Source organism: Sceloporus occidentalis, unplaced genomic scaffold (assembly GCF_023333645.1).
Source record: "Sceloporus occidentalis isolate IW3139 unplaced genomic scaffold, rSceOcc1.0.p SCAF_123, whole genome shotgun sequence".
Taxonomy (NCBI): domain Eukaryota; kingdom Metazoa; phylum Chordata; class Lepidosauria; order Squamata; family Phrynosomatidae; genus Sceloporus; species Sceloporus occidentalis.
In genome coordinates, this window is record NW_028317103.1 from 2,283,920 (window position 1) to 2,428,098 (window position 144,179).

Genomic DNA, 144,179 nt, shown 5'->3' on the forward strand with positions numbered 1-144,179 from the left:
GCCAGAGGCTGGTCCCGAGGATTGAGAGAAAAGAACGCTGGAACTTGCGCATTGTCCCTGGAGGCCATAAGATCTATTTCGGGCATTCCCCACCGTTGGACAATCATGTGGAAGGCTGCCGGATGCAAAGCCCATTCGTTGCTTTGAACGGGAGTCCTGCTCAGAAAGTCGGCTTGGGAATTCAAAGCCCCCTGAAGGTGAACCGCAGACAAAGTCATTAGACGAGATTCTGCCAAAAAAGAAATCCTGAGAGCTAGGCGCAGCAGGCGAGGACTTCTTGTACCCCCCTGCTTGTTGATGTAGGCGACTACCGCCCGATTGTCGGAACGAAGCAGGATGTTCTTGCCGAAGAGCTGCTTTTCCCAGTGATGTAGGGCATTCTCCACCGCCAGCAGCTCCAGGCAGTTTGAGGGTAGGAGCTGAGTGGCAGGCGACCAGAGACCTTGAACAAAGCCGTCCCGATAGGTGGCTCCCCAGCCTGTTCTGCTTGCGTCCGTGGTAAGGAGCTCTTTGGATGACCAGGGCAATCGTCTTCCTGAGGCCAGAGTGTCTCGTAGGAGCCACCAGAAGAGGGATGCCTTGACATGCGGAGGAAGACGAACCAGTCTGTCCAGGGCGAATGGGTTCTCTTCCATCAGATGAAGAATATGGTTCTGAAGAACCCTCATGTGAGCCAGGGCCCAGGGAACTGCATACCTTGCTGAAGTCATCTTGCCGAGAAGAGACATACATTGCCTTAGTGGACTTTTGCGTGCAGCAAGCACCTTGCAGGTTAGGGAATAAATACCGCTGATCTTGCTTGAAGGAAGAAAAGCTTTTCCTTCGCAGGAATCCAGGCGAAGGCCGAGGAACACCAATTGTTGAGAAGGAACCAAATTGGACTTCTCCCAATTTAGAATCCAGCCGAGATCCTGAAGCGTCTGGACCACCCGGGAAAGGTGAGACTGAAGGAGAGCAGCTGAATGAGTGTGAATCAGCCAATCGTCCAGGTAAGGGATGACCGAAATACCCTGACGTCTGAAATGGGCCACTGCAAGGAGCTTTGTAAACACTCTGGGGGCTGGAGACAGTCCAAATGGAAGGGCTTGAAATTGAAAATGACTGATTCTTGAACCCCAAGGAATAGCTATCCGCAGAAACCGTTGATGGGAGGGGTGCATAGGGACATGAAGATACGCATCCTTTAGGTCTATGGAGACCATGAAGTCTCGAAGATTTAGAGAGTCCAGAGCTGATCGTACGGTCTCCATCTTGAACCTTAGGAAACGAAGATGACGGTTCAGGAAACGTAGGTCTATAATGAGACGAAACCCCTTTGGTGCTTTTGGAACCAAAAAGACACGAGAATAAACCCCTTGACTCTGTTCCTGCAGGGGCACGGGAATAAGGACTTCTGTATCTACAAACTGTTGGACGGCAGAGAACAGGAATCCCCGCTGTTCCACGTTCTGAGGAAGGTGGGAAATCAAAAACTGGTCTGCAGGCTTGCTTTCGAATTGTAGCCGATAACCCTGGGATATGATGGATCTCACCCAGGAATCTTGGGTGATGAAGAACCAATAGTCTATGAAATGCCGAAGTCTTCCTCCCACCGGGATGCCTGCTGAGTCATGCAAAACCCTTGGGGTCCTGGGCCGCTTTGGGGAAGGCGAACCTGTCATATCTACCCCTTTCACGATGAAATCTGCCCCGGAAGGCATGTTCCCTTGCAGGACGAGAGAAACTGGACCTGGACTGGCCTGGAAAGTATGGACGAAAGGACTGCCGCCTCCTGGAAGCAGTTCTGCGTTGTGGCATCCAATGTTTATCACCAGTCGTTTTCTCAAGCAGGGACTCCAGTTCCTCGCCAAACAGAGACCCTCCTTTAAAAGGGATATTAAGCAGTCTGTTCTTTGAGGCATTGTCAGCCCCCCAGGCTTTAAGCCATAAGGCCCGTCTGGCCGCCACAGAAAGTGCAGAGGCCCTGGCTGACATCCTGACATTTTCAATTGAGGCATCGCAGAGAAAATCCACTGCCAACTTGAGAGCAGCAATGTTCTTGAGGATAGTTTCTCTAGGCGTTTTTGCTGCAACCTCTTCCTCGATCTGCGACAGCCAGATTTTAACAGCTCGAGACACCGAGGCAGATGCTATGCCAGGTTTAAAAGCAGCGGTGGAAGCTTCAAAAGATTTCTTAACGGCTGCTTCAGCCTTCTTTTTCATAAGATCCGAAAAATGAGAGCCATCCTCCAGCGGCAAGGCAGTCTTTCTGGAAACTTTCATCACTGCGGTGTCAACCAGCGGGTTTGCACAGAATTTGACAAAGTCCTCCTCAAACGGAAAAAGGCGTTTCACCCGCCTGGACAGGTTAATTCTCCTCTCTGGATGGTTCCATTCCTGCTTAATGATGTCGGATAAAGCAGGGTGTACAGGAAAAGACGGTGACTGCTTGGAGAAGCCGGAAAAAAGTGATCTTTTTTAGGTGTAGCTGTATCCTCCAAGTTCATGGCCGACTTTACAGCAGAGACGAGAGTATCAATCTCTTCCACCGGAAACAAAAAGGAACTTTCCTCCTGGATTTCACCTTCCTCTGAAGAATACTCCTCCAGCTCAGGGTAATCGAACTCGGAGTCAGAAAGCTGTTGATAACCCAGGAAAGATGGTTCCCGTACTGCCGGAAGATGGGGAGGAGCAGGAACTGACTGACGAAAGGCAGAAAAGGTAGACTGCATCTCTTCCTTAAGCCAGGCTAAAAATTCTCTCCCACCAGAGGCTTCAGAATCCGCCACAGACTTTAGACAGGCGGAACAGAGCTTTTTCTTAGAATCCTGCAGAGGCTTGTGACAACCAGAGCACTGCGCATGCTTAGTCTTAGATAAAGCCTTTTTAGGTCTTTCCTCAACAGAGGGAGGCTCAGAATTATCTGGAGCAGACATAATTAAACAGGATGCAACAGCACCGTAGAAAATATATATAAACAGCTCTCAACTCACCACACCGCTTAAATAGCTTCATACCAGGCTACAAACTGCAACAGCAGCAAATTTGGCGCCAAAATTTTGAATTGACCCGAAAACGAGGCTAGGAACGCATACCGGACATGCCTAGAACTCCTCGCCGGAAGAAGCAGGGACGCCATATTGAAACACGCCGAGACGCCGGAACCGCGGCGTCTAACACAGAAGACGCCGGCAGATCAGCAAAGGAAGCCGCGGGAGCGGAGGGAAGGAAGCCGGACGGACCACCGCTCAGCCACGGTGAGTATGTGCGGGGCAGAGCGGCACCAGCCACCCGGCTATGGTGCAGGCACCAGCCACCCAGCTATGGTGCAGGCACCAGCCACCCAGCTATGGTGCAGGCACCAGCCACCCAGCTATGGTGCAGGCATCCCCCACCCGGGGGGGCTTAGCCCTAGGGATAACCGGCTCAACCTAGAGCCGTGAAAAATTAACAAACGGGAGATGAGTCCTCCCTACCTGATGTAGGGCAGGAAAAAACACTGAGGGTGCTAGGAGGGGAGGGGCCTTTTAACTGTTTGAGTCCTGCCCTATCTCAGGTACGTAGGAGGAGTCTCTCTCATAGTGTCACCTGGGATGGCAGGGAAAATAATATACACCAACATGAAACAGTACTTAAATCAGTGAAAGTATAGACTAATGCATTTAAAACAATGACTTACAGACTTATATTGCCAAGGCCTGTGTGTAAGAAAAAGGGAGAGCTCATACAGTGGGGCAAAAAAGTATTTAGTCAGCCACCAATTGTACAAGTTCTCCCACTTACAAAGATGAGAGAGGCCTGTAATTTTCACCATAGGTACACTTCAACTATGAGAGACAGAATGGGGGGAAAGAATACAGGAAATCACATTGTAGGATTTCTAATGAATTCATTGGTAAATTCCTCGGTAAAATAAGTATTTGGTCACCTACAAACAAGCAAGATATCTGGCTCTCACAGACCTGTAACATCTTCTTTAAGAGTCTCCTCTGTCCTCCACTCGTTACCTGTATTAATGGCACCTGTTTGAACTTGTTATCAGTATAAAAGACACCTTTCTATAACCTCAAACAGTCACACTCCAAACCCCACTAAGGCCAAGACCAAAGAGCTGTCAAAGGACACCAGAAACAAAATTGTAGCCTTGCACTAGGTTGGGAAGACTGAATCTGCAATAGGCAAGCAGTTTGGTGTGAAGAAATCAACTGTGGGAGCAATTATTCGAAAATGGAAGACATACAGGACCACTGATAATCTCTCTCGATCTGGGGCTCCACGCAAGATCTCACCCCATGGTGTCAAAATGAACACAAGAACGGTGAGCAAAAATCCCAGAACCACACGGGGGGACCTAGTGAATGACCTGCAGAGAGCTGGGACCAAAGTAACAAAGGCTACCATCAGTAACACACTACGCCGCCAGGGACTCAAATCATGCAGTGCCAGACGTGTCCCCCTGCTTAAGCCAGTACATGTCCGGGCCCGTCTAAAGTTTGCTAGAGAGCATTTGGATTATCCAGAAGAGGATTGGGCGAATGTCATATGGTCAGATGAAACCAAGGTAGAACTTTTTGGTAGAAACTCAACTTGTCGTGTTTGGAGGAGAAAGAATGCTGAGTTGCATCCAAAGAACACCATACCTAAGGTGAAGCATGGGTGTGGAAACATCATGCTTTGGGGCTGTTTTTCTGCAAAGGGACCAGGACGACGGATCCGTGTAAAGGAAAGAATGAATGGGGCCATGTATCGTGAGATTTTGAGTGAAAACCTTCTTCCATCAGCAAGGGCATTGAAGATGAAACGTGGCTGGGTCTTTCAGCATGACAATGATCCCAAACACACCGCCCGGGCAACGAAGGAGTGGCTTCATAAGAAGCATTTCAAGGTCCTGGAGTTGCCTAGCCAGTCTACAGATCTCAACCCAATAGAAAACTATTGGAGGGAGTTGAAAGTCCGTGTTGCCCAGCGACCACCCCAAAACATCACTGCTCTAGAGGAGATCTGCATGGAGGAATGGTCCAAAATACCAGCAACAGTGTGTGAAAACCTTGTGAAGACTTACAGAAAATGTTTGACCTCTGTCATTGCCAACAAAGGGTATATAACAAAGTATTGATATGAACTTTTGTTATTGACCAAATACTTATTTTCCACCATAATTTGCAAATAAATTCTTTAAAAATCAGACAATGTGATTTATGGACTTTGTTGTCTCATTCTGTCTCTCATAGTTGAAGTGTACCTATGGTGAAAATTACAGGCCTCTCTCATCTTTGTAAGTGGCAAAACTTGCACAATTGGTGGCTGACTAAATACGGTATTTGCTCGATTATAAGACGAGGTTTTTTTCAGAGCAAATGCTCTGAAAAATACACCTCGTCTTATAATCGGGGTCGTCTTATAATCAGACCTCAAATAGGTCTGGCTATGAGACGACTAAGATCCAGATCCCCTGCAGCTGCAGGGGACCTGGATCCTCCTGTCTCCCCCACCCCCCGCCCCACTTACCGGTACTTTTGAGTCCCCGGTGTGTAGCTGGGGCAGTGTGTACATGTCTACGCGATTCGCGTAGACAACTTCCGCTGCAGCAGGAAGGAGGAGTGGCTAGCAGCGGGGGTTGTCTGTGTCTATCGCGCAGACCTTCCGCGGCTGTCAGAGATCAGAGTTCCCCGCGGGGAACTCTGATCTCTGACAGTCGGGGAAGGTCTGCGCGATGGACGCAGACAACCCCCGCTGCTAGCCACACCTCCTTCTGGCTGCAGCGTAAGTGCGTGGGATCTACACACTGCCCCGGCTACATGACAGGGAAGTCAGAAGCACCAGTAAGTTTGGGGGGGGGCGGCATATAGGGGTATAAGGCATTTCTGGAGGCAGAGTGGCACATAATGGGGCACAGTGGCATATAGAGGGTTAAAAGGCATATCATGGGGCACAGTGGCATATAGGGTTAAAAGGCATATCATGGGGCACAGTGGCATTTAGAAGGTTAAAAGGCATATCATGGGGCACAGTGGCATAAAGGGGGTATAAGGCATTTCTGGGGCAGATGTGCATAACTGGGGGGCAGGTTGGAAAATAGAAGGAAATAAAACCAAAATATTTTTCTCAATCATAGCTTTTATAAAAAAAAAAATAGTTTACATGTGTCATAAATCAACTCACCCTCTCCCCGGCTCCAGCGTCGGCAGGTCTCGGCGTCGGGTTTCCTCTCAGCCTCTGCTCGCCGACACAGACACGAGCAGAGGCTGCGTGCAGGCACGCCCCCTCCACTGCCGGCAGAGAGCAGCAGGGAGGAGGACGCGGTCCCAGGTTGCTATGGAGACGCGTCCACTCCCTGCTACTGCTGATAGACGCCGGCAATGTAGGAGTTGTGTACGCGTTGCCATGGCAATGCGTCTCTCAGTATGACGTCATTTTGGCGCCAAATTCAAATTATAAAAAACCCCTTCCGCTGAGAGATCATTGCTCAAGTATCAAGCTATTACTGCCTCTGTACCTAAGCGTTCCTGATTGTTTCTACTAGTGTACCAGACCCTTCCTTCTGATTTTTGACCTACGTTCCTTGCTGCCTGCCTCGACCATTGTGTGTGACCTGACCTTGTTTTTGGATTATCGTTTTGTACCTTGCCTCGGACTTTGTGGTTGCCATCTGCTATTAGGAACCATCTACCTTTTCGGCTCACGGGTCAGCCGTGATAACATGAATTAACATTTACTGGTAAAACTCTTTTCCTATTGGGTCGTCTTATATTCAGGCTTTTTCTTTTTTTCCTAAATTAATATTCAGATTTGGGGGGTCGTCTTATAATCAGGGTCATCTTATAATCGAGCAAATACGGTACTTTTTGCCCCACTGTAACTGTTACTGTTACAGTGGAATAAGCTGGAACAGGAAGTTGACAGAAACATGGCCAAAGTTCACCACCAGGTGGCAGTTTAAGGCACCAACTTTATAAATACTAAGCACAGACATATATACAGGTATCAGAATACCAACTATAAACTAAATGTAAATAAATCTATTTTGTTGGCTAAAAATTTGAGTGATGAGGACATAAGATATATCAAAAGTAATTTTGATATTGCCTGGGCTAAGGATAACATTGATTATTTAGGTATTAAGATTGTTAATGATCCATCTAGGACTGTTGAGATTATTTTTCACCTCTATTAAAGTCCACAAATACATTTCTGAAAGACTGGGTAAAAAGAGAACTCTCTTGGACTGGTAGGATAAACACTATTAGAATGTACATATCACCCAAATGGAACTATTTATTTAAAATGATACCTGTGCAGATCCCTAAAGCATGGCTTAATATGATTCAGACAGCCATGAATACGTTTATCTTGCAGCGAAAGAAACCGAGGATAGGCTTGCCTCTTTTAACTAAGAAAACCGGAGGAGGGCTAGGAGTTCCAAATATAATTGAATATTATAATGCTTGTATGGTAGAATATGTAATGGCGAGCCAGTTAAGGGAAGCAAGGTTAAACAAATGTATTAAATGGGAGAAAGTCATTGAAAGCTTAGAAAAAGTAGTGACAGACAGGGAATGGGTCTGACCATCTCTAGACACATCCCAAAATATTTAATTGTTTGTATTGTATTATCAGTTTTTTTTCTGAGTATGTGGTCTCTTTCTTTCTTATATTAAATATTGAAATAAAAAAGGCACCCCCAAAAAATAATATATATACATTGAATTGGCTGGGTTCAACAAAGTCCCAATTCACACGGGGGGAGGATGGCCAAATGTCAAAATGCACACATCCCAAATGTGGCCTTTTATCCCCCAAACAACCCGACACACCCATTAATGTGGGGTATCACTGTTCTCAGAAGATGCTGCTGAACACATATTGGGTGTTGTGTGAAAGTGACATATACCAGGGGCTGTAAATTCATACCTAAAGTATAACATATGTGAGAAAAATACACACAAACAATGCTACTGCAAATGTGGAAAAGGCTGGTGGTAAGATGTGTGCATGCAAATAGTTAAAATACCAGCATTTGAAATACCCTGGGGTGTCTAGTTTTCAAAAATATATGGTTTTATAGGGCACACTGACCTGGCCAGGCTCAAAGATGTATCCTCTCAAAGTCAACATTACAGAAACTTCAATAACCTTGTCCGCTCCTCCTACCCCCCCATTTAACTTTGCACCCTGAAATGCACGTTCTGTCTGTAACAAACTAACAGCCTTACACAACCACTTTGCCTCTAGTTCCCTGCACCATCTCGCTCTAACTGAAACCTTGCTAACCTCTTGTAATACTGCCTCTCCTGCTTCTCTTTCCTCCACCTCACTCACACTCCTCGATCTGATGACAGGAAGGGTGGTGGGGTAGGCTTCCTACTCTCCCCAACTTGTACTTTTCAACCTATTCCCTCTGCTCCATCACTCTTTTTCTCCTCATTTGAAGTCCATGGTATCTGAATATTTAATCCCATCTCCTTACGCATAACTGTTATATATCGTCCCCCTGGCCCAGCTAACATCTTTCTTGACCATTTATCCTCATGGCTGCCTCTCTTTCTCTCTTCTGATATTCCTTCTGTAATCCTTGGGGACTTCAGCATGCCAGTTGACATCCCATTAAGTCCCATGGCTTCAACATTTCTTTCTATTGCCTCCTCTTTTGATCTCACACAACATATAAACTCCCTTACTCATGATGATGGTCACACCTTGGACATTATTTTTTCTAGCGTGTGCTCTCTCTCACTAACTTCTCTAATTCCGCTTTCCCCCTCTCTGACCACCACTTCCTTTCCTGCTTTCTAATCGTGCCTCCTACTCACTCCCCTGCACCCTATCCTTGCCCAACCAGAGACCTCAGCTCTATTAACCTTCAGAAGTTCTCAACCAATTTACTCCCTCTCCTCTCTCCTATCTCTTAACATATCATGCCCTAACAACCATACTTTTCACTACAACTCCACTCTCACATATGCTCTTGAGGATGTAGCCCCAGTTACTACTCTTCACAATGCTCACGTTTCAAACCCTGGCACACGACTGCAACCCGACACCTATGAAGTTGTTCCCGCACTGCTGAGCATAGTTGGCGAAAGTCTCATTCCATGGCTGACTTTCTGCACTACAAATTTATGCTACGTTCCTACTACTCTGCTCTCAACCTTGCTAAAGAAACCTACTTCACCTCCCTCATCTCCTCTCAGTCTCATAACCCAAACCGACTCTTTAGCACTTTCAATTCCCTTGTTTGACCAATCTCTACTACCCCTTCTACTAACCTTAATGCCTCTTACTTTGCCACATATTTCAATAATAAAATCGGATCTATCAGATATGACATATCTATACAGTCACCACCCTGCCCAATATAAAGGGGGGGCACACAAGATACCACAGTCAAACGGGGGGGCATTTATAATTTCACCATTAAATCATACCACTGAAAAAAGAAATATATATATATATATATATATATATATATATTGCCAAAAGAAATGTGCTATGGAATGATACTTTTGTTATTGGACTAACATAATACTTGATCATTCAACATGGTAAGCCTGAAGCCACAATTTAGTGCGACTAATCCTTGAAAAAAATATTATAGGGTAAATAACACAATACCTTAAATTTTCCACTAAATGATTTCAGGACCTTGAATCCATCCTGATGTAGATGTCTGTGATGTAGATTGTGTCCTGCGGTTTGTGTGTTCATATTCCGGCACTCAGCATGAAATGTCGGCAAAGGGACGGCCAACAGGGGGGGGGCAATGAATAACCTAGGCGCGTAGCGACGCCACTGCACTGACCTCTTCTCCCTTTACTACATTGCATCAATTCTCTGCTATCACTAAAGACAAGGTACATTCTCTTCTTCTTTCCTCTTGTCCAACCACATGCCCCCTTGACCCGATCCCTTTCCATCTCACCTTGTCTCTTTCATCTACTCTTGTCCCTACTTTAGCTCACATCTTTAACCTCTCCATCACTACTGGATCTGTCCCATCCTCCTTCAAGCATGCTACTATTACTCCAATCTTGAAAAAGTCCTCCTTTACACAACTGATCTGTAGGGTGCGTTTTCCCCGTTCTATATATGCAGAAAAGGAGGTATGATTATGAATCTATTGGTTATTATTGATGTATGTGTTGGATATGACCTAGATATAAAATGTTTTTCCTGACTGCTAGTGGTCACTTAGCATATCAAAGAATCCAGTATCTATGAGGGGATACAGGCATATGGTGAATTACTTGGTCCTTTTACATTTGACATAGCGGCATCTCCTCTGTAATATTTCACACCTTGCAGAGGGCCCTGGTTGGAGTCCCAGCTTCAAAAGACAAATTTATCTGATAAGACCTTTTGGCACCACATGCCTATACAATCGAATTAACCCCTCTCATGCTGATATTGGCCATCTCTACCGGGTAACAAGTCCGTGTATGCACTACACAAGTTGACGTGATAGTAGTGTTGGGTTGTATCAGTGACAGGGAAGTTCTAGCAGCTAAGATGGGATGCTTCTCTGAAGAAGTGGGTTTTGAGATGTTTTTTGAATGTTGGGAGGGTGAATGCTGACGGTTCGATGGAAGTAGATTCCAGAGATATGGGGCAGCCCATTTCCCAGTGACGGGAAAGGGAAGAGGTGATAAGTGAGGAGGAGACCCTTAGCCCATGGGAAGAACGTAAAGATCGAGTAGGAGAGTATTTGCTTATGAGGGCAGAAATGTATGGAGGAGCAGTGTTATGGAGGGCCTTATATGTTAGTACTAGGATTATTATTAATATAATTATTAATATAATAGATCACCTACTTCAGTAATTCCCTATAATACCTCGCATGGAATCTTATAAAGTCCAAAAATTATAGAAGCCTTTCTAGGAGATTTTTTTTTTTAATTATTTTTTTTATTACGCATCATTCATACATAGAATGGTTTCTCATTTTTCTTTTTTTTCTGTGTATGTGAAATAATTGAATAAAATGTAAATTTAAAACAAAATCACAGGGAATGCTTTACCACGAATGCCACAGGGAATGCTTTTACACAAAAACAGGCAGATTGTTGCATAGATACTAAGTGCCTATTTTTGTGAGATTTCTTAAAAGTCTATGTGGTGCTTTTACAAGATTAAATATTGAGTTGAAAGAATAAAATGATAAACCTAATTTTTATATGCTTAATATAGAAGAGAGTTCAATGAATAATTCAGCTGAGTGGAACAGCACCTTCAAATGAGTATATATGTATTCCTTAATTTAAAATACGTATAGGTTGGTTTGAAGTTAATGTACTTGCACAAGACTTCTATAACTCTCAAGATTCATTATTATAATAAGATTGAACATAATGTGGGCATATGGTGAGAAAAAAAATATATAAAAGGCCACATTTTGCTGGAAGCAAAAGGGAGTATAACATATTTTGGTTATTTTTTCTCTCTGTAAAACATTATTAATTCAAAAGCATGCAATCATTTCTTGGCAACTTTTCCCCTGAAAATCTGATAAGCCAGGCATTGCATTTTGGCACTGTATTTGAATCAGCTGGTTTGACATGCTTTTCATTTAGCATGTGAAAATATGTGGGAACAGTATTTTGGCTTTTATACTTTATATTACTGTGGATGATCCTGATTAAATATTGTCATAAGTAACGGCAACAAACCACTGACACTGTTTCACTTTAATTAAGTAACTGATGTTTACTTCAGTGTTTCGAGTTAACTTCATCATAAACACTGCAGTTGACCAAGTTCTTGCTGATTGAATTTTGAACAAATATACTATATAGTCATTACTTGTCAAACTAGTATAAATAATATTATTTTTGAATGTATAGCAAGTTGTCAGTTGTTGTTTGTAACAGATTTAATGTGACTGTTACTTCTGTGTTATGAACTGTTTCAGTGTTAACACAATAGCTAGATATCAACCATGCCAACTGTGTAACTTTTTAAATTAAATCAAGAGACATGCAACATTGAATTGCTAGTCAAGTACTGTGGTACGTAATATCTACTGTATAATTTTAGAGAGAAAGAGATGAGAGAGCTAGGTTCATAACATTTTACAGATATTTCATCTGTATTTAACTAGTTTGCCTTACAATTTAGGCAGACCCTGTATGTATAATCCAGTAGCTAAGGTATAATACACATTGGTGACACCTCAACTATTTAGAAGTTAACATTTAGGAAGCTTACCCAATCTTTTTCATATTTGAGAAGGACTTTGTGGACTATTTCTCCAATAGACTAAAGAACTGCTGTTGCTAGCAGGTGTATAAAATCAAGCACGATCAGGCATTTCATTTACATAGACAAACATTGACAGTAAAATGGGTTGTACTGTAAGAGCTCAGTTGCTGTACATTTGACACTCTCATTGGATGCCACTTTTTTCTGGTGCTGCACAACAATTCTCCACTCTGATGTGGAAGTGCACCAAGAGGCCAGGGTAAGGCAGCAGATAGATCATTGGAGAAGAATAAAGAATGAGAAAGATTGTGACACAGAGTGACAGAGCGCAACGGAGAGTGAGTGAGTGAGTGAGTGAGTGATGATGAATTTTGTTTCTGAATAATAAAAAAAAGCCCTCCAAATTTCGACTGAACCCAAAGGGCAGATAATGAAATTCATTGTCCGAAAATAAATGGACCAAGAATGAAACAAAACATTTGTCCAAATACACAATGTATGTTCCCCTGAACTACAGTAAAATATGTTTGCCTGAACATAGAGTAAATTTTTCTGTCCTCACACAAGTGTGTAACATACACTTTTTAGTAAACAACAGCAGCAAATACCTCTGACCTAATATTACAAGTGGGGTACTAACTAATAGAGTTTTTAAGGTGTTAGGAAGGACTTTATAGGATCTACTATATAGCAATCAGAATATGGTGTTTAAGTGAGATATAGCTTCAACATATCACCTGATAACGGGGCATCCTCCAATCTTGTAGATTAAGTAAAATTATATACAATAATAAACAAAATATACTTTTCTTCATTGCTATACATTATGCTATGCCGCACAGTATCTAAAGTTTAACCCCTTTGTGGCAATGGCTGATTTACTTTTTTGTACCCTTTGTGACAATGGCTGTTTTAACATATCTGCGGTGCTCGTCATTGTCTTCTTTCCTGTTTATTGAACCCACACAAGTAATACATTTTTTCAGGACGAGAAAGACTTTCTTTAGATGTCATTATTTTGATTGTATCATATCAACTATAAAAAAAAAGTATAACATATGGTGAAAAATTGAGCGACTTTTACTTGAAAAATCTTTTACAAAAATCTATAAAAGCTAATGAAAAAAACCTGCTAAATAGATTTTACTATTTGTCCTGAGTTTAGAAATACCCAATGTTTCTATGTTTTTTTTTTCTTTTTTTCTGCATGTTATGGGGGCAATAAGTACAAGAAGCGTTTTGCTATTTCAAAACCATTTTTTCCAAATCTGGAAATTCCAATAATTCTTCCCCCATGTGCTATTTCAGGTATTTTTGAAGCTGGCCAATGCAATTTACCTTATCAAGCCATATATTTTTGAAGACTAGACACCCCAGGGTATTTCAAATGCTAGTATTTTCTACCACCAGTCTTTGTCCAATTCTACCACCAGTCTTTGTCCAATTCTGCCACCAGTCTTTGTCAAACTTTGTGGTATACATTGTTTTGCATTTTTTTTCACGCACATTTTACTTCATGTATGAATTAACAGCTCCTGGTATATGTCACTGCCGCACAACAACCCAATATGCGTTCAGCAATATCTCCCGAGTACAGTGATACCACCAATTCAATGGGTTTGCCTGGCTGTTTGGGGGCAAAAGCACCACATATGGGGCATGCACATTTTTCAATGTTGAACTCTGACATTTGATGATCCACTGAGACAGCAGGTGAGGAGGGCCCTGCTCAAACAAGTTTACAATCTAGAGGGATTTAGGGTGTATAACACAATAGGTAAAAGTGCCGTTGTTAGGGATGGACCAGCCACACTAGTAAAAGTATTGCAGGAGAGGGACTAGGAAAGGTAAGTTAAAGGAATATGGGAGGGCGTTAATGTGCTATGTTGTAAGTATCCTTAAATAAGTGGGTCTTGATGGATTTTTTTTAAGGAATAAAGGCACGGACAAAGATGGATAGGCTGGGGGAGAGCATTCCAGAGGATAGGGGCAGCCTTTGAGAAATCTTATAAGCGTGCATGAGAGCTAGAAATCAAAGGAGAGGATAGAGATAATAAGGGCATGGACAAGAGCCTTAGTGGCATGCTGTGTTAGGAAGGGACTGATGCGGGCAATGTTTTTAAGATGGAGACGGCAGTTTTTAGAGACAGACTGAATGTGGAGGGTGAATGAAAGGTCAGAGTCAAGGGTGACACCAAGACAGCGGGCATGAGGAGACGGGGAGATGATAGCACCATTTACATTGAGGGAAACTGATGGGGGAATCTTAGCGTTGGAGGGAGGGAAGATGAGAAGTTTGGTTTTGGGGAGATTGAGTTTCAGGAAACGTGCAGACATCCAGGTAGCAACAGAAGCAAAACAGTTAGTTACAAGATCTAAGACAGAAGGAGAGAACGATCAGGAGAGGATAGATAGATCTGGGTGTCATCAGCATACAGCAGCCAAAGGAAGTTTGTCAAGTGAGCAAGTGTAGAGAGAGAACAGAAGGAAGGGGTCCTAGAAGTGAGCATTGTGGTACCTGCCCTAGACCAGAAATAGTGATAAAAATATCCAAAGAAGGTGTGCCTGTAGGAACTATAAGTGACCTCCCCCCTTGTTTTGTGGAAACATATCAGTCTAAATAACTTATTTTCATTTTATCATCCTCTCTCTCTCTCTCTCTCTCTCTCTCTCTCTCTCTCTCTCTCTCTCTCAGATCAGGAGGCTACTTAACTGCCTCTCCCATTAATTAGTGGAACCAGGTGAGTACTAGGAGAGTATCCGTGAATCTCCGGACTGGATTTCCACCTGCTGGTCTTCAGCTGCTATAAACTGTTGAGTGGAGCACTGGCCCGCCCTACTCTCCAAATGTTCCACCCCAGGGACCCAAAATACACAAATAACGGACATTCTATATTTCCATTATTTAACAAGACATCTCCCTGGGGCTAGTAGAAACTATTGTGGGTAACCACCCTGCAAAATATAAGGGGATATATATACTCCCTCCATTTTCATCCCCTGCTTTCTGTCACAATATATATATATATATATATATATATATATATATATTGTGATAAGGTGCAAAGTGTTATTGCTAGTGGTGTGTACATCCCCCCTGGGTTTGCAGAGAGTGGTATAATATGTAGCCCCAGGGGGAATATGTGCTGTGCTCCACCCCACAGTTTACATACACTTGGAGTTTTTTTTAGTTGAGACCCTGATTAGTAAGGGACATCCATGTTTTGTAAGAGCTCAGATGAGCTAGGATTTTGTTTGTAGGAATTTGGGGATTTATGCTTCTGTTACTGGTGGATTATAAAATAAACAGTGTCTTGCCGTTAATTCACAAAGACTGTGCCTTTTAATACCCTGGAGGTCCGTGCTGTTTGCAAAGACATGATACCCTGGGTGGGTGCATGATACCCTGGGTGGGTATATATATATATATGTTTAATTTTTTTTGTCCAATTTTGGTGTGTTAATAAAAGTGTAGGATTTTTTGTTTTTTACAAAAGGGACACTGCAGGTAAACCTCCATCGTTTTTTATTTCAGGGATGCTGCCAGTACCACTTTCTCAGTAGTTTTAATGCTGCCAATCTGACATCCTTGCCTGAGACCTAATAGAATAAGTGGTCTCTTGGGATTACATGAACTTTACTCTGCACTGCTTCATTAATTTTGACCTTCTTAATTATGCATTAAAATAGAAAGCAGGAAAAAGATATGAACAAGACAGAAAGCAAAGAATAAGGAGGATTAGCGCTTAGAGAATAAATGTTTACCAAGTGAAGTAGCATGCCATGCACAATTTTCTGTATTTGTTCATACTGTTCATATTATACTGTTCTTATTTATTTAAATCTTAATGAATACAAAGATTTGAATAAAGTGTTCCCATCAAGATGTTATCTCTTCGCTTTGTATTAGATGCACAACCCAATTGTGACCCCTGGAGGATAATATAATGCTGCTTCTTATTCTGCTGCCTGCAGTTCTCTTTACACTGGTGAATTTTTTCTTAACAGTAGCAAAGTATTATTTTCCTGTCATAATTTCACCTTTATTTAAACCCAGCATACCAATTTAGGTTCTGTCTGCTTACCTGAAATGTGGCCGATTATGCATTTCTCTGTCATCACGGCTTTCTCCCATCCTTTAACTTCTGTAGTCAAGCAAGGATTATATTATTCTTAGGGGCTATTGAGACAACAATAGTTTTGTATTGAAACCACTGTGCACTCAGTGCCCAGTCAGTGTCCATATCAACCTGCATCTGGCGTGACACGTGGGTCAGAGGGGCAGGCTAGGAACTCAACTAGCTATCCACCCCTCCCAGAGAAACATATAGTGAACTGGGCCACCCCACTCAGTTGCTATCGTAGAGGATCAAAGGAACATTATCAAGATGGGCCTCTCCACATGCACCTTGGCGTGCCTCAGGCAAAAGCCCCATTCAGCCCTGCAAAAAAAAGCTTGACCACAAAGTCCGTGGTTGCCATTGACTGATATCGTCACCCATGTGCCATTGCCAAGTCCAACCACAAAGTCAGTGCCCAGTTGTGGCCCAAACTAAATTGTAGAGTGTATTTGCTGGCAACCTTGGGTGGAGAGAAGTCTGCATTACTGCCACCAAAAGAGAGGACTCTACCTGTTAACACCTCTTGCTGCCATCAATATGGACGTCTATCACAATTTCAAAAAGTTCTGAATTGTTGAACAACTCAGCCCTATGTCCAACAAATGAACCCCATCCCGCCTGTAAAGGCCACTACAACTAGCATGGATGTCAGAGTGAGGAAGATGGGAACCGCCCCGGAATATAAATCTCATGGCACTGCTAAGCCTCTTTCTCACCCTTTCTATTAATATGATGGGGTAGGATCTTCGCCACACTCTCTAGGAATAACGTGTGACCAGACCAATGTAACCCCAGGCCATCTCAGCAGTAGTTTTTTGGCCTCACTGACTTCCTGTGTCATTCATTCCCCATAAGCTCCAGTTGCTGCCCTCACGTTGGTCCAATGGATGAAACAGTGGCTAATGATCAGAACTTTTTTCCTTGGAAAGACTGAATAGAAAAAAATGTTAGCATACATACATTAACAAGAGGATTGACAGAAAACATGGTATGATTTACTTGATTCGTTTTACATATCTCCTATATGGGATCTAAACCTGCTGCTTACACGTTCCTCAGGACTGCCCTAAACTGAAATATTGTGAGATAAAACCTATTCTCATGTACCAGAAACTAGTCCCCCACTAGGCTGAACCTCTGAAAAGGTCTTAGCTATCCTTACTGGTCATAATGGACCTGATGTTGCTTTCAGTATTGGCCATCTGCCCTGCCCTACCTGGTCGGTTTTTTACCTATGGATGCAGCATCTAATAACGTTGTCAGATATTTTTACATACTTTAATAACAGCCCTGATCCATCTGCTTTCTTGGAGGTAGCCCTAGCTCCCCTATCCTAAAGGCTCAGTGAAAAGCAAGTGAGAAAGCAGCTTTAAATGTTGCATTTTTGCATGCATTCATGCATTGTCTATTAACTACCGCTTCTTTTTGACATCTCCTCCAACCCTTCATGCACTACAACCCTTTTTTGCACTACAAGTTTTTTATTATGGTCCACCATTCCCTTAAGTTTACTAAAAAAAAGGATATAGCAGCTAAGGCTACCTCGGCTCTGGCTCTTGAGAAAACGTCTTCCTCTATATAAGCGATATATTGCAGCAATACTTTTAAGGTGAATGGATTTATCTGCCGTCATTTTTTTTAGATTGCACCCCTTTGATGAGCTTATCTAGTCAACTGCCACAGGTTTGTGGGAAGGTTTAAGACCCTGCAGCACGCCCATGGGGGGCTTTAAAGAATGTATTTACGTCACCCCAGGACAAAGCATCTGCAATAGTGTTATTGACTCCTGGCACATACTGTATTGGCTCGATTATAGACCGCACCCAAGTTTGGTGCTATTTTAAAGCCTAGCCTCCTCTGCCTTGTATGCTATTAGTCTGCACTCCCTCTGCACTGTGTCTATTTCAATACCCAGTAAAGACAATCTTTTAGATGAGAAAAACGTTTGCTACGGGAATGCCTAACTCAGCTAACAAATCCAGTAAAGCAGACCATAGTAAACCACTGGAATAGGAGGGCTGTTGAAACAACCTTCTATCCTACCCAATCCCAACTCATTGGCTAGCTTCTCTTTGACTATATCCAGGTATCCATCAGCTGACTTTGGTTTTCTCAGGCCAGCTCTATGCACCACAATGTCTTTAACAGGAATTTTTAAACCAAATTTGAAACCATGCAACAAAAACTCGGCTTTCAGCCTATCAGGATACCCTCCCAACAACTTACTGAGTCTGTCTATTATTACTGGTTGGGCACGAAAGAAGCCCTTAGCCCGAGTTTTTTCTGAGGCACTCCACTGTTGGATGAGTGCCGTCACACGTGCTGCTAATAAGCCCAACACACCAGTTTTGTCGAGCTACTTTCAAGGTTCTGCCTGTTGACTGATATGCTTTGCCCTTTCCTAAGGGACACTACAGTTATCCACACATCAATAATTTTTTTGCCAAAAGCTAAGGTGTTTTTTTGTTCTTTTCTTCCTGAATTCCCTGTCATTACTGTGCCAAATCACTCCCCCCATATGACATGTACAGTAAGTCGGCGTACTTGTTGAGGTTTAATCATTCTTGGTGCTTATGCTCTAAATACATGCTGGAATACACATTAAAACCACAAATTCAATTAGGTATATTCCTTATGGTTTCTCCCTTTTACATTTTTTATGTAAAAAAAATTATATCTAGTAAATTTATATTTACTTTTATTTGGTTCTTTTGTGTATTTCATTGAGTGCTAGACTTGTTTGATACACTTTGCTTTAGTGCTCGGAGGGCACTTTATTGGCTTTAGCACCACACTCAATACCAGACTTATTGCTATTCATCTTATTTTCTAGCTTTTAAGTACAATTCTGAATTCTCCCTTATACCTTCACAAGTTTCCTCCTTTGCCTTCTCGCAGCTTCCTTGGTCAGGTCATACACATTAATGTATTTGTCAGCCCTGACCTTTCTTTTCATTATCTCATTTAATATGCCTGTCAAATGAGAATCATCAGAGGTGGTCATTTGTGTGATGCAAACAGATTCAGACAGCATGTCTCTGGCTTACACCAGAAGACCTTCTCTCACAAGCATCTGGGGCGGTTGTGAGCTTTCTGCTGCCCCGACGTTGCTGCCCTTTTCTGCAACATCCTGACCTGACCTATCTGGCCTTGTGTGATGGTAGGGCCATCGCTTTGGCTAGTGCTGGGAGAGATGTCTGCTTGTGTTTCTGTTTGGCTCTGTTGAGAAAAGGAAGCAGCCTGTAGAGGCATTGGTTGGCAAGGCAAATGATGGCACATGTTACTGGCCAATTGTTTGGAGTATTGGAAAGGCAACCCCGCAAAAGAATAACCTATGAAACTTATTAGTGGCTGGAAAAGGTAGGGGATAAAAATGGTTAAAAGCACCCAGGTAACTTTGCATGCTCATCATTCCCAGGAAGTACCTCGCTAGTTTCAGATGAGACCGAGGACTAATTAAACTTTGTGACTTTACAGCAGATAAAACAGACTGACTAGGTGAGCTGAATGGGTCTTATCTGCTGTCAGATTTAGTTGTATGCTTCTCTACAAAAAAATACAAGGGGGGGAAAACACCAGGGACACTTGCCTACCAAGTAATCATTTACTTCTGCAGACAAACAAGGATTATACGGGGGCATATATTGTAGTTCAGCTATGTGATGCAACATTCCATTTCTATTCAAGCTACTGTGTTGTTTTTTTTAAGAAACTTCGTGTTTTGGTTGAGTTTTTTTAAACATATTATTAAAAGTTAAGTTTCAATATGATTTTTAGGTGAGATTTTTTGTATGAATTTCTCTGCAATTGCAACACAGCCTTCTTTTTTATAGTGTATATATCCTTAGGGCACCTGGCCCTGATTATTTTCTGGGAAGGTTGCCTAAAAAAATAATTAGCAGCTGTTACATTTTTTGAGTCACAAAAGCTTAACAGGCATAACCACTTGAAACCTTGCCCAGATTTTCTGGGAACTTTGCTAAAAATCATAGTCAAAATATGTTACATTTCAAAGCTTAACAGGGGCTAATCAACTGCTGGTAATTATCCTAGAAAATATGAGTGGGAGGGAGTACTCAGTAAGTTGTTGGGAGGGTATCCTGCTAACAAAGCAACAGAAAATAAAATAAAAAATTGGAGATTTTTCATTTGGTTTGTTAGGGGTCCCTCCTCACTTTTAGAGATTAGTACAAATTACGAAAGAGTTAAGAAAAAATAATTAATATTAAAATTCATGCAAATGCACAAGTCTATTTTGAATGCTACATTGTTCATATGACTAGCTGGTTCCTAACTGTATATCAGATTACTTCTTGTATACTAGCTGTTGGTTGAGTTGGTCCCTGCTTCTAGGATAGAACTGCTAGTTGCTAGACAGCTCCCTTTACTCTTACATCCCTGTCACAGACTGACAAACATATTCAGCACCTTTCAAATGTTTTCTCTACTTTTCGTTATACTTGTTTATCTTCAGAAACTGTGCCCCACAGGGTCAGTCTGGCAGGATTGGGCAGTGGATATTTCATGAAATGTATAATTTGCTTTTATGCTTAGGAGTCATTTACATGCTAACTTGTCCATGTGTTTACCAGTTTATAAGGAAGACCCTTACATATTTGTGTTAAAGAACATATTAGAAATATAAATTAAAAAGACTATACATGTAGTCAGCTTTTATGCCTATTTTATGACTATTGTCAAGAAACGGTCCTTGATCATGTGTGGAGATTTAAAAGTTACTCTAAACCCTCTGGTGGATGATACTACTCCACAAAACACCTGCAGAATCTACAGGAACAGGGAAATACATTTTACACATACAGTTATTTACATTATTGCTAGTGCAGACCCACAGTCCATCCTACTGTTTTCATCTAATTTGATACAGAGAAAACCTTTGATAGGCTTATTTGCTAGAAACAAATGTGGCTTTTTTGAAGAAATGTTTTCATGCCCATTCATAATCACTAATGCCAGACAGGGATGTTAATAAAGATGTTCGCGTTGCTCATACACATGGGGGAAAAAAAAAATATATATATATATCTATCATAGTCAGGGCCGGCCCGACAATGGAGCCGAGTGGGGCAACCGCCCCAAGCCCTTTTTTTTTTTGTTTGTTTTTTTAAAGCCGAGAAGAGAGAGGGAGAGGGTGCCGAGTGGTTTTATCTTAACAAGTTGTCAGTACCCACTCGGCGCCCCTCTCTCTCTCCTCTGCGAGCCCTCTAGCTCGGTCTCGGTGCCGGCTTGTAATATTGAGCGCCAGAAGATGACGTCATTTCCGGCGCTCAGCATTACAAGCCGCCACCGAGACGGAGCAGGGAGACTCACCGCAGGACTGCTGAAAGGTAAGTACGGGGGGGGAGGAAGGGTAGATAATGGGGGGGGGGGAGGAAGGGTAGATAATGGGGGGGGGGGAGGAAGGGTAGATAATGGGGGGGGGGAGGAAGGGTAAATAATGGGGGGGGGTTGCATTTTGTCTTGGGCCGGCCCTGATCATAGTGCAAGTATTGCCAAAAACTGTGTATTTAAAATCGGGCATAAACATGCTAGTCCAAGCTCTTTAAGATCTGGCTCTGGCTTGTATAAAATTAACCCCCAGGCTCTTCTAGCATAGATTCTTATGTATCTAACATCGGTGCCAAAAGAAGAAATTAAGGAACACTATTTGGAGGTGGAGCAAGGTTTTTATGTGTGGAACAAAATGTATAATTTGCTTTTATGCTTAGGAGTCATTTACATGCTAACTTGTCCATGTGTTTACCAGTTTATAAGGAAGACCCTTACATATTTGTGTTAAAGAACATATTAGAAATATAAATTAAAAAAAAAATAGGATAAACATAGTGTATCTGCCCATGTAACGCCATGCACACATTTTACTACCAGCCTTTGTCAAACTTTGCAGTAGTCTGTTTCCCCCACACACCCCTTCTACTTTAGGTATGCATTTGGCAGTGACACATACCAGGAGCTGTATCTCCTAGTAGTGATAACAACCATGCATGGGTTAGCTGCATTATTTGGGTCACCATCAAGGGAACCTTCCAATTCCAAGAATTTTTTTTTTTTTTTATATCTATTTTTTTTTTTTTTATGAGCAAGTACTAAATTTAGAGCTCTATCTTTACAAACAATTCTCGCTGTCACGGTTCTATGCAGATTTCAAATGAGAAGCCATTCCTGCTTGTGTCAAGACTGACTCAGATGATGTCTAACTAACTGTGTCCTAATTACTGTAGTTGCCCACCTGGCTGCTATCCAGCAATTCCTTTCTAGCTATTTAAGCAGTCAGTTCCATTTCCTCTTTGCCCTTGTGTCTGTTCCGCCTTCCAAGTGTGGTATTTTGTATCCTGTTTATGCCCTGGCTTCGTCTAACTTCTCCCCTGGCTATTGTATACTGACTTCCCTGATCTTCGTATGCCTGAACCCGGCTCATCTAACTACCCATCCTGGCTACTGAACCTGGCTTGTATTTTCATTATGTTTTTTACTACGATTCTGTACTTTGCATTTGACTTATCAAAGGTGTATTGTATTTTATGTCTGTCCGTTTTACAATGTCCCAAATAACATATATGGTTTTATTGGGTACATTAAATTGGCCAAGCTCAAAGATTTCCCAAATAGGGCATGGTCACGGGATCAACATTAAAAAATATGCATGCCCCAAATGTGGCCCTTTTGTCCCCAAACATTCAGACAAACCCATGAATGGGTTGTATCACTGTACTCGGGAGATGTTGCTAAATGCATTTTAGGATGTTGTTTGACAGTGACATATACCAGGAGCTGTAAATTTGCACCTGGAGTAAAATTTGTGTGGGGGGAAAAAACACAAAGCGGATGTTCCAAATAGCACATGGGCCAGAATTACCAGATTTGGAAAAAATGGTTTTGAAATAGCAAAATGCTACTTGTAATTATTGCCCTATAACATGTAGAAAAACCCCCATAAACATTGGTATTTCTAAACTCAGGATGAATAGTAGAATCTAGTTAGCAGGTTTTTTTTCATTAGCTTTTTATAGATAAAATATTTTTCAAGTAAAAGTCAGTCCTTTTTTCATTTTTTTCACCATATTTTATTCTTTTTTATATGATAAAATCAAAACAATGGCATCTAAAGAAAGCCTTTCTTGTCCTAAAAAAATATATAACTTGTGTGGGTTCAGTAAATGGTAAAGAATAAAATTACAGTTAAAAGCGAGCACTGCAAAAATGTTAAAACAGCCATTGTCACAAAGGGTACAAAAAATAAAATCAACCATTATCACGAAGAGGTTAATCAGTAAAATGTATCTATTAAATGTTTACTTATAATATAAAAAGTAATCACAATAAATATTACTCATTACATTTAACAGCTGTAATTATGTGTAGTATGTGAATAAGTTCGACATCTTCGTAACAATGGCAACTTGGTCCTTCCTTTTGCAATGATATAACTCTTTTGGGAAAGCAAACTAATTCAGGGTACTAAGTAAATGAGTGCTATTATTAGTGCAAATGTCATGCTCATTAGCGCAGATGTTTTGCAGAACATCATTACTCATTAAATGGGTAGAACAAATGTATAGGCTGTGTTTTATGTAGTGTGTCTGTTTCATTTTCTAAAAAAAAAATATTTTCCTACACTATCACTTACGTAGCAAAGATTATTTTACTTACATTTAAAGTAGCTTTGTTCTAAATGTATCCATATGTAACTACATCATATAGAAATGGTTACGAGATACCAAAAAAGGATACAGCAAGCAAAATTAATGAAGATTCATTTTTCTTTTTGTTGCACTTGTTCTTGGATAACATTCTTTATATATATATATATATATATATATATATATATATATATATATATATATATATATTACCATTAACTTTTTGTTGGCAAGGTTAAAACAAACTTGCATACATTTTTTTAATATACAAGTCAGATATATTTACAAGTATATATATACAAGTCAGAGGAAAAAAGTACACACCCTTACTTAACATCTCCACATCATGTGACCTCTCTCAAGACCTTTTCCTGTGTGTCTGATATAGATATAATATATATATATATATATATATATATATATATATATATATATATATATAATTATATCACTGACAGCAGCAAGATTGTCACAGCAATGATAGCACATCAGACAGCACCAGGTCTAGAGAGAAGACATCACAACACCACACTTTAGTTTTAGGGGAGTAGCTAGCCAGTAGAGCCCTGCGTGGGACTGTATTCTTAATCCTGCTCCTGCTGAATTTCTGACCATTAACACTCGCTCCTGCAACGTGTGTGTTCCACCCCCGCCTGCTCCTGTAACATATGTGTCCAATCCCGCTCGCTCTCCCTCAAACATTCTGTGTCAGCTTTTAGAGATATGCCTAATACCCCCTATATGCCACTCTGCCCCCCCCCGACTTGCCCTTCGTGCTCCAGACTCCCTGGTGTCTAGTGGGGGCAGTCGGTGAACGTCTGCGCGTGGAGTGTAGACAATCCTCTGCGGCTGGCCAGCACGTTTGCTGGAACTTCTATCACTGAGCAGTGTACGGTCATGTCATGCCGGCACTCCATCATAGAGGCCCCAGCGGAAGTGAAGGGTAGCAGAGGAGGTTGTCTGCGTGCATCACACAGACGCCTACTGGCTGCCAGAGAGGAGAATCCAGATCCCCTGCAGCGCTGTGGGGATCTGGATCTTAGTCTTATAGTCCAACCTCTATTTGAGGTTGGAGTTTAAAACGAGGGATATTCATTCATTCATAAATATTAATTCACATATAATCCTTCATTCCCTCAATCATGCATACTTGTTCATACACCCTCCCCCACCTCCTTACCTGAACTGCAGATTTCCCAGTGCCGCTCACAGACTTCCCCAGGGGCTGCTGCTTCCCTCTGTGTGAACAACTTCTCTTGTTCCTCCCAGGGGAAGCAGGAACGGATCAGAGTCATGTGACATAGATTCATGTGACTCCGCTGGGTTCATGCTTCCCCTGGGTGGGACAAGAGACTATGTGTGTGCAAGTAATGCAAAGGAATACTGCCTGTACCCGCAAGTTATGACTGGTCCCAGGGGACCCACATCCCAATGCAGTCCTTTACCAACAGGTGTAGGTTTTAGGTTTCTTTGTTTCCTGTGATTGAACTCTGCAGCCACATGTCCGTGCTCAGCCATAAAAAGGGAAAAATCAGGCCAAGAAAGGCTTTTTTTCTTTTTCTTTTACAATAGCTGTATGTGAAAATAAATTAGGGATTAATCTAGCCTTGGTGCAGACGAGGCATGAGGACGACCTTCAAAAAGGTCTGAAACGTAGATTCCAATCTGACGCGGACAAAATGTCCGAAAGGGAGCTCCCCGAGGAGAAAGCTGCCAAAGCCGATATCGAGGCATGTCAGTAACAGTACCCCCCTAGCCCGATAGCCTTGTGATTGCTCCGAAGAGCAACCACAAGTGCCATCCTGTAAATGACGTTGCCTAATACAGGATGGCATTAACAATAGATATGAGTTCACAGAGGGTCTATCCAGGTACTGCATCTAACCATGCAAGGTCAATGGAGCCCAGCTCACTAATCAGAGTGATTAGTAAAAAAAAATTATTGTTCAAAAATTTTAAACAAAAAATTTACAAAGTTTTTAATAAGCAAGTCCCACAATTCTTTATATTCACAATAATTCCCGCATGGAAAGAGTTAAAATATTGGCATTACAAATGCCCATAGGGTGTCTAGTATTAAAAAATGTATGATTTGATGGGGTAAATTGAATTGGCTGGGTTCAAAGATGTCCCAAATATGGGACATGGGGGGAGTAGGATTAGATGTCTAAATTGCAAAAAAATACACACCTCACAAAGGCGGCCTTTTACCTCCCAAAAAAACCAACAAACCCATGCACATATTGGGTGTTGTTTGACATGGACATATACCAGAAGCAGTAAATTTATACCTGAAGTACGTGTGTGAACAAAATACAAAAAAATTTACTACCATAAACTTTCACAAAGGCTGGTGGTAAAATCAGTGCATGGAAAGGGTTAAAATACCAGCATTTCAAAAACCTTGGGGTGTCTAGTTTTTAAAAATATATGATTTGATGAGGTAAATTGCATTGGCCGGCTTCAAAGATACCCGAAATAGCACATGGGGGGAAGAATTACCAGATTTGGACAAAATGGTTTTGAAATAGCAAAACACTACCTGTACTTATTGCCCCATAACGTGCAGAAAAAAGCAAAAAAACATAAAAACACTGGGTATTTCTAAACTCAGGACAAATAGTAGAATCTTTTTAGCAGGTTTTTTCATTAGTTTTTACAGATGAGTAAAAGTTTTTTGTTTAAAAAGTGAGAAAAAGTAATTTTTTAACAAAAAATACCTATATTTTATCATTTTTTTATAGTAAATTAGGTGATATGATAAAATTAATGGTATCTAAAGAAAGCCCTGTTTGTTCTGAAAAAAAACAATATATAATATGTGTGGGAACATGAAATGAGAAAGAAGAAAATCCCAGCTAAACAGCAACACTGAAAAATGTTAAAAGAGCCATTGTCCCACAATATACTACGAGTAATAACCCCTATTGTCCTTAAGGGGTTAATAAAGTATATCATTATCTATCATAACGTCTCTTGGTATTCATCTTTACATAATTTAACTGTATTCTGGAATCAAATACATTTATTGCTGAGGATGTATTTCAGTTTTGAGAAAGACCTCTCACATGCCACCTGAGATGAGGATAGTGTCAAAACTAACTTGTAGGCATTAAAAGGGGAACTGTATGCAATAATATATAAATGGAAGCGTAGAAGTACATTATAGCAGCATGTGATGCAGTTCTTCCAAGTCTTGCACTTCCGAGTGTTATGCTGAACATCTCAATGTTCTTTAGCAGAGATGAGATTGATGGTTTCTTCATCTTCTTCATAGGTCACGCTAGAGAGACAAGAGACATTTTTAGCCTGTTCCACTTTGATGCAAAGTCAAACGGTTCAGTGTGCAGAGTAGTTTACACAATGTCCTCAAAATGTTTAGGGTCAAAACATGACAAATCTGCGAATAGATGGCCATAGGTAGTAAACCGGCTCTGCAGACTGTTGATAATCTTCTCCAGTGTTATATTGTACACTTCAACCACATTCACCTGCCAACTTTTTCTTTCGGCACACCCTTACAGATATTGGAAAATCTTCCTCAATCACAACCTCACAGTCTGATTTCTTTTACTTGTAATTTCCCCACAAAATATAATTCTTTTTTGAACCCATAATGCTTTCAATGTCCAATTCATGTTCTCTTAAGGTGTCTAATGTCTCTGTCACCATTTGATATGCCTGAAGAAACCCTGGGTTTACAGGTACAGAGACAAGGGAGAGGGCTGTAATTAAAGTTTGAAACTTTCTCAGTGACTCTAGGAATGTCCCAGCCTTGTACCTTGTTTCTACAGAAGAAACATGTGATCTTAAGATTTCAGACAGGGTCTGAATGAGTTCCAAAAGCATTGCTTGGCTTCAGTCATTTAATGAACCAAACATGTTGGTCAGTGCTGCATTCTTGGCCCACCACCTTGTTTCTCCAATAACAGACAGAGATCTAAATTGTTCTTCATGAGACTGCTCTCTCCAAACATTGATGCGGAGGTATGATTCACAAATAAATACAGCGAAAGAAATTAGCGGGCCAAATAACGATACTGCCTGTCCAGAAATCTTGGTGACATCCACTATGATGAGCACATGTGCATAGCACCATGCACCATACATGAATTTGGTCAGGTGCTTTGCTAGTTAACCATGTAGTAAACCCATTGTACTCTCCTTGCATATTTGAAGCTTCATCTGTTGCATTGCAAACTCAATTGGTTATATCAATCTGCATTGACTCTAGAACATCACAAAACTAGTCGCAAAGAGCCTTTCCTCTGGTAGATGTACAATTTATTACTGCTACAAGCCATTCATGCACCACATCTGTGACATACCAAATAATAACAGCACATTGATCAGAGACGTTTATGTCCTGTGTTCTGTCCAGCTGTACAGAAAATACACCAGCTTATCTGAATTATTTAACAATACTTTCCTTGATAAAGAGAGAAAATACTATCAAGTGACATTTTTATTGTTACAAGGCTGCCATGCCTTCTATTGCCCTTTGCACCCTCATGTTTTATTTACGCTTTTTAATTATGTCATCAAGATGACCTTTGAGCATAGGGTCAAATTTACTCTGCTGTGGTTGATTTTTCTCATCCAATTGAGTATAAGCTGCTTCAGTAGATGCTCTATTGCTCAATCCTCTTTTGCATATATATTTAAAGTTCAATCTCTCTCGCTCATAGCACACTTTCTCGCTCTCTCATAGCACGCTTTCTCGCTCGCTTGCTTTCTCGTAGCACGCTTTCTCGCTCTCTTGCTGTCTCGTAGCACGCTTTCTCTCTCTCTCGTAGCATGCTTTCTCGCTCTCTTTCTCATAGCATTCTTTCACTCTCTCTCATAGCGCTCTCTCTCTCATAGCATGCTTTCTCTCTTTCTCTCTCTCGCTCTCTCATAGCACACTTTGTCTCTCACTCTCTCATAGAACGCTTTCTCTCTCTCTCAGCACGCTTTCTTTCTCTCATAGCTTTCAGGTTGAGGACATCTGGTTTTGAAGGATGGAACTTTAAAAAGGCACTAAGATTTTCTGATGGTGGTCTGAGGAACCCGTTTTTATCTTCAATGATGTCATGCACACCTTTACGAATGGATGCTGTTGGTTTTTCAATCACTTGTTAAGGCTGTTTTTCACTATACCCAAACTGAAAGCTCTTCCTTACATTATAGATCAATACAAGCTTCTATAATGTGCTTAGTGGCCTCACTAGCACTAAAATCAGTTATAGCTGTGCTTTGTATATGTTGGGCTCTAGCAGGACTGGTTGGGAGCATAGAGCAGGGTGGCCCAGCAGGAGGACAGCTACAAAAGTCCAAGAGGCAAATTCGAATCTGGGCAGGCAGCGAGGGTTCAACAACGGGAAACAAGCTAGGTCAGCATAGGAGAGAAACACTAAGTCCAGAAAACAATGCCAAGGGCTGAATATGCAAAGGAACGGATCAGAGCAGGGCTAAGAGAACCAGAGAGCTCAATAACTAAGCACAGACTGAAGGGTATGCTGGGTTTTTATAATCCACAGGTAAAGCCCCTCCCACTGACTCCCAGGTATTCCTGGCCTCACCTGTGAGGTTATGCAATCCCAGTAAGGGATTACCAGCCTCGCTCTTCGCCTCCCCTATCTCCACCAATGGGATGGGGTCCACGAAGGCCATGACGCTCCCTCCAGCTGTCCCCACCATGGGGGTGCGTGTGGATCGTGGTACGTGACCCACTAGAGACTGACGACGCAGCCTGCCCTGCACTGCAGCGCGGCAGACGGCGTGGGTGGCCGCGACACAGCGATTGCCGTGGGCAGCCGGGATGGCGTGGCGGTGCACCACAGGTAAGAGGCAAGGGGTGGCGCGCGGCGGGCTCCACAAGTAAGAGGGGAGGGTAAGGACATGCTACATCTGGCACTGGGGGCTTCATGTAAGTCTTCATCATCTTCACAATACAGTACTTGTTGGCTTTCAATGGTCTTAAACATAGAACTGACTGTCTCGTCTGCCCACACCAGAGGCACTTACCGCGGTAGTTCTTCTCCCCGGAATACGACCACCAAGGGAGAAGCTCTCAATAGAAGTTAACTTAGAGGATCCCAATAGTAATAGTGCAAGGTTCAAGCTCCAGCACAGGGCAGACATCACACATTTCACAGAGATGAATTGTATAGTCAGGATTGCCGGGTCGGTACACATAGCAGGCAGTCATAGAAGCCAAGGGTCCGTACACAAGTCAGGTTGTCAGACAAGCAAAATTGGTACACGTAGAAATCAGACTGAAGCACACAATCAGTGTGAATCAAAATGAATTGTGTAAATTAGAATAAATTAATTGTGTGGAAGAATTGTGTGAATGAGTGAAAGAAATAATGAATTTGTGAGAATGCATTAATAAATATGTGTAACCAAATTGTGTGAAAGGGTGAGTGACTGTAAAAGCGTCTGTGTGTATTATAGATGTAAAAATTATTTTTGGAAAGGCAAAGATGGCACGGGCAGGGCGTTTATGGGATAAAAGGTGGTACAGGTAGCGTGTTTATGGGACAAAGATGTGTGGTATCTATACCTTTAATGCAGAGATTTTGTGTGAATTCCAATTGATCTATACCTGCAAAGCTGGGTTTTTTGTGTTATTCTGTTGATCTTTATCTGCTATGCTATGTTTCCATACATTATTTATGTATACCTGCAAATACAGGGCATGTTGTCTTATTCATAATTTTTTTTTTGAGGGGGTAGGTAGGAGATTGGTTCCAGTGTATATAACAAAAAAAAAGTGAGTTTGTGACCCATTTTTTTTCCCTCTCCAGTCCTGTCCTGTCAAATTCAGGTTGTAGGTAAGTATGTCATTGTAGGGATGTTCCAAATGTTAGGCAAGTATGTAAAATTTGTCTCATTCCCTATTCAACTTCTTCTATGTGTTCAGTTGTTGATTTCATGACTGTTTCACGCAATTTCCATGGCAACCGGCAGAAAACGAAGAAAAGAAAAAGAATACGAAGAATTTATACGAATATTTGCTCAAAACGGACACTGGAACAAAAATTTGTAGAATACAAAGACTTTTTCTCCCCAGAAGAACACAAACATTTCACTGGCGCCCAAGTCTAATGAAAATATTAAATAGAATGGGTTCAAGAACAGATCCCTGATATACCCCACTGGTAACAAGATCTTGCTCTTAATATACTCCATTGACTACAACCCTAAGTTGTCTGTCACTCAGCCAATAGTTACAGACATTAGCGTCTAATGCATTTAACAATATAGGAATAAAAAAAAACCTGAGATTGCAGTTTACCTATACACGTCTGCTCATATACACACCCACTATACACACACATATATACTGTCCTTACTCACGCTTCCCTGTACACACATGTATACTCTGCCCTTAGACATGCTTGACCATACACATACACACAGCCCTTAAAGATGCCTGTACACACATACACACACTCACACCATCTTCCCTTACCCATATCTGCCCACAGACACATATACACTTCCTTTACACACCTTCCTATACACACATATATACACTCCCTGTATATACACACACACACACACACACACATATATACACTCCCTGTATACACACACACATATATACACTTTGTGGGTATGGACACACATATATACATTATGACAACTTATTGTCCTTTTCAGCTCTGGCTAGCCACAGTGTTAAGACTTCATTAGATTGCTGTCTTGCTATGTCTAGCCAGTGCTAGTATCATCCATTGCTGAAGGCGTGTCCTGTCACAGGCACATTAGCCTACAGTACTTATTGTGGGCAGGTGCCTAAAGGGTCAATCCTAGGATACATAGAAACTTAGAACCTGCACCTGCTAGCTTCTCCCCTAAATGTAAAGTGTCCCTTGCAATAACAAGTCCTGGGGTGTAATGCCAAGTCCTGCGGGTGCAATGGCAAATCCTACAGGTGCAAGTTAGTGTGACAGAGACCCATACTTGGACTGAATAGCTCTGCCGTGGAGATCTTCCTTCCCGCTGAAGGCTTAATTGCTCAATGGATTAACCCTTCATATTATCCTAAGGACTAGCCGAGATTTAGTGTAGGGGTAAAACAGAACTAACTTTATTGAGGACAGCACAGGTATTTATACACACAAACATGATAGGATTAAAGGTATAATCTCATCACCTCCCAGACAGCCCGGCGCCTCCATACAGTTCTATGGCCAGCAATGCCCATCGGAAAAAGAGTCACTATTTTCGGGGTGATCCCGAGGGAGCGGTGTCGATCCCGGGGTACCATTGGAGAGCTCAGGGTCCGAAGAAGTTATGGTCCAAAAAGCGATGTGATCTGACGTCGGGACCCTGGGCGACAGCATTAGAAACTTCCCTGGGAATAGTTTGTGCGGTAGCCACGGCTGGGTAACCCTGGTCCTAATGATTAGTAATAAAAACCAGGGTTCCCAAATGAGCTCCCTTTAAGTGGCCCACCACGTGTTTAATGTAACCTCAAAAGAATGACGCGGTGGGACAAAGGATGTCCCTAGCGACACAGTTTCAATTGTCGGCAGGTATTGCCGCGGTTCCTGGTCAGGCGCCAAGCAGGGGGAAAAAGGTGGAATCCGTCCAACATTAGGGGTATACAGGGTCTGTGAACCTTCGATCATTGTGAAAAATAGAGGTCTGACAACAAGACTAAGATACAGATCCCCCGCACCGCTGCAGGCGACCTGGATCCTCTTGTCTGGCAGCCAGTGAACATCTGCGCGATGCATGCAGACAACCTCCGCATGTACTGGCTGCCTGGGCATGACAGGAGTGTGATAGCTGTTAGCAATTATATACATATGATTTTTTTGGTCCAAATTTGGTGTGTTAACCACACTTTTATTAAAAGTAAGTAACACACCAAAATTGGACAGAAAAAACAATAACAATATTAATATATATATATGATTAACAGCAATCATACTCCTATCATGCCCAGGCATACCTAGATTCCAGCATGTACTGGGTGACTTGGCATGATAGGAGTGTGATTGCTGTTAATTATATATATATATATATATATATATATTGTTATTGTTTTTTCTGTCCATAGCTAAGCTGCTGCTTCTGCATAGTGAAAGGAACAACAAATTACTGAAAGATATGTTGCTTGACTCCTCCTCCCTCTGGCTCATAATCTAAATGAAGGGTCATTGTCAATAACCATACCCTTTTCCACTTGGGCCCCAAGCGATGTAAGGTTTACTCCTGTTGCAAGTATAGACCTTTGCTCTTCATGCTCACTTTCTTCTGGACCCAAAATAGTTCTGCTGCTGTCATATGAAGGTATCTGCCCATCTTTGCTCTTGGGAGTACTAGCAGTGCTTGCGGTAGTGCTTGCATCATTGGTACCACCCGTAGTGGTTTAATTCTATGCTTCATCATAGAATAGGTTACAAGCAAGCTTCACCCTGTGTGAGTCCTTGGTAGTAACTAAAATAACTCCTTACTTTGGTTGGTGGAATGAACAAGATTTTAGCACTACTAGAGTGGGGATATATGGTACCGCTGGTACTAATGCATGGGCAAGATGCATTAAATATTACAAAACACGTGACACAAGTGTGTTACAGGCAATTATTATTCCCTTTAGGCTGAAAACAGCAATAGTATGAATAGACTGTCAGAACGCCCTCCCACTGTTCCATCTGGGCCACTCAGCTATAAACATCTACAGCATGGCTCTCTAAGTCTTGGCTATGTGGGCCCCATTTTCAAGTGGCCCTGTTTCTAAGTGGCAAGCAGGAGTTAACACCTGGAGTTATTTCACAATACTCCCACCAGGAATACCCTGCTAATATCTCATCTCTCTACAGGTATGAACTGACTGTTTTATCCCGAAATTCAATTCATATTTAACTGGTATGAACCGACTGTTTTTTTCCTGCATATTGTTTGTTTATTATTGACATAGATGTGTATGGTTATCTGTTTTCTGCTCTAGTCCTCCCTGTGTAGATATTATCCCCCCTTTAGATCTAATTTGTAAGTGTTAAAACTCCAGATGCAGTACTAATTGATTACATTCAGTTCCATCTGGGCCACTCAGCTATAAACATCTACACCCTGGCCCTCTGAGCCTTGACTCTGTGGGCCCTATTTTCCAGTGGCCCTGTTTCTAAGTGGCAAGCAGGAGTTAACGCCTGGAGTTAGAAACTGGAGGGAGGAACTGAAAACACTAACAGGTAACCCTTACTAATCATATCGATACAATATGTTCACACTGTCTATCTTGCTCCTTCTTTTCACCTCTCTGCTGAAACTAATCACCATATCCTATTGCAAACTAGAGCTAGTATGCCTGGTTACCTTCATACAACTTTATTAAAGGTTGCGACTAGTTCCTATCCGGTAGAAGGACCATGTCCTTTACAGGGATAGGAAATAGCTTGCTCAGTGTGTGTGAGTTATTTTCTATCCAGCAAAATTACCTTTTGCCCCCTAGTGGTCAGGTCCTGTACAGGCATAAGAACTATCCAACTCATGTAAAGAGAGCTAGTTTCTATCCCTGTAAAGGACCTTTTGCTCCATCGTGGCCAGGTCCTGTTAACGGATAGGAACTAGATGGTTCATGGTGAGAAATCTAGTTACCATCCAGCTTAAGGACCCTTATCTCTCCAGCTCACACAGGTCCCTTAAAGGGATAGGAACTAGATGGTTCATAGTAAGAAATCTAGTTTCCATCCAGCTAAAGGACTTTTATACCTTCAGCTAACAATGGTCCTTTACAAGGATAACAATCCCTAGTTCCTATACTGCAAAGGGACTCATGTCTCCAGCTCACACAGGTCCCTTACAGGGATAGGAAGTAGACGGTTCATAGTGAGCAATCTAGTTTCCATCCAGCTAAAGGACTTTTATACCTTCAGCTAACAATGGTCCTTTACAAGGATAACAATCCCTAGTTCCTATACTGCAAAGGGACTCATATCTCCAGCTCACACAGGTCCCTTACAGGGATAGGAACTAGACAGTTCATAGTGAGAAATCTAGTTTCCATCCAGCTAAAGGACTTTTATACAATCAAGTAACAATGGTCCTTTACAAGGATAACAATCTCTAGTTCCTATACTGCAAAAGGACTCATATCTCCAGCTCACATAGGTCCCTTACAGGGATAGGAACTAAATGCTTCATAGTGAAAAATCTAGTTTCCATCCAGCTGAAGGACTTTTATACCTTCAGGTAACAATGGTCCTTAACAAGGATACAATATCTAGTTCTAATACCGCAAAGGGACTCATATCTCCAGCTCACGCAGGTCCCTTACAGGGATAGGAACTAGACGGTTCATAGTGAGAAATCTAGTTTCCATCCAGCTAAAGGACTTTCATACCAAGGATAACAATCCCTAGTTCTTATACTGCAAATGAACTCATATCTCTTGCTCACACAGGTCCCTTACAGGGATAGAAACTAGATGGTTTACGGTGAAAAATCTAGTTTCTATCCAGGTAAAGGACTTTCATACCTCCAGCTCACACAGGTCCCTTACAGGAATAGGAACTAGACAGTTCATAGTGAGAAATCTTGTTTCCATGGTCTTGCCATGGTCAAAAAGGCAAGAAACAAAAAGGCAGAAACATTGTCTATTAGATTTTATTTAATCTAACCCGGTTTCATAACATACCCATAGATATTCCTAATAATAATTGTTGTGTTAATGGGTACCGACGTGTCCTTTTTATGACTCCAATTGTCTTCCATCTGTCCTGGATTCACACCTTAACCCTGTTTGGTCCCTAATCACCTGAGCAGGAGAAAGACACAACCAATGGAGCTTTTCTTGGATATTCTCCCTTGTGTATGGCAGTCCGACGCACACAGCTGAGCTGTTCCCACTACCTTTGCACTTGTCCGCTGCACAATACTTGGTGGGCAACAGCTTATGCCTGGCTCCTATTCCAAAAAGCCGCCACCATGAGGACGTAATCTATTAATCTACCCATGTCACTAAAAAGTTAATGTTTTGTGAGTGGTTGAGATAGACTGTAGAAGAAGAAAACAGTATAAACATCTAGTTAAAGATAAAAAAACAAACAAAAAAAAACCTGATTTTTAATTGCAATTCCAGATATATTACATGCGTTATGTTCATTTAATTATTCGTGAACATATATTATTATTATTACTATTATTTTGAAACATATACAGCTGTTGCTTTATTTTATCACATTCTCATATACATTGTGAAGGTCTCAATTACAGACATGGCATTAAGTCTATAACAAATGAGTCTATTCACTAAAAAATGATGTGCAACTGAGAGTTGAGCAGAGACGCGAGAGACGCACTCACTGGAACAGAGAGAGACAAAGCGAGACACACTCGCTGGCACAGAGAGACAGCGAGACACACTCACTGGCACAGAGAGAGAGAGTCTGAGACACTCACTGGCACAGAGAGAGAGACAGTCTGAGACACTCACTGGCACAGAGAGAGAGACAGTCTGAGACACTCACTGGCACAGAGAGAGAGACAGTCTGAGACACTCACTGGCACAGAGAGAGAGAGACACTCACTGGCACAGAGAGAGAGACAGTCTGAGACACTCACTGGCACAGAGAGAGAGAGTCTGAGACACTCACTGGCACACAGAGAGAGAGAGTCTGAGACACTCACTGGCACAGAGAGAGAGAGACAGTCTGAGACACTCACTGGCACAGAGAGAGAGAGAGAGAGTTTGAGACATTCACTGGCACAGAGAGAGAGAGTCTGAGACACTCACTGGCACAGAGAGAGAGACACTCACTGGCACAGAGAGAGAGACACTCACTGGTACAGAGAGAGAGACACACACTGGCACAGAGAGAGAGAGACACTCACTGGCACAGAGAGAGAGACACTCACTGGCACAGAGAGAGAGACACACTGGCACAGAGAGAGAGAGAGAGACACACTCTGACACAGAGAGAGAGAGACACACGCTGACACAGAGAGAGAGAGAGACACACACTCTGACACAGAGAGACACACACACACACACTCACTGGCACAGAGAGAGAGACACACACACTCACTGACACAGAGAGAGAGAGAGACACAATCACTGGCACAGAGAGACACACAATCGCTGGCACAGAGAGAGAGACACAGACACACAATCGCTGGCACAGAGAGAGAGACACAATCGCTGGCCCAGAGAGAGACACAATCGCTGGCACAGAGAGAGACACAATCACTGGCACAGAGAGAGAGAGACACAATCACTGGCACATAGAGAGAGAGACACAATCACTGGCACAGAGAGAGAGAGACACAATCACTGGCACAGAGAGAGAGAGACACAATCACTGGCACAGAGAGAGAGACACAATCACTGGCACAGAGACAGAGAGAGAGAGAGAGAGAGAGAGACTCATTGTGAATTATTTCACAGATTCAAGTTTTCTTCTGCCTCCATAATATTCGGTATATTCATCCTCACATCCCATGTTATTGAAAAAGAAACAGCAGCCCAGCACAGCCCATTTGCAGTCATTTGCACGTCCCGCGCTGCTTCTTCTTCTTCTTCCTGTAGTTCTTTGTACCATGTGACCAGTCACAAGGTCTGCTCACATCACCAGTGTCCTTCTACTGGGTAGGAACTAGCCGCTACCCTTTATTAAATGATGCTGGTATCCATCAATGTCAGAAAGTAAGTAGTAGGGGACACAAAAGACACAGTACACCTAGTCACCTAGCTGCTTTTCTTTAAATTTTCAGTATAAGAATATACAATGTGTACATACCAAAAAGGTATGCACCAAAATAGTTTTTTTGGTGAAAAATGAAAAAATTAAACACATTTTGGTTTCATTTGTAAAAAATATATATCGAATCATTGTTAGGATGTGTAAAAAAAATTTACCATTTTTTCCTCAGAAATCTCATGGTGCTGCCACAACCACAAGGGATTCTGGGTAGGCGCATGCAAATTAGATCAACAATGATCCCCTTACAAATTATAAGTAATCTATCATGTTTAATATATTTTTAAATGCTGAGAATAAAAATGGCATTAATCACACCAAATTTTCATCAATTCCCTCTTGTAATATAGGTCCCATTCATTATTTAATTTCAAAAGGTCCCATTATGCTAATGTCTTGAAAATCAGTTTCTGCCGTTTCTGGAAGTTGAAAGGAGATATACCGGTACATTTTTATGTTAGAAATGGATATAGCTGCATACAGTAAGTCACAATGGCAAGGGGTTAATTGAAGCAGTGATATTTATGGGTCATTTTTGAAGGTCTTCACAATGAGAGAGTTTTGTCTTATAAATGTCTAATTTAATAGAAAAAATTATTTATTCTAATTTTCAGAATTTAACTAAAAGCTTTAATAGAATGATAGCAACTCTCTAAATCATTGAATACTTTTCTAAGTATTATTTCCTAAAGGGATAATCGGGAGCACATTTGTGATTATTGCAACACGTCACATTATGTCTTCATATTTCAGAAATGGTTCTATTATTGCCTATTGAATATTTTTTTTTCGTAAAAATGCATATTACTTTTTGTGATCAACTTGATTTTTTGCCTTCATTATTGCATTACAGAATATTCAGTAAGTAAAATGATGTACATTTTCATCCAAAGCTCTGTCTCATTGTTTTGATGAAAGTAGAGTTCAAAGAGTTCCTTCTACCATGCTTCCATTCATTTGAGAATTTACATTTCTTTCATTTCTTTTGAAATGCTTAAATGAGGGTTAACAAATATTACATATAAATATACAGAACTTTGGATATCAGAAAAAATGTGTGTACAAAGATTTTTTTTTCAAAGTCAAACAGTAAGAAAGTTGCATTTCTGTAATATATAACAATTTTTTCACCTTGGCCAACAGAGATAATTTTCACTTTTTTATGTCCATAAATAGCAGATTACTCATCAGTGCTAACCTACTATAAAGTATGGGGACAACATCATTGAAGAGGTGGGATTAAGCAACTCTCCACGTTGCTGCATTATAGACATACCCTACTGTCATATTATAGTAAATAGTTTATTACTAAAATATACTTGAAGGGGCGTGGCCTGGTGGCGAACAAGATGGACGCTTAAGTCCAGTGCTCCGGTACACCTGGCTCCTAATTAGCTTCTGTAACGCATCCACGTTCATCATGGGCAAACACACCAAAACTTCTACTACTCCCAAACCATCGGGAGCGAAAGAGAAGGGATCACTCACCTCATTGCGATCCTTCTTCCACGCGCCGGCCGATCAGGACTCCCGGGACTCCTTTCATAGGCCTCCTTCTTCTGCGGCCAGCCCGGCCAGCGAGGCGGTGGATGACGACGCTTTAGAGACGGGCCCGTCCTCTCCTACTCCACCGGAACGCGCTTGGAGGGAGACACTTGCAGCGTTAGCTACGAAAAAGGATATAGTCAATATTATTGACAGAGCGACCCAGGGGATTCGCTCCAGCCTCACTGCTATACAAGTTGACATACGCCATTTTGGGGACCGCGTGGCAGTGCTGGAGGAGGAACAACCTCGTGTTTACCACACGGTAGACTCTTTGACATCCCAAATTAGGCTCCAATCGGCTACACTACAGTTGCTATCACGAAAACTTGAAGATTTGGACAACAGGGGCCGCAGGAATAACATTAGGATTTGTGGCCTACCGGAATCAATTGAGCACGTGGATTTACCTTCTACGCTTCAAGCGATGTTCAATAAGATCCTTAATAGGCCTATGGACTCGGTTATTCGCTTCGATAGAGCTCACAGGGCCCTCAGACAAAAACCTACGGGCTCTCTGCCCCCACGGGATGTGATATGCTGCCTGCAGGACTTTCCACTAAAGGAGGAAATTATACGAGCTTTTCGCAACCATCCATCTTTCTCGTGGGACTCACATCTTATTTCGGTATACCAGGACCTGTCACCCGCTACGCTTCAGAACCGTCGCGCACTACAACCGGTCACAAGAGCCCTCCGTGAGGCGGGCATTCCATATCAATGGAATATGCACATCATCAGGCAACACGAGGACGTGGAACCCTTCACGGAAGCCCTGGGTCTTCCCCACTGTGAGGTCCCGGATTGGGAGTACTCCTTTCATCCCCCTGCGAGCTTGTCGGACCCCGCGAAGGATTGGTCTCCGAGACCACGACACCCGAAACGCCAAAGGAGACAGGACGGATCCCGCGAGTGACGACCTCACTTTTTGATTATCTACATCCCTCTCGCTCCATCTCGTCTCAGGCCGGCGCGAATACGGACACCCCGCTGCCACTGGTGTGCCTCTTTTCTGCGCCTCAACTCACCGTACACGCTACCAGAGGCTGTGCTGCGCTCACACTTCTACCCGCGACGGGGGACATCCGTAAGAGGACACTTGTTGACATGTAGCCGCTATGGCTAATGGCAGTCCGCCGTGAGGATGTTACGGTACCTTCTTAGCGGGGGCGAGGGGTGTTGTTGGACTGTATCTTACGGGATGTCTCACAGCTGTCCTGTTGATGTTCGATTTTTCAGATCTCACCGCACGCACACATTCATACATGCAGTCTTCACCCTTTCTCATATTTGTATTTTTTGTTGTTTACTTACCTTTCTCTATAGATTACTTTTCGCATTGTACCACTTTTCATTCTGTTTTCTCTACCGGGGTACATGGGGTACTCTTTAACCTCACGTTGTCCATGTGTAGCTACAGGGGACAGGGGACAGGAGTACGCTTTGTCTTATGTGACCCACTCGCGTTATTTCCCTATTTTATCGGTCGGTCTATTGGCTCACTACCTGATGCTATGGCATCCAGAGTTCTCGGTTATACTCCCTGAGTATACTGGGGATTCCAGTTGTATTGTTCTTTTCTTTTCTGGTTTTGTTTCGTTTGTATTGTTACACTGCCTTGTTGCCTGTGCTGCTTGGTTCCTCCAGACAGATTGACACCTGATATCGTTAACTTCACCTCTCTCAACGTGAGAGGTTTAAATAAACCCCAACAGCGGTCCAAAGTGCTTTATCTCCTAAACTCCTTTAAGATGCATATAGCGTTCCTCCAGGAGACACATTTTAAGGCACCTAGCGAATTTAAACTTACCAATCGCCATTTCTCCCACTCGTTCCTTTCGAGCTCGCCGGATTCTAAAACAAAGGACGTAGCCATTCTGCTCCACAAAATGCTTCCTTTTCGCCTTTTGGATGTCTGGAGGGCAGATCCATCTTTGTGAAAGGTTTTTTAGGGAATCAGAAAATTATGCTGGCAAATGCTTATGCTCCCAATCGTAACCAATCGTTTTTTCTGAATCGCATCCTGTCACAATTGGGTGAATTTCAGGAGGGCCTCACGGTCTTCATTGGGGACCTGAATATGATGTTAGACCCCTACAGAGAGTCCTCCTCCAGATCCTCCTCTATCCCCTTTAGTCATATCAAGAAAGTTAGGAGAGCGCTACACCTTAATCAGCTCGTGGATGTGTGGCGGTCACAACATCCAAATGACAGGGACTATACTTATTACTCCTCTCTCCATGACAAATACTCGAGAATAGACGCGTTCTTCCTCTCCCACCATCATTTGCTGCACTTGCACTCTTCTTGTATTGGCATTCGTTCGCTGAGTGATCACGCCCCCATTCACTTTTCCATTCAGTTGCAGCGCCCTGCTAGTAAGCCCTGGACGTGGCGCTTAAATGAGAGCCTATTAGACAACCCCTCCTCTCTCGCGGATCTTTCAGAACACCTTTCAAATTATTTTACTGATAATATCTCCGATGATCTCCCCCTTCCTGTTATCTGGGAGGCTCATAAAACAGTTATTAGGGGATATTTAATAAAATTGGGTTCCTCCCTTAAGAAATTAAAACTGGCAAGCATGCTTTCTCTCACTACACAGATTTATCGTTTGGAGCGGTGCCATAAGGTCACGCTAGACCCTGCAGCGCTTCCGCAATTACAGGCTCTTAGGACACAACTGGCCTCCCTCCTAGACGATAGAACGAGGCGCTCCTTTCTCATGACCAAAAAACTTTTCTATGAACTGGGGGACAAGCCGGGAAAATTGCTGGCTAGGGCACTTAGGGCCAAAAGAGCGGCTACATTTATACCAAAGATTCGAACCCCTTTAGGCTCTCTCCGTTACGAATCGGGGGAGATTGCCAAATGCTTCCACGCATATTACAAATTCCTCCACAGCTTACCGTCTTTGGTGGATTCTAATCCCCACTATTTCAAGGCATTGAAATCGTATTTACATAAATATGCCCCGCGGCCCCTGGGGGAGGATGAGAGGGAACTCTTGAATGCCCCGATAACATGCGGGGAAGTGAAAGCTGCGTTAAAGCTGACCCCTAAGGGCAAGAGCCCAGGACCAGACGGTTTCACCAGTCTGTATTATGACTGTTTCTTTCCGGTTTTGGGCGCTCATTTAACAACTCTATTCAACTCCTTTGCTAAGGGCCACTTTCCTGACCCACAGACTAATTTGGCACACATTACGGTCATCCCAAAACCCGGTAAAGATGCCGAACATTGTGCTAATTACCGCCCCATATCCTTGATCAACACTGATCTCAAACTTTTAGCTAAAGTCATGGCCATGAGATTACAAACACACATTCCTTTATGGATACATAGGGTTCAGGTGGGTTTCGTTCCTGGGAGGGAGGCCAGAGATAACACCATTAGGGTCCTGAATTTGCTAAATTATGCCAATGTGTGACAGATTGAGCCGTCATACAGGAGCCCAAGGTACTCAGAGATGGCTCCAGCCTGGCTGCCAAACAGGCAGGAACTCCATTGTTAAACTAATCCCATTAACAGGATGGCTACCAGGGGGATATTCAGTAGCTAAAGGGGATTAAAGGTTGGGTTGTCTACCTGTTTATCAATGTTGATTTATGTTACTTAAGTTCTGTGGATATATCAGTCTATGTTTTACAACAATAAACTGTTCATTCCTGCTGTACTCAGTTCAAGGTAGTTGTGTCTACTTATTGGGTACACATAGCAGGGTTCCAAGGTGCGCATGCTGGCTGGTGCTGGAAGTGATTCCGGGGACAACAGGAGGATACATGTGGGTGATCTCTGGGAGTTACTACAGCTCTCTTGGTGAACCCGTTACATTGGTGGCAAGCGGCGGGATTGCGTCCTAGTCTGAGGGACACTTCCTTTGCACCGGGATCTATCTCCAGGAAAGAGAATGGAAGTCAGCTATGCAGAGCTGATCCGGAGGAATTGTACCCGCCTGAAGCTCTGGAGGGATGTTTTCCACTTGGAAATTAAGTACAAGGGGAAAAGCCTCCCAACCTTTGAGGAAAGGTTTTCACTCCAGCGGAAGTTACGGATGCCGTTCTTGGGGAAGCAGCCCAAAGAGGAATGGGTGACTGAGCTGGAGGTGCTGGTCCAGACAGAGCTGAGGTTGGATGATGGATATCGGGCTCTGCGGTGGTACGCAGCACAGCTGTGCCTGGGGCTGGAGGATAAAGGTCCTACAGAGGGCTATGGCTTCGGCGGCCTGGGATTATTATTGGAAATTATAGAAAAGGATCCCGACTTTGGTAGTGCATCGGAGTGTCGGGAGGAAGATGTCCAGGACCGAAGGGAGGAGGATATCCCATACGTGCCTGAGCTGTGGGCTGACCTGGATTATTTGGTCACACAAGAATGGGAACTGGAACAGGCATATCAAGAGTTGTTTGACCATGTGCAACAGTATGCCCCAGTGACCATGGATTTCATTGATTTTACTGCGTGGTCACCTGAGGATGTTGACCCAGGAGGGGTGGATGGGACTGAGTCACAGGGATACTGGACAGCTAACCTAGATCCGATAGCGGAACTATGTGACTGTACACCACAACCAGATCCAGATTGGATTTAATTGATTTTACATCTGAGGATGTTGGTCCAGGAGGGCTTGCAATTGACTTCCCTTCCCAGAGAAAGGAAGAAAGTTTTCTGGGTGTAGTAGATGGCACTGCGGTCTCCACAAGCGCCCACCCAGCAGAAGAGCTGCCATCGGGGAAGAGTGCCGCTGGCCTCTGCCTGCTCCTTTCCCTGTTTCCCGAGCCTGACCACAGCAACCTTGTAGGGTCCAGTCAGGCAGCCCCTGAGACTGTGGTATTTGATGGGACTGCGGTCTCCACACCTGGGTCCCCAGAATGTTGGGCAGTTGGCCCAGATCCACACTCCCCAGAAGAAGCGCTGGAAACAGGGCAGAGTGCTGCTGTTCTCTGCCCACCCCTCCCCCTTGTTCCTGAGTCTGACCATGACGCATGACGCTCCCGCAGTGCCCGCTCAGACCACCGCAGCTGAAATACTGGCAACAGGAGAAAGGCAGGGCAGCCCCTCTCTACCAGCACTGGAGGTGCCCGCAAACCCTATAAAAGAGCTTTCTCCTGGTCAGAGTGCAGCTGGCCTCTGCCCTCCCTCATCAGACGTCCCTCCACCAGAGGATGGTACAAAACCAGCACTGGGGGACATGTATCCCATACAGGTGGAAGATACTGTGGTTGCCACCTGTGGTCCCCAGAATTGCTGGACAGCTGGCTCGGATGCCCAACCCTGGATTGAAGGGATCCCCGCCACCCTGTCATCTCCCCAGCAGCTGAGAAGACTCCAGAGAGAAGGTGCAATTGTCAATTCTCTCCAGCGGCAGTTATATTTTTTGGGAGAGGCAGAGGGCAGGCGGGTGAGTACTGCTCTTTTGTTACATTGTTTTGGGGAGTACCAATTTGTGGCTGGCAGTTGTGGTCCAGATATACAGATTGACTTCAGAGTCAAAGTGTGTGGGGTCTTATCAGACGTCAGTCTCCCCCAGAAAAAGGAGATATGTGATGGAGTGTGTGACGGAACTGTCCATCACTGGGGCCCCTGGAGAGGACTGAAAGCAAGCCTGCTACCCGCAGATTATGGACCCTGTCTCCCTGCCCTGGCGAGTGGGACTGTTGTCCTCGTCTGGGACCCGAACTCCCCAGTCTCTAAGTGCACCCCAGGACTGGTTAGTGGGACAGGTGCCCTTTGCCAGCCCCCTGCATCCACAACTCTAGGAGCGACGGAGCTGTGCTCCGGTTGGGGTCTGGCCCCAGTTCAGTCTTCTTTTTAAAAGGGGAGATATGTGACAGAATGAGCTGTAATACAGGAGCCCAAGGTACTCAGAGATGGCTCCAGCCTGGCTGCCAAACAGGCAGGAACTCCATTGTTAAACTAATCCCATTAACAGGATGGCTACCAGGGGGATATTCAGTAGCTAAAGGGGATTAAAGGTTGGGTTGTCTACCTGTTTATCAATGTTGATTTATGTTAATTAAGTTCTGTGGATATATCAGTCTATGTTTTACAACAATAAACTGTTCATTCCTGCTGAACTCAGTTCAAGGTAGTTGTGTCTACTTATTGGGTACACATAGCAGGGTTCCAAGGTGCGCATGCTGGCTGGTGCTGGAAGTGATTCCGGGGACAACAGGAGGATACATGTGGGTGATCTCTGGGAGTTACTACAGCTCTCTTGGTGAACCCGTTACACAATGAACACAACCTTTCATACGCCCTGGTCTCTATGGACGCCGAAAAGGCGTTTGATAGGGTCGCTTGGCCCTTTCTGTTTCATTGGCTTCCAAGGGAATTTTTTGAACCAAGTGAGGGCACTGTATCCGAATCCTTCCGCGCAAATTAGGGTCAATGGCACACTCTCTGATCGCCTAGATATAGAAAATGGCATGAGGCAGGGTTGTCCCCTCTCCCCGCTGTTATTTGTTTTGGTGATGGAACCCCTGGCTTCTGGGGTTTAATATCCCTGACATACGTAAAACACAACTTGTTCGCTCTTTACCGTTCAACTGGGTCGACTCGGCCATCAAGTACCTGGGTGTTTGGCTGCCAGCTGATCTTTCACAACTGATGCACTTGAATTTTACCGCCCTTCTCTCCTCGGTGGTTTCCGATCTCCGTCGATGGGCGGTCCCGCATATTTCATGGTTTGGACGTGTCGGAGTTCTAAAAATGAACGTTCTCCCCAGATTTTTATACCTACTGCAATGCTTACAGATATTTCTGCCCAGGGCTTACTTCAGGGCCTGTCACAGGGCTTTTCTCAAATATATTTGGAATGACCGAAGACCACGTCTTGCATTTCACCATTTAACTAGGCCCAAGGGTAGGGGGGGACTGGGGATCCCCAACATCGAACGGTATTGGATGGCATCGCACCTCTGCCGAATGGTAGAGTGGTCATTGGAGGCTCCCAAATTGTCGGTGTCTTTGGAAAATTTTTCCTTGTTCATAACATCTTGGCGGCGCCTTGGTTGCCCGATCGGTATAGGGCCCTTACACTGCGACACCATCCCACAATCTCCGCCACTTTACGGGTTTTGAAAAAGGTAGCTGCTCGTGGGACCTTAACAACTATCCCTGGCCCTATGTGGCTGCTCACACATAATCACGAGCTGAATGCTAATATTCTCAAGTGACTCTCGACCCTGTTGGCGCCGTTACATGTTGCTCAGGTGCGAACTTGTCACGTTATGCGGGGCTCTACATTTCGATCCCTTGCGGAACTCTCCGGACAGGTTTCCCCTTCATTTCAGTCTACTTTCCTGTTCCACCAAATCAAACATTATATTAGGTCGATGTTACCGTGTCCGCAGCTCACGCGGGGTTTATCTCCCTTTGAAAAACTATGTACGTCACGTAGTGAACCTGCCCAACTTTTATCCCAACTCTATGTTTTACTAACTGAGGAGCTGGGCGACACAAAACCGTTTTTTTCTCAGCCTCTGGGAGAGGGACCTCAACCTCCAGCTCAGTGACTCTGACTGGGGGAAAATTTTTCTTATTACACATAAAAGTATAATTTCCAGTAAGGTTCAGGAATGTTCCTTCAAATTGCTGTCAAGATGGTACAAGGTTCCTTTGGAACTGCATCGCTTCCTCCCACTCGTTTCGCCCCTCTGTTGGCGCTGTAGTCTTGCAGATGGTTCGTATATACACTTATGGTGGGAATGCGGAGATATCCGTCCTTTCTGGGAGGTTGTGGTGGCTGTAATCCGGGAAGTGTCGGACCCTGACTTTGTGGCTTCCCCTGCGGCTTTATTATTGCACCACACGCGTACTCCTTATGGAGTATAAAAGCGCTCTTTAACACTGCACCTGATTCAGGCGGCGAAAGCTGTTATCCCCTGATTCTGGAAGACACCGGGTCCCCCTCTCATTGGCGCTTGGGTCGTTAGGGTTAATTTTATTTTTCGTATGGAGGACTTAGTGGCCTCTGCAAATGTTAGAAAATATCAAAATGGTCTTAAATGGTTGCCCTGGACGGGTTTCCTTACGTCGTCGCGACTTCTCTATTTGTGTTTCGTGTGAGCACCCTACACGCCCTAGTTGGTACTTATCACTCATAACTTCCTGGAGGTCCGCGTCTCCCTGGGTTTTTTGGCTATATCATTAACAGGTTCTTATATCCACTTTTCCTTATGTGCTCTGCTATACCAAGTGACTGCTAATTTATGGTAACGCTGTTCGGCAGTGAGTTTTGTTTTTCTGTTCTATTCAGTTTGTATGTATTTGTTTTATTATTTAGAATACCACGGTCATTCTTCTCCAATGGTCTTACTCTTCCTGGATAGCGAAGGGATGTTCTATGCATGTATGGAAGACTCTGTTTTGCTATGACGATATGTTCCTGATATTTTCATGTCTCCACTCGCTACTATGTGTTCCTCGCAGGGATTTTGCTTCTGATGCTGTCTGCTATGTACATTGATATGCATATTAAGTTGCATTGTTATTGCATCTTTGTAAACTGTATGTGTGCATATTTCAATAAACGAAGAATTGACTAAAATATACTTGAACTGCACTCTTGCTGGTATTCCAAACAGTTTGACAAAGTGTACAGTAGGTCAGATAGAAGTTTAGTTTAATCAGTAACCTAGCTGTATTCAGTGGGCAAGTCCTATATGCCCAGCCTCTCACCATTGTTAGTGGAATCACAAATGTCAGACTGTTCCCAAGACACCTCTCAGTAATATTTCAAATAGATATGCCATTAGGCATGTAATGCTTACCATAACATACCAAACATACTTCCAGGCCCACAATGTGTTTTAAAAAAATGTTATCAACATTTTCCCTCTTCTTATCTAGATGTGAAATAATCCTTAAAAGTGAACAATAAAGGTCTGTCAATTACTAAAATTTGCTCCTAGGATACTCAAAGGTGAATGGTATCTGGCCTAGTTGCTTTACAGACTTTAATTGTATTTAGGTGCTTTTGAATTCTGTTCTGAGTCAGCCATATAAATGATGTCAAAGTAATAGTCTCCTTAAGTTATGAGATTTCACATGGCGGCAGATAAGAAATATTAGGCGAATCTGGACTGCTTATTTCTTCTGATGTAAAGACTTAAATCTTAATCAATCCTTGGTCTTCTCTTAAATTCAGTATACTGTAGCTTAATGCTAATGCCATGCATGTTTACATTCCCTGACGGTATTAGCATTTAACACATCTAATGGGAGATATTCCACATATCTACCACCCACTCAATAGAGTCAATCTTCCTTACATTATGTCTAAGCCTTTGACTTTCTTGTTTTCATTTCTCCTCTTTTAAAGTACCTTCCTTTACTTTGTAAAATTTAAATGCTTCTACTATATTTTACTCCAAGCTATACATATTAAAATCCCTTAGCCTTTCCTGATAATTTTGTTCTGCAAACTAGACTTGCGTGTTTGTTTTACGAAAAATGCGTTTCATGCCGAATGTTACCGTTTCGTCCATTCGTCCAAATAACGAACAAACTAATGCAACATTGGACAAAAGAAATGAAAAATAAATGAGCACAATATGACAATCTTTGTTCATTCGTTCCATCGCTGGCATTTTAACTACACTAAGAGTAGGAGAATCTCGCCATTATGCCTGCACTAACAGGTGGGACGAAGTGAGGTGATCTTCATTTGTCCAATCGGATCACTCCTGTCACATCATGCTGAAGGCTTGTCCAATGGCTGTGCTGTATCTTTCAAAGAAAAAAAAAGCAGACTAGTAATGAAGACAGCCTATAGAAGAGCAGAGGTTGGGAATCTGGAATTTGTGACACTACTGTGCTGCATCTGAGCATTTTACCGAGTGAAATTCTTCTGTGTGAGACTTGGTGAGCCTCAGCCTTCCATTTCTCACAGTGTCTAAGACTCTCTAAGGTTTTGATTTAATTGAGATCACTAATTAAGATCATTCATTTAATAAATGTAATGAAGTCCACTACTATCCTTAACCATATCCATATAACTCTAATTTTGACCTTCTTTCTCCAGAGTTGAGGCCTCAAGAACTGTACAAAAAAAAAATGTCAATAGACTAAGAGCTGAATGCCCTAGACCTATTTTACCGGACAAGGCCCCACTGACTCAAGTCTTTGACACATCTATGGTGACCTTTATGTCCCCTACAGGGCTAGACCTCAGGAAAGATGTGGAGAACGCGCTTCGGGTGGCACAAGATAAATTACCAGCCCACTGGTGAAAATCCTGCATATGGTAGACAGTCAGTAGACCCTACGTGTATCAGAGAATGAGCCCAACAGGCTTTTTGTCTCAGCAGCAATGCTGACTCAGCTCAGATAGAGGGCCCTACTACTGATTGACAACAAGATATCGGATTCGGCTGTAAAAGAACTGGGACCTTCAGCACAAGGTCTATTGTTTGGAGATTTGAAGGATTTACAGAAACATGAGGAAGATTTTTGCACAAACATCCACAAGAAGTGTTTTTGGGCGGACTGGTAGGCAGAGGGGACATGCCACCAGCCGCTTCTGGCCTTCAGGCCCCTGTCCGGGATAGCAGAACTTCTTCCCAAGTACTGCAGCCAGATACACCTACAATGTCCAAAGAGGCCAAGGACGCAGACAAGGCTTTCAAGGTAGAGGCAGAAGTCGTCCTCAGGTGAGTACTCATACCATTCAGTCTTGTAATTTTTTTTTCTCTTGCTCTTTGTTTTTAGGATTGGACTAACCTTACAGCAGACACCTGTGTCCTGCACACTGTTCTAGGACACACCATAGTTTTAGGTCACCATTTCCACTGATGACTACAGCAGAGCAAGCACTCCTCATAGACGAGAGGATCAAGTCCTTGTTCAACAATGGAACGGTCGAAGCGACACAAGAATCGGACGGATTCTACAGCAACATGTTCTTGGTGTCCAAGACAATCTACACCAACTGAATTAATTCATGGTCTACCGTCATTTTAAAATGGAAGGTATCGGAGGGGGCGTGGCCTGGCTGCTGAGGGAGATGGCTGTGCAGTAAGAGAGCTCTGTCTCTTCAGCCTGAAAAAGCGACCCACACTGCAGCTAATTTAGCTAACTTTACCTCCTCTGCTGCTCTGGACCTTGCTGTCACCCTGCAACTATGCCTGTTCAAAAAAAAAGACATGCCAGACAGGAAACAATGGCAAAATTCTGCTTTTCCAGGTCTCCTCAGGCATTCCAAGATGGCACTGACTGCTCACAGGATGCTGCCTCCTCGTCCTCACAGCCGGCTGTTATTTCACAGCCTGCTGTTATCTCACAGCCTGCTGTTATCTCAGCTCAGAGATCTCCTGCTCCTCCACATCGCTCTGCCTCTGATTCAGCCCTTCACTGCCTCTCCTCACAGGAAATTTCCAGGTCAGTGTCTCCACGGGCCCCCTCTGTCTCCTCATTCGCAGAAGAAGCTGCATTTAACCCCTACAGCCCTGCAGCTCTCCCTGGCTGTGAGCTGCTCTGCCCAGCCAGCACTCCATCACAGAGCCCTGCAAAGCAGCGTCCCAGGCTCTCTAATGCTGTTAATGATCCTGACATACAAAGAAGGGAAATACAAGATACCCTCACTGTATCTGATCATGATGCCTTAGACAACATGGCTGTTTCTAATCAGTCCCTCACGGACACAACAATGAAAACCATGTTGCAGGCCCTTCGTAAAACTTTCCTACTAGATATCCACACAATGGTCTCTCCTCTTAAAACTGCTGTGGATGGTCTGGGTGACAGAGTGGACCATGCTGAAAACAAATTTGAGGAATTTTCTGCCTCTCATAACACACTAATAGATTCACATACTGAGTTAAAGGACGACGTGGCGACATTAAAAGCGAAAATTGCTGATTTGGAAGATAATCATATCAAGTTACGTGGCGTTCCTGAAACCGTAACACCAGCTGAAATTCCTGCATATGTGCAGTCCTTAATTGAAGCAGTAGTACCTAACTGCTCTCCTCAAGACCTGGAAGTGGATCGCGCTCACAGAATACCCCGTCCGAAACATATGGACGACTTAATTCCAAGAGATATTCTAGCACACATACACTTCTTTACAGTTAAAGAGAGACTGATGGAACATTCTCGTAGAAATGGCGGCCTTCCTGCTCCATATCACAAAATCTCTTTATATGCAGATTTATCTGCAACTACCCTTCAAGCACGTAGAGCTTTGCAACCTATAACCCTATAGATGGGGATTCCCTGTCCGTCTGCTTATTCGTCATGGAGACGCTCTGCACGTTGTCCACTCACCAGAGGAGGGAACCGCTTTGCTCAAGTCATGGAACTTAGCACCATTTCCTCAAGCAAGATCGTCGTCAACCCGATCTCAAGTTCGCATGACACAAGAATGGTCCACTGCAGGTTTAAGAAAAGCGGTATGATTTGCACCTATTTTTGTCCAGGCCTTACTGGTTGGTCATACCTACTTGGCTTCAGTGCGGACTATAACCCCTCACTACACAATTGGTTCATGTTTTAAGAGCCATATGTTTTTTGCTCCTAACTGTTTTTATTTGATTTTGTTCTTAAATGCCATGTTAGTGTATATGCTAATACCATTTCTTGCTCATTCCACTCAAAGTGCCTTACCATTATCTATAGAAGGTGTGCGTGCTCGCTGGGAAACACACACTTTCGCCTTTCCCCTACTCTTACAAATATATATATATATTTAATTTTTTTTAACATCACCATTTTCTATGAAAAATGGTCATACGGATAGCTAGTATCAATGTCAACGGTTTGAACACACCTCATAAGAGATCACATTTTTGGAGAGAGGCTCAATCCTTGAGATGTGACGTGATATGTGCACAGGAGACACACCTCCTTTTGGGCGATGCGGGTCGTATGAAACACCCTGCCTATCATTATATATATCATTCACACTACAGTTCAAAAACTAGAGGTGTACTAATAGCCATTAGAAATACGGTATCCTTTGTATGCAAAGAGGTTATTGCAGACCCTAATGGGAGGTATATCATATTATACTGCACCATTAATAATATTTCTATGACATTGATCTCTCTTTATGCCCCTAATGTTGGACAATCACAGTTTCTTAAAAAGCTACTTAAAGTTGCTAGCAAGGTACAATGGGACTCATATATTTTATGTGGCGATTTTAATACCGTAATGGACAATAATCTAGATTCTACCTCACTCTCTAGAACCCAACCCACTTTCTTATCATCATGGATGTGGGAAAGAGACCTTTATGACATCTGGAGGATCAATCACGGTACAGAGAGGGGTTATACTCATTTATCAGCAGCACATAACACCTATTCACGTTTAGATATGTTCCTGGTGGATAGAATATTTTTACGATCCATATTAGCTTCAACTATCGAAACTATAACATGGTCCGACCATGCGGCAATCACACTCACGCTTGACGATGAGTTATCCTCACATGGAGTTTATCAATGGCGCATTAGCCCTTTCTTACTGTCTCACCAGGAATATTCAAAGCGTTTACATACTGATATTGAGGATTTTTTCAAAATTAATGCACCCTCTGTAGAAAGCCCCATATCTGTATGGAATTGTCATAAAGCGGTGATTCGAGGTTTATGTATTAAATATGGCTCCATACTCAAAAAACAAAGAGAAAAACAATTAACGGATCCCCTGACTAAATTGCGAAATACAGAGCAAGCTAATATAGCCTCACCATCTGATGTACTAGCCTCACAACTAACCTCTATTAGACACGATCTCCGTTGCCACATGCTGACAACATATGAAAAAGCCCACCGTAAGACACAAGCCCACTATTACGCCCAAAACAATAAAACGGGTAAATTATTAGCACATCGCTTAAAAAAGCGACAATTAAATTCCCGCATACCTTTTCTCATTCACCCGACCTCTAACAATAAGCTCTTCTCCCCATTTGACATCTCTAATGGTTTTAAGACTTATTATTCTCATTTATATAACATAGGAGACTCGATTATATCCCCCCCAGATCACATAAAAGCTATTCAGACATATCTGGACCGCTTACATCTACCACGATTGAATTCTTTCCAATTAAATAAATTAAACCAGGAGATCACCACAGAAGAAATTCAAAAAACCATACGTTCTCTTCCATCCGGCAAGGCCCCTGGCCCTGACGGTTTTACTAACCTATCACACTAGTCTGTCCCCCTATTTACGAAACTTCTGTCGGGTGGCCATGTCCAGTGGTTCATTGCCCAAAGAAAACTGACAAACCCTGATCACCACCCTCCCAAAACCAGGCAAATCTACTGACCACCATCAAAATTTTAGACCGATCTCTCTACTGAATCAGGACCTAAAAATATATGCAAAAGTCCTAGCTAATAGAATTGCCTTAATTCTCCCACATCTGGTGAACCAAGATCAGTCACCAGAAGACAACACCAGAAGACTATTAAATATCTTCCATTATATTGAGGTGGACAGCGCCCCTGCTTTGATCCTCGCCTTAGATGCCGAGAAGGCTTTTGATAGGTTGCGCTGGTCGTATGCTTTCTCGGTATTAGACCATATGGGTTTTGCTGGTAGTATATTGCTGGCAGTGTCATCTTTATATTCCAACCCCTCAGCGAAAGTTTTATCTAATGGTGCCTTATCTGAGGAATTCAATATTACAAATGGGTCACGACAGGGGTGCCCTCTTTCCCCTTTAATTTATATCTTATCCATGGAGCCACTGGCTCAGGCCCTTCGACTAGATGACAGGATTTCTGGGTTGAGTATTAATGGTAGAGATCATCTCATCTCTCTATATGCGGATGATGTCATCCTTTCCCTCACCCTGCCAGAAACATCTTTACCTGCAGTTAAGGAAAACATCAACACATACGGTCAGCTGTCATATTATCATTTAAATAACTCTAAAACACAAGCTCTCCCTCTGAACCTTCCCCCTCAGAAATTAACATCCTTGAAGTCCCAATACCGGTTTGACTGGCAGATAGCTAGTCTAAAATACTTGGGAGTAGAATTGTCATACCCCTTCTCTTCCCTATTCACTAACAACTACATCCCCCTCCTGGCAACTATTGAATCAGACTCTGCGGAATATGCTAAACATGAAGTCTCGTGGTTGGGCAGAATAGCTACTTTAAAAATGTTCCTATTACCAAAAATTCTTTATTTATTTAGGACATTGCCCATACACCTCCCTGAATCCTTTTTCATTAAAATAAATAGAATCCTGTCACGTTTTATATGGGCTGGGAAGAGACCAAGATTATCGGCTACCATTATCACTAAATCAAAACTCGCCGGAGGGATTGGGATGCCTAATATTAAAGGTTATTACATATCTACTTTGATAACTCTCCTAAAACAGTGGTGGTGCGATACTTCTAATTCACATTGGGTCCACATTGAAAATTCCTCGGTATATCCCTACAAAATTAGTGATCTTTTACTACTTCCAGCCTGGAACCTTCACAGGCCTCCTCTCACAAACCCATTGGTAAAAACCTCATATAATGTTTGGCTGCAATATCATAATGCCTTATCTTCCTCTACGGTGCCCAACCTTGGGGAACTACCGTTGTCAATAATTCAAGCCTCCAGTCCAGGGCTTGAATTAACTAACTGGTCTTTATGGGGTATATCTCATGTCAAGCATATATATGATGCTAATGGATTAATGACATTTGAAACCATTCGACGCACATATAATTTATCCACTAAGGATTTTTACAAATATCTACGTTTTACACATTTTTTACAATCTTTGACCCCCTCCTCTTTGCATGTAGATAACTTCACTCTCAAATACCTCTCATCTGATATGAAGGGATTAAAACCTATATATACTCTTTACACTAAATCTGATAAATGTAATAAAACTTATCCCATAAAACAATGGGAAAATGATATAGGAATAAATGTAGCCCTTCAAGATTGGCGGTTAGCTTTTAAATGTTCACATAAAGCTCTTCAATGCTCCTCACATGCAGAATCCGCCTTTAAGACAGTATCCTGTTGGTACTATACTCCAGATAGGATAGCTAAAGCTTTCCCTAACTCTTCAAATAAATGTTGGAGAAAGTGTGGCCAGAAGGGAACCTTATACCATATCTTATGGAATTGCCCTCTTATACAATCATATTGGGTAGAATGTAAAAGCCTTCTTTCTACGTTATTAAACTGCCCTATAAATTGGTTGCCTCAATTGATTTTACTTTTTCTAGGGATACAAACGGTTTCCCCACAATATCGGGAATTATTCTGTATCATTTGCATTATTGCAAAAAACACTCTTGCAAGCAAATGGAAAACTGTGGAGATTCCCTCTATTGATATAGTCATTTCCAAACTAAATACTACATATTCCTACGAAGAAATTCTAGCTAGAGGTTCAGGCAACACAAAAAAATTCTCTATCAGATGGAAACCATGGTATTCTTCATCCTATTGTATAGATATTTGAGGTTCTTTAGTATATTTAAGGATTCCAGACCTACTCTCTACAATTTAACAAATGCTATCTGTAACTACAGTCATCCTCACTGGTATGGCATGTCAACTATTAAAACTATTCACTATAAATTACTTGAGCAGATATACACTTTTTTAAAAAAAATTCACTCAGGCATACTGTTCTGTTCCTCTTCCTTTACAGGGAAGTTTTCTTGTTTATGTTTTTTATTACCTTATAATGTTACAATGTAACTGAGATACATGCTTATCAAGATGGTTTGAATTTTCAATGTAATGACAGCTGCGACTGTCTTGGTTTGATCATAACTGACAGCTGTGACTGTCTCCCATGTATTACTATTGGTGTTATTTGTACTTCTTATTTCTTTGAAAATTAATAAAAAACTATTGAAAGTAAAATGGAAGGTATCCACCTTGTATGTGATCTTCTGTGCTAGCATGATTGGTTCGTCAGGTTAGACCTGAAAGAATGCCTACATGTCGGTGTCAATGCATACGGACAGTTGAAGATTTCTCAGGTTCCAACTGGTTCTCAAGTCAACTGTGATACACCATTGCTTACTCGAATCATTGGTATTCATGGTCAACCGGGAAAAGTCGTCTCTAATCCCTGCCCAGACTATTCAATTTTGTATGGTTCACTCGACAAGCTGCATCCTGCGTCTGCCATCGACGAAGATCAAGGTGATCACGAAGAAGCTTTTGGAAAATAGAAAGGTTGGCATATATATCCCTGCGGCAACTGGCAACTGTCCTCTGGTGCGACTTCTATCCTCAGGCAATATTCCCGGGACCTCTACACTACAGGAAAACGCAACAGCTGAAAATCAGTTTTCCTGTTTCTAGTAACTCAGAAGGTCCATACAGAGATTCAGTGGTGGCTTCATCATATAGAGACCTGGAATGGCAAGGCAATATTCGGACAAAGCCCGTACTTAATTTCCAAAAGCCAGTCTTTGGGGCTGGGGAACGTTGTGTGCGGGCACTTCTACTGGAGGTCCATGGTTGGACAGAGAGTCTGCACATCAATTGTCTAGAGTTGATTGCAGGATTGTTAGCCAATCGCAGCTTGGAGAGATGGCAGTGATTGTAAACTGGACAAGACAAGTCTCATTAGACGATCTTAAAACATATAATGAGACTCAGGGGACCGATCAAGGTGGATCTGTTTGCAGTGTGAATGAATTAACAGTTGCCCAGGTTCTTCAGTTGGTTACTAGACCTGGAATGTTTGGCAGTGCTTCAAACATGACCAACAAAGGGGGCATATGCTTTTCCCTCATTCACCACTGTTGTCAGAGTCTTACATCAAATCAGGAAGCACTGGGTTTCAATAATACTGATAAACGCCTTGTGGCAAGGCCAAGTGTGGTATCCGGATCTTCTGGATCTATGGAATGAATATCCATTAATTCTCCCTCACGAACCTTTTCTGTTACGTGATCCTCAGGGAAACCCTCATACCCTGATAACAGAAGAAAGTCTCCAATTAGTGGCTAGGGCGCTTTCCGGGGCAACTGGGATGTCCATGGACTGTCGCAAGCAGCTAAAGACTTACTCTGGGACTCATGGGCACCAGGCATTCGCAGATGTTACTTATCCGCGTGGAACCAGTGGCATAGCTGGTGTATGGAAAGGTATTCTGATCCTTTTACTGACCCTATACCAATGATTCTAAATTTTTTATCCCATCTATTCCATACCAGGAATGCACTAACATCCAGTTAACGACGGTTGACGTACCAGGACTGTCATGGCTTTAAACGTTCTACATTCGCTTTCTGCATCCCAACATGTCTGGTCCCTCCCCGGGGTGTCAATGTCCACCATACACTGTATGGCGGCGGACACTCGTTTTAAAAGAGTTATGATGAGGAGAGCGGTCATAACATGTTAAATGCCCATGAGGTGTCTACTTTTAAAAAAATGTATGATTTAATGGGGTAAATTGAATTGGCCGGGTTCAACAATGTCCCAATTAACACAGGGGAAAGATGACCACATCTCTAATTTCCAATTTGAAAAATGCACACCTCCCAAATGTGGCCTTTTAGCTCTCAAACAACCCGACAAACCCATGTGGGGTATCACTGTACTTAGGAGATGTTGCTGAACACATATTGGGGTGTTGTGTGACAGCGACTTATATCAGGAGCTGTAAATTCATACCTAAAGTACAACGTGGGGAAAAATGCTCACAAAAAAATTATATTGCAAACTTTGACAAAGGATGGTGGTAAAATGTGTGCATGCAAAGAGTTGAAATACCCTGGGGTGTCTAGTTTTCAAAAATATATGGGTTTTATTGGGCACACTGAAATGGCCAGGATCAAATATGTAGTAAATAGGGCATGGGTAGTGGATCACCAAATGTCAACGTTCAACATTGAAAAATGTGCATGCCCCAAATGTGGCCCTTTTGCCACCAAACAGCTAGGCAAACCCATGCATGGGTGGTATCACTGTACTCGGGAGATGTTGCTGAACACATGTTGTTGACAGCCAGGAGCTATCAATTTATACCTAAAGTACAATGTTGTCATATTTTCTACTTTTTTTTATATAGTATATATACAATCAAAATAATGACATCTAAAGAAAGCCCTTATATATAACTTGTGTGAGTTCAGTATATGGGAAGGAAGAAAATTACACCATAGAAATGTGAACGAAGGGGTTAAACTGGCCTGACCTTCAGCTCCCAAATATTTATAACTATGGGACGTGGATGTGGTTCTTCGGTTTATTCAAGTAAGGCCTGATAATGACAACTTATCTTTATGTCAATTATCGTCAAAACTTGCCTTTCTTGTTTAGTTTCATTTTGTAGAGTATCTGACATCAAAGCCTTTGATGTAGACGTTTTCTGTTCTTTTCCCCGGGGTTACTTTCATGTTTCTAGATGGGCGAAATCAGATTTGCTTTTGATTTTCTTACCCCTTTCTTCAACCTGAGATTTGTGTCATATCAAGTCTCCTGTCATGTATTAAAATTGAAGATTATGCTAGCTTTAGTGTACATATAATCTTGATTAGGGAACATTTATAGGTGGGACATGTGTATTGTATCGTTTTTATATGTTTTTATCTCATTTATGACATGATATGACGGTTCTTCTGGTAATCCCTATAATGTATTTGTTGCAAATACATTTAACTTTCATATTTTTCTTTGTTCTTTTCAGTTTAACTGGGGTCTATATTACTCTTGGGACAAGGAAGAGTGCAGATTGGAGAAGATTCAGTTTTTGATTTTGGAAGAGTGACTATGTTTTATATTATAGTTTATTGTATTGTTGTGTGTTTGCACTCTTCAGTTTTTTTTCCATCAAAGAAAGAGGAGGAGTTTCAAGGCTAAGTCTCTTTGGTCGTTAACATTCTTTTTTTCTGATTGGTCATGGGGTTATCCTGCTGTGGGAGTAAGTAAAGGAAGTTAAAGCAAAATACCGTATTGGCTCAGATATAGGCCGCACCCGAATATAGGCCGCACCCTAAAAATTTGGTGCTTTTTTAAAGAAAAAGTTTTGGAATAGATATGCTGCCACTCTGTCCCCCCCACCCCCGAGATATTCTGCCACTCTGTCCCCCCCTGAGATATGCTGCCACTCTGTCCCCCCCCATATATGCTGCCACTCTGTCCTCCCCCCTCGAGATATGCTGCCACTCTGTCCTCCCCCTCTCGAGATATGCTGCCACTCTGCCCCCCCCGACTTACCAGAGCAGACTCCCAGGGTGTCTTGCTGGGCCGGCGGGGGACATCTACGCAATATGCGTATACAACCCCAGCGGAAGTGCACCGGAAGTTGTATACGCGTATTGCGTAGATGTCCCCCGCCGGCCCCGCAAGACACCCAGGAGTCTGCTCTGGTAAGTCTTGGGGGCAGAGGTAAAACTCATCGTGCGGACGTTCCCCGGCTGCGGCGATGCGCGTAAACAACCTCCGCTGCCGGCACGTCTGCACGATGTGCTTTAACAATCTACCTTGCCGGGACTCCCCTCGTGGGAATTCCCGGCAAGGGAGATTGTTAAAGCACATCGTGCAGACGTGCCAGCAGCGGAGGTTGTTTTACGCGCGTATCGCTGCAGCCGGTGAACGTCTGCGCGATGCGCTTAGACAATCTCCCGTGCCAAACCCCCCCCCTGGAAAGTGCCGGCAGGGGAGGCTGTCTGAGCGTATCAGAGAGTAGGATACGGGTCCCCTGCACTGCTGTGGGGGATCTGTATCCTAACCCTGCTGCCTGCCCGGCGCCCGGAACTGCATGTCCCGGGCGCTAGACCCAGAATATAGGCCGCACCCCCACTTTAAAGACTTAAAGTGTGGGGGGGGGAGTGCGGCCTATATTCGGGCCAATACGGTACTTGCCTCCAATCAAGATTATAGGTGCACTAAAGCTAGCATTATCTACAATTTTCTTTTCTACGTAAGGTCCCTTCGTCCTCCTTTGTAAACAGTAGTATTAATTTAGGTAGTAAGCTAGATATTTCTCCTCATTTATATAACCCCCTTAATTTGCCTTTAATCAAAATATTCCTTGTGTACATTTTCCTATTTTTAACTTATATTTTTAAAAATGTTTTATCATATTTTTTTGTTAACCTAATCATCAAAGACTCATCTCATCTTTTCATAACTTTGAATGAAGCACTTCTGTTTCAGCTTGTCATGTGTTACCAGTGTACTTCCCATTTTTCATGGATCCAACATTCTCTGTTTTCATTTTTATGTTGTTGATATAAAAAGCCTTTTTGGGGGGGTCTCTTCATTTTGCAACTATTTTCTCATTCTACACTTGCTAACCTGATTCCATTTTCTCCATTATTTTCATAATTATTGCTTTCATTTGTTTTTATTGCATTCAGGGCTGCCATCAGGGGGGTACAACTGTACCGGGCCCAAACTATTAGGGGTTCTGGCCATTCTTTTCTCTTACCCGAGAGAGCAGAGAGGCTGGGGCCCCTGATTGGCCACAGTGTCTCTTTACTGACAGGTCATGTAATGCACGTTACATGACCTTGTGGTAGTAGAGACACTGGTATAAAGGAGGCTCTTGTGGGAACTCGGCCATCCCAGTGCTTCTCTAAACCCCTCCTCCTGAACCAACATAGGTAGGTTGTGCGAGTGTAAGTATACTGCTGTTTGTGTATATGTTAGTATGCATACCTAGGAACTCTCCGCCTTTGACCCGGACATCTCCTGGTGAAGCTCTGGTTCTCCGGGTCAAGACCCAAATCCTCCATGTCCTGGGACACGCCCCACTCCCTGCTCATTTTCTCTTTAAATGGTGGTGTTTCCCCACCGACGTTAGCAGGAACGCCCACCAACGTCAGCGGGCAGTCCTGGCAGCGTCCCGCAAGGGAAGGCTCCGGGTAGCCAGACCTCAGAAGTTCCCAGTTATATTAGTATGTGAAAGTAAGGCTGTTAGTGTGTGTCTATGTTAGTATGTGTGTGTAAATATGTCAGAATGTTGCTCAGTTTATGATGGTATATTCATATGTGTATTGGTGTGTCTAAGTATGTTAGTATGTTACTGTTTGTGAAAATATGGTGCTGTATGTGTAAGTGCATATGTTAGTTTGTGCTTGTAGTTATTGTGTGTAAGTATGTTAGTGTGTATATAAGTATGTTACATTGTGTGTAGGACGAACTTGAGGGGATACATCAGTATTTTTTGTCATGGCACTAGGCAGAGAGGCAGCAATTGTATGTGCCAATGTGTATTTTATATATAACACTATATACACTCACTGGCCACTTTAATAGGTAGACCTGTTCAATTGCTTGTTAACACAAATAGCTAATCAGCCAGTCACATGGCAGCAACATGGCATGTGGACGTGGTCAAGACAACTTGCTAAAGTTCAAACCGAGCATCAGAATGGGGAAGACTTTGAATGTGGCATGGTTGTTGGTGAAAGACGGGCTGGTCTGAGTATTTCAGAAACTGCTGATCTACTGGGATTTTCACACACAACCAACTCTAGGGTTTACAGAGAATGGTCCGAAAAAGAGAAAATATCCAATGAACAGCAGTTGTGTGGACAAAAAAGCCTTGGTGATGACAGAGGTCAGAGGAGAATGGGCAGACTGCTTCAAGATGGCAGAAAGGCAACAGTAACTCAAATAACCACTATATTACAACCAAGGTATGCAGAATACCATCTCTGAATGCATAACACGGAGCACACCACCACACTGGGTGCCACTCCTGCCAGCTGAGAACAGGAAACTGAGGCAACAATTTGCACAGGCTCACCAAAATTGGGCAATGGAAGACTGGAAGAACATTGACTGGTCTGATGAGTCTCGATTCCAGCTGCGACATTCAAATGGCAGGGTTGAGTCTGGGGATTCCCCTGCCAGCATACTTACCTCCTCTTATGGCGGCAACTGCAGAAACTCTGGGGGCTGGTATCGGGGTGGTGATGGACGGCTGAGGGCTTGGTCATGACGTCACCTTGGAGGCGGGGTTTCTGATTGGCGCCGGCTTTAAAAAGCCGGAAATCCGTTTCTCCTGCAGCCTGTTGTGGTCCTTTACTTGATTAGTTGCTGTGTTCCTGATCTTTGTTATTATTGACCCTTTGCCTGCCTGACTACTCTTTGGATTTTGATTCTGTACCTCTGCCCAGTGATTCGTGTACCAGTTTGGCTTGTCTGACTACCCGCTCCGTGTCTCGACCCTCTGGCTTGTACTACTACCCTCAGTTCCATTCTACCTGTGGGGTTTGTCTGGAGATTCCTTCACCTTATCTACTCAGTACCTATATCTACCTGCCCGCACTTGGCCTCCTTACTGTTGGGATCCTCTAAGTCTTGGTTCTCTGTTACTAAGGGCCTCTCTCTTGGTATCAGGGGATTGGGCAGAATAACTCCTGCGGTGAGTGCCATTGTGCGGGTGGTGCTAACATTAAATGTCTTAGAAATAATTGTCTCCTTGCCATGCAGTGCAAAATTGACTTCTGTCTAGGGGCGCTTAAAACCGCGGTCTCGAATAGTTCATATACCGATGTAGAAAAAGGAAAAAGAAAAACTATATAGTGTAGTACAGTAAAAACAATTTAACTCCGGCACTGAATTTCAATGAATGCACTCACAATGTGGATAAACTTTTAGCGCGTATATCACAACCACTCCTCTGTGTGTATATGGATTCCTTGGCTCCACGTATATGCAAGAGAAGAAAATCTAATAGGGTGATACCATTACCATCAATATGTGTGCTGTGTGGTAGTGCACTCACATTTAGTCGAGGTATATCAAGCTCATCTGATTTGTCGTCCTGCAGTGGAGTCAATCCTTTAATGAGGTTCCTAGGAGGTCGTGCTGGTTTCCACCAAACGAAGTTTTCTTCAATACTCCGGTATAAGTGTGAATAAAGTGCAAGTGCTTATAATAAATAGTGGGTGTTCATTGGATATGTGCCGCAGATAGATCCAAAAAGCGGGATGAAATTAATAAATAAATAATTTAATGTGGGACTGAGCCCTTACCGCACACTGGTCGGTAACTACACCATATAGGTGTTTACAGAGATATGCTAAAAAAGTACTAAAACAATGGTAAAAAAGAAAAATTAAAATATATCTAAAAAAAGTAAAAGAAGCAAATCGAGTCCAAAATATACAATCCTCAACGCGTTTCGCCGTTTGGAGGCTCCTCAGGAGGTATAATTGTGGCCGAGTCATGTTCTTCCTTTTTATGTCCCCCCGATTGCATCGTCTGTGTTCTTTTCGTTCCGTTTGTCTATTGCCGTCACGTCATCACGTATTCATTCTGCCGCGTGCGTGCATGCTGTATGTCCCATTTGCGTGTGTATTTTCTTGCTCCGTTTCTTCCTTCCCATACAGTATATCGGGTATGTGTTTCTTCTTGAGTCTACATACAGTGAGGGATTACATATCCCAGGAAAAAAATAAAAGATTAAATATGTCGATGTGTTTATTTTGTTTAAAAACTCGGAGGGACGGATTTCAAGGGGGTTCTTCATATATATAGCAAGATCGGCTGGTAGAAAAAAGTGGGGAGATCCAGGGATAAAGGGATATAGGGTCTAAAAATTATGGGGAGATCCAGGGATAAAGGGATATAGGATATATAATATACTATTTAGGTGATCAGCATAGTTTAGTTTGTACTGTTCACATAAATCAATCCAATATTATAGGTAGAGACTTATAAAGAAAAGAAATGGATGGAGGTAATAAAATATACATAAAATATGGAATGGGACTCACGATATATGTGAGTTTCATAAGCCCATAAAAAGGTAATATCTTTTTATATATGAAAAATGTACACCAAAAAAAAAAAAAGAAGTAAATATCATCATCAAGTGCAGTGCCCAAGTGAGTGAATGTTTCATCATCTGTTAATATTTCTATATATTTTTTATTTGTTTATTTGTCTATAATCTTATATTGTAATGCATAAGTGAAGGTCTGTGTATTTCTAATTTCATTTTTGTGTATGTTTTTTTTTTTTTTTTTTTTTTTTTTTTGTGATAGAGGAGTGGTTGTGATATACGCGCTAAAAGTTTATCCACATTGTGAGTGCATTCATTGAAATTCAGTGCCGGAGTTAAATTGTTTTTACTGTACTACACTATATAGTTTTTCTTTTTCCTTTTTCTACATCGGTATATGAACTATTCGAGACCGCGGTTTTAAGCGCCCCTAGACAGAAGTCAATTTTGCATTTCCTTTTTCAACATTCCGTGGAGAGTGTTTTGTAGGGCTGCTGCTATAGACCCGTCCGCAAGAAAGGAAAGTATTTCGGTTTTGTTACTTTTTTGATATTGGGTTTCACTCTTTTACTTTCTATACATTGTTTTACTCCTTGCCATGCAGTACAGCTTCTTCTTTTTCGTCTTCTTGTTCTTCTGTCGTCTTCTGCTGCTCCTTATGTCTTGTTTCTTTGTCTTCCTGGTGAACTTTCGCAAAAGGGTGCAGCATTTGGGCACACCCTCTATATGTACAGGGAGAGGCTGTCCCTTTTTTCAGGTAGATGGTATAATTGCAGACTTCCACTTATGGGCTAACAGAGATTTAATAGAAACTTAGGGGCGTGTTTTTAGAAAAGATATGAAAGATAGCCAATTCTGGTCCGTTAGGTAAAGATAGTTTTGTTTTTATTTCTGTAAGTAAGAAAACATTCTGCTAAAACTTGAATAGCTCTAAATAGACATTATAATTGGGCAAATAATTTTGTTCCCTGCCCATTTCGTTCGACCAAAAATTTAGGGGCATTTTTTTATTTCGGGAACCTAATTTGTGGCCCACATTCACTCTCATTCATTCATTTACACTTTCACTTTGCCTTGCACACTGTCATTCTTGTTCACTCTGTCTCTTATGCTTTATAAATGTTTCCTTACCTTCAATGACGACCACTTTCGCTTCTGACGACCATTTCCGCTTCTGCATCTTATTCTACATTTTCTTTCTTCTATCTTCTCATCCGCCAAAATGAGGACTGTTGCCGGGAGCTCCTCTCTCAGCAGCAGTAGCTTGGGCAGAAGAACTTCTGCGGTGAGGTGCTGCCTTAGAGACCAGCGTAATAGCAACACTCCAATTGAGGAAGAGGATGGCACCAAAAATGCCAGGGCAATATGGTGGCACTTGCAGTGATGTCCTCCACCCCGATTGGATTATTTGAGTAAAAAAATACTTTGATACTTGAACTTGGGGAAATGTGGGGACGCCTGGCACTAAGGGGGTTAATTCCATGTAAGCAACACAAGCAAATAATAATGTCTATTAATAGAGACATAGTGCATAGATTTTACAGATGACAGACAAAATGTTTTAAAACCATGTTAATAACTTAACTAGAAAATATGAACTCGGGTTTATGATTGTGCAGCCCTATACTAAAAAAAATTGCTTGCTTGCCTCAAAGCAAAATACTGCTTATTAATCTCTACACAGTCACATTGACTTGCAAAATGTTGCTTTATTGCCAAGGAGACCTGAAAAGAATCACTTCATTAAACCTTACAATATCAGTGAGAATTTCAGTTCACTGTGCCATTAAATTATTTGCTGCTAAAGATCTTGGAGCTTGATTCATTAACCTTTTTACTCACAGAGGTTACATTAAGTATCACTTGAAGTAATTATCTGTGCCACATCAAGTAATTATTTCAGTGGGCATAAAGAGCAGAATATCTATCAGACTCCAGGGCACCAAGTTACTATTAGAAATAGTAGTAGTTTTGTTGCCTAGTTCTTATTCAATATTAAGGTTAGGAAAATTTCAACAGCAACACGTCATGACTAACTTTTAACATGAGTTTGTTTTGATCATGCTTGACCATCTAATATTCCATTATATAGGATAAAGGCTTCCTAAGAAGTCAATCTTTTGGCCAAAGAGAGGTAGATCAAATTCTTGTGATCGGTTAGGAACTAAACAGGTGTTGTGGTCCCCTCCAGAAGATGATGCCATTCCTGGAGTGCCAGAATTATAGCCTGAAGACCTACAGGACAGTGCCAATTAAGTACTGCAAAATCCTTTTCAGGGCCCATAGGAAAGCATTTATCAGAAATAATATAGCCCAAAAATGCAACCTGGTCTTTATGAAACTCACATTTATCCAAATTATAGTATAAGCCATTCTTTCGGAGGTGTTGTAGGATACATTTGACGTCTCTGATATGGGTCTCCAACGAGGAAGAGTGTCTGAGTATTTCGTCCAGGTAGATGACAACACACTCACTTAGCATCTGAATATGTCATTTATAAACTCCTGGAAGACAGCAGGGGCATTGCATAAACCAAAGGGCATAACCAGATATTCATAGTGCTCACTTCTGATATTAAATGCCATCTTCCATTCGTGTCCTTGCTTAATGAGTACCAAATTGTAGACCCAGCGTAAATTCAATGGAGTGAATACATTTGTCCCTTTTAACTGATCAAGAAGCTCAGTAATCAACGGTATTGGATATGCATTTCGATCATAATCTTATTCAGACCTCTGTAATCTATATAGGTCTTAAGTTTGCCTCCTTTTCTTCTTAACAAAGAAAAAAGCAGCGCCAGCGGGAGCAGTGGATTTATGTGTAAATCCATTAGCCAGGGCGTTGGAGACATAATCCTCCGATGGTCTACCATAACAGCCTGGACAGCGCATGGACAATTCCCGGGTAATAACAGCTAAACAATGGTTAGTTACAAAGGATGTGTCAATAAAGGCATCAGCAGCACCTGAGTCTATGAGCGCGTTGGTAACAATTGAAGCAACCACCCAAGACAGAACAATTGTAACCAGAGGCTTGCTCTTAAAGATGTTAGGGGATTGTCCTTAGCAAGTCCTTACTCTGGCCACAGTATAGACATAGGCTATCCCTCCTACGCGATCCCCCTCCACTTATCACACTGTGATCTCTATGCAAGTCCCCACAGACGTGCATAGAGATTGCAGCATCTGTGCCTCATCTGTGTCCTCCAATGAACTTCCAGGTGACGTCAGCAGTGACGCAACCCATAAGGTAATGCCCGATCGCGCGTGCAGCAGCAGGGATGTGTCCCTGCCGCTGGAAGAAGGGCAGGACGTACCGGTAAGTCCATAGGGGAATCTTGGGATGCGGGTTTTTTTGGACGTACTGGTACGTCCATAGGGAACTGAAGGGGTTAAGTGAAAAAAAAATATATTTTTCGGACAACAAATTTTGTTTCCTGCCATTTCAGTTCAATGAAATATGGAGGGCTTTTTATATTTGTTGTCACTCACTCTCTTATGTTTTTACACTCTCTCACTCACTCATTCTCTCTCTCTCTCTGAATGCCTCCCTACCATCTCCACCGACTGGTTCTGAAATTCCCAAGTGATGTGTTTTTAGGGAATTTTTATTTTGTGTGAGTTATTTTGTTGTTTAGGGATAGTTTTACTCACAAAAGCACAAGGTGCACCGTCCTGTCTCAACTGTAGAAAAAGTTGAACTCACTTTGCACTGCCGTGATTTCAGAGGCTCTTGTAAACTGTGTGACACTGATATACCACATACAGTACACGTGGTGTATATGTGCTCAGGAATAGTGGAAGATTATTTTTTTGTGTTTTTCTTTCTTGTGGCAGGTAGCCCAGTGTGCAGCATCCATCCCTGACATGTGAAATGGTAGATAAAAAAATCTTGTGTTCCCATTAAATTTCTAGTTCCAGTGAGCCAATTAGAAGTGCAGTGTCTTTGAAAAGATCAAGGGGTGTGTTTTTTTTGGAATATATAGTTTGTGGGGGATATTTTGGTGTTCAGGATACACCCCTCTCCCCAAATCACAAAGTGCACATTTTTGTACAAATTTCTCAGCTTGAAACCAATTTACGCACACGTAGTCTCTCATAAACATGTAAGGTAAGGCATTTAAGAGTGTGTTTCCTTTCTTGGTTGGCCAGGATATAGCATCCTTCTGCAAATATGCCTGGATCATGAACATAGAAAGTAAAAATAACAATTGAATTTCTCAGCTCCAAACCATTTTTACGCACTAATGATTGGGGTCTATCATGAGGTGACATAAGAAGGTAAGTGGGGTATCTAAAAATTTTTGATTTGAAACACCAATGCACGTCATTGATATTTAACCCTGTAACTGCCAAAATAAATATGAGATGTTTCCAAAAACAGGATAAATACATCTTTGGAGTTTTTTTCCCCATCTGGTTAGGTATCGTTTTACAGGTGAAACTGAGAGAAATTTGCCCTTTTTCCCTACTTTTCCTTATATTTTTCATACTAAATGATGCTTTAGACACAAATATTATTTCATAATAAAGCTCTACTTGTGCTGAAAAACAAAAATATATAATTTGTGGAGGTGCACTAAATGTGTTAGTGGACAATGACAGTTGAGTAAAGACAAAGCAAAAACAGAAAAATTCACTGGCCATTTAGCCCAAACGTGGTTAAAGGACATCCAGGACAGGTACCTTGGCATGATCTCTTTGCATAGTACAGACATTTAAACAGCAACTGGATGAATACAACCCCCTACAACCGGAGCCCTGGATGGCTCTTTTCTGTAGATGTTATGCCTCAGGCACTCTGTATAAACCAGCTCATCGAAAAATTCATCTAATATGTACAACAGTACGTCTTGCAATACCTAGGGTCTGGAAGATAGATATTCCCATGATTCACAATATTGAAGCGGAAATTTGGCCCCACTTACCGGTGCTTCTGAGTCCCCACGCTGTGTATCTGGGGCAGCGTGTAGATGATTACGCTGCAGCCGGAAGGAGGTGTGGCTAGCAGCGGGGGTTGTCTGCGTCCATCGCGCAGACCTTCCCCGGCTGTCAGAGATCAGCATTCTCTCTTAGCTGCAGTGGCAGTAAATGGCCTGAAATGGTCAAAGCCTTCTTGGGGAACTGCTACTACCTCCTAGTTACTTTCTCTGACAGGCAGCATACTCAACCCACAGAGAACACAGCTCTCCCCACACTTGAATATTCAAATTGAGTAAGGTTCTAGTGCTGCTGTTCGATCTCCTTCTTTACTCTTTACTTTAATCAATTATTTTACTTTGTGTAATATTGGGCAAATTCAGTCCTGCACCAAGAGGCTGCCCAGGCCTAGTGCCCCACTGTTGCTACTCCTCTCTCACCTTCCTTACTCTAAGCATCATTTTAAACCCCTATAGATGTACCTGTAAATTCTAAAAAGGCATTCAATAAAGGTCTTTAGGATGTACAGGTACAGACATCTGTGCCTGGTGATCACAGCGTGATCGGTCCAAGGGGGTTGTAGAGAATAATGGATAATGGAAAAAATGGAAAAAAGTAAAAAAAAATATTAAACAATAAAGTGAGCTAAGTGATGTCATAGTGACATCCCTGGCATAAAAACAAATTCAAGCGGTCTCTAGAGGGATCTCTATCTATACTGCATCGATAAAAGTAAAAAAATAAAATTAAAATATTTAAAAAAATTATTAAACATGGTTTTTTTTTAAACTTACACCCCTTTTTCCTAGTTCTACATACAGAAAATATAACCTGCTGCCCTCATTCACTACCCCGAAACCCATAACTATTAAAATTACTACCCTATATGGTACCATGTAATGGATGGATGTGGCCCTCTGTTACAGGGTCACTGTACCCAGGGCTGGGTACCCCGTTTGAGGGCTGAGGAATCACCAGTCAGTCCCTCATACGGATAGCTCCTGCTATCCACGGATCAATCAGACCACCATTCATAGTAAAACAAGAACTCCTTTATTTCAAACACACAGAACTTAAATATATAATTAATTCAATGTGCACCGAACCCAACCCCCAATCCCATCAGCCCACATCCCATCACAAATCCCATCAGTATACAAGCAATGTATCAAGGGGAGGGGATTAAGGAATACAATGGTTTTCCCCCAGATGTGTTATCCCCCTGTAGTGCGGGTGCCATCTGGGCAAACAGGGCTGTGCTGGCTGATAAAGAGCCCCATCCAGGTTACATGATTGTTCCTTTGATGGGCTGAAGCTGCAGCTACATTCAGTCTCTGGGCCGGTTACAAAATAAAATGCTTTATAAAATATTACCAGGTCATGGTATCACGAACTGGACACAAAAGTGCTCCATGACCTGGCTACACGTCACATGAACATATGAGCCAGCTAGCCTGGCCCTGTCACACCCTGTAGAACATAAACAAAATCAGGGCCGGCCTTAGGGGTGTGCGACCGCACAGGGTGCCATGGCAACAGGGGCACCTGCCCGGGTCTTAAATTAAAACATCGTTGTTTTTTTTAACTTATTTAACATCCTCCATGTTAAATATTTTTTTTTAACTTTATTTAACATGGAGGATGTTAAATAAAGTTAAAACAACAAAAAAAACCCGATGTTTTAATTTAAGTCCCAGGCGGCGCCCCTCACTCTCTGTGACTCCGTCGCGGTGCCAGCGTTTCATGCTGAGCGACGGAATATGATGTCATATTCCGGCGCTCAGCTGTGAAGTGCGCACCACGGCAGAGCGGGAAGACGAACGCCTCCCGCTTCCACCTCAGGACTCTGGCAACAAGGTAAGTAAGGCTAATGAGAAGTAGGGAGAGGGGGTAGATAGTGAGAAGCAGTGGGGGGGCAGTTAGAAGGGGCGGGGGCAGTGAGAAGGGGCAGAGGGGGAAGGCAGTGAGAAGGGGCAGAGGTGGTAGATGAGAAAGGGGGAGAGGGGTACATAGTGAGAAAGGGGGAAGGCAGTGAGTAGGGAGAGAGGGGGTACATAGTGAGAAGGGGCAGATAATAAGAAGGGGAGGGGTAGATGGGGAGAGGGGGTAGTGTGAATGCGTACAAGAATGAATGAATTAATGTGTGGGTGAATTAGTGAGTAACTGTGTAAGTGTTTGTGTCTATCATGGATGTTTAAGTGATTTGGGGAAATGCAAAGATGGCACATGAAGGGTGGGCTGTTTGCTGACAAAGATGTCTTACACTGGGCTGTTTGGGGACAAAGTTGGCTCAGGCTGGGCTGTAATGTGTGTGTAATCTGGGTGCTGATCAGGTTCTATGTGGGCAATGTGGACACCAGGGCTGGCTTTGGGGTGTGCCATCTGTGATCTATGCCTGTAATTTAGGGGGTTATCTATACCTTTAATGCCGAGTTTATATGTGAATTCCAATTGATTTATAGCTGCAAAGCTGGGTGTGTGTTATTCTGTTGATCTGTATCTGGTACGCTCTGTTTCCATACATTATTATTGTATACCTACAAATAGAGGGTTTGTATGTCTGATTCTGTTTATTTGATCTATACCTTCAACGCTGGTTAACTGGTGATTTTCACTTGATCTATACCTGCAAAGCTTGTTTTTTGTGTTGATCCTGTTGAGCTATACCTGATATGCCATGTTTCCATACATCATTTATGCATACCTGCAAATATAGGGTTTGCATGTGATCTATACATGCAAGTGCTGTTTATATGTGTTGATCTATAGTTCACAGGGAGAAGGAAAGGAGAGGTATAGGTAAGGAATGAGGGACAAAGGGACTGGGAATGATTTCAGGGGAGAGGACCTCTCAAAGTCATGGTCAGGGTGAGAAGGGGGGAAGTCTGCACTGACTCCCACAGTCTTCCCCTAATCTGCAGTCAGTGTGGTAACGGAGGGAGTGATGCTTTCTGGGGTCCAATTTTTTCAATATTTAAAAAAAATGTTTTTGTTACAGCAGATTAGCTGTTTTTTCCTTGTATTTAATGTATATTATTGTTTCCATTGTTTCCAGTTATATATTACTGTACTTGTTTGCACTTGCTTTCTTTTTTTTGGGGGATGGAGGGCGCCAGAGGAGCAGTCCGCACAGGGCGCCAGAACACTTAAGGCCGGCTCTGAACAAAATGGTATGTCTATAACCAGGGGATGTTGCAAAACATAAATTTGGTCACTGTTCAAAAGTAGCACTTAAAGTGTAAAAAATATTAAATGAAACGCCATATTTGCTCTGAAAAAAGATATGTAATTTGTATGGGTACATCAAACATGGAAAAGAGGAATCTTAATCAAACCCACATATGGTAAAAATGGCAAAAAAGCTCTACCAAAACCTCCAGGGACTGAAGGGGTTAAATATATGTAATATTGCAGAAACCCAGTCCTACACAAGGGGCTAAATGTGCCTATGATCTGCCAGTGCGCTACTGCTGCTTTTCTCTCAGCTTCCTTGCTCTGAGTGATCTTTTTATTTATTTATTAATTTATATAATATTGGGTAGATTCAGTCCTGCACCAAGGGGCTGCATGTCCCTATCAATTGCCAGTGCCAGCCCAGTGCCCTATTGCTGCATCTCCTCTCTCCTTTCTTCCTGTGGAAGATCATTTTTAAAATTTGTGTAATATTGGGACAATTTAGTCCTGCAACAAAGGACTGCAGGTGCCCATCACACACTTGTCAACTGTCCCTAATTTTTCCAGGAAAGTCCTGATTTTTGAGGCACAGTCCTGGTAAAATGTTGTCCCGGCATACGCTGGAGTCTCCGCAGTGACACTGTATCTGAGATGCGCATGCATGCCTTTTCTCACCTGTCCAGCCCTATCAGAGATTTTCTTCAAAGGAGGGATCCTCTATGCACCCCCTCTTCTGGCCTTTTGAGTAAGTGCACCGTGAGCCCTTTGTCAGTGGAACTGATACTAGGGAGAAAAGGACAGAAAAAGAAGAGCAAGAGAAGAGTTGCAGGAAAGGAGACAGAAACATGTAGGTGGTTGACAGAGAAGGTAGGGAGAAATTGGGAGAGAGCTTGTTAGAGAGAGAGAGAGTGATTGAGAGTGTGAGAATGCATAAGCGAGAGTGTGAGACAGTGTGAGAATGTGAGTAAATGAGGATGGGAGTGAGTGAGAGAACAGAAATTTTTAGTGTGAGAGAGCTTGAAAAAGAGTGAGCGTGAGTGAGAGATCATAAATAAGTGAGTGAGAGTTGAGCGAGAACAAGAGTGTGAGAAAGCACTAGTGAGAGTTTGAGAGCATTCGACAGTGTGAGCACTTATAAGAACAAGTGAGAGTATGAGAGAGTGAGATAAAGTGAGAGCATGAATGCGATTATGAGCTTGAGACAGCATGAATAAGAGTGAGTAAGAGTACAAGATAATACAAGAGAGTCGGTGAAAGAACATGAATAAGTGAGTGAAAGTATGAAAGAGTTATAAAGTAAGAGAATATGAGAGAGCTTGAGAGTGAGAATGTGAGAAAGTGTGAGAGAGTGAATGAAAGTGTGAGAACATGCAAGTGAGAGTTAGTAAGAGCGTACGAATCAGTGAGAGTGTGAGTGAGAGAGTGTGAATAAGGGTAAGTGAGAGTGTTGGAGTGTGAGTGAAAAAAAACTGCAAACAAAAAATCATAATGGAAGATAGAAGTTGCTGGCTTACTATATAATGATAGGAGTTATAATGTACCTCCGACTCTGTCTGGCTTACGATATAATAGGAGTTATACTGTATCTCCATCTGTGTCTGGCTCAGTATATAGCAATGAGAGCTATGCTGTACCACACGGCTGGAAGGTCCGCAGACAGGGAACTGGACACATGGCTGGAAGGTCCTCAGAGAGGACACTGGACACACGGCAGGGCACTGGACACACGGCAGGGAGCCCTCTGGCAGGGAACACTGCAGAGAGCCCTCAGGTAGACCAGATGCAGGCAGGCAGTATCAAAGCCAAATCAGAATCCAGGAGGAGAGTCAGAACAAGCCGGGTCAACACAAGCAGTGGAAGAGCCAAATCAGTAACCAAGGGACGAAGTCTGAAGCAACCCAGGTCACAACGGGTTAATTCAAAACAGAATGCTGCAAGCAGGAGAACAGGGCCAGATAAACTGCAATTCAAAGGCCCTGAATGGAGGAGAAAGCAGGTATTTAAGGGGGAGGGCTGCACCCAGGTAAGGAGAGGTGATGAAACCAGTGTGAATTAGGGTGTGTAGAGAAGAGAAGAGATAATAATCAATATACTTCCCTTTTATATTGTTCCACCGGATACCCAGCTGCAACCCGTACAAAACACTCTCCAGGTGTTTTTAAATTGGAACAAGGATCACTAGGGGGCGCTCATGTATACCAGTTGAAAAAAGTTAAAAAACAAAGGACAGGAAAAAAAAATGATTGTGTAGTATTATGCACAAATATTAGCACTGTATAGCTATATAATGCACTCACAATGTGTACATGTATTCAGGCTTCATAAACATCCCATCCTCCGGGTGGATGTGCGGTATATATATGTAAAGAAGCAGAAGACAGGTGGGGACTACAATGGTGTAGTATCAAACAAGTGACTTAACCACTTCAGTCATTCATCACTTACATTCAATCTATTGTGCCCATACAGTCTTTTCAATTAAACTTTTATCACAGATCACTGGGCTATCGCGTTTAATATAGCTAACTCGGGTGGTCCCCACCGATAGAGCGTGGGAAGCAGATGTGGTAATAACCGATCGGCATATTTTTAAACTTCTTTAAACTTTTTTAACACTCGGTTTTTCCATACACTATTCGATACTTACCATTGGGTGGATGGGTACACTCCGACATGGGGGGGGATGGTTACCGGCTAAGTAAAAACACACACCCGATATAGCAGGTGATCGATCGGCATAGCGGGCCATCGTATAGTCGCTGCGCAAATAAATAAATAAATAAATAAATGAAAATGTTCTCTCACCTTTTTTTCTGAGTTCCGCGAAAGATCTGAGAGTCCATCAGCAAACGGAATGACGATAGCGGACGTACTGACGTCAGACGCCGGCAGATTAAGATGGCGCCCGATATGATTTAAAAGGACCACACATCAACATTGAAGATACTCCTGATGAAGCCACACGTACGGTGAAACGCGTTGAGAATTTGATAGAGCTCTTTTTAAGTATTTTACTGGACTTTTTATGTACCTGTTAAAACATCCCTTGGTGGATGATTGTTAACAAGTTTTTATTTTGGCTTGTAGCCTTAAATAAATAGTATATTTTATCCCACTATATTGTGGATTCATATTAATTTCAATACTGAGTGCAGCTCCACACCAGCAAACCACTGGAATCCAGCAGATACAGAATCATTGGAGGAGCAGAGAAAAACCACTTGATGCATATGGGTATTACACCCCTTCAAAAAGTGTAAGTGTATTTCTACATTTGCGTGCCACAAGACTTGTTTGATACTACACCATTGTAGTCCCCACCTGTCTTCTGCTTCTTTACATATATATACCGCACATCCACCCGGAGGATGGGATGTTTATGAAGCCTGAATACATGTACACATTGTGAGTGCATTATATAGCTATACAGTGCTAATATTTGTGCATAATACTACACAATCATTCTTTTTCCTGTCCTTTGTTTTTTAACTTTTTTCAACTGGTATACACGAGCGCCCCCAGGTAAGGAGATACAGCTGGTCAGGTCGTTAGTCCACACAGTGCTGTGATCAAACAGGTGGCCTATAGTGTCTTCCACAGATGTAACTAAACTACAACTAAATACAGAGTTCAGACTAACGGTGGAATCCTGACAATCAGTGCCTGGCTCAGTATATATTTATGGGAGTTATGCTGTACTATGAGGTGCCCTTAGGGACATTATTTCAGTTTTTTATCTCACATATATCATGTAGTGAAACGCATATATCATATACTGAAATGCATATATCATATACTGAAACGTATATATCATATAGTAAAACACATAAATCATATAGCGAAACGCATGTATCATATACTGAAACGCATATTTCATATACTGAAACGCATATATCATATACTGAAACACATATATCATATACTGAATCGTATATATCATATACTGATATTTTTCATATATGTCATACAGTGAAACGCATATATCATATACTGAAACGTATATATCATATAGTGAAACGCATATATCATATACTGAAATTTTTCATATATCATATAGTGAAACAGATGGAGTGAAATTTATATATATATAGACTGAAAAAACGCTTACCGTATTGGCTCGAATATAGGCCGCACTTTTTCCCCCCACTTTAAGTCTTTAAAGTGGGGGTGCGGCCTATATTCGGGGTCTAGCGCCCGCCGCCCGGGGAGGGAGGACAGTGGTAGCATATCTCGGGGAGGGAGGACAGTGGAAGCATATCTCGGGGGGGACAGAGTGGTAGCATGTTTTTTTGGTGCTTTTTTAAAGAAAAAAACTTTTTCTTTAAAAAAGCACCAAACTTTTAGGGTGCGGCCTATATACGGGGGCGGCCTATATCCGAGCCAATACGGTATATCATATAGTGAAACAGATGGAGTGAAATTTGTATATATATATAGACTGAAAAAACACTTATATCATATAGTGAAACAGATGGAGTGAAATTTGTATATATATATACTGAAACTGGTCATCAGTCACATGATCATGACCCTGCCAGGTTGACTCCGCCTCCTAGAGCTCATTCTGAACTTGCTGGTAAGCAGTGTAGGCCTTTCCATTGAACTGGGTAAGTTTTTCTTCCCATTGTTTTTGTACATTTGAGCCCCTTTGTTTAATTTGTGGTCATTTTCCTCATTTTGAATTGTGTATTATATACATTTATGTTAGTATCTGTAAAATGGTTTTACTGTGGTTCAATTAGTTTCATTGCTAATGCTTGTTCAAGATGGCATGATGCTATCATGTGAGTTTTTGGATGGGGGTTCTGGGGTGAGATGGGGACTTGCTTGTTTTGATCTTTTTTGGGCATGTGAATTAGTGATGATTTTTGGGGTTTGTGGGGTTACATGTGGAGGTGCTGCCTTGAGATGGTCTGTTGTGATTAGTGGTTTTGAGGGGTGGAGGAGGTGTTTGTTTTTATTACTTCAGGTTTTTTTAAATTAATTTTGCCATTTCATTATGTTTATCTTTTCATTAAAAAGACAGTGTAATATGGGTTTGATTTTTTGATTTTAAACTGATTGGATTGGTTGGTTAATTTTGTTATTGATGTCATTGTTGGAAATTGGCTGTTATTGAGACCTTCTTGTTGTGTTGGGTTTTTAAATTTTTCTTTTCCTTTTCATGCTCTGTGTAGGACTTGTTTTTGCAGATTTTTGGAATATTTAATAAGTTTTTCCAGACACATTGAAGATTATTTCTAAAAGGTATGTGGTGCATTAACCATTCCTTAAATGTACAGAACACAAAACATAGTGATATATAGGGTTCACACAGGGTGGTACATAGACAAAAATAAGGACATCAAGTATAGAGAAACAGGAGGACACAATATAAATATAAAAACACATGGGGGGACAGAAACATAGGGGCCCACAGACAAACAAAATAAAAACATAGGTACACAGAGTCACACATATATACAGGGAGACACACAAAGACACTCATAGGGACACATAGAGACCAATACACACAGGAACACACAGGGTTACGTAGAGGGTTAAGCTTCAGTAGTAAGTAGTTCATTTGCATATCAAAATACAGGTAATGTCATAGACATGAGGAAACCTTTTCCTAATTCATGCATTTGCTTGCATATCTGTTAATACAATGTATAGATTATTCTTCATCATTATTTACTCTCTGTATTCACAGTATAAGCAATGATGAGGTTGACTCAGTAACCTTTAATATGGCTACATCACATGCAGAGTGTCCTTACTTTGTGAATTAAATTCATCCCATTTGTAAAAGGTAGAAACTACCTACAAATTGTTGCTTCTCCCTTTCCAAGTGTCACTTCTTGCTTGAGCTCAGTATACTTTTGATGCTCAATTTCTGATTGATTTATCTTTATTTTTTTGTTGTTTTTACAGTTTGGTCACCCTCCATGTCCTTGTTAAAGATATTAATATTGTAATTGATGACTTCTTTTTTTATAAATTTTTTAAAGCTATTTTAAAGACGATTATCAATAACCTTTGGACACCGCATTTGATGTTGTAATACTTAATTTTTTTAATTGGATTTTAAAACGTGGAACATATTTCTGCTTTTTCAACTCTTGGTTTTCGTTGGCAAACAATTTCTAAATGTTTTGGTATTAGCCATTGGACTTTGTATTATCATAGCCAAAGAACTGGATTTTGAAGACCCCGATTATCAAATATTTCTGATTCTGAACTTCAAAATCTTATATATGAAATTCTCATCACTACTCCAAAACGCAGGAGAAGTCTATCTAATTGGTAGCTTAAATGCAAGACAAACTCGAGTTCAGCAGTGTTTAATGTTTATTGACCCGGTTGGAAGAACAATCAGAAGATCAGCTATCCAGAGAGTTTCTAATGTATTATGTTCTAATCAATTATGGTAAATTTTAATTTAAGAATTTTATATTTTGTAATAAAAAAATATAATATTGTATAATTCCCTTAAAAATTGTAAATACCGTATTGGCTCGGATATAGGCTGCGCCCGTATATAGGCCGCACCCTAAAAGTTTGGTGCTTTTTTAAAGAAAAAGTTTTTTTCTTTAAAAAGGCACCAAAAAAACATGATGCCACTCTGTCTCCCCCCCCCCGAGATATGCTGCCACTGTCCCCCCCCCCGAGATATGCTGCCACTGTCCCCCCCCCCGAGATATGCTGCCACTGTCCTCCTTCTCCCCCCCTGAAAGCAAAATACCGTATTGGCTCGGATATAGGCCACACCCTAAAAGTTTGGTGCTTTTTTAAAGAAAAAGTTTTGGAATAGATATGCTGCCACTCTGTCCCCCCCACCCCCGAGATATGCTGCCACTCTGTCCCCCCCCCGAGATATGCTGCCACTCTGTCCCCCCCATATATGCTGCCACTCTGTCCTCCCCCCTCGAGATATGCACCTTACTCATAGATACACCACTCTCCCACCCAGATATGCTTTATAACCCCTGATATGCCACTCCGCCCCCCAGATATGCCATCTGATATGCTTTATGCCACCATGATATGCCGCTCTGCCCCCATCCCCCAGACTTACCAATGCATCCCCAGACTCCATGGTGTCTAGCGGGGGCAGCCACTGGACGTCTGTGCAATGCACGTAGACAACCTCTGCTGCTTCTCGCCACTTTCGCCGGGGCTTCTATGCCGACGCTCAGTCAAAGAAGTTCCGGCAGCAGCGGAGGTTATCTGCGCGTATTGCACAGGCGTTCACTTCTTTTTGACAGAGAACCGGAAGATCATATCACACCGACGCTCTGTCATAGAAGCACCAGCGGAAGTCCAGCAGCAGGGGGGTTGTCTGCATCGGGGAGACGCCCACCGGCTGCCAGAGAGGAGGATCCAGGTCCCCTGCAGCGGTGCGGGGGATCTGGATCCTAACCTTGCTGCTTGGCCACAGCAGGGCTAAATGATAAAGAAAAAAAAAAACACCTGCCCGGCGCCCGGAACTGCATGTTTCGGGCGATACGAATTGCGCATCCCTGCGATAAACTCAGATTATAGGCTGCACCCTGAAAAAGGCAGAAAAAGAGCCGCCTATAATTGGGCCAATACGGTATATGCTTGCTTTATTCCCATAGGAAGGCCTGCTCTGTCCTCCATTTACATATAGTCTTTAGAGGGCATTCTGCCTTCTCTGTAAGGCACCTACCTTAACCGATCCTCAGATGTCCTCTTCTTCCGGCAGAAACGCCGGCACCGCTCGCTGTCACATGAAGCAGCCGCTCGCGTGCGCGGCTGCTTCATTAGTATTTATGAGGCTGACCGCCGAATGGATGCCGCTGCTTTGCTATGGCGACGCAGGACGCGGTTACGTCCCGGACGTCAGGGAACTCCCCCTGGGCTATTTAAACCTCATTTCTTCCTTCTACCAGTGCTCAGTTATACTGGTGCTTCCTGTTTTTCAAGTTATTTATCTCCTGTGTATCCTGGTATCTGACCCTGGTCTGCATAACGGTTCTCATGCTATCCTATGTAGGCAAATGCATGAATTAGGAAAAGGTTTCCTGTATTTTGATATGCAAAAGAACTACTTTTCAAGCTTACCCCTCTATGTAACCCTGTGCTGTGTGTTCCTGTGTGTATTAGTCTCTATGTGTCCCTATGAGTGTCTTTGTGTGTCTCCCTGTATATATGTGTGACTCTGTGTACCTATGTTTTTATTTTGTTTGTCTGTGGGCCCCTATGTTTCTGTGCCCCCATGTGTTTTTATATTTATATTGTGTCCTCCTGTGTCTCTATACTTGATGTCCTTATTTTTGTCTATGTACCACCCTGTGTGTCCCTATATTTATATTGTACCACTGTATTTCACTATGTGCATGTGCCCCCTATATGTCACTATGTTTTGTGTTTTGTACATTTAAGGAATGGTTAATGCACCACATACCTTTTAGAAATAATCTTCAATGTGTCTGGAAAAACAAGTCCTACACAGAGCCTGAAAAGGAAAATAAAAATTTAAAAACACAACACAACAAGAAGGTCTCAATAACAGCAAATTTCCAACAATGACATCAATAACAAAATTCGCCAACCAATCCAATCAGTTTAAAATCAAAAAATCACACCCACATGACACTGTCTTTTTAATGAAAATATAAACATAATGAAATGGCAAAATTCATAAAAAAAAACCTGAAGTAATAAAAACAAACACCTCCTCCACCCCCCAAAACCACTAATCCCACAACAGACCAAGGCAGCACCTCCACATGTAACCCCACGAACCCCAAAAATCATCATTAATTCACACCCTTACGAAAAAATTACTGCAGTTTTTCTGAAGTAATACTGCAGTTTTTTGGACATGAAAAAACTGTAATACTGCACTTTTACTGCAGTATTACTGCACATTTACTGCAGTTTTACTGCATTTGTACTTCACTGTACTGCAGTTTTACTGCAGTTATTTTTGTACGGAAGAACAAATGAAATAAAGCTGCAGTACATTGAAGTACAACTGCAGGTTTGCAATATAAAAAAAAAAGTGCGGTAAATGTGCAGTAATACTGCAGTACAGTGAAGTACAAATGCAGTAAAACTGCAGTAAATGTGCAGTAATACTGCAGTAAAAGTGCAGTATTGCAGTTTTTTCATGTCCAAAAAACTGCAGTATTACTTCAGAAAAACTGCAGTAATTTTTCGTAAGGGCATGCCCAAAAAAGATCAAAACAAGCAAGTCCCCATCTCACCCCAGAACCCCCATCCAAAAACTCACATGATAGCATCATGCCATCTTGAACAAGCATTAGCAATGAAACTAATTAAACCACAGTAAAACCATTTTACAGATACTAACATAAATGTATATAATACACAATTCAAAATGAGGAAAATGACCACAAATTAAACAAACCCTTACGAAAAATTACTGCAGTTTTTCTGAAGTAATACTGCAGTTTTTGGACCTGAAAAAACTGCAATACTGCAGTTTTACTGCACATTTACTGCAGTTTTACTGCATTTGTACTTCACTGTACTGCAGTATTACTGCACATTTACCGCACTTTTTTTTTATATTGCAAACCTACAGTTGTACTTTAATGTACTGTAGCTTTATTGCATTTGTACTTCCGTACAAAAATAACTGCAGTAAAACTGCAGTACAGTGAAGTAGAAATGCAGTAATACTGCAGTAAAAGTGCAGTATTGCAGTTTTTTCATGTCCAAAAAACTGCAGTATTACTTCAGAAAAACTGCAGTACATTTGTACAAAAACAATGGGAAGAAAAACTTACCCAGTTCAATGGAGAGGCCTACACTGCTTACTAGTGATGTCCAGATCATGAACGAATCGTTCATTTGATCCGGTTCTTTTTAGTGATCCGGATGAATCGGTTCACTAGACTGAACGATTCATTTGTAGCGGTTCAGTCTGTGAATCATGCAGCTGTAACCTGATCCTAGAGCTGTGAGTCATCTGCAGAGCACTCAGACACAGACTCTGGGGTCAGGTTACAGCTCATTAATTCACACAGGAACGATGACTCATAGAGTCAGAGAGTCGTTCAAAGAGTCAAATGATCCGAAGACTTGAATGATCCGAAGAGTCGAATGATTCGAATCTTACAGGGATCCGAATCTTACAGAGATTCGAATCATTCAGAGAATATTACTGATACCATACTTTTATAAATAAATACATTAATAATGTTCACACTGCCCCCAGGATTTAGATTCCCCTGACTTGGCCCCCCTTTACCTATAAGTGCACCTACAGTTAACTTTATTAAATTAATTAAATTAACCCTCATTCATCAGCATAAAATTAACCCTTATACCCCATCAACCATAACGGCCCCTGAAATTAACCCTAAAGACCCCATTAACCATAACGGCCCCTGAAATTAACCCTAAATACTCCATTAACCATAACTGCCCCTAAATTAATTGCATGTACTCCAGATAAATTACCTAATAAATTGGTATGGTTGATGGGGTCTTTAGTGTTAATTTAGGGGCAGTTATGCTTAATGGGGTGTTTAGCGATCATTTAGGGGCAGTTATGCTTAATGGGGTGTTTAGGGTTAATTTGGGGGCAGTTATGCTTAATGGGGTGTTTAGGGTTAATTTGGGGGCAGTTATGGTTAATGGGGTGTTAAGGGTTAATTTTAGGGGCAGTCATGGTTGATGGGGTGTTAAGGGTTAATTTTAGGGGCAGTCGTGGTTGATGGGGTGTTTAGGGTTAATTTAATGGTGAGGGTTAATTTAATTAATTTAATAAAGTTAGCTTAAGGTGCAGTTGCAGGTAAAGGGGAATGTAAATCCTGGGGGCAGTGATTATTAATGTATTATTTATCCCTGTAAGATCCGAATCTTTGAACGACTCTCTGCCTTCATTGACATCACTGGAGGCAGGGGGGAGGATTCATAATGAAAGGGGCGGGGCCAATCGTTAGTGTGCCTGCACGGAGTTACTGGAAAACAGATTCGGATCATTTCAGTGAACGAATCGAAATGATCCGATTCACTTTAATGATCCGAACTTCCCATCACTACTGCTTACCAGCAAGTTCCGAATGAGCTCTAGGAGGTGGAGTCAACCTGGCAGGGTCATGATCATGTGACTGATGACCAGTTTCAGTATATATATATACAAATTTCACTCCATCTGTTTCACTATATAACTGTTTTTTCCGTCTATATATATATACAAATTTCACTCCATCTGTTTCACTATATGATATATGAACAATTTCAGTATATGATATATGCGTTTCACTATATGATATATACGTTTCAGTATATGATATATGCGTTTCACTATATGATATATGAAAAATTTCAGTATATGATAAATATGTTTCACTATATGATATATGCGTTTCAGTATATGATACATGCGTTTCACTATATGATATATGTGTTTCAATATATGATATATACGTTTCAGTATATGATATATGCATTTCAGTATATGATATATGCGTTTCAGTATATGATATATGCGTTTCACTATATGATATATGCGTTTCACTATATGATATATGCGTTTCACTATATGATATATATGAGACAAAAAACTGAAATAATGTCCCTAACGGCACCTCATACTGTACCACCTTGAGTGCCTGACTTACTGTTAAATGATAGGAGTTATGGTGTAGCATTGTCAGTGTCTGGCTTGCTCTATAATAATGGGAGTTATGCTGTACCACTGTCATTGTCTATAATGATCAGTGTCTGGATCAGTAATATAGTAATGGGATTTATGCTCACTATGAGCTGCATTGTATCATATTTATGTCTGGCTAAATGTATGCTGATAAGGGTGATGATATTGTAACAAGCACTGGTAAACATATGGTTAAAGATTAAAAATATGATGAATTTTTTTAAAAAAATCTCACTTTTCTTTGAAAAATCTTTTACTCACCTAAAAAAAGCTAATAAAAAAACTGCTATATACATTCTACTATTTGTCCTGAGTGTAGAAATACCCATTTTTTTATGTTTTTTTGCTTTCTTCTGCAAGTTATTGGACAATAAGTACAAGTAGTGTTTTTCTATTTCAAAACCATTTTTTCCAAATCTGGTAATTCTGCCCTGTGTTAATTGGGCCATCTTTGAAGCCGGCTAGTTCAATTTATCCCATCTAACCATATATATATAACTAGACACCTGAAGATATTTAAAATCCTGGTATTTTGCCAAAGTTAGCGGTAGTATTTTTTTTGTATTTGTTTCACACAAATTGTACTTCAGGTATGAATTTGTAGCTCCTGGTATGGGTCACTATCAAACAACACCCCAATATGTGTTCAGCAACTTCTCCCGAGTACAGTGAAACCCCCATGCATGGGTTTGTCAGGTTGTTTGGGAGGTAAAATGCAAGTGTGTGGGGGTTTTTTGTTTTTTGTTTTTTTTTTAACTTGGAGCTTTGACATACGGTCTTTCTGACACTATGTCCTATTTGGGGCATCTTTGAAGCCGGTCGAGTCCAATTTACCCAACCAAATACACACACGGCAGGAAGCCCTCTGGATGGGGCACACACGGCAGGAAGCCCTCTGGATGGGGCACACACGGCAGGAAGCCCTCTGGATGGGGCACACACGACAGGTAAGCCCACTTGCAGGGCACTCAGTCCACAAGTCCACTTGTGGGGTGCTGGCCGCAACTCAGTAACAGATCAGGAACCAAAGCAGGAACAGATCAGGACCCAAAGCAGGAACAGATCAGGAACCAAAGCAGAAACAGATCAGGAACCAAAGCAGAAACAGATCAGGAACCAAAGCAGAAACAGATCAGGAACCAAAGCAGAAACAGATCAGGAACCAAAGCAGAAACAGATCAGGAACCAAAGCAGAAACAGATCAGGAACCAAAGCTGGGCCTGGGCCTGGGCCAAAGCAGACCAGTCCAAACACATTAATGTTATGGCCCAGACTGAAGTGCTGGGCAGGTTTATAAAGGCTGGCTTGGTCAGGTAACAAGGAGCAGCTGGACATGATAATCACTGAGTGGTTCAGAGTGACAAGGGCGGCCACTGGTGGTTGGAAAAGGAAAATGAGCAGCACAGAGTGAAGATAATTCCAGATTGTAAAGGGTGGACACCCCCTCAAGGACACGGGTGGACATATGCAAGAAAGGACGAAAAGAACAAATATAGTGTAATGCTATAATGACTGGATTAAGCAGAGTTCTCTCACACATATATATATCTCCTTACAAAATTATATAATTTTAATAAATTAACAGTAAATATCAGACTATTGCCAGCAAATGATAATTTCTAACATTTCTGCAAACATTACAAAAATTCCACATTGGACCAATATATTAAAAGTGAAGTAGGGTCACATATACCCCCCTCTATAATATTTTACAATATGGTGTGATTGTACTGTGGACATTTTAAGATATAGCGCCCCAAATATCAGACCCATAATATACAGTTAGATTGCACATGTCACAACCCCCTCTAGAATATCATACCAAATGGTGTGTTGTTACTGTGAGAATTTAAAGATATAGCACCCCAAATATCAGCCCAGTAGTTAGCATCTGGCATTTCTCAACATTCTACATAGGGTTAAAAAAATTCTTCCATTGGAATAATACAGTTACACTGCACATATCTTACACACATACACATCCCTCTATAATATCTTACAATATGGTGTTTTTAATGTGCAAATGTAAAGATATATCGCCACCCAGAGCTTGCATCAGGGCTTCTATGACTGAGCACCAGAAGGTTATATCATGCCGGCGCTTGGTCATAGAAGCCCCATAGGAAGCAGCAGAGGTTGCCAGAGAGGAGGATGCAGGTCCCCCGCGGGGAATCTGGATCTTAGTCTTATAGTCAGACCTCTGTTTGAGGTCTGATTATAAGATGACCTTGAATGTAAGACAAGGTTATTTTTCAGAGTACCGTATTTGCTTGATTATAAGACAAGGTTTTTTTCAGAGCAAATGCTCTGAAAAATACCCCTTGTCTTATAATCAAGGTCTGACTATAAGACTAAGATCCATACCCCCCGCAGCGCTGCAGGGGACCTGGATCCTCCTGTCTGGTGCCTCAGCTGCTGCCGGAACTTACATCGGGCATCTATCATCAAGCGCCGGCGAAAGTGCTGGCAGCAGCGGAGGTTGTCTACGTGCATCGCTCAGACCTTCCCCGGCCAGAGAGGAGAATTCCCAGCTCTCTTCTACCTTTTGAAGAGATCTCTGGTTGACCACAGGGAGATGCCATGGAAGCCATCCTCTCTGGTGTGTTTCTGTTGGTTATAAGAAGGTAAGTACCCATCTCCTGGACCTGTTTCTACTTGAAGAAGGCAGCATATGGTATTCTGTGCTTACTATTTTTTCCTTGTATTACAAGTTGGCCCTGGTAGCAACTGCAGCACTGGATCATGTAATACTGACTGACATGTGATATCGTCAATTATAATAGCACTCTATTACATTGAACAGCATCCATGTCCTGTTACAGGAGAGTAGCCACAGTGCAATAAAATCAGGGGCTGTGTAAGTCCTCAGCATCCACTCAGGTATCTTCTCAGGATCAAACCTGATACCAAATAGTTACAAAAGGAAAGTTCCAGATCTTCTCCCTGCCTGATCCTGGTTGAAAGGGAAGTAAGAAAGCTCCACCTTTGTTTATAAACCTTTTTGATACAAAGGTGTAAACATGACTAAAGAAGGAGAGGAAAATAAATAAAGGCTCCAGGCACTCAAGGGTTCCAGCTCAGGCAGATTTATTGAAGGAGGACAACAACAACGTTTCGACCTCACAATGAGGTCTTTATCAAGTTTGGTGTGTGTGCAGATTCCTCATTCTGGTGACTCACTAAAGAAGGAGAGGGACACAAAGTATTTCTGCATAGGCCAGCAGTCATATCCCCCTTCCCGATTGGTTCAGGGGGGCCCATTCCTTATATGTCTATTTGTTTGCTAAGATAAATAAGAATTTAAAAAATATGAAACAGTAAAGTTTAAAATATGCTGAAAAACATGAGATATGTTGACAATAATTTTATCATAAATTGTATTGTCTTTTAGCATCACAGGAAGGAATACAAAAAACATTTTATTTCAGTTTTAAAAAAAAATAAAAAAATGTTACATGGTGCTTTAACGAAACAGAAATTCCAGAATAGCTAAGGATAAAAGTACACCCCTACTGGGTGTTCAAAAATAACACCATCTATGCAGGATTACAGTAATTACATCTCAGCAAGCCACTGGAAAACTATAGATTTGCTAACTACTTTCTAGCTGTGGAGCGGCACAATCATACTGTAATTACCAAGACAAACAGGATAATGTTGACATTTCAGTCTACTATAGAATTGTGTGGTATTTATTTTCACAATAGAAAACACACGTAAAAAGGCACTTTCCATGTCTGCTGTCCTATTCATTGTTGTTCAAAAAGAATTTTGCAGGCTACATATTATGAAGAATAATGATTATTTTTCTTCATAGAAAAAATAACAATGGCACATTAGGGGTAATTAATTTAAGTGACGTCAGAAAAGAAGTAGTGTTAAATATTCCTATTATTATATTTTTCACAATGTACTTTTCATATAATATAATTTTCATATGCATGCATTAAGCAGTTTTTGCCCTCTTTTGGATCAACAGCATGATTGAAGTTGATGAACTTGTGTCTTTTTTCAACTTAAATTATTCTGTTACTTATCAACCCAAGACTCCTTTATTGATGATCCCGAAAGCTATCCTCCACTGAGCAGGGGATGGATTTGACGGGCTATATTTGGCACCTGTACACCTCCACATTAATTTAACTTACTCCCTACTCCACCATACACAGGTTGAGGAAAGAGGGGATGATCATTGCCCCCCATTTATGTCAGGTCCATACCTCTCTGCGTTGTGGGCGGACCCCCACGTCTCCTCTGGTACACCACAGCTCCCTTGACAATGCAGGGCATGTTCTCTTTCGATGGGCTCCTCATCAGTCTGGTTGCAACTTGCTGTCCAGGGGTTAAATGGGAGGAGGTTTAATCGCACTTCCCCCAACACATTAATCTGGTTTTGGTAGCAGTATAAACTGCTTTGTGTGCCCACTATATAGGAGGTGAGAGTAGGTTCTCACCCTATTGAGAGTGTGCCTTGATGTGGCGGGTGAACTTAATTATGCTTTGGCCAATTCATATAACCAAAACCTCTCATTTATATTATGTTTATATATTTGTTGCCAACTTTATTAGGGTGAGAAGCGCAGACAGTATTTTGTTTTTTGTATACATTGTACAGCCAACACACTGTATTTGCAGCATGCTCACACTGTTTGGTAGGCCTCATAGTATACATTTGTATTATTTGAGCCTGAGACTAGCTTAGCGCACCAACATTTTTTCTTTTCTCTCTTTCAATGCCAGCATCCTGTGGACTGCTTAATGCGGCACATCACCACCTGGGGCCCATGCATGCAATACGTGATCCCTGTGTTTTAGATTCAGCTGTGTCACTATATCAGCATAGGCATGGCTGAGATGATTGAAGCTCTGGTCTGGTCGTTTGCCCTTATTTAAACCTGGCCTTTCCATCATGTCGGTGCTCAGAGGAGAGGCAAGTTGCTCTCTGGCATTTCCTGCATTTTGTTTGGTATCCACATATATAGAATATTGGCTTGTTTATTGATTATCCTGACCTCTGGAACCCTGAACTTTTGCTTATTCATTGATTATCCTGACCTCTGGCATCCTGAAAATTTGGCTTGTTTATCGTTTATCCTGATATCTGACCTCGGAAATCAGAGCTATTATTTCCCTGCTCTCTAGGGAGCCTCGCATTTGGGCACATCACATTCTAAGCCCCAACATCCCAACATTAGAATCATAGCCAGTATTTCTTCAGGCATTGTACTCTTTGATTAGTGCCTCCATGTCACCTCCTCACAAACAGCAATAAGACAAAGAAGGAAACCAAAGGAGGACTAGATTGCAGAATTCTGGCAGGAAAAAATATATGGAATGAACTAGCACTCCTAGGCCAATTTCTTCTGGGACGAATTCCTGAAAGATGAATTTGCACGTGTAGGCATGCCTTCTTTGCTAGGTCACCCAGATAGATCATCTGCTGCGAGAGAGACAGTTGGAACAGCCATGCCAGTACTCCCACCTCGTCGTCTTATCGGCCCTTTAGAACCTGCATAGACCCAGAGGTTACATGTTGTCCTTTATCTGAAGCTGAAATAAACTGCAATAATAATCTGTCATGCCCACGATGTCCTCCTATGCCTGGAAGTAAGAACTGTAACCCTGACATATGTTTAAGTTCTGCCCCTACTTATAGTTCACCTCACTTATCCATATCTCTATTCTTTCAGCTTTAGCTGCCATTGTGGATCCTGGAGCTGCTGTTTCTTTGAATTTACCCTTGCAAATGAGTCAAAGACAATTCAATACATATACAGGTGGTAGATAATAATCCTCTCAAGTTGGGACCTGTTACAGATGAGACAGAACTACTACAAGTATGTATAGGAACACCTAGAGACTTTATCTTTTGATAATTTTTTAATTGCCGTGGTTAACCACACACAACCCATACATTGGTCCCAAAGCACACTTTCTTTTAATTTACCAAATGTCTCAAAACACCCCAACCATTATTCTTGGCACATAAGCAGGTTATCATGGATTTTTTTATTTTGTTGCCCTATGTTTGATAAACAGAAAACTGATCAAATACTACCCAGGAGACCTAATGACTTTCCCATCTGAACCCGAAATTGAGCATCTAAAGGGATATGTAAGAAAATTTGGAGAAAGGATATATCCGTCTATTCACATCACCTGTCGGGTCAGGGATCTTCTTTGTGGGTAAAAAAAAGACGGGAGTTTCCAGCCTTGTGTGGATTACAGAGACCTCAACAAATAACCATTAAGAATCATTATCTGGTACCCCTGATTCTGAAACTATTGGACCAAATAAAGACTGCCACTGTATTCACAAAAATAGACCTTTGCTGTGCATACAATCTGGTTCGCATAAGGAAGAGAGGTGAGTGGAATTCCAAAAGTCGTTATGAACATTATGAGTATCTTGTTTTATGAACTTGCCACATTTCAAAGTTTGTTAATTGATGCTTTTAAGACCATCTTTTTCTATCTGGACAATATACTTATTTTTTCCACATCTCTCTGAGAACATGTGGAAAAAGTTGTTGGTCCTCCTCCGAATACACCACATTTTGAAAAGTGTGTATGTGAAGCATCTACAGACACTTTACTACAGCTCCTATTTTGACCCTGTTACAGCCACATCCCATCACAAATCCCATCAGTATACAGGGGATGTATCAGGTGAGAGGATTAAGGAATACAATGTGTTCCCCCACCTGTGTTATCCCCCCCCTGTAGTGCGGGTGCTGTCTGGGCAAACAGGGCTGTGCTGGCTGATTAAGAGCCCCAGCCAGGTTACAGGATTGTCTCTTTGAAGGCTGGAGCTGCAGCCACATTCAGTCTCTGGGCCGGTTTCACAATAAAACACAATATAAAATCTTACCGGGTCACAACTGGACACAAAAGCGCTCCATGACCCTGCTAAACTTCATATGAAAATATTAGCCAGTTAACCTGGCCCTATCACAGATCTCCCCCTTGCCTAACGGTCCAGCAGACCAGGCAGATCCACACGGGTCTGCTGCAGGCTGTCTGAGTGGACAAAGTTCAAAGGTGCAGGCCTTAGTTCATGGCCCCCTTTGTCAGAAGCATCCAGAGAGGGTGGGCCAGGGCCCTGGTTGCCCAAAAATATAGTCAGTAGTCCTCTGTGAATTGGAGGACGGTCCCAGCTCAGCTGGGGGCACATGGTTATCCCCCTTACCGAGGTAACAGGGATACCTGGGGACTCTAGTCTTGGTCTTGGGAACTGGGTCTGGGGCAGCTGCCAGGCCAGGGCAGTTGCATGGAAAGAAAGCTCTGCTCATCAGGCCGAGCCACTCTGGGAACCTGGGAAACATGTAGCGGTAGGAAGAGGGGCTTCTACTGGGATATTGAAGGGATCCAGGGGACACTCCAGGACGGGTACCGGGTTTAGTACGGCGCTACCAAGGGTAGCTTTGGAGACCGGTGGTTCTGCAGGGAGCTGGGAAAAGCCAACAGGAAACACAGCCTCCACCCCCGGGGCTATACTCGGTGCCACTTCTGGGCCACCAAGCACCGTACAAAGAGACACAGGGACCAGGGTCTCTGCGGGCAGGTCTGGGGCATTGTCGGGGCTGGGTGCACTCAGCAGCTCTGCTGGGATCTCGGGCACAAAAGGGGTATACTCAGGGACAGGGACCTGGATTTCATCCAGGGACTCAGGAAACACATTGGGGATAGGGACCGGTGTCAATACTGATGCACCGGGAGGGCTACGCAGACCCTCCATCTCCCTCTCTGGGATAAGTGCCGCTACCTGGACACGGGGAAATTCAGGGGTGCACACAGCGGCAGGTAGCTCTGTGGGAATCTCGGGAAGACAAGGGTGATACATATGAACAGGGATCTGGGCTTCTCCCAGGATACTCAGGGAATCAGGGGACACTTTGGAGAACACAGGGATAGGAACCAGGGCCGGCGACAGTCTACTGAGAGAACCCAGGGAACTCAGCAGCCCCTCCAGCGTCCTCGCAAGGTCAGGGCCTGATGCCTCTACCAGGTCACCGGGGACTTCAGAGGGAACCTCTGGGGCAGTGACCGGGCTTCTCCCAGGACACTCGGGAAATCAGGGGGACAGTCTGGGGCACTGGCTTCTACGGGCATAGCTAGAGGTTTGGTGAAGGGGATTGTGCCACTTACTCGGCCAGGAACTTTTAACCGGGCAACGGGGACAGTCATCTCTCCCACCAGGGTAGAGCAGCCAGGGTTGTTGGTGGGGACTTGAGTCTGGGCTTTTGGCTTCCTCCTCCGCTTCTTGCCGGCGAGGACCTCAGTCCCTCTTGCTAGGGCAGGGGCCGCGGAGTAGGTGGAGAGGACTTCTGTCTTACTCCTGCAAGTTGGAGTATCATGCTCCCACTCTCCTTGTAACTCCTGGAGCTCCACTCTCCACAGCAATTCTTTATAGTCCCTCTCGAGCTGCCATTCATCTTGGACCAGGCAATCCCTAACAGCCTCCAACTCAGGGGGAATAGCATAAACCAGGACTTCTGCACGATTGTCCCAGATTGTATCCCTGCAGTACTGACAGGGGCTTCTGAAGGACGAGTCAAATTGGAAGACATCATATATCAGTCCTGGGTCGACAGGGCTATACAGCACCAGAGGATCGCTGTGGTCTTCCCCTGCTAACCGCTAGGAGAAACCCTGGTAGCGGCTCTGGAGGTCAAGCTCTGCATATATGAGGTATTTTTTGTTGTTAATACTTTTTTTTATTCAAAGGGGTATATCCCCCCTTTTTCATTTTCTTCTTTATTTAACAAAACAGAGATAAATAAATATACATAAAGCAACTAGACAAAACTAAGAAGAACAAAAAATTACATAAAATACATTTAACACATAACATATCAACAGTTGTTGTTTGATGTATATATCACAATCATTGTTTCTTGAACAAGTGCAGGATAGGCTAGTGGGGTTTTTGAGAGATCAAGAATGGTATCTAACTTATTCGTTCAGGGATGTCTCAGAAATATTTGTGACAACAGTAAGTATGTCATTCCACATTTTCTTTGTTTTCAATGTTGAATCTAAGATCCAACTAACCCTTTCTTCCATTGTTATTTGGTGTTTTATCTGTGCTACTAATAGGGAAAAGTCTACGTCTTGTTTCCAATATTTAGCAATTATTTTTTTTGCTGCTAAAAAACAGTGAATTGTGAAAGTTCTTTCAGTTAGAGTAAGAGAAGGCCAACTTTGGTGTAATAACACTTCTGTTGGTTCTCTTTTAATTACAATATTCATAGTATGCTCTAAAAAATTGAAGACTATATCCCAGAAGTTCCTCTGTTCTTCCATTCCAGAATAGCTAGGTCCTCCATACATTGTTCTAGGATTTTAACATCAACATGTCCGATTATTTTATTCCATAAACCTAGTTTCATTTTTAATTTTGCCCATATAGGGATTCATTGATTCAAAATCATATTATCACTGACTGTGGGTATTTTTTTTGTTTACTTCTTTTCTGTGTCCCCCAGATGATATAGTTTAAATCTCCTTTGGTGCATGATTCTTCTTCTATTTTGTACCAAATTTCTTGGTTAGCGTCTTCTAACTGCGTCCTAAGGATATGAAGAAGAACGTAGGTTTGATAATATGATTTAAGAATTGGAGCTCCTGCCTGTGAAATCTTTTTTGCCGTTATGTTCATACTAATTCTGGGGATTTCCCCCTTCCAAATAAAGTTATTGAAACTTGATTGGGCCATATCTAGCCAACTAATTGGGATTGCAAGTGGAATTAATCTAAATAGGTATGTCCATTTGGGTAAAAGATATGATTTTAAAGCGTTTATCCTTCCCCACCAAGATAGACCTGCTTGACTCCACTCTTTTAGGGTTTTATTAGTAAATTTTATTAATTTTAACACATTGATTTCCATAATTCTATCTATATTTTTTGGAATCTTTATACCTAAATAGGTTATTTCCTTTTCGGAGTCGTTGAATTGATATTCTTTTTTAATTACGTTTTTTGTTACTATATCTATATTTCTGTATTGTATCATAGATTTATTAGAATTTAGTTTGTTATTGGAAACTTTACTGTATTCTATTATTTCAAACATTAAATTCTTTATAGATGTAAATGGATCCGTTAGAGTTAATATAATGTCATCTGCATATAGAGAAATTTTTGATTCCTGGTATTTGGTGGGGAAACCTTTAATTTCTATATTATTTCTTATGTTGATAGCCAGAGGTTCGACTGATAGAATATATAGTAATGGAGACAGGGGGCATCCCTGTCTTGTACCATTTTTTAGATGAAAACGTTTTGAGCAGATATCTGAACCCACTATCCTGCAGGTGGATTAGTGTATAACAATTTTATAGCTTTAGATATCCAGCCTGTGATCCCAAAGGTTTTTATCACTTGTTCCATGTAACTCCAATTTACCCTGTCAAACACCTTTTCGGCATCAAGAGACAGGGTAATAAGGGGCAGGTTTTTTTTATTAGCTCCGTCTATTGTGTCTATGAGTCGTCTTCTATTGTTTTCAATGTCTCTATGTGGAATAAAGCCAACCTGATCGCAGTGAATTATTGTTGGCAAAACTTTCTGAAGTCTGTCAGCCCAAATTGCGGAATATAATTTAATATCTACATTAATCAATGAGATAAAACGGTAATTAGCAATTTCCGTAGGTATTTTATCTTGTTTTAAAATTGGCAATATGTTAGCAGATAACATCTCCTCAGGGCACTTCCCTTCTGAGGCCAGTTAATTAAATGTCCTTGTTAAATGGGTAGCTAGTTCTAACTTAAGTGTTTTATAAAAAACATTTCCAAAACCATTAGGCCCTGGGGTTTTATATTTCACCAAATGATTGATTACTTCGATTACCTCACTCTCTGTTATAGATTTGTTTAATAATACCCTTTGTGTAACTGTTATTTGGGGAATGTCTGTATTATGTAAATATGAAATAATATCGTTTTCTGAAGTTAGCGTTGGTAAATTATACAAGTTAAAATAGAATGTCTTAAATCTATCCGCTATATCATCTGGGGATAAATATGTCTAACCATAGTCTATGATGTTTTTTTATTTTTCGTTCTAATCTTTTTCAATCTGTTGGACATAAGTTTATCTGTTCTATTATTTCTGTAATATAGTTACACTATTTGATTTATATTTTCTTGTACGGTTTTAATTTCTTCTGACTTGCTTTTTGTAGGATTTTCCTTATTATCCCTCGTTAGTTTATATAGATTTATATAGAGATCTGCTAGGGCTTTATTTTGTTTTTGTTGATTTTTTTTTTATTTAATGAAATGTCCTCTGATGACAGCCTTATATGCACACCAGATAGTTTGTACAGATATACCTTCTGTTTGGTTTTCTTGAAAAAAAATTCTGGTTGTATCCAGAATATGTTATTTATTAGCCTCACTATACAACATAGAGTCTTCTAGCCGCCAAGTTGTTTTTGATGTATGTTTTTTTTTACCATTAAACTCGAAAAATATTTGGCTGTGATCAGACCATACATTCTCTTTAATATACGTTTTTTCTATTAGTTTTTGTGTAGAGATATCACCTAAAATTAAATCTATTCTGGAATAGGAACAGTGTACTTTAGAGAAATGTGTATATTCCCTAACGTCTGGATGCAATAATCTCCACAAATCATACAAGTTATTTTTCCTGATTTCATTACTCATTGTCCTTGCTTCTTTTTTTAATCTTTTATCTACTGTGTTTGATCTCATTAATTTTTTGTCCAGATCTACATCCTGAACACAGTGGAAGTCCCCTGCTATCAAAAGATTGCCTTTTTTGATTTTATCTATTTTTATCATTATTTTAGAGAAGAAATTAGAAGGAGCCTTATTAGGAAGATATAAATTTATAAAGGTGAATATTGTTTCATTTATGTTTACTATTAGGATAATATATCTGCCTTCCTTATCCTTCTCCTGGTATTGGATATCTATATTTAATGCATCAGAGAAAATAATTGCTACTCCCCTTTTTTTTGTGTCATAGAGGCATGGACAAATCTTGTAAAGGGTCTACTTCCCCAGTTTCTATTATCGTTATCTAACCAATGAGTTTCCTGGAGGAAAGCAATATCTATTTTTTCTTTTTTTTAAAAAGCATATATTCTGTTCCTTTTAAATGGTGCATTCAAACCCTGAACATTAACTGATACACCTTTAATCATCTTCTATAAGATGTATAAAGAGAATGTTTCTTGATCTCTCTTATCCACAGCCTTCCTGCACTCTACTAACACCAACCACATGACAGAAAACATAAAGACATAACATTTAAAAACTAGAACCTTGAGTGTAGACTCAGTGGTTCTCTCCGACACATTGGACATGACTCTTTCCATATGAGTCATGACTCTACGACAGTTTACCGAACAAAAGTCAGTAAATTCGATCCTGAGATCTATATATAGAACTCATGGCTGGAGAGGTTTTTTGGGGGGTTGTGGCAATAGGTGATAAAAGGTGTGGACTGTTCAGACGTGGGGTTACTTGCTCAATAAGGCAATGAGCGAAGAGAGAAAGAAAGAAAAAAAAAAAAGAAAAAAAAATCGTAACCCTTTTCTTCTATTTTGTTGTTATACAATAATCGAGATTTCATAATAATAGATTTTACATGACGGTGATAACAATACTCAACCAGTTCTTTAACAGTGCCCAAATTCGGCTGGATTTAGTCAGTAAATATTTAAGGGCCTTAACGGTAGTAAAAGTATTTTGGCTTAATCCATAAATTTAACAATAATAATGTTATGAGTCTTCATTAAGATGTATACTACAATTTTAACATATAATTATGTCACCATCATTTGCAAAAAACAAACAAAAAAAAAAACCCATAAGCCTTATCTTATATTTTGTTGTTATACGATAATCAAAATTTCATAGTAGTAAGTCTTGCATATCGGTGAAAACAATACTCAGCCAATTTTTTTAATAGTGCCCGAAATAGACTATATTTAACCAATAAGTATTTTAGGACTTTATCGATAGTAAGAATATTTTGGGTTGATCAATAGATTTACGATAATAATGTCATAAGTCTTCATTAAAGTGTTAACATATAGTTATCTCACCATTATTTGCAATGGTATATAAAAATAAATAAATAAATAAATAAATAAAATAATCCTATCTTCTTTTGTGTTATAATTAAAAACTCATAATAATACCTTTTTATGTGAAATAAGAACAATACACAGACAGTTTTATAGTAATATCCTAAGTGATATGCACATAGCTATTAAATATTTAACATCATCAAAAAGTGGCTATATTTAAATTAGTCAGTAAATTTATAGTGATAGTGTATCTTAAATTTTCATAGAAGTGTTTACTGTATTTTTTTTCCTTTTTTTTTTCTCTTTCCCTTCCTCCTTCCTTCCTCTTTCTTTCCTCTTTCTCTCTCTTTATCATATAACTATTCCCCACCGTTTATGGTGGTGTATAAAAAAAAAAAAAAAGTGATTACATTTGAATTAATCAGTGAATTTGTAATAATACAGTAGTGTATAAAGTGCCTTATGACAAAGATAAAATTTGTGTAGGGATATGTTTGCTTGGAGAATGAGTTACATTAAAAGGAAAGATTGAAAATAAATAATGACATCTCTAGGTGCTGCTTCAGGGGCACTTTTAGGTTTATTTAAGCGATGATATCTTTCCATTTGAGTGTTATGTTGCAGGGTATCTTTAATCATGGATTTGAAGAACTCTTCCAAGTAAGTTTTTAATTTATTTATTGTTTCCGAATATTCCTGATCCTCAGGTTATTTCTCCTCATTCGGTCTTCAAGATCACTTATTTTGTCTTCCATTTTATTTGCTTTTTCTTCCAACCCTTTTATAGCTTGTTTTATTTCAGATAAATCTTCTATGTTTGATTCTATAGCCTTTAATTTATCAGTTAGTTGTTCCAGTTTGTTATTCAGCTCCTCAGTACTTTTATTAATCTCTAGTTTTAAGACACTCGCTTGAGAGTCTAAACAATTCTTTAAATATGATTGAGATAACGTTAAAGGCTCCATTAAACTTTCAGAAGAGTCATCCATAGATTGGGAAGTTTCTATATTTTTACTAGATGATTTGTTTTTTAATTGATGTGGGGAGAAAAAAGCCAAGGTTGAGGCAGAGGATCTTTTATCTGTTGTATCCATTTTAGATTCTTTTCTTTCTTGATCTTTTTTTTGCTGTATGCTCTGTGAGGTTTTTGGAAGCATTATGTTCCCTTTTTTTTCCTTTTTCTTTCCTTTTTTCCCCCTTTTCTTGTTCTCCCTTTATCTTTATTTTTAATCACGCAGACTGTGGAATACGAGTAGAATAGGGCTTTGCAACCACTATCTCAATTTTCTTTACTCATTTGCAGAATAAAGTCATACAATATTGTCTGATATTTACATGTAGACAAATAGCCTTTTTTGAGAGTAGATAGAACAAAACAATTTAACCCACACCTATAATGGAGGGGTAAATAGATTATTTGTGTGATTTTCTCTTTTCTCTTCGCTCTTCTCTCCCACCTTTTCTCTTTCTAGGCAGTTTTATAGAAATTCAAATAGCATTTGTTATATTCTGCCAGTCCTGCCATATACGATATTTCACATTTAGAGAGTCAGAAAGGCGTTTTCTTAAAATCATCCGTGATAAATAGTTAGGGTTAATTACGATTGATAATGGTTACATTTCTAGAGAGAATTTCATATATCAAGCAAAATTGCATTCACGCTCGCAGGGTTTGTTCCTGAAGATGACTTAGCAAGTGTATAACCACACTGAGCTGAATATAATCTACAATTAGGCAGTCTCTAGGTGAGGATAGAGAAAATATCAAATGTACCGGAGATAGACCGTTGGCGTGCATCTAAAGTTTGTTCATAAGTCCTCTCCTCCCACAGCCTCTCCTGTTCTCCTGCTGTAGCCGTACGGCTCACTTAATTGGTGTTTGTGGAAGTTCTGCGTCGGCTGAGCGTCAGCTAAGCCTGCCGGCATCCCCCCATCTTCACCGTCTCCACCATGCACCCACACGGGCTTCAAAATCGCCGAGCATCGGCCATCGTCGCGGGCGCCATTACCGCGCCGTCACGCCGTCCTCTGGCCGTACTCCAACCCATAAAACTCCCCGCCTCCTCCGACGTGCACGTTCCGTCACGTCATCACGTCCGCATATATGAGGTATTTTTTTTTGGCTACACAACCATCCCTTGTGGATTTCATACATGCCTTCTCATATAATATTCCCTCCACTGCTATACCTTCTTCGGTTTCTATCAGGAACCATAAACTAGGAGGATACGAGAAGTGCAGTTTATCACACCTTTATTTACAAAGCAGTAAAAAATATTAAAAATTATAAAGTTCAAGAGCTTACTCACAGAGCAAGCCAGGAGTCAGATGCAAAAGCAGGTAGTTAGACAAACCAGGGTCGGAAGCCAGAAGCCAGAATAGTCAGGAACAAAATCAAGATCCGGAACCGGAGATGGAAATTAGCCAAGCCAGGGTAATACTTGATAATACAGCATACAATACTGGAATTTGGAGGACAGAATCCACACAAGGGCACAGAGGTACTGAACCGTTGCACCTAAATAGACGGAGCACAGCAGGAAAGGGGTTGGCTTATTAGCAGCTAATTGGGTAAAGATGTGACCTGTTAAGAGAGCAAAAACTTACAAGCAAGGAGTCGAGGGGGGGAAGGCTGGAAACCCTGACAGTACCCCCTCCTTAACTATCCCTCCCCCTTTAGGTAAAGTGCCAGGTTTGAGGGGAAAGCAGGCACAGACAAGCAAACTTGTTGCAAAACAGCAATTTCTGGAGGGAAACATGAAAGACTCGGTTTATCCGCTGAAAGATACTGAAGCAACATAATCGGGGGCCCGTTTCTGGGTAAGAGCACAAAGATTCAAGTTACGGGAAGGCGTCTGCGGACTGCCGGGAAAGTTGGAGCAGCAGAGGAGGAGCCATAGTAATTATGGACAGATCCCAGTATATTAATGAAGTAGACTGAAATTTGATTGATACTACAACATATAAAAAACTGAGGGGAGATCCAACGAAAACCTTCCAACATAAATTGGGAGAATTATTAGAAGAAGGAAAAAAGAATAACATTTTAAATAAAAATGAGTTCAATTATCTCAATATCGAATTCCCTAAGACAGCTGTGTTTTATTTTTTGCCCAAAATTCAGAAAAGCTTGACAAACCCAACTGGTAGACCAATTCTCAGTATGTTGATTCATTTTTACATAAATATGTTCCACTTGCCCCTTCGTATATATAAGAGAATTCTTAATGTTTTAAAAGATGTCAAATGGACACCTAACTACATTTGGACGACAATAGTTTCTTCGCTATACACCGTGATTCCTCATGATGAAGGCATAAAGGCCATTCATGCTGCGTTAGAAAAAGACAAAACAATAAACACACCCTAAAGGGAATTTATTCTCAGCTGCATTGGTTTTATTTTGAAACATAATTATTTTTGGTTCAATCATGATTTTTTATGCAGTTGTGCTCCACAGCTATGGGTACAAGGTTTGCATCAAGCTATGCCAATCTATATGTGGCTGCTTGGGAAGCCAAGTCCATTTGGCCCAACAACCCGTTTGGTTAATTTAAGGGCCGTTATGGTTAATGGGGTATTTAGGGTTAATTTAGGGGCAGTTATGGTTGATGGGGTCTTTAGGGTTAATTTTAGGGGCAGTTATGGTTGATGGGGTGTTTAGGGTTAATTTAGGGGCAGTTATGGTTAATGTGGTCTTTAGAGTTAATTTTAGGGGCTGTTATGGTTAATGGGGTGTTTAGGGTTAATTTAGGGCCAGTTATGGTTAATGAGTAGTTTAGGGTTAATTTAGGGGCAGTTACGGTTAATGGGGTCTTTAGGGTTAATTTAATGCTGATGACTGAGGGTTAATTTAATTAATGTACTAAAGTTAACTTAAGGTGCAGTTAGAGCTAAAGGTGGGCAAACTAAGGGGAATCTAAATTCTGGGGGCAGTGAAGATATTTAATGTATTTATTTATAAAAGTATTGTGTCAATGATATTCTCTGAATGATTTGAATATCTGTAAGATTCGAATCTTTGAATCATTCGAATCTTTGAACGACTCCCTGACTCTATAAGTCATCTTTCCTCTGTGAATTAATGAGCTGTAACCTGATCCCAGAGTCTGTGTCTGAGTGTTCTGCAGATGACTCACTCTAGGATCAGGTTACAACTGCATGATTCACAGACTGAACTGCTACAAATTAATTGTTCAGTTTACTGAACCGATTCATCCGGATCACTGAAAAGATCCGGACATGATCCGGACATTACTAGCACACACTTTAAAGCAAGAATATATGAAACAGAAACATACCTGCACAGTGATTATTACCTTTTTTGGATTGAAACCAAACCCAAAATCTCTCTTTAGGAAGCCAAACCTGATTTTTCTTTTGGCGAAACACGTTAAGATTATGCAGATCATCCAGATTGCTGCAAAGAAGACATGTTTATTCCTTTTGAACTTTTAAGCATATCATCAGTTATGCCATCAGATGTTGTAAGTGCGACCTTATATTTCATTTAAAATCACCACAACGTTACTGCACTATTGGAATTTTGTCACTTTTTTGAATTTTAAAGAAGATATTAAAGAAGAAAATTTAACTACCACCTCTATGGGCTTTCTTTACACAACATGTGAGTGCATTATATATATTTCAATTGCAATATTGTGTACATACATATTACACTATTATTTTGTATATTTTTCTCTTTTCCCATGTATATCCTGGATGGAAATCCTTAGCCAAGGGTGATTTCTTATTTAATTATTTTATTTTGTCAGCAATCCATAAAAGAAATAATATAATATCACGTTGGCAATAGCATATGTTCAAAATTTAAAAAGTATGGAGAGCCAAAACATTTTTCACTTTTATGTCTCTGTTGCAAGTCATCCTATGAAAGTGTGTGAGTGATAAAGAAGAAACAAACAAAAGGGAGGGGAAGAAGGACAAAGTGGTAAGATTGTTTTCAAGAATATGTTTACGTCAGTCGATTGGTCTTGTCTGTTACTTGTAGATGCATGAACAATTACAGTACAATTGGTCAGTCAGACCCATACGTTTACACCGAGAGTTGCCCTGAGGACTTGGTAACTATTCCATCAACCACAAGGGCAAACGAGAAACTCCAATCACATTGCATCACTGTAAAAGAGATGGACCTCCAGACAACAAGTAGTTGTATTTTAGTCTGGACTGAGAACTGTTCCGCATGTAGTGTGTGATCATTGCTTCCACCGCCTATGAGAAATTCCCTAGGCATTGCTATCAGTAAAGTGGTAAGATGATAAAGGTGTCTTGGAAGAATGTTCATTTTAATTATATTGATTCTCCCTGTCCATGTGAAATGGGGCAGTATTTATTGAGCTAGGTCCCGCCGGATCTTTAACAAGAGAGTGGGAAAATCAAGGTTATATAATTGGTTCAGTTGTGCAGACATATTAATACCCAATAACTTCAAATGGGAACCATCGAAAAGAGAAATTGCATTCCATCAGTACCCTCTCTTCCTCTGGCAAATTAATACAGATCTCTGATTTGTAAAAATTTATTTTGTATTTGGCAAAGCTGTTCAGGAAAACTGGTAAGGCAATGCGTGGATTAGATAGCGCAAATAACATGTTTTCTGTATAGGTGGCTAGTTTGATATTTTCTCCCTTCACTAAGAGCCCCTGAACATCTGCATTAGATCGAACCAAGGTGATAAAGCAAATAGAAGTGGAGACAAAGGACACTCCTGCCTTGTGCCAATGGCCACCACTAGCAGTTTCATAAGTGAACCACTGAAACTGATACCCTGGGAACCCCGGTGCAGCCTTGGAGTCACCCGAAACCAACAATTTAGGGTTATAAGGGCATTGCAATGCTTGGTGGCCTGATTGTGGTGCTGGGCAGTCTGGGCAGGGTATTGCTTGTGGTGATGGGATTATCTCCTTATCTGATAAAGTTTTGTATACAAGGCTGAATTTTTTCATAATAAAGTGTTCTTTGTTTTTACCTCAACATTGGTTCTGTCTGATGATTGGGGTGGGCTTTCTATAATCACTTACTGTCTTCATTTGCTAGATTTCGGTCAGCTACAGGGGAGGAAGCAACGATCTGACGGGTGTACCCAGTCAGGGTACAGGACCTCCCATAACAACATATATATATTTGTGGTGGGGGTAAAACATGTGCAAATGAGTAGCTTGACCAAGCGAAAACCCCCTTCCCACCCGCACATGAAGCAAATGAATAGTTCGACCAAACCAAAAATTCCCTCCCCCTCTGCACGTCAGGCTGATAAGTAGCTCAACCAAACAAAAGCCCCCTACCCTCCACTTCTGAACCAAATGAGTAGCTCAGAGAAGCAGCTACATGAAACGAGCTCCTTCTCTCTCCCCTTCTCTCCCAGCACATGAAAACTAGCAGAACTGCTGCATAGCTATGACTGAGTAGCAGTGAAGAATACAGATGTGCATTGAAAGGATGCCCTGCAAGTGTAACAAGACGCCTCTTTTTTCAAAGGATGCCAGATATCATGTCCATGGTGCCATAAGATCCTAAAGGGATCAGGCACTGGGGTCCTAGTAGAATCAGAACTCTGAAGACGCTCTCTGTGCAGACAGTGTACACTGTGTCTATTGTACTTGGATTAAATATAAATTAATCTGTTCTATGTTTGTATTCTAGATTTGAATGTATAGCTTTCAGTGATAGCAAATTTCATCACATTACAATTTTCCCAACATTGATAATACCGTATTTGCTAGATTATAAGACGAGGTTTTTTTCAGAGCAAATGCTCGTTTTATAATCGGGGTCGTCTTATAATCAGACCTCAAATAGGTCCGACTATGAGACGACTAAGATCCAGATCCCCCGCAGCTGCAGGGGACCTGGATCCTCCTGTCCCCCCCCCACCCCACTTACCGGTACTTCTGAGTCCCCAGTGTGTAGCTGGGGCAGCGTGTAGATGTCTACGAGATTCGCGTAGACAACTTCCGCTGCAGCAGGAAGGAGGCGTGGCTAGCAGCGGGGGTTGCCTGCGTCCATCGCGCAGACCTTCCCCGGCTGTCAGAGATCAGAGTTCCCCGCACTGGTGCCGGGGAACTCTGATCTCTGACAATCGGGGAAGGTCTGCGCGATGGACGCAGGCAACCCCCGCTGCTAGCCACACCTCCTTCCGGCTGCAGCGTAAGTGCGTGGGATCTACACGCTGCCCCGGCTACATGACAGGGAAGTCAGAAGCACCGGTAAGTTGTGGGGGGGGAGTGTTAAATGGGGGGCATAAGGCATTTCTGGAGGCAGAGTGCTCTGTGAAATGCCTTTTATCCCCCTTAATGCCTACAGAAATGCCTTTTTAACCCTCTATACACCACTCTGCCTCCTGAATGCCTTAAACCTCCCTATATGCCACTCTTCCCCATAATATGCCTTTTAACCCTCTAAATGCCAGAGTAGCATATAGGGGTATAAGGCAATTCTAGAGGCAGAGTGGCACATAGGGGGTCAAAAGGCATATCATGGGGCACAGTGGCATTTAGAGGGTTAAAAGGCATATCATGGGGCACAGTGGCATTTAGAGGGTTAAAAGGCATATCATGGGGCACAGTGGCATATAGGGAGTATAAGGCAATTCTGGGGCAGAGTGGCAAGCCAGGGGGCACATGTGCATAACTGGGGGGGTTGGGGAAAAAAAAGGAAATAAAAACAAAATATTTTTCTCAATCATAGCTTTTATTTAAAAAAATTGTTCACATAGTTTACATGAATTAACATTTACTGGTAAAACTTTTTTCCTATAGGGTCGTCTTATATTCAGGCTTTTCCTTTTTTTTTATAAATTAATATTTAGATTTGGGGGGGTCATCTTATAATCAGGGTTGTCTTATAATCGAGCAAATACGGTACTTAAAGCATATTTTTCACAAAATGAAGGCCGCAAGGGGCTACTAACATTTAGTGGGGGCTTCAAATTTGGTTTCCTGTCAGTTCATTTATGACAAAAAAAAAAACAGAAACAGAATTTACTCAAACGTTTACTCTCATTCACTTCATTAGACTCTCACTCACTCTATGATATTCTTATTTTAGTCCACTCTATCTCTCATGAATGTCTCCCTGTCTTCTGAGCTGACCACTTCCGCTCCCATGCCTTGCAGCTCTGCTTCCATATCTCATATCTTCTTGGTCTGCATCTTTTTGCTCTCCTTTCCCCTGCCTCCTATCTTCTCTTCTCTCTTGTTTCTTTGTCTGCATCTCCGTGTACATAACCTCCAGGCCAAAATGATGGAGCTTCTGTTGATATTTTCTCCCCTGACCCTCCAATATGGGGAGAGGATGTCACCAGAAACTCCATCATTTTCAGCTTCCTGTGACATCCTCTACACTGACCCTTCCCCGGGCGAATGCATGTCATTGGTAGCTCTGTCATTTTGACAGAAGTTCTACAGGAGGTCATATCTGCAGAGATGTGGACAAAAGAAAGAAGAGAGAAAGAGAATAACAAGAAGATGTAAGGCACCAAAGTGGCAGAGAAGATATGGAGATATTCGAAGAATGGGAGTGAAAGAGACTTCAACTTTCAACTGAAAATTCAGAGCTCTTTGCTTTTGTCTGTTTTGTTGGGGTCTGGCCTCATTTACGGAAATTAGTATTTTGTAAATTTTGTAAATTTGCCATCTGTATGAATCCATATGCACAAGTCTTTTATTAAAAGAAGAATTAGCAGCACCTCTGTGTACTTAGCCAGCTCATCTGATTTGATCCCAGGTTGAGTACAGCTAGTGACTTCACTGGCAGCCACATAAATCATCTAAACTGTGGGACTGGGCCTGATAACAGAATTACTAGAGCGTAGGTTAATACGTTTTAATCAGGGATTACATTATATTTATTTATATAGAACCAGCAGTTTCATAGTTACAAATAGAGGACAGTTGAAATATGTCATAGTCAATTTAAAATGACAATAACACCCATTAAAACATACAGGTACAGAAGGAGAATAGGACCCGGCTCTTGCAAAAAAACAATCTATTAGGGAATTATAAAACACTATATTTTAATCAGGTTTATCTTTTGAAGATGTGTAGTAGATATAATCAAGTATGTTAATTGATACTTTGGCTTCTCTAGAGCCATCACATAACTGCAGTTGTGATAGATACAAAGATGCTCTAAAAAACATTGGGAAATTTTATTAATACGCTGTTTAGCAGACAGCTACCAGTATGGGCCTCAAGGGTTTTCTGAAAACAATTTGCAGTAATGTTTCTGATTTGTTCAGTGCCAGTGTTTCCACTGTAAATAAATGAATTGATTACCCAGGAGCAGTACTCTCATTGTAGCATTGTTTTGCTTTATGTTGTTGTGCATCATTCTCAATGGGGGTTGTGAGTGTTTTGGAAGCTGTAACCACAGTAGTGTTACCTTGGGATATACAAATAGGGTAATTTCAAATAAATTCTTTGTGAATTGAGATTCTCAAAACAAATGAAGTCTGTTCTTGCACTGATAAATATTTATACCACTTGCAGGCATTATTTCTGTAAAGGGTATATCAAAGTGAATTAATGTCTGTCAAGAAAAAAATGATATGTTGAATTGCAGTTAAATTCTGATTTTCACAATCCCTTTCTTATTCACCAAGCCAATCTGTTTTTCCTTCACAAAACACAATTCATTATTTTGAAATTTCGTTTATTCTACATTGATAACAAAAAACATGCTTTAGATGCATTCTCAATGCAGTTAAAGACTGCATCTCAGAGCACCTCATTATCATTTGCAGTACCACAATACCAACTTTTCAGATGAATATCAGTGTTTATGACAATCAGAAGATTATATAACAGGGCAATTTAATGAGTTAACTGACCAAAACTTTCATACCTTTCTTTATTGTTCCAGTTACTCTGGAACCTTTACCAAAACCTTAGTATCATTATTAAAAACAGAGACAGCAGAAAGTTAAATTACAATGTCATGACTGGTGCATTGTCTAAGTACCTCAAAAAAGATACATAGACCAATAATATTATTTAAACATTTTATTCTGCTGGATAAATAATTGGTCACGACGGGTTGATGACATGCCAAGCAATTTTAATAATAGATACTCAAACATGTAAATAACAATTAGCATATAATTAACCCCTTCATGACAATGGCTAATTTTATTGTTTGTACACTTCGTGACAATGGCTGTTTTAACATTTCTGTGGTGCTCTTATTTAGCTGTAATTTTCTTCTTTCCTCGTTTACTGAACCAACACAAGTTATATATTGTTTTTTTTCAGGACAAGAATGGTTTTCTTTAGATGTCATTATTTTGATTGTATCATATTATTTACTATTAAAAAAGTATAAAATATGGAGAAAAATTTAGAAAAAAAGGACTTTACTCATCTATAAAAGCTAATGAAAAAACCTGCTAAATAGATTCTACTATTTGTTCTGAGTTTAGTAATACCGAATGTTTTTATGGGTTTGATTTTTTTCTGCACGTTATGGGGCAATAAGTACAAGTGTCATTTTGCTATTTCCAAACCATTTTTTCCAAATCTGGTAACTCTGCCCCATGTGCTATTGCTATTTGTATGTCTGATTCTGTTTATTTGATCTATACCTTCAATGCTGGGTTAACATGTGATTTTCAATTGATTAAAGCTTGGTTTTTGTGTTGATTCTGTTGATCTATACCTGATATGCTTTGTTTCCATACATCATTTATGCATACCTGCAAATATAGGGTTTGTATGTGATCTATACATGCAAGTGCTGTTTATAAGTATTTGATCTATAGTTCACAGGGAGGAAGGAAAGGAGAGGTATGGCTTAGTGAATGAGGGACAAAGGGACTGGGAATGATTGCAGGGGAGAGGACCTCTCAAAGTAATGGTCAGGGTGAGAAGGGGGGAAGACTGCACTGACTATCACAGTCTTCCCCTAATCTGCAGTCAGTGTGGCATTTTTTTGTTTGTTGGTGAGGGAGTGATTGCATGCTAGGGAGCATGGAGCAGGGCCCAAGGAAATGCTTTCTGGGGTCCAATTTTTTCAATATTTAAAAAAATGTTTTCCTTGTATTTAATGTATATTATTGTTTCCAGTTATATATTACTGTACTTGTTTGCACTTGCACATAAACTATCTTTAATAAAAGCTAGTTGTTTGTTACAAGATCTTTTTCCTTTCTTTTTTGGGGGATGGGGGGCGCCAGAGGAGTAGTCTGCACAGGGTGCCAGAACACTTAAGGCCCGGCTCTGCCCATGTCCTATTTCGTACATCTTTGAGCCTGGCCAATTCATTCTTCCTAATAAAACCATATATTTTTGAAAACTAGACATTTAAAATGCTGGTAGTATAACTCTTTGCATGCCTTTACCACCAGCCTATGTCAAAGTTTGCAATAGTATTTTTTGTGTGTATTTTTCCCCACACACATTGTACTTTAGGTATGAATTTACAGCTTCTGGTATATGTCACTGTCACACAACACACCAATATGTGTTCAGCAACATATTCTGAGAACAGTATGGGTTTGTCGGGTTGTTTGGGGGCTAAAAAGCCACATTTGGGATGTGTGCATTTTTCAGATTGGAAATTTAACATGTGGTCATCCTTCCCCCTGTGTTAATTAGGACATTGTTGAACATGGCCAATTCAATTTACCCCATCAAAACATAGTTTTTAGAAATTAGAAATCCCATGGGCATTAAACATGCCAGTATTTTCACTCTTTCCATGCCAGAATTGTTTGAAGACATAGCATTAATTTTAGGACTCATAAAAAATATTTATATATAAATATCCCGGCCATCCGGCTCCCGGCTCGCCGCTACACTTACCTCGTGGCGAGGTCAGGAGGAAGCGTCGGCCGGGTGCTCGGCATTGCGGTCGTGCTGGACACGCGTGTTACTGCAGCTAGGTTTAGCCACAGCTGCCACGTTTTGGCAGGTAGGGGGCGCGTGTGACGTCAGCGTTGGGGGCGTGGTGGCTACCGGCGCCAAATTAAAAAATCCGGAAGCCCTGTTACCTGTACCCTGGTGTGGTCTTGTGCTGGTTACCCGTTCTGTAGCTTTCTATGTTTAATCTGACCTTTGGCTTGTCCTGACTACCCTCTGATCTGTGATTTGGCTGTGTTTGTTCCTCCACGTGTATGACCTGGATCGTCTGACTACCCGCTTGGATTTCACCCACCTTCTGGCTGACTACCCGTCCTGTGTATGACCTGGATCGTCTGACTACCCACTTTGGATTTGACCCACCTTCTGGCTGACTACCCATCCTGTGTATGACCCCTGGCTCGTCTGACTCTGCGTTTGGTTTTGCTCTCCGCCTCATTTAGCGAATTGTGCCCTGACCAATTAGCTCCGCCTTCCCTATATTGTGTGGATCTCTCCAGCTATACCCAGAGACTATCTACCTCTCCATATCTACCTACTCCGGGGCCTCCTTACTGTTGGGATCATCGAATACCTGGGGGTTGCTTCTCAGCGCACTTCTCCAGGAGAAGAACTTCCGTGGTGAGTGCTCTGGCTTATGGTATGTTCAGACTGTAACCACTTAAGTCATCCTTGACTACCCGCAACACCCCCCACAAAAAACTCTACACAAATTGTTTCCCCCCAAGGTGAATGACTACCTGAAAAGCTTTGTGTACCGACGGGCTTCAGGACGAAAATAGTCCCACTGCATTCTTCTAAAACCAATCCACTTAACTGCCACCAGCTTCGGATCTAAACCAAGATGACTTACAGTTTAGCTCACTCCTGCCCCCCTCGCGGCCCAATATACATACAAATGCATGTGGATCTATACCGTATGCAGAGGACCTAAATAAAAAAAACTATTTGACAAACAAAACAAACAGTAGGACAATTGAAATAAGGGACATCAATCTTAAGGCCTACAGCATGTAGGGGGGTACATAACCGCGGAACCTAGACGACTCCCATCTTGCATTTTTCCTAATAACATAATCCCCCAGGCCCCACCCAGCACTAAGTGAAATAATCAGCTGCTAAAAGGGCTAGTGTGCAAATCCCCACAGCACACAAAATACAGATGGATACAAAGATACAATTGTCCACGTGCAAAAAAGTGTATAAGAATGAAACATCTATAATTACCTGTTATTTCAGATTTTTTTCCACAGATATGTAAAACGGAAAGAAAAAAAACCAAAAATCATATTTTGTGTGTATACTGTGTTAAAAATTGGCCCAAAACTATGTCTCATGCGATGACACACAGAACTCAAACTACTTACCTATATCTATAACCCTTTTCTGACAATGGCTGATTTTATTTCTTATACCCATTCAGCAAAGGTGTGCCCCACCCATTTGGCGTAGTAGTGGGATAAGGATACTATGGCCATATGATGTGACGGAATCTCCAATTGTTATCAGCAGTGAAGCATCGCGCACCACGACAGAGCAGGGAGAAAGAGGACTCGCGCTCTCACCGCAGGACTTCTGAAAGGTAAGCGAACTACAAAGGGGGGAAAGGGTAGATAATAGGGATGGAGGGAGAGGGGGTAGATAATGAGAATGGAGGGAGAGTGGGTAGATAGTGAGAAAGGGGGAGAGAAGGTTAGATAGTGAGAAAGGGGGGAAGATAGTGAGAAAGGGGGGAGAGGGGATAGATATATTATGTGAATGAAAGTGTGAATTAGTGAGTGACTGTAAAAGTGTGTTTGTGGTCACTCTCGTCACTATGTGAAACTTTATGCTAGAGCCCAGCATAAAGTGGCATGCAGACTAAAAGGTTTAAATCACTAGTGGTTGAATCCAACTCCATCTCATTGCAGCAGATGCAAATGGGCCTGGGCAGTAATAGATATAAATCACTGGGGGAGTTCAGCACCCCATTATTATTAATGATGGTCCTTGTAACTCTGCATTTTACTTTACAAATTAAGGTATCACAAACTTAGATGGACTCTCTTCTCTGTGACCATTGGTCCAGTTTAAAATGATTTTGTTAACTGTTTATATATTAAGAGATAACAGATTTATGCCCTTAAAGTCTGGCTTCATGACATGGACATGGAAACCATGATGTGCTGATTTTGTTGGGCTGAGAAAAAACATTTATAGGAAAGTTAGTAGGAAATAAAAAGATCAATATAGCAACAGGAGAACACCTGTAAAAGTCAATAAGGAGAGACTTCTCAACTCTCTTGATTGCCTGAGAGTTCAGAAGCCTCTCACGATAGGCTTAGTGCCTCCTTCACACCATGCAGGCACGAGGTGTGTGTGTTTGACTGTATGTATGTAACTGTGTTTGTTTGTCACTGTGTTTGTCTGTTTGTGTGACTGTGTTTGTCACTGTGTTTTTCTGTTTGTGTGACTGTGTTTGTTTCTGTGCCTGTGTGTGTAATGTCTGGTAATAGAGGAGTTAATTCTTTAAATCTGCTCATGTCTGGTAATAGAGGGGTTAACACTCTGAATCTACTCATGTCTGTAATGATCGTATGTATATTATTAAATCTGAAATCAAAATGGTATATGTGAATCAGTGTGTATGTGAGATATATACATAGTATAGTATACATACATATCATGGGACATAGTGGCATATAGGGGGGTATAAGGCATTTCTGCAAGCAGAGTGGCATATAGGGGGGTTAAAAGGCATTTCTGGAGGCAGAGTAGCATATAGGGGGTTAAAAGGCATTTCTGGAGGCAGAGTGGCATAATGCCCCCCCCCCCCCGATATAACATTCCCCACCCGACTTACCAGTGTGTCTGACTGGTGTCTGGTGTGGGTGGCAGGTGGAGGCCGGTGTTAGTTCTATGACTGAGCACTGGAAGGTCATGCAACGCCGGTGCTCGGTCATAGAAGGCCCGGCAGAAGCGCCAGCAGTAGGGGGGTTGTCTGCGTCTGTCGAGTGGACCTTCATCAGCTGCCGGAGAAGAGAATTCCCCGCAGCTCTGTGGGGAATTCTCCTCTCTGGCAGCCGGGGAAGGTATGCGCGATGCATGTAGACAACCTCCGCTGCTGCCTGCACTTTTGCCGGCACTAGGGGATAGAAGCCCCGGTGGAAGTGTCAGCAGCAGCTGAGGTTAGCACACAGGAGGATACAGGTCTCCTGCAGCGCTACAGGGGATCTGGATCTTAGTCACATAGCCAGACCTCTATTTGCTCCAAAAAAAAACCTTGTCTTATAATCGAGCAAATATGGTTGACCTTGAGAATGGCATTTTATGTGCCAAAATCAGTCAGTGTATGCTGACTGGAGCTATGTGTTGTTGATTAGACTTGTGCACGATTGGTATGAATCGCTGAAAACCAAGAACTCGAAAACCAACAAAATCATCGAAAACAAAGCAAACAGCTCTGAATTTTTGATTACATTTTGTTGGTTCTTTCATTCACACATTTTTTCACACTCTCATTCATTCTCTCTCACATTTTCACAGGAAGAAGAGGATGTGTCTGGAAGCTTCTGCCGAAATTCACCTTAAGGTTACCTCGGACAAAAGGGTGGAGCCTCTGGGCACACTTTCCCTCCAATCATTCACAGAAAGTCATTCCATGGAGAGGTCGACGAATACAAAAAGATAGAAGACAGGAGAACAAGAAGATCAGGCAGATGAGGAAGATTCATGACTGTGACAACATAAATACCCCAACCTAACCCAACAAACAGGGAGGACAAAAGACACAGGGTAAGGTGACTACAAAATGTCCCTCAGGCTCGTGTCACAACCTCTTAAAAAAAGTACCCCCGAAACCCCACCCCAACTTACTCAAAATTTGTCGCCAAAGCCTGGCCTTAATTAGGATCCCGGTCGGGACCCACTCTGGCCATGCTGGCCCCCGCGGGCATCAAGAGAAGAAGTGGACCTGCGCAGCATGGTGACAGGGACACCGAAGTGGTCAGTGGAGATTGTAGGGGCACATTCCGTGAGAGCCTAAGAGAGTAAATTAGAGTTTGAGAGAGTGTGAAAGAGCGTTAAAGATCATGTGAGAGCGAATGACAAAAAATGTTGTTCCTGAATGTAAACTCCCCTCTCTTGATTTTCAACTAAAACAAATGGGCAGGAAATGGAATTTGTTGTCCCAAAACAAAAATGCTTGAGTTCTTACAGTGAGCTCTTTTTTCCTTGTACATCCTTGGTGGCACGAGTGACAGCCTCCTCCTTACTTGTAGTAGAGCAGGACTAACAATGTTTATTCAAGGTAATGGGAGGGCTTTGGTATGTGCCACCAATGATCTACAGGAATAAAGGAGCTCAAGGTAAAAACTCAAGCTTTCCCTGGCACACTAGTGAGAAATAGCAAAGAAGAAAAGGGGAGGGAAAAAAACAAAAAAGTCTGAAACAGGCTGCCATCAGAACCCTTCCTTTCAAAGGCTGTATCTTCAGCTGCCATGTCATGGATGCGGCAATATCTAATGAATGTATGCAATGGCTTGCAAAATGTAACATGAAATGCAGCGCTTGGTAGTAACTTGGCTTCTTGTGGGTCAGGCAGTCATTTGGAGAAACTTGGATCCGGATAATGTATAGGTCCCTGCAGCAGTAGATCCTCTGTTATGCTCAGTTCCTGAAGCTCCGAATACCACACTCTGTTTGGCCAGTCTGGGTGCAATCAATATAGCAGAAGTTGCTCCTGCACAAATCTCCCTGGTAAATGAGAGGCAGAGGAGGGAAGATGTAGGCTAGACTGAAAGACTAGGTTTGGCTGAAGGTGTCCAGGGCTACTGGGTATGGAACAACACAGTAGAAGCTTTGTGAGGAGCTGAGAATATCCTGAAGGGGAGAGCTTGAAATTGGAGATTGGCAACCACTGAGGAGCGAGGGATAACAATTCGTAGAAACTCTCAGTGGCAAGGATGGATAGGGATGTGCAGATAGGCATCCTGATGATCTTTAGTTGCAATATAATCTGCTGGATGCAGAAGTCCTAGGTTTAAATGGATGGTTTCCATCTTGAATCATATTTTCCAAAGAAAATTGTTGAGGAAGTGTAGGTCCACAATCATAAGAAACACATCTGTATTTTTTAGTACCAGGAAAAAAACCCCCGAACATTGTTCCCCCTCAAGTACTGGAATGAGGGCCTTCTCAGCTTGAAAATAGGCTATGGTAGTTAATTGTACTTTCATGCCTGGGTCTGTAGGCAGAATGGAGACCCAGAATTCCTCTGTGAATTTTTTCCAAGCTGTTTTGAATCAACAAAATCTCCCACCCATAAGGAATGATATGGCCTCAGACTGGGTTCGGGGAAAGAAAAACGGTCGCTTCTTCCTCATCCACTGTAAGGTCTGCCACAAAAGCGCTCGTTTCTGAGAAACCTGGCATTTATTGACCTCTATAGTGACTTCTGCAGTGAGAAAATTGATAAGAAAGTTTTCTGGTGCCACTATGTCTCTGTGGAAGCCAATGTTTGTCCCCGGTGGTATTTTCTAAAAGGATTCCAATTATGCCCCGAACACCAGTTTCCCCCAAAAAGTCTGCTTTTTGAAGCATTGTTGGCTGATCCTGCTTTCAGTAATAGAGCTCCCCTATCTGTGGTGGCAAAAGCAGAGGCCCTGGTATCCATCTGGATTAGGGCTGAAACAACTAATCGATAAAATCGATACTAATCGATAATGAAAATCATTGTCAACGAGTTTCATTATCGATTAGTTCAATCAATTTTATCGACTATAAGATGAGGGTTTTTTCAGAGCAAATACCCCCGTCTTATAATTCGACCTCAAACAGAGGTTGACTTAATAACACTAAGATCCAGATCCCCCGCAGTGCTGCAGGGAACCCGGATCATCTTCTCTGACAGCTGGTGGGAGTCTGTGCGATGCAAGCAGACATCCTCCACTTCTACTGGGGCTTCTATGACTAAGCACTGGCATCACATGGCATCCGGTGCTCCACCATAGAAGCAGCGGCGGAAGTGGAGGGCAGAAGCGGTGGTTGTCTGTGCGCATCATGCAGACGTCCACCAGCTGCCAGGATTCATCGCCTGAACAAATGATGCCCAGGTCCCCAAAACTAGGCTGTAATTATGGAGCAGCTGATGAGCCTGGTCATGAGGGAAATGGCCGTCCTGACCTTGATTTAGTCAGTAGCGTAGGCCCGAATATAATAGTTCACAAGAGGTGATGAAGTCTCTGTAAGAGGCCATTTTCCCAGATAATGTGTCAGGCAAGGCAACTGCGGGCTCTGAAGCTATGGTGGTCATTATAGGAACAAGAAGAAGGCGGCAAAGGAGTAGCCTGTTGTTTCTCTCTATCTTTCTCTCTTTCTCTGTAGCATGGAGCGTCCTGCCTGGCCTGTAGATTCTGTACCGTAGTGGCCAGGGAGGCCAGTTGTTATACCATAGCGGCAAGAGGGTCGCTAGGTCCTGGAGGATAACCATGCTGTGTTTTTGTATGTAACTCAATGGTAAGGACCTAAAAAGGACAGGTAGTTCCGAAAGCATCACAACAGGAGGAGTAGGCAAACCGTAGTTGAGAACAGAACGTCAAGGCTGGCAAAAGGTAGCAAAGTAAAAAAGGATAGGTCAGGTACAGAGTACCTAGCACTGAAGGCATGGTGCAGAGGGTTTTTATACTTCCTGGTATCCAAGGCATCACAGGGGTAAGTTTCCCTTTAATTAGATTCTGCATCTGCCATCTTGGATGGTGGAACGCATAAATCTGCTGGTGGAACGCACTCGTGTGCTGTTCCAGCGAGCCCAGGATCATCGAGGACCGGCTTCGGGGCGGAGAGGATACCTGCGGGGGACCTCGAGGAAGCAGATAGGACCCTGTCACGGGGGTCACAGAAGACTGTGACAATTGCGGAGGATCACGCACTTATTTCATAAAGGCACTCCCGGGTGCCAACAAGAACTAACTTCATTGGGACCCCTGTCCCTTCACCATACCACTTTTATTTTTCCTTTTTGTTTACCCAAGGATCTATTAGTAAGATCTGCATCATGTCAAAAGGCACTAAATTACTCAGGCAGAAAATTAGCCATAAGAATTTTTTCTACAGATCCATTTGCCTCTGATGAAGCTGTGTACACTGCGAAAAGTGTCAGGTCTCATATTTCTTACCATATGGTGTTTCAAAATATGAAAGTTACACTATAAAGATGAATATTGTTTGGAAATTGTTTTTCATTGTGTATGCTCATATTTAGATACATTGGTTATTTACAGAAGATTTTTAATTATAACAAGCAGCTACATAATCCTACCCAAAAAAAGACTCCTACCCAACAAAATGGAGTCATAATCATAAAAACACAACTGACATTTGGACGACATCTGCATATTCCACCCATTTCCATAGCCATCACATGGGTGCTGCTGTACAACTAAAGATAATGCCCGTTATTCGGAACTGATGTTGCTAGAAGTGTACATACTAAGATAGTTGTATTACAAGAAACAGAGCTCCCATTATGGAGACGTCATTACAAGCTCTTGCAAGATTAAGCAAACGATGGCTGAAGCGGTTCCCAAGAGAAACTGGGAGGCCAGTCACTTACCAGTGCTGCAACTGGAGGCATAACGATAAGGTGATTACACCCACCCTAGAGTGTGTAGCCGCTGGGTCCACCCTAGAGCCAGTAAAAACAAAAAAAAAAGGTAGAACAGTCATCCTCTCAACCTGTAGGCAGCAGAAAAACACTGAGGGCTTACAGGAATATTTTTATTTTATATCTTTTGAAGTTTTTCCCTACTACAAGTAAGTCCTTTTCTCCCATTTTTGGGCGATTTTCATCCGTCGCCATGCGCCCTTGAACACGCAGCAGCCATTTTGACATTGGAAAACACCCGTCTAAATGCCCGTCTGTACCCTCTGCTACCTGCCCCTCCAGCTCTGAGATCCATTTTCAGTTATTATTATCCTGCTTCAGTGTTTTTGACTGCCAGTATGTATAGCTAGAATGTACCACACTTGGTGCACTTCTGTTGTTTGCACACACTACCCCATAATCTGATCCTATTAGGCCTAACGGGGAGCTGCTGGGACATTGCTGCAGAGTCTAACCATTCAGCTCCTGCTGCTGACAGCTTGCGGGGCATATGCCAAATATGCAGAAGTGTTAAATTCTGAGGAATTTCATTCCCAGCTTGATAGCACAATGCAAAGGTCAGTTAATCAGGCCATTCAGGCCTATGGGGTGCAGTGGCCCCATCCAAATCTACTGGATGGAAAAAAGTTTCTGATAAACACAGATATATTATTCCCCCTGCCTCCAAACAACCTACTTCAGACAGTGCATACCCTGTCAAAGATGGTATGATAAAATGCAAGAGAGCCCAGTGCCATATCCCATTTTTCGTACTCTGACTCTGATCAGGAGGAGGCATTAAGGGGTTTGGATCACTTAGCCTAGTTCTTTGGTGAGTAGAGTGCATATTCCTTTGGACAAGGCTACGCGTAGCAAGATGGGGCAGAATGCCCTAGACCCATGGTGCCGGATTCAGTATGTAAGACACCCGAGGTTGAGCCTAAGATCAGCCAGTTCCTAAGGAAAAGCTCAGGAAGGGTCTTGATTTTTCCCTGCCAAAGTGCTCGTGGTCCAGGCACTAAAATTTTCGAGATGGTGGAAGAGGCTATCTCCGATGAGACACCAGTGGACCTTATCGCCATTACAGGCTGGGTCCAGCAGGCCATTTGCCTTATTGGCAATGCAAACCCTGCCGTGGCCACTAATAGGAGGAAGGCAATTCTGCTCATAATCAAGCCCATATTAGCCGATATGGCTAAGTGAACCAGGCCCACTACGCGCAGACATTTATGGGCCTGGACAAGGCTTTGTCCAATATGAGAAGGGTGTTTACCAATAAGGATTCTGGAGGGGCCGGCAGAAGTAGGGGCCGTCTGCCCGGCTAATATCACAAAGGTCCGTATCACGGATCCAGAGACCCTAATGTCTCAAGACAGACATTCTAGGACTCTAGGACAGTGTCCACATCATTTTTTGGGATGCACGTGGATCCTACCAGTCGAGGCGCCCATATGGTAAGGCAAATTCTGACCCCTCATTTCGCACCAGGGAAAGTAGGGGGCAGGCTGGGATTTTTCATTCACAACCAGGAGTTATTGATATTGGACCCTTGGATCCTACAAGCGGTAGCGGGGTACCACATAGACCTTGTGTCACCTCTGCATCAGGTATCAGTTCCTCGTAGATTCATTTTTTCCCTCAAGACAAACTGCTGGTAACGAAAGAGGTTCAGGCTCTGGTCGACAAGAACACTATAATGCCCATCCCGTCGCAAGCTCCAAGGTTCATCAGCAATCTATTGCTGGTCCTCAAGAAAGGTGGGGGTGTCAGACCAGTTATCAACCTGCATCTGCTGAACAATGGAGGGGATTCATTCTCTCCGGGATTTGCTATGTATTGGGGACTGGATGGTCAAGTTGTATCTGATTCCCATAGCACTCGAACATCAGGACTTGTTACAGTTCCCATGGAACCGTCAAAAGTGGAGGTTCACATGCCTTCCATCCGGCCTTTCTTCTTCCTTTTTGGTGCTTCATCAAGGTCCTGAAGCCCGTAGTGGGGTGATTGTGCAGCCAGGGGGTCCAAATTATCATCTGTTTAGAGGATTTACTGATTATGTTGCAAGACATGTCATCTCTAACACTACACCTGAGAACTAGGTTTTTCTCATAAATTGGGAAAATTCGGTACTTGTACCGTCACAGAGGATGGAATTCCAAGGGTTCTTGATAGATTCTGTTCAGGGTTCCCTTTATCTCCCGTCATCTAAAGTAAAAATGATAAAGAAGGAAATCTGGAGAGTGTTGAACCATCAACACATTACTATTCAACACCTTGCACGGGTGATAGGTCTTTTGTCAGCATCTATTCAGGCAATTTTTCCAGGGCCCCTCCATTATCGCGCCCTTCAACTGCTGAAGATTTGTTCCCTTCGCCGCGGTCTGACTTATGACCACACCATTCTGATTGATTGCGAAGCCACGGAGCAACTTTCTTGGTGGTTCCATCATGTAGATGTTGGAACGGCACAGCGATTTTCGGGATGGCCCCGGATCTGATCATAGATTCAGACACCAGTCTGCTGGGTTAGGGGACCTAATGCGGGGACTTGTCAGCCTGAGGGCGTTGGTTTCTACGGGAACAAGATTTCCATATAAATTGCTTGGAGCTACTGGCCGGGACATTCACTATTCACATTTTTGCACAGCATTCTGCAGGATGCTCTGTGTTATTGGACAATGTTTCCATGGTCAGGCATATCAACCACCTGGGGGCATGAAATCACAGGATCTGTCACTTCTAGTGGCAGACTTCTGGCATTTCTGTCTAGCCTCCAAAATACAGTATCAGTACAGGCAGTTCATATGGATGTGGACTGGAACTTTTTCTGCGTTTGGACTGGAGCGTTTTCTGCGTTTGCATCCATAAGTGTTGGGGATCATTCAAACCTTATGGCGTCCGCTGTACTTCGATCTTTTCGTTGAACACACAGCTCCCTCTGTTTTTCAGCTGGAGGTCAAACCCAGAGGCAGTGGCAACCAATGCCTTCCTCCAGTCGCGGCCAACCAGCAGGCATTATGCGTTTCCACCATTCTGTCTAATACTTAGGACACTACTACACCTGTGTCAGTACAAAGATAAATTGGTTCTGATCACTCCTTGGTAGGATACCCAGTCATGGTTTCCTACCATATTGTAAAAGATGACAGATTTCCTTCGATTACTTCCTCCATGGATGGGCTTAGTCACGGATGTGGAGGGTTGTTCACATCCACTGCTTGCTTAGGGTCAACTCTCTCTCATAGCGTGGTTGCTATCAAGGGACCATGGGTCGTCGATGAACTCTTGACCCCTTGGCCGGCACATGGGCACCGGGTACTAGGTGATCTTACCAGTATGCTTGGAAATCCTGGGTGTATTGGTGTATGGATCCTGTATCAGCACCTGTAATGCTGATTCTCCGTTTTCTTACCGTACAGTTAATGTGTATAGGTTAGCCATTTATGCGGGGCACTGCGGGTTTCAGGGGGTTCAGATGTGGGAGCTCTGGATGTTTCTTCTCATTCATTTACACAGGAGGGTGCCCTGTTTGACATTTCTAGACATACTAAGACTTCCATTAAGTCGGTTTTCTATCCATGTTTCCCTGAACATCCTCAACTGTGTCCTATTTTCTGCCTTAAAACGTACAAGGATAGGACTAGGAAATTTAGATCTCTATCTCATCTGGAATTGTTCCTTGCAATCTGCAGACCCCATTTACCTGATGCTACTGCATCACTAGCCAGATAGGTTAAATGGTTATAGCGGAAGCAGGGGTGGATGTTTCTATCTTTGGTCCTCATTCTATTAGAGGGGGCTATGGCCTCCAAAGCTGCCACTTTAGGATGTAGATTAGAGGATCTGTTTAAGGCTGCGGATTGGTCTAGGAAATCTACATTTTGGAAATTATATTTCAAACCAAATATTAATTTATCTGCTTCAGTTGTAGCGCAGCTTCAAAATGGCCCAATTAGCACATGGAGGCAGTAGGACCAGATGTCAATGTTCCAAGTAAAAAAATGCGCATTTCCCATTGGGGTGTTGTTTGACAGTGGCATATAGCAGGATCTGTAAATCCATACCTGAAGTGCAATTGTGATAAAAGAAAAAAAATTACTACCACAAAGTTTGACAAAGGGTGGTAGTAGAATTAGCGCATGGAAAGGGTTAAAATACCAGCATTTAAAATACCTTGGGGTGTTTAGTTTTCAAAAAAATATGGGTTGATGGGGTAAACTACATTTGCCGGCTTTAAAAAAACCAAAATGCACGTGGGACAGAATTGGAAAGAAACTGGTTTTGAAATAATTACGCTACGTGATGCCCTGGGCAGGGGCCAAACATGGCCCCTGAAGTCAATCTTCGTGTTGGTGAATGCCTTGACATCCAGGCACGTCATTGGTCGTTAACTGACCTTTTTTGCATGACATGCCTGGCCCGTCAAAGGTCGTTAAGGGGTTGAAGAAAGAGATATGCATAATACTCGCCTCCATGTCATTATAAATCATGACTTTACATCAAGTTACTGGTAAAATCTAGGAATTCTATGATATTCTTGCTATAGGATACATACCTAAAATGTTGCAGTTTCTATTTTATACCCTGTAGATATAATTATTATTGGAGAAAGAACAACATCCTGTTGATGTAAGTTACATCTCCCAACTGTGTTTCATGTTATAGTAATATCTAGAATTTGATATCATTACTCAAGTTTATACGAGGTGTGACAGTGTAAACCCCAGGGAGATGCTTAGTGTGGCATTTGGGTACAGGTGCTATCCAGATCATAAATATGGGTCCCTGGGGTGGAGCAATTGGAGAGCAGGGTGGGCCAATGCTCCGTTTCCCCATGCTGTGGAAATTCCATGCCGGGTTTTCCAGGAGGCAAGAAATCTGCAGGATCCGGTCCGGGATTCCTATGGGGCCGGCATCAGGCACAGGTGCTGGACATTAAAAACCCCTGGAGCTTGATACTCAGAGAGACTGTTGGGGGAGGAGGAAGTTCCCTGTGCTCCCAGGGCAAGGAGAGGCCCTGAAGAAGACAATCCCTGAGCCAAGTGAGGCAATACCTGCCTGGACATTTTGTGTGCTGTCTGGGGGAGGTTTTCCAGAGCCTGGCGTAGCTGGGTCTGGCTGGTAGGTTGAGTCGGTGGGTGATTAGGCTTGTCAGTCTGGACCAGCATAGTTCAGTTAGAGAGGGCTCCAATTGGGAGCTAGGTTTTCTTTTTATGATTTGGTGTTTGGGGTTTCAGCAATTAAAAATAAAGATCTGTTTTGTTACAAGCTGGTGTTTCCAAGACTGATTGCCCTAGAAGACTGTGCTTAGGACCCCCTAAAAGTGACATGTATCGCCCTCCTGCTATAGGGTTTGTCACATATGGTGGAGAATGCGGGCAAAGCACTGCTATGGTCTGTGGGCAGAAAGCAGGAACCAAGTGAACAACTGAGTGGATGCTGGTGACGAGTGCTACACTGGATCCAGGAACCCCAAGTGTTGTGCGGCCTGAAGCTACCAAGCTGCAGTGGATGTGCCAGAAGTGATTACAGCTTAACCAGGAGGATTGAGTGGAAACTCTGCAAAGACTGTTGCATGGTATGTGCCCTTGTGTATTGCTGGCTGAAATACATATGCTTATGGAGGATGGCCTTGATGATCCGGACATGAAGTTTCTATTTGCTGGATAAAAGTATTGCGTATCTGTGAAACCTGCAAAAGAAATGCCACACTAAGCATCTCCCTGGGGTTTACACTGTCACAGAGGGGATATAAAGTTAGACTACAGCACTAGTAACTCATGGACAAGTCATATTTGGGCCTTTGAGCAGTTGGTTTCTTATGTCTAATTGATAAAATATTTTACTTTTTATACATTTGGTGTTAAGTATAAAATAAATAGCGGACTCTAAACCACTAAAGAAACTAATGCAATGGTCCTGCTGATTTGACCATTCAGTTAGTTGCTATTGTGATAAAACCACTTTCACCCCTATTGTTGACACCCAGCACTTAGTGTAACTTAATATAATCTACAGCTCATATGTACTTTTTCTGTTTTACTTAAATGCTTTGTCTGCATAACATCTGATGGAAACTGTATTTTAAAGATTCATTATTTTCCTCAATAATTTAGTCAAGAAAGTTTTTAAGTTAACAGAGGTAATAATTATTTTGTTAAGAATATTCTTAATCATTTTAATTGTTATCATAACCTTGTCATTTCCCATGCCATGGGGATTTCTCATTTAGTACCAGTGTCCAATTAAATATTTTCATTAGTGGATGGCCCATAAAGAAGCTACATACTTTACTAGATTTGATGGGCTACTATGATGACCTGTACCTTATTAGTATTCTGATTTTATCATTCCCTCAGCACATCCTGTATTTTAATTGGCATGATATTATAGTTAATGCAGAAATGCATTTTACTTGACTCAACTATCAATCTTACGTATGAAATTACATTGCGGGATCGACTGATTTCCGAAGTTTTGGTAACTAACTAAATTAGTGTCATTGATGACAATATTGTTGTATAAAATACTAAATTTTCTTGAAGCCTAATATTTATTCAGTTTGACCCTCAGGACCTAATAATTTTTCTGTTTAATCACCCCCCCCCCATAGACACTCAAATCATGAAAACTACAATAAGGTGCAGTAGATGACAATTTAATTATTAATTTTATAAAGGACATGCAATTTATTTAGCAGTTACTTTTTAGTAGATATTTTATTAAAATATTAATGACTGGACACAGGGTTATAATAAATGTAACCCTATATAAAACATCTCACACCCTATAACATTTTGTGTATATAAACTATTTATTTTTCCATTCATTATAAACTGGGTCTGCGTTATAAAAGTTTTTAATTATGTACTCCTAGCACAGGGGCATCCAACATGCGGCCTGCGTGAGAAATGCAGCCCGCCGGACCTTGAGGTGCAGCCCGCGTGAGATCTGGAGCCAGGGCAACTGGGATTGCAGGGGCGCAAAGGGCCCTGTTGCTTACCTGTGGATTGCTCGTACACACTGTGAGCAGTGTCTTTTGAACCGCACAGGGGGAGCGGAACCCAGCAGAGTCACGGTAATTTACATCGCATCACATGCTCCATTCCTGCTTCCTCGTTACGGTACAAGAGAAGTTGCTTGCACAGAATCTGAACAATGCAGAGGGAAGCAGCGGCCCCTGCGGAAGTCTGTGAGTGGCACCGAGAGAGCTGCATGATAGGAGTGTGATTGCTGTTAGCAATCATATATATATATATATCTTAATATTGTGGTTTATTTTTATTAAAAGTAAGTAACACACCAAAATTGAATGAAAAAAATACAATAACAATTACGTTATATATGATTGTTAACAGCAATCACATTCCTATCATGCCCAGGCAACCAGTACATGCTGGAATCTGGGTATGCCTGAGAATGCTGTTAACAATTATATATATATATATATATATATATATATATATATATATATATATATATATATATATATATTTATAAAACAATAATATGCTATTGCACTCCAAACCAATTCTGTTGTAGCCTGGTGCTAGGTAACAAGGCAAAGTAATATACACAGTCTATGGATAGTTACCAGCACTCTTTTTCCAATAAATACAGATTCCTCTTTTGCAGTTCAACGTTTCAGTCTTTATTTGACTTTCATCAGGACACTTTAGCTTTAACCAGTGGTCTCTCCCGGCCAAGTTGTGGCACCAGAATTTTAAAAGTTTGTACGAGCAACTCTATTGGTCGCCAGCAGGGGGCTCGTCTGCCATCAACCAGTGAAGTACAGGTGCACGTCATTGGTTGATGGCCCCTACAGGCGACCAATAGAGTTGCTCATACGGACATTTAAAATGCTGGCGCCAAAGATGCTGCGTATTGTATACCGCGTTAACCCTGTATTTACCCCTTCTACAAAAAAAACAAAGAAAAGAAATGAATAGGAAGAATGTACAGAAATATTCGCCCGAACGGAACACAGGAACGGAATACGAAGATGGTTTTTCCCCACAAAGACGAACACGAAGAGGTGGCTGGCGCCCAAGTCTACTATTTAGTATTGTTTTAATAAAAATAAAATTATAGTGTCCTTCACACTTAACTGTGAAAATGTTCACCATGAACCATGCCCAGACCTATTCTTGGTTATAAGTGTATGTGTGATTGTGGGTGTCAGTGTACAGAGTTAAAATGCCTGTCAGACTGAGTGGAGTGTCCATGAACCTTGTGTTAGATTGGGTGTGTGTGTGTTTGCATATAGTGCGTATGAGCCAGTGAGTTGGTGCAGACAGCAGAACATTGAGCAGTGAAGCGGTACCACAATTATTTCCTGTTCCTGGGTGTGGTGCACATACCTGGGAACTCTCCAGGTTTAGTCTGGAGAACTCCAGGAGAAGCGCCACCTCTTCGGTTTTGACACGCCCCACTCCCCGCCCATTACCCCTTTAAATAAGGGCCACCCACCGACATCAGTGAGACCGTACATTTACGTCAGTGTGCAGTCCCCACCCCACTACCCACAAGGGTAGGCTCTGGGTATGGTGATGCACCCTACTGTATACAGGTTTTTCACTGCACAATCCTACTAGGTTTCTAAAATATTCCCATTTACCATCTGTAAAAGAATGAGTGGTGCAATTTTTCCCTGGGGTGCCACTTGATCTAGGACCAGCCCTGGGCACCCCTAAAATGAAGTTGAAATGGCTACACTGAAGAATATGCTGAGGCAGCGTCAGTGAGTGGAGTGAGTATGTTTAAATATGTGCCTCGGTATGATAGCATATGTTTTTCTGTATGTTATTGTGGAAATGTGTTTTTCTGCTTATGTTAGTGTGTATGTATTTGTGTGTAAATATGTGTATGTTAGTGTGTTTGGTGTCAGTGTGTGTCTTTTAAGTTTCCCTCCCCAGGTCAGGCTCTGGATCCACTCCTGTCTGCATTGTTGTAATTTTGGGTTTTGGGGGGGGGGTGTAAACTGTAAATGCTACTGTTAAGGTACATTTTGTGAAATTTACACTCCGTTATTTTAGTTTAAAAAAGTTTATCTCTTAAAATAATAGATAAAACATTTGAAATGCTGCATAAAACAACAAAATATACAAGTAGGGACTAGGAATCCATGCTTATATACAGACTGAAAAAGGTAGAGCCTAAAGAGTAGGGGGAATGACCAAAATAATGAAGGGGTGGGGTTTATAGTGGAAAAGGTGTGGTCTGGCCAGGAAAATTAAGAGTGTGTTTTTAGTCAGGTCTAGGGCAGCACAAAACCTGAATACATCACTGCTTGTAGTATGGGAGATAGGCCTCAATTTCAGTCTAACACTGTGTGTTACTGACTGACACTTCTAACTCTCATCTGTTGATACTGCATCAGCAAGCCTATATGACTATGCTTGTCCCTTCCCCTTTGAAATGCACATTGGTGTAAAAACTAAAAAAAAAAACTCACGGCCATATTTCCCTTAGTGGGCGCTTTCATTGACGTCCTCTTCCCTGATTTGAGGATCGGTTACAGGATGTCAGAGAGCACTGCCATTTTGGCAGAAGTTCCCAAAAGGCTTTTTCTGTGGGGAGGCAAACAAAGAAAGAAGATAGCAGATTGGAGATAGAAGACAGAAGATGAAAAAGACGCAGAAGGAACAGGGCAAAATTTTGGTGCACACCCCCTTCCATCGAGGAATAGGGGAGAGACAGTCCCTTTGCTGTACGCTGAAGCTCCACCCTGTTGCGTGAATACTACACCAGGCCAGTATAGAAACACTTCTTTCTCTGTGGATCTGTTTACATTATGCTGGCATGGTGTAATACTTCCATGACAGGGTAGAGCCTTGGCACACAACATGTGAGAAAGAGGATAAGCGCTAAGGCTCTGCTCTGTCACAGAACTACTACTCCAGGCGGGGATAACGCTGCTTAGAGCCAAGACAAGTTGACCACCGGATAAAACAGAAAAAAGCAGACAGAAAAAACAGTGAACAAGACGTAGAGTGAAGGAGAAGCAGAGACATGGAGAAGTTAGGGAGACATTGACGGAGAATGTGTGAAAGAGCTAGCATGAGTGGAAAAAACTATGAAATGCGAAATGCAGCTCTCTTTGCTTTGTTTTCGTTTGTCTTGTTGGGGCTCTTCCTCGTTTTAGGAGATTTGTAAAAATAAAAAAAAATGTATGAATCTTAATGCAGACCTGTGCACGAGGACCAAAATCATTTCAGAAAAATACTTTTTTTGTTATTGGACATTTGGAATTTTGTTTCCTGCTTCCTCAGATCTGATGAAATTCGTTACCCAAAAATAAACCCCTCTCTCTGTGTGCCCTACACTTCACCCCTAGGTCTCTCTGTGCCCCACACCTTTATCCCCTTAGTCCTCTCTACACCTGTTCCCCATAACCTTATCTACCCCTCCTTGCCTTGTTTGTACCCATAAGCTCTCCTCATCCTTGTATCTACCCCTCTACCTGCTCACTCTCTCTAGCTGCTGTCTGGTCTCTTTCTTTCTCTCTCTGCACCTGCAGGAAAGGAAGTGGAGAAGAGTGTCAGTTGTGTGAGAGAGTGTAAAGCTGCAGAGAAGAAACTGGCAGGAGAGATGTAAAAAGGGACAGGGAGAGTCAGTGTGTAAGAGTGTTCTGCTGCATAGAATAAACAGACAATGGAGAGGGGTGGGAGCATATGTGGTGTACACAGTGGCCTCGATAGAAGCTGCTCTAAATTGTAATAAAATCATTGCTTGGCTGTAGAGGTAAATGAATGCACAGCCTTCCTTACACTAATTATGCTCTTTTTGGTAGTTTGATACCATATGTTCCCCTGTCCATGAAGTGTATCTCCTTGAAAACATGTGCATACTTGGTGGCATAATGTCCCTGGAATTTTTCCTTTTTGTTTTTTGTTTTGTAGAGAAACATAAAAAATAATTCCACAGTAGATACGACCAAGGCTGCCTGTTTTATCAGCTGTAGAGGCTCAACCATTAATCATTCCTTATTCTTGTGTTAGATTCAAGAGCCATATGCCTATACCAATGCATGTTTCCCTCACTGTATTATAGCCTCTACAACTTTTGCAACCACTACCTCAGTAAAGTCTTCACAATATTAAGAAAAACTCACTGTAGACCTCAAACTACTAGACAAGATCACCCCAAAATAAAGTGGCTGGAATAGAAAACTCACCCAGTTGCCCTAAAATATTATAGAATCCTCACTTGACCACAGAGGTTAAAGGATGGGACAAAGGCTTGATGAAGGCCATCAACCATCACAGAAAATGTAGAAGAGGGAGGGAAGATATACCTACAACAAACAAACAAATGATCGAATCTCAACAGAATTTCTGAGGTTTTGGCATTTGTTTGTTTCATTGAGGGCCCTCCATGTTATCAGAGATTCGTAAAAATGCACAAATTGGCAAAAATCTGAATGTGCAAGTCTAATATATAAAACTAATTTCCAAGAAGTAATTAGATATATAAAACAATAATAGCTCTTTTCAATAATTGTATTTTCTTCAAGTTTTGGTCACTGGCTTAAATAATTTATATTGGCCATATTGGCTGAGGAAAATGTTTCCCTTCTTGGCTTTTGGTAAAAATTACCTTTTTAGACTTGGGCGCCAGCGAAGTCTTTGTGTTCATGTTCATCTTTGGGGGGGGGAATCCGGATTCTGCAAATATTCGCCCATGTGTTCGTTTCGGGCAAATATTAGTTCTTTGTATTTTTCTCTTCATTTCTGCCGATTTTCTAGCTTATCTTAAGTGACTCTATTGGTCTCAGGCAGGGGGCTGGTCTGGCCAGGGCCGGCCCAAGGCAAAATGCCTCCTGGGGTGAATTTTAAAAGGCCGCCCCCCCACCTTGTACTTACCTTTCAGCAGTCCTGCAGCGAGTCTCCCTGTTCGGTCTCGGTGCCGGCTTGTAATGCTGAGTACCGGAAATCCTCCGGAAACTCAGCATTACAAGCCGGCACCGAGACCGAACAGGGAGACTTGCCGCAGAGGAGAGAGAGAGGGGCGGCAAGCAGGTACTGACAGCTTGGTAAGCTGGTCGGCGCCCCTTTCTCTCTCTTTAGCTTTTTGTAAAAAAAAAAAAAAAAAAGGGCTTGGGGCTGCGAAGTGCCGCCCCTTCAAAAGTGCCGCCTGGAGCGGTTGCCCCACTCGGCTCCATTGTCGGGCCGGCCCTGGGTCTGGCATCCCCAATGAAGATGTTTGATTGCAGTTGTAGCCCCCAAGGGTTGCACAACCACGTAGTTATTAGGTTTGAGGGCAATTACTTTTTCACATCAATGATATAGGTTTTGATTTACTCTTTACCTTTTAATAAATAAAATAACCATTTAAAAGCTGAATTTTGTTTATTCATGTTGTCTTATATTTAAATTACTTGGCTGATCTGCAACATTTAAATGTGACAAATAATGGCAAACACTTTTTTTCACTGTAATGTGAACTGTAACTATAAATAAATGTTGCTTTAATATCTGCTACAGTAAAAAGTTTAAATTTATAATGTCAAATATATTTTATTTTCACACAGTGGTATTTCTCATACTCTCTCTTTCAAACTGAATCCCTGAAGATCTCATTTCAACAATGGCACCCAGCAACAGAATGAACCAAAAATATATATCACTAGGAAATATAACTGACAAGGTAGTGAGCTCATTTTGGCAGACAATTTAACTTTCAGCCTAAGTCCCTTGGAACCATGAAAGGACATCGAAGAATGACTCTGAGCAGGCAAAAAAAGCATACAGGGTCAAGAAAAATAGTCACAAAATTACCCATTGGAAATTAAATGCCAGGAGGTTATACATTTATAATGTAGCATAGCAATATGGTTTGTTTTGCTGGGTACTCGGTACTAAATGATAAAGAGCACCCTAATATCAGGTAGAAATATTTTTTTTCTGTATTGTGCTCCATATGAACATTATATTGAAATGGAAAAGGAAATTCTGTCCATTAAAATAACATTAATAGATCAAAAACACAGTGAAGATGTTAATGTTGTAAATGATGATTATAGCTGGAAACTTTTTAATGAAATATCTTCATAGGTGTACAAAGCCCATTTATCAGCAACCATCGCTCCTGCGTTCCAATGACTCTTTGTGTTCACTAATCCAAGTTTAAGTTTAAAATGCTACTTGATCATTAGTAAACCCTCTTGATATGTTATGCTAATTGTGGTATTATTGCTAGACATTTTCCCAAAAGGCGCAAAGGCTTGGTATTTTTCAGAAGGGGAAAATAATGAAGTGACTATTTTAGCTGATTTTGAGGCATAATATGTGTATAATATACGTAGAGACAAAATAAAGAACACATTCATGACATTGTATGGCATCGTATACAAAAATGCAGTAGGAATTTAGGAAATATGGGAGAAAAAGGTCCATGGAACACCCACTGGATATTTAAACAATTATTACAGTATTTAAATATGAAGGTCTTGTGGCTAATTTGTGTCACATAAGTATAGGGCTGCCCTCCCCTGGGCTATCCATCTCTCCCCCTGCCTTTATTCCTTCAAAAAATCCCTCAAGACCCACTTCTTTAAGGATGCTTACAATATAGCACACTAACGCCCTCCCATATTCCTTTTGCTCACCTTTCCTAGTCCCTCTCCTGCAATACTTTTACTAGTGTGGCTAGTCTATCCCTAACAACGGCACTTTTACCTATTGTTGTAATACACCCTAACTCGTTTGAGCAGGATCCTCCTCACCTGTTGTCTCTGTTAGTCAAATTGTTATGTTACATCCTACTTGTTATGTCCTGTCTACCCATTGTACAGCGCTACAGAATTTGATGGTGCTATATAAAACAATAAATCATAATAATATAGGTGCTGTAAACAGAAGTATGGCAATGAGAGTATTCCTTACTTTATACCAGAAGCATAACAAGAAATAACAAGCTAGCATGACTCAAAGTGTCAATCTTATACTTTTATGTGCTGTTTAGTATGGTTCAAAAAGGTTAGATAAAGTTACATATGGTCAGACACAGCCACTTTTCCACCACAGCATAAAAAAGTACAATATTGAAAGATTTTGATTTGGTATATAAAGGAGATGATGAAAATGAATATTTGAAATTAGCTCATTAGCTCTTGTTATAGGGAGGCACACTGAACACTATTCAGCCAAGGAGTCCATATCCTAGAATAGAGTTGGGGTGTTTGAGATTGCCAGTGTGACATCTTTCCCATAACTCTGTGATGTTCCTACTGGATAAGAATATCTGATATCTTGGGTACCATCAATATTTTCCAATTTCGAGTAATACGTTAATTTAGAAAAAATGTACAATAAGTTTCCTAGTCGGATGTGGGAGAGGGTCTCGGAACATCTTGCTTTTTTACAGGTCAATGGTAAGACCTCACCTTGAATATGCAGTACAAGTCTGGGCACCTGTCCTTAAAAAGGACATTATGGAACTAGAGCAAGTTCAAAGGAGGGCTACAAAATTAATATGGGGATTGGAAGATACTAGTTATGAAGAGAGACTAAAAAAGTTAAAATTATATACACTGGAAAAACGGCATCTTAATGTGATAACATTATATAAATATATGCAGGGCCATATATAAAGAGCTTTCAGTGACCTGTTCATTAACAGAAATGTACAAAGAAAAGGAGGTCACCCTCTGAGACTGGAAGAGCGCGGGTATTCTTTATAGTAAGGACAATAAAGGAATGTAATTCAATGCCAAGGGAGGTGGTGTTATCAAGTACATTAGATGCCTTCAAAAGGGGTCTGGATAATTTTTTTAGAAAGACATACAGAACTATAAATAGAATTAATATTTTAGAGCTACTTGATTGTAAGAAATCATTTTTATACTTTTATTTTGTTCTGCACATTTTAGGCCTGAATGCAACTTGAGTGCTAGGAACATATGGTATCAATTAAGTGACGTAGTTTAGAGGGTCTTCTGTGGAATGCCGGTGTATCATATGACTGTTCCAATAGGATTCCTTTACGTATACCCTAACCAAATGTAAAGGGGTATAAATTGGCATGACTACAAGGACAAGGTCTCTTTCCACGCTCTCATCTTCATCTCACCAAGATACTTAGCCTACAGTACCTTTTAGCAACATTTGTTCCAGCATTGGTATTGTATGAATTGATAATTTGTTATCGAATAAACCTTATTAATAAGACATAGAAGCTGTGGTCTTGATTGCTGTTTGATCACTGGAGAAGCTTAGATATTCAAGACAAAGAATATTCTAACAAATTGACGAGCCAGCCAGTCTTTAGTCAGTTTTCTACGGCGAGCCTTTACTGCACGTTTGTTTTTTACTTTTCCTCTTCCGACAAAGGGGGGATAGTGTGCAGTTGTCTGAAGAGATCAAAGAGATCCTCTGACTAAAAAAAAACAAAAAACCTAGCAGTGTGATCAGAAGAAAGTGTAATTCGACACTACCAGACCATTACCAGACCACGTGGTGAGAAGCAAGAGCATTCCAGAACCGTGTATCGTAGTGAGAGCAGATTGAGCAAGCAACTGATCTACGGTAAGTATGGATTTTATTAATACTTTGTCTTCCGGAAGTAAACTTGAATTTACGTTTGTTCCTTATACGGCTAGTGATTCAGCTTTGTGGCATGATTTATGGCGTCAATGTGAAGATGCAAATAAGAAGATAGACAAAAAGATATTTTCTGTGAATAAGGAGAAACAAAAGTTGAGAAACGTAATGAAAATGATTAAGATTTTTAATACATTACTTGATGGTGGTGTTAATCTGACTAATAATGATGTTAGTCAAAGTAATTCACAGAGTAGTGACATGGTTAAAAATGAGATGCACAATGTGTGTGCAATAGAAAAGGAATGTCCTAAATGTGATTTATTAACTGAAGAGATTTCTGATTTGTCGGATTGCTTAGAAATTAAGAATTTGTTAATTACAAAATTGCAGAAAGATTTGAAACAAGTTTGTGTAATTACAAGGGGAGATAGACAAAGACACAGCTTTATTCCAGAAAATGTAGAGGATGAACCAGAGGTCAGTTCAGAACAGGAACTGCAAAGGAAGAAGCTTAGAAATAAAGCAGCAAAATTAAAATTACAAATACAAAGTGAGTTAATGAAATTACTTAAAGAAATACCGCCGTATAATTCTAATTTGGATGCATTTGGTAATGCAGATGTATTTGAATCGAATACAGAGAAGCATAATTTGTCTAATAAAGAAAAAAATATTTTGTTTAAGATTTGGTTACCTACATACATGAGTAGAAGATTAGTAGCTCCAATAAGTTCTCCTATAGTGGAGAATGATGAAATAATTCATGGAACAGATAAGGATAGACTCCAGCAGTTGATTAAGTTTACAACTGGAAATACCAATCCAACAATTGATATACTAGAAAATCTGAAACCTACAATTTCAGAGGATCCATTTTCTTTCTTGTTAAGATTTGAGCAGGCTTACAGATTAGTTTTTAACATTTCTGATGATGAATGTCCTGTTTCTATGATACAGGTGTTTGTTAAAAAGTTTAACTACCTGGATCCTACTAGCATAGCAATTGCTTCTGATATGCAAACACTTGAGGATGCTGCTGCATTTATTGATAAAATCAGGAGAGAATGCAGACATGAAGGGGTTAAAATGAATGTGTCTGTAGTTAACATGGTTAATAGCAAGGATATAGGTAGAAAGGACAGATCACATTTAATTCACCCCCCTTCTCCCCCTCAGGAATTTAAACATACCCAGATGCAGAATCCCAGGGGACACAGGTTTTGGAATAAAGAGTCTTTTCACTGTTTCTATTGCAAGAAACTGGGACATTTTAAAAGACAATGTCGCAAATTTCTCTATAATAAAAAATTAAAAGAGCAAAGAAAATCAAATGGATTTGTTTACAGTTCAGATCCAAATGTATATACTAACAGGGCTGTAACACCTCAAAGAGATTTACTTTACACTCCAATGATTAGGCAAATCAGGGAGATTGAAGTTAATAAAGAAGATTTACCTAATACAGGAACTACACAGGAGTATGTTTGTTGTAAGTGTCGCGAGAGCTATAATACGTAGATCTATGTTGATTCAGTATATAGGGAGCTAGTATAGCAATTAACTCTAATTCGTACTGTATCCCTGCACTCTGTCTTCTATGAAGATGTTTTGAATAAGTTAATTTATTTATAAGAAAAACTATATGAACATCAGATGTGTTATATGTTAAAGTTTTGTTTTATTCTGTAAGTTAAGATCCTGTAATGTTATATGTTGTATATGTTAAACTGCAACTACATAGTGTCCATCATTTGCAGAAGTACAAGTTAGGGATATTTCCTTTCTTGCTTCTCAGGTTGATTCAAAACCTTAATTTAGTTCATGAGAACAGGGTTTTGCGTCATGACTAAAAAGGATTACTATGTATTGTATTGTATTGATCAAATATGTTTTTCCGTAATCAATTGAAGTATTAATTATTTACTATTGTCCATATTCTTAAATTCATCTCATGATCCAAATTCATGTGTTATAATTTGCTATTTGGTTATTTGATAAAATGATGTGGTCTTTAATGTTAATCATTTTAAACAATTTCTTAAGAATCATATTAGAACATTACATCATATTTTATAGTGAGGTGCTACAATAATAAAGGTTTTGTATCAGCTAAGATTTTGATGCTGCATATCTGTTGTGTTTTTTAGGTTTTATATAAGAGTCGAATGGACAATGCAAATTATTAAAAAGTCTATCATGGCAAAGACATCTGACATTCAACAAGAGACAACCCTTTTTGTTTCTCGCAGTTCTGACGGCGACCATACTGATGATTGATGGTTCTAAGAAAGATCTACAGAGTCAAGAAGATATACAGATTTGACAACCAATTTATAGACAATTTAACATTGATCCAAGGAGAAATCCAATTGCCTTTTGGAGTCAAGAAGGATTTTTCCCCCCTTATTGCAGATTTTGAAGTAGCTTAATTAGGGGGTTTTTGCCTTCATTTGGATCAAGAGTAGGAAGGTTAGGTAGAAGGGTTAAACTTGATGAATGTAGGTCTTTTTTTTTCAACCTTATATACTATGAAACATGTGGAGAAGTGAAATCTCTGGTGACAATTGGACATTTATGTGTAATACAGAGTTTTGAGTTTTGAAAAAAGGTCTTCCCATATTGATGGAATTTTTGGGCAAGTCCACCAAACATGGAACATGGTGCCATCATTGCCACAATCCTTGGTAATGTGAGAGTCGTTCAGGAGTTAAGTACCACCGACAATTGTTTTTTTACAGCAACTCTACATGATTCATGAAACATGACACTCTCATCATCATTTCTTCAGTATTTTAGCTGCTTTTAATCATTCAGCTTTATGATAAAAATGCTTCCTTTTTTTCCAAAAAATTGTTGAGGTCCTTTATTTATTTATTGTCTCTTTATATTATTAGTAAACAAACTCGGAAAAGTCGGAAAATAAATGATTCTGTAAGAAGAATAATGTAAAGGCTGTATCATAATAAACAAATAAGAAATACATATAGGAGAATCTAATAATAGTAATAAATTAATACACACATTTCTGTGACCAGGGTTATAACAGATATACATGTAGGGTTAAAATTCATAAGTGTCTAGACAAGATAGCTTTTATGCATGTGAACAGGGGCCAGAATAGACATGTTGGCATTGATTTTGAACATATGACTCATTACACAATAACACTTGTAATAACAATTACTACACAAGAAGTCTTTTATTTAAGGCTATGACCCTAAGCACAAAACCAATATAGTATACAGCAGGATGACGACTTCATTACCTTCATCATCGCAGATGAGCTGGGTGAAGCAGACTTGCAAATTAACTTCCTTCACTATATTAGTATACTTGCACAGCACTGGATGGTGTCATGTCACACTCCCACTCTTATGCTGATGTCGGCCTTAGTGATGAATAGCAATGTACATAAGCATCATTGCTTCATTGAAATGATGCTTACCACCTTAGGCAAAACCTATTTTTGCTGCCTCTCTGAATCCTGCCCATGGAGGCAGAGTCATGTGACTGCATCATACACATGACCTGCCCCCCCCCTCCCGTGCATTGACGTTGCCTAAGCTTCCAGTCCTCCTCTGTTACAAAATGGAGCAGCTAGATCCTGGAGCACTTGCACAAATGGGACTTGCTACAGCACCCAGATTTGACACATAGGACTTGCCCAGCACCCACATTGCATCAATGTTTTCTGTGGCTGCTCGCCCCCTCTTCTCCACTCCTTGCTACCTGGGCTCTGTGCACCCCATGCACGTGCCTCGGCGTAGCCCTGGATGTATGTATGTGAGAGTGTATGTAAGTGTGTGTGAGCATGAATGTGTCTGTGTGATAACATGTATGTGTAAGGACTTACCTGCCTCTCCGGTCCCGCTCCGTGGCCGGTCCCGCGACGCTTCCTTCTCAGACAGCTTCCCGGGCAGCGAGTACCACCGCTACCCGGTCGGCGTCTTCAAACAGACATCTGTAACGTGTTCTTATAACCTCGGGTGACCTCTTAATGCAGGACACACCTCCACCTTTCCCTATTTAAACCTGGACTTCTGAGTCACCCTTGGTTGGTGTATTCTGCTGTTTTCCTGTGTGAGTTACTGTGACTATTTATTCGTTTGACCCGGCTTGCTGACTTCGCCCCTGTTTACTGATTTGGCTCCTGTTCTCTGATCGTTGGTATTGACTCGGCTTGTTTGACTACTCTTCTGGAATTGATTCGGCTTCCCGCTTTACTGGTTACCAGACCTGATTCTCGGTTCCAGCTCTCCTGGCTACTCCTGGTTCCTGTTTGCCTGACTAATCCGCCATCCGGGGTCCTCCTCATCAAAGCGTTACAGTATGTTTATGTGTGTGAGCATAAATTATGTGTAAGTGTGTGGGAGCAAGAGTGTGTAAGTGTGTGTGTGTGTAAGCATGAGTTTGTAAAAGTGTGAATATGGGAAACCATGTGTATGTGTGTTAGTATGTACTGTGCATGTTTGTTTAAGCGGGAGAGTGTTTAAATATGTGCGCCACTGCGTATGTTAGTTATCAGGTGGAGGAGAAAGGGGCTGATGGGACCACATGGCTTTACCTGCACCCTGGGCCAAAAGGTGCCAGTCCTCCCCTGATGTAGTCCTAGCAAAACATCCTGTTATACTCCATATACCAGCATTTTCAAATCCATGCCCTATAATGTCCAGAAATGCAGCTGAACATATTTTTCTGCCATATCAGACAAGTGCATGCCAAGCGACATACCCAGGGTTGGTTTCTTTGTTCAATATTCTAGCATATCAAGCATAAAATTCCAACAGTTTTGAAACAGCATTGTACATCTTATAATATGTGCCCTATAACTGGCCAAAATGTATGGAAATTCTATATAATTCGGATATTTTGGACACCTACATTTTGAGGGTATTTTCTGTCAATTTAACTAAGTTAATAAAGCTTCACAAATGGAAATATTTAAACGTGTTTTTATCTGGTTTTTAATAAATTACTCATACATAATATTCAAGTAAACATCCAAATATGGAAACTTAATAAACCACATTTTACATAAGTACCCTATTCATAGAAAATGGAAATAATGGTTGAACCAACATATGGCAAAAATGTCAAGACAGGTTCTGAAAGGGTTAAAATTACATAACTGCAAAAAGAAACTTAAACAAATAAGTGTATCTTTGAAGGGATGTGTTATTAAAAATTCAAGATCATAAATTCTTAGACTGCTGAGCAGCCTAATATTTTATTTATCATGCTGGTTACTCTTTTTTTAAATAATATATTCTGAAAAAAATTATTTGCAGTCATTTGATAAGATTTAGAAATCAGAATTATGATGGCATCAAATGGGGTTAGTTTTAATACTAATTAAATATTTATACACATTTCAATTTAGTACCTTTTGCAACATCTAATCCCTCAATGTGCTGAGAGCACGTTATGCATTGTGTAAGGATGTGACAAGAATGAGTAATTGCTTATATTAATATAAACAGGATTTTAGAGAATGCACTCGTGGAAAACTAGGTTTGTTTTCTATGCATGAATATTTGTTAATTTGTAAAGGGACACTCCAGGCATGCACTTTAATGCTTATTATAACTGTGTCTGCACTTTAAATTTCCATGTTGTCCCTTTCGCAAACGAGTTTGCCTATTTTCCTCATCCCTTAACTAATTGCTGCGAAGTAGATGTGTTCGGCATAACACATCTCCCTGCCCACGATATACTTACCAGCACTGGGTCAAGTTAATGCTGTGGGCTTTCAATGATTTAAAAGGCATAACTTTTCTACCACTGATTGGTTGCTGCAAGCAGCAAATCAGTTGCCAGAATCGCTGGAATAACGGGCAAAGTCTAACAGGTGAACTTGCTTTAACAGTTTTTTGCTGTGGAAAACAATATAGAATTTCTAATAGTTTTCATCCCCATTCAACCCGGTTGTAATTAACCCTACAATTTCCACCCACAACCCCCATCCTTAGATAAAATAATAAAAAATATGATAATAAAATAATAATAAAGAAAATTTGTTTAGCTTTTGTTTAGTGTTTTGGGTTTTAGGGAGTGTGACAAATCCTGTAGCATGAGGGCGATAAATGTGACACTTAGGGACTTTAAGCACTGTCCTCTAGAGCAATAAGGCACAGGAACAATGCCTTGTAGCAAATAGTGATTTATTTTCAACTCCTCAAATGAAACAACCCTAAACAAAATCAGAAAACAAACAAACCTAGCCCCCAAGTGGAGCCCTCTCTAGCTATACCATGCCAGCCCAGACTGACCAACCTAAACACCCACTAACTAGACCTCCCAGCCAGACTCAACTAAGCGAGGCTATGAACAACCTCCTCCAGAAAACACACAAAGGTCCAGGCAGGTATTGCCTCACTTGGCTCAAGGATAGTCTTCTTCCAGGCCTCTCCTTGCTCTGGGAGCACAGAGAAAAGTAATCTTCCCATAACAGTCTCATTGATCATGAACACCTGATGTAGGGCCTATAGGAATTCCAGAATTGATCCTCTTGTAAAAGCCGACATGGGTTTTCCACTGGAAGGGAGAATGAAGAATTGGCCCAACCTGCTCTTCAATTGCTCAACCCTAGGGACCCATATGCATGACTTGTATAGCACCTTGTAAAGCATCTTGCTGGTGTTTACAGTGCCACAGGAGTCATGGTGGACCTGGAAACCTGGCTAGCCTCTTAAAAGTATTTGTCATCAGCATGACCCTTGCACTGCCTATACACAGTGGTTTGATGTGACCTTCAATAACATACACAATAAAGGACTTTATTTATGTATGGATTTAGAAATGGCCCCGCATTAATTTACCTAAATGCCACAACATACTTTATTGAAAACCGAATAAAGCACTTAATTGTCAATAAACCACCTAACCACTTAAGCCAGCTGCAGGGTCCCATCTTACTACTATAAATGGTCCTCGTTCCTGTGTCCCCTACTGACGTCATCATAAACAACCTCTAACATCTAGCCATGATCCAGGTATTAACCCCTTGTGGGCACTTCTCAAGGGACCCTTCAGTGTTCCGAAGGGCGGGAATCTTCATACAGCAGGTAGGAACACTCTTCAGCTGTTGTTGTTGTTGTAGAGACGATGCCCGGTACTGCTTTCCCCTTATATAGTCATTTTGGGGGACAAGTCTGGTAACCGGCTGCAACCACTTGATACCAGGGAGTCTGGAGCATGGGGGACAAATCGGTAAGTTGGGGGGCATATAGGGGGTATAAAGCATATCAGGGGGGGCAGATTGGCAAATAGGGGTAATAAAGCCTTTCTGGAGGGCAGTGTTAAATAGGGGATATAAGACATATTTGGGAGGCACAGTGGCATATAGGGGGAATAAGGCATGTGATGCATTTCCTGCAATGAGATGGAGTTGGATTTAACCACTAGTGATTTAACCCTTTTAGTCTGCATGCCACTTTATGCTGTGCTCTAGCATATAGTTTCATATAGTGACTAGGGTGACCACATTTTATTTCTGCAATTCAAGGACACACGATGAAGCCCATGGGATCACACACACAAGTATATATATATATATATATATATATATATATATATATATAATATTAGCCCCTGCTGCCGATATATATATATATATATATATATATAAATATTACCCCTGCTGTCAATATATATAAATATTAGACCATGCTGCTAATACATCTTATATTGAAAAAAATTACTTCATACATAAACAGATCAACACATTAACACACAAACCCAACGTTGCATGTATAGATCAATTGAGATTCACATGTGAACTCGGCACTAAAGGCATAGAATCAGAAAAACAAATCCTGTATTTGCAGGTATACAATAATAATGTATGGAAATACAGGTATAGATCAACAGAACACACAAGCCCAGCATTGCAGGTATAGATCAACTGGAAATCACATATAAACTCAGCACTGAGGATATAGATAAAAAAACATATGGAAACAGCATTGCAGAACTCAACAATAAATGTATAGATAAACCCCCCTAAATTACAGGCATAGATCACAGGTTGCACACCCCAAAGCCAGCCCTGACATCCACATTGCCCACTTAAACCTTATCAGCACCCAGATAACACACATAAGACTTTCCATCTTTGTCCCCAAACAGCCCAGCATGAGTCAACTTTGTCCCCAAACAGTCTGACCTATGCCATCTTTGTCCTATAAACACCCTGCTTGTGCCATATTTGCCTTTCCACAAATCAATTATACATCTATGATACACACAAACACTAATTCACTAATTCACACTTTCATTCACATAATACCTTCACATAATTATTTATTCTCTCCCTCATTCAGACAATTCATCCACACATTAATTCATATTCCCTCATTCGGACAATTCATCCACATTAATTCATTCATTCTCTCCCTCATTCACACAATTCATCCACACACTAATTCATTTATTCTCTCACTCAATCTCACTCTTTATTTATTTCAATATTCTTACTACCCCCTTTATCACTATCTTCCCCCTCTCCCCCCTTTCTCACTATCTACACCCTCCTACCTTTCTCACTATCTACCCCCCTCTCCCTCCCTTCTCATGATCTACCCCCCTCTCCCTCCATCCCTATTATCTACCCTTTCCCCCCTATGTAGTTCACTTCCAGAAGTCCTGCGGTGAGAGCGCGAGGCCTCTGTCTCCCTGCTCTGCCACGGCGTGCGCTGCTTTACAGCTGAGCACATGACATGCCAGCACCGCAACCGAGCTAGAGGCCTCGCGGAGGAGACTAAGGGACACCGAGCGGTTGCTCAACAGGCGTGATGTCATGCGTCATGCCTGCAGAGCCGCCCACTGTACAACCCCTCCTAATGTTAGGTGAGGGAGCCGGTGCTGGAAGCACCGCCCCTCTTGAATAAAAAGCCATTGTTCTGCCCACTCTGTCTCCTTCCCCACGGTCTGCGGAGGGGGGTGGCTTAGGAGCACCATGCTGCAGTGCCGCCCCCCACCTCGGCGTTCCTGCTACCACGGCACCAGCGAACCTCGCTCCTTGTTCTCTATCTCTAAGCCAATGTTCTACCCAAGAACAAGAATTTGCATCTAGACCAATTTCCTTCCGTTTGAATACTAACCTATTGTGTGGTACCGTGTCAAACGCCTTGGTAAAGTAGATTACATCCACTGCAACACCCTGATCTACACTTCTACTTACTTCTTCGTAGAATGCAATTAAATTAGTTTGACAGGACCTATGTTTCATAAAACCATGCTGATTTTTGCTAATAATACTGTTCTTCCCAAGGAATTCTTGAATATTATCCCTAAACAGCCCTTCAACCACAGAAGTTAAGCTCACAGGTCTATAATTTCCGGGCACAGAGTGTTGTGGTCGTGGCCTGTTTTATGCAAAATTATGCTAATATTTAAATACACAATTTAGACAAAACACATCTAACAATACAACAATAAATTTGATTCAGGAATACAGTTAAATTATGTAAAGACGAATACCAACAGATGTTATGATATATAATGATATACTTTATTAATACCTCTAGCGGTACAAACAATATATCGAAAAAGGTTACCATAACAAAGTTACAGACAGTCAACAATTATATTCTAATAACATTGTAATAACATATGTACTTAACTTCAGAGAGTATCAGCATATCAAATGACTCCTTTGGTGTTCAGTTTCCAAAATGGCTCTAGATACCAGGATCATATAGAAGACTTTAAAGGATTCTTTCAGTAGTTGTTTTCTAATTCTTAGTTACAATACTAGGCACTAAACTAGTCCTAGCTTCTTGGCACTTAACTAGCCCAAGATGGAAGAGCAGCTTTCTATTTCATACTTTTTCTCTGGCAAACTTTTACAGCTCCCTTAGCTTCTGCCATGCTGCTTCCTTCCTGTCCTTCCAGTCTCCTCTGCTCTTCCCCCTTCTTCCTGGAGTTCCTGATATCCCATTGTTCCTGGCATAGCCCACATGGCTTTTCATGTAGGTAGCCATTATCTATGGTCTTAGATAAACAATAGATGTACACATCACTCACTCTCTAGTGCTACCTGGTGGTAGAGGTAAGGCACTTCTTAAACAATAGAACTAATTGGTATTGTAATGTATGCCACAGTTAGGGGAGTGGTTTATCCAAAGGGAGATACAGATATTGCGTCTGTGACGTGAATCACTAATAATGGACGATGCAATCCATGTCCACAACATTCCACCTCTTGATTCACATCATATAGTAATAATACATAAATATATCTCTCCAGAAAATAATCCCCCCACCATGGCACTCATTTCACAGATATCTTGTACATACAAACATATAAAAAACATAACAGTTATAATAACCCTAAATGTTATTCCCAAAAGATTGTCCAACTGAATCTTTCCCTCGTGTGACACTCCTCTTGCTCTTGATCGATCTTGATCCTGTCAAGACAGCAATTCCAATAAAATCCCTGCGAGTGGAACTCCATGCTCCCTGCTGCGTGAAGTGTCTTATCCTCAATAGAAAGCCAGGATCTCTTAAAAAGGACACCAATCTGCTAAAGAGAAAAGAGGACACGGTGAAGCATCACACTTATCATTGCACTACAAATCATGCACAACAGTACATTTGCTGCCTTCCTGACTAAAGCCATTAATATCTTCCTATAATAGCATTATCCCTCGGTCATCCTTATACTACCAGGGCTGATTTGGATATCCAAATGGATTTCTAATCCAATTCAGTTCCCGGGGTTCTGAAAACAATACAACCCTCTTCCACAAAGCAAACATCAATGTTTCATTTCTTTACATCAACCCCTCATGTTTCATACTCTAACATCCTCTTCAACCCAAATTCCCACGCTATAATATTTTGTAGTCAGTACTTTACTAAAGAATAATGGTTGCAAACCCATTCCCACTCTCAATTTATCACTACTGGGGACAGTACTCGAATGAGCTCTCCTAAAAACTCTTTGCACCACTCTACCATCCTAGTAGCTTTAGGTGGTAGGCAAGGGACCACTATATGCTTGGTGGTAATTGGATAATACAAAAGTCCATATATGCAAACGTTCATCTCTTTTGGTTCTTCCTTGAATTCTTTTAACAGTCTCTTCTTGCTGGATCCACAACAAGCCACAACTCTTCTGGCAATTCCATCCACCTCTAGGTCTTCAGTCTCCACAGCAGAACTGCCTAATCTGCCCATCTTTTTTTTCTTTAGGGCTACTTAGTGCGGCCACCCTCTTCATGAGGAATCAACTACTCATTCTCTTTCTCTGAGTAAATTCACATGTTCTGTGAGCCATTTTTTTAACAGGTTTGCAGCTGCAGGAGTACGGAATTACAATGTACTCTGTGACTGGCAACCTTGCTCGATGTTTCTTCTTTGTATCTTTATAATCTGCCACTGTTAATTGTTCTTGCATTATGCACAAATATACTCAGTCCACTGTGTCTTGATGCACTACCTGTATGTATACAATTTCTTCTTCCAGGCAGAGCCAACTTGTTTGTTCACCACTGGTGCAATGAGAATTAAAGAGAGCATTCGCTTATTCAATCCCAGCCTGCCACGTGTCTGCCTGTTTACATATACATTCATCTGCATTGACTTACTCTGAACCGCAGCACTCACTAATGGTGCTGCTGCATCCAGATCCAGATCGTCAGCAGTCAACCCAGAGTCATCCGACTTTTAAAACAGGCAAGACAAACGTGTTAATAGAGCTGTCAGCTGGTCGAATATCTACCTCTTTTCTGTCCTCCAGGCTGTCGGTTCTGCACATGACAAACCGGCATGGATGAGGAAGAAACATTTACAGGTTTTACATGTTCCCTTAAGTGGTTTTTACTAGGGACGCATGAAAACAAACACCCCTCACTAATAGTTTCCGTACTGTCCCGTTTCATATGATTAAACCCTGACTTCTGACTTGCAAATTTGGAAAGAGTTAAAACACCTGCAGGCACTTCAATTGTCAAAGGGCTGTCCTGCAACACCTCTTTAGTTTCTGCCCCCCTTATCCATACCCCATTCTGTTTCCTTGCCTTATCCCTCCCCCCAGCAACCTGTTGGCACCGATCTCTAGTTGATACTGTTGCCACATTTACCACTGGGAGCACACCATCTTGTAATAATGGGGAGGTCATGGCCCTGTTAATCGTCCTGCCATCTTTATCATTAGGTAGGGGTGGCTCTTCTAAATGTACATTGGTATGTATGTTTAAATGTGGAGAAGTCTTTGTCAGTGACCCACTAATACTACAAGGGTTGTAAGCAACTTTGTGTACCTGCCTAAGCCTTCTCACTACCGATTTCCACTTTTTAAACATCTCTGCAGTAGAAATACCATTTATCTCTTCTCTGGGTACACCATTCTGTAACAAGTCATGCCACATTTGCCTTCTAGTCATCCTACTCGGATTCCCATCCGACTTTTGTGCTGAA